This window comes from Mustela putorius, unplaced genomic scaffold (genome assembly GCF_011764305.1).
Source record: "Mustela putorius furo isolate JIRA1106 unplaced genomic scaffold, ASM1176430v1.1 tig00000640_pilon_pilon_pilon, whole genome shotgun sequence".
Taxonomy (NCBI): Eukaryota; Metazoa; Chordata; class Mammalia; order Carnivora; family Mustelidae; genus Mustela; species Mustela putorius.
This window is the reverse complement of record NW_025421432.1, coordinates 3,195,341-3,339,519: the sequence shown is the minus strand read 5'-3', so window position 1 is coordinate 3,339,519 and position 144,179 is coordinate 3,195,341. Positions and strand designations below refer to the sequence as shown.

Genomic DNA, 144,179 nt, shown 5'->3' with positions numbered 1-144,179 from the left:
AAAAATTATTTCCATGAACCAAGGTAGTCAATGCACATTTCCAATGCCTTCTCTATCAAAGTGCTTTTTTGAACAACCCTATGGTCTACTAAGGAATTCTGCACACAAAGAGCAGTTTACATCATAAATCCAGAGAATTATTCTATTCACTGAATTACCAGCTTTCAATTTAACTTTCCAAATATTTCTCTTATCTGGCTGATTATTTTATTCATTATCAAGATTTATTATTGCTTTATGGTCACACATTTCTTCATTATGTACAAAGCATACAGCTGGTGATTAATAAATGTGTTCATTGAGTAAATCAGGTGCATGGACATCATCAATTAAGGTGAAATGTTACATGGTAGGAAATTTGTTATGATCTCATGGTATACCCATTCTAGTTGTTGAAATAAATTTCTAGGCCCAAGATGGAGTCACTCCTGCCTGGGGTGCCATGTCAGCAAAGCAAAACTTTGATAACTTCCATGTCCTATAAATGTTCCCCTTATCCAGACACACAGGGCATTTGGTTAACCAATTCCCAAACACAAGGCCAACTCTGGGCCTTCTCACCACAAACAAAGCTGACTATATGGCCTTAGCAGATTAGGTATTTTCTCTTCTTGTTCTTTATTCTTTTTTCCTATAAACCTTTCCTGCTTTCTCCCCCATTGTGCAGTTTTCCAAAAGGAGACTAACTACATTTCCTGAAATGTTAAATAAAATTTTTTTATTACCCAAATTGTCTTATTTAATCATCTTTAACATAGTGTTAAAGCACTAAGAGTATTAGACTCAAAACACTATTTTTAATTGAATTAAGCTAAATACCATTCATGAAAGCAATAGGATAGTGTGGATGGTTTTGAGGGAAAGTCAGAAGAACTATGTATCAATAAACAGCATGCAGTTACCATGTAGATTTTATTCCATGCTCTAACTTCAAATTAACAAGGTATTGCAAATTCAGCCTTGTTTTTATACTGTGACTGAAGATGTTAACATTTTTAAAAACATTTTATTTATTTATTTATTTTTAAAGAGAAAGAGACACACAGCATGTGCACACGAGAGGGAGAGGGGACAATAGAGAGGATCTCAAGCAGATTCCACGCTGAGCGCAGAGACCAACACGGTACTCAGTCCCACGACCCTGACTGGGATCATGAGCTGAACCTAAACCAAGAGTCAGACACTGAACCAACTGAGTCACCCAGGTGTCCCTATCTTTTAAAGTCAACTTATTGTCAGCATATTCATGTTCATATATGTGAAATAATAAGGTGAAAATAATCACTACTACATATTTAAAGTACATAAAAATGTTAAAAACCTTGAAACTCTAAGTTTAAAACAATATTTTTTCATCTTTCACAATTGACCAGTATTAACATTGTAAAGTTTTATTTTTAAATAATCTATAATATATATTAGATAACAGAATCTATTAATTATTCTTTATGTTCCATGACTTTGTTCCACCTTCCTATTGCCTTTACAAGGTCAGGGAAAAAATCATGGGTTTTATATTAAAATGGCCAATCCAAAGTCTGGGGAATATGATCTGGAGATTTATTGAAGTAAGACAGACGAAAGCAGCAGCCATAATACATCAGTCCTACAACAACAATTAAAACATAATGTTTATAAATCCTTACAAGCCTTACAAATAAATGTGTTAAAACATTCCCATCATAAAAGCAGTAAAGTATTTTATGAAATGCAATCCTTTGTAAATGGAGCATCAGAAAGAATAAAACAAGTTTAAAATCACCTTTATTTTACAATTTTTTGGCCTTAATCTGATCTTAATGCTTTCCACCTGCCCCATAAACTGGGTGGAGTTTGTGCCTGTATTTGAGAACAATGAAGCTTAATTTTTATGTTTTCTTCTTGAGAGGTTTTAAGAGTGTAATCTCCTGACAAACAAATGGATCTCCCTGTGCTACACTTTCTTTACCCAATGAATGATTTTAATTTGTATGAAATATTTGGTTCATTTGAAAAGAAACAAAGTGGTTTGATTATAAACATTTTTAAATTTCCTTCTCAATGTTTTCAAGAGTTTTTATACTTTATAAAAATATGTATAATTTTCATAATTGAAGTCAAATTTCTCCAACAGTCTTTTGAAAAGTCAACCTAATTTTAACTGGAAATTAAAAATTTAAATTGAAATTATAAAAAATGCTAATATAATGTTGAATTCTGATCACAATAAATGCTTCTATATGACTCATGAAAAGCGAGTTTACTTTCTGCTCTGACATTGGTTAAATGCTCACTCTCTGAACCCTGATTTTCTTCACCAAAAAAATGTGTCGATTATCCCCAATGAGTATATATCCCTTCCATATGTAATATTCTTTGTAAGTCATAATTTAACCAAATGCTAAGTATAGAACATTTACTATCTGACTAAAGATAATATGAAGGCATTTTATTATCAGTCAAGTATGAATGCCAATGCCTTAGTCCAAATTCAAAATGTCCGTGAATCCAATGACAAACAATGGCATAATATTGGGGAATTTGAAAAGAGGAAAACATTAATGGCTTGAAGAACAATCTTTAGATTGTTGATTATTTCTAAGGTATATTTTCCCACCATTTAATATCTTTTTTTCATTCTATTTCGACATATTAATGCCACTCTATGTGCTGACATGTGAAAAGGTAAAAACATGCATTGTGGTATAAAATCCAAATGCATGAAGATCTATAAACTGAGGATGAAACAGTGGTACTAACTGCAACTTTCTTTCAATCCTTCTATCATGTGCATGACTAGCTAACTTATGATCTTGGGAGAATGATGAGAGATATGTAACGCAGAGATGTACCAGTTGAGCTGCCTCTACTGAGCCTAACCAAAATTGGCATTCAGGTCCCACAAAGATGTGCGAGTGATTATTAAAAAGAAAATGTTTAAGCAACTGGTTTGTTATATAATAAAAACCCAATGATGTAACATCCTACTTTAAAGGAAATGAAAATTCAATACTTGATTTTTAAGAATTACAGATCTAAATCTCTTATATTGTATAATCTGTCAATTTACCTCTCATTTTTTACTATCTCTGTATGCCAGCAACTATGTTATCTTTATAAGCGATTCAAAGATACTTAAATATTGTTTTGTACAAAGGATGTCTGCAAACAAAGAATATGATTAAGTATACTTCTCACCATACTGTAAAATAGAATATAATCATCCCACCATAGAAACATAAAGAGTAAAGAGTGATTCCATTTTTTATATATATTCCTTTGCATGTGCATGCACACACACACACTTTCTTTAACAATAGAGAGTGTAAAAATAGAAAATAAAGCTGAGAAATACTTTGGGATTTTCATGTTAAACATGTTAAATTAAACATATGAAATCATCTTTTCTTCTTCCAAAAAATAAATGGTATTAAAATAAACCTTTGAAGGATAAATTCAAAAGATATATAGAAGTAGAGACAACAAGGGGGTGAAGTATACTAGCAAATTTTGCCGTATGGAAGGTAAATGTAAGAGTGACAACTTACCGGGTTCTTGAACAGGTTAAATCCTGGGTAATAAAAATAGGAATGCACCTAAGTAGCAAACTGAATTAGTCACTCAAGATAGAGGAGCTTTGGGCTCTAGTTACCTTACGTGACAAAAGAGAAGGATAAGTCTCAAGAGAATTTATCAATTCAATGTAAATGATGTGGGAAACAGAGGCAGAAGAAAATTTATTAAATTTCCTTACTATGTTGAGCCCACTGACAAGTCCTTGAAATGGGCAGAGTGACATTCCTCTAGGGACTCAATGGCTTCTACCTTAATACTTTGCTAAGGGCAAAAGGCAATAATACTAGCCTGACCACCCCCCCACACCAACCAGGATCCTTAAAGTCTACTTTAACATATAAAAATTCCTTGGAAACTTCCTTTATCTCTAAACCCTCCAAGATACATGCTGGCAATCATCCCCAAGCATATGGTCCACCAATATATATCTGAAGGGTCTCATGACTAAGGTTTTATTAGATGGTAATAAATGACCTTTTGCCAACAACTGCTAGCATCTCAAGGTCCTGGAAACCTTGCTTCCAAAACTCCTTAGAGATTTACACCATTCCTGACCCCCTCCCAACTTGCAAGTATATAATGGACCACTCCTCACAATCCCGGGGCAGCGACTCTTCCTGCGAACAGTTCCTGTCCCCGTGCTTTAATAAACCACCATTTTGCACCAAAGACATCTCAAGAATTCTTTCTTGGCCGTTGGCTCCAGACTCTACCCAACTGAACGTCATCTATATTATAAATCTTCATCATTAAAAGCAGGCATATAATCATATCTCATCCCCCACCCAAAAGTCAAAGAACATGTCTGTCCCATGCTTGCAAAAGGGAAACCAGTATTTTCTGAAGAAAGTGAAGTTGAGAGGTTCTTAATACTACACTAACAGATATAGTAGAGTACAGGTTCAGTCATCAATATGAAAACAGGAAAATTTTGTGAAAGTCTACACCATCTGATCTGGAAACACACCCTTCCCTGGAGAAACTGACCCAAGAGAAAAGTCCTCATAAAACCAATGTTAGGTTTGTCAGGCCATTGCTTAATCACTTCACAGAAAAGCCAACAAGGCACAAGAAACGCCCACATATGAATCTACTTAGACATTTTTTTTTGTTCCTTTCATGTAAGTGTGAACAGACTAGAAAGCATCAGCAGACATTTAAAAAAAGCTACTCAAACAAAAAACAGAAACAAACCAAAGGAAAAAAAAAACAAAAAATAAATTATAATAAAAAAGATTGGAAGAACGTTGCAAGGAAAAGAAACATACACACACATACGCACACTACATAATTAATATTGTAGAAAATCAAATTACATTTTAATTAAATAAAATTTAAAAGCAGATTTAAAGGGGTTGGAAAAAGAAAAACTGAAGGAAATTGTCTAGACAGTAAAATAGAAAAGAAAAACAGGGGGGGAAAGTGTTAGGAGATTAAAACATTAAGATCATGTCAGATATAGTATCCAAATTCTGGGATTATCAAGAAAAATAAGCAAAACAAATACTAGAGAAACAGGAAAGGAGAAATAGCCAAACACTAGTGTTTTTAAAAATATTGACAAATAAAAACTAGGGCCTCCTAGACTGAACTGGCCAACTGAGATTCTTGCAAAACAAATGAACAAACATAAACGCACTTCAAGCACATAATTGTGAAATTTCAGAACACTGAGTGAAATGAGTGGAAACAGAAACCAATGTGATGCCTCCATCTTGTTCTATGGAAATATATAATTAGTAAATTTAAGTATAGAAGTAGTAAAAGCCAGTATTTCCTTCCACGAAGATAACAACCAACTAAAAGAAAAAAACATTAAAAATGGAATTCAGGGTGAAAAAGTAGCAAGGTGTCACAGGACACTGCCTAGGTGATACATGTTTTATGCTATTTGACTTTAAAATTAAATATATACCTTCACTTAAAATTAAAAATGATTAAAACAAACAAAATAGCAAGTTGGAACTGTCCTGAAAAGAAGTTTGAGTGTCAGCCTAGCTAGTTCAGCAAGATGTTAGACACTGACGGTGCCATAGAAGGTTTTATTGTTAGTGAAGCATTAGCAGATACTAGTGCAGCCAGTAAGTCTCTCTCTACCACCCCACTGCTATTCCCATTACAGGCGTCTTCAGTTTACACTGCTTAGGAGAGATGGACAAGGGTTAGATGAAACTAAAACTGAAAGTCATAATGTTAAGTAATGTTAAATTTATAGACAAATATAGATCTGGAACAATGTTTCTTTGTCCTTTGTTCACAATCCTTTCAATGTCCTTGTTGAATAAAAATCCCCCATCATTCTTTAAAAGTACATATTTCAGTGGTTTTCTTTTGACTTTATACTGTTGACTTTAGTCTGTTTAATGAGAAACAGACTAATAACCTCAGATACAATTTATTATGCATAATTATTAGAACTTTTGTACAAAATAGAAAATTGGCCCTAATTCCAATTATTAATGACCATTCCATGGAAACCAGCCTAAGACAGTTTTTTTTTTTTAATTGTGTTATTTTCAGTTTCATTTTGGGCATAAGGCAATTGTTTTTAATATTGATTTAAAGATACCTAATTAAACAAAAATATGCCAACTATTCATCTACAATTAAGATATGATGCTGACTTCTTAGAATTATGGGGCTGCTTGTACAATGATTAAAATTAAGTAGGCAATATTATTTATTTTATGATCTCTCAGAGTTTGTATAAAAAAGTCAAGGTTTATACCATTTGAAAATAAAGAGTAATGCTTAATTTTATTTATAAAGTCAAATTCATACAACTGAATTGTATAAAAAGTTAATATTGATGCAAATGTCCTCACTTCAGAATTAAAACAAAGTAAAAAAATAAAATACTACAGAGTAATCCAAATCTTCTAAATGTTTATATAATTTCTATGAAATTAAGTGGCTTTACAATACTTTAAAATATATAATGTACTTGATTAATGATTTTTTTAAAAAATGCTACTTTGAGTGTCTGTCTCTGAAAGAAATAGGATGGAGATATTTAAGTGGAATAAGTTGATATTAAAAAACATATATTATGGCATTATTGGAATTGTTGATAAGCAAGTCACATGAGGCAAGGGTCTTAATCTCTTTGGATCAACATCCTTAATGTGCAAAATGAAAAGTTTTAGCAAGACAATTTAATTCATAAATAGGAGTTATCACTATGACAATCTATTGTTTCCTCTTGATACAGGGAAATAATTTTAATATTTTTAAAAACATATGGCAGAGTTCATTTTCATTAAACATTTTGAATTTCCCTAAGTGCTGAGTATACTGTGCAAAATACTGGGTCCGTTTATTCTAAGTATATCATGACTAGAAATAAATTAAAACTAGCATACTGGATTACATATGTTATCTGATAGGAAAAATTAGTGGCATTTAAAATCATAACTCTCTTTAGCTCTTTAGCTCTTTAGCTCTTTCTTAAGTAGCATGCACAAAACTACACAAGATACAGCCACATACATTTTCTAAGCTATAGTTTTTAGTTTAGAAAAATATAATAGTATGATAGTGTCTTATGAAAATATGACAATAAAGCTTTAAAGGCATGAACAAATAATTGTATATGAAGATAATACAAATTAATTGTCTTGTACTATAGTGTTTAATTTTTAGAAGAATCCAAAGAACAGGGCAGGGACCCAGGAGTATTAAATGTAAAGATCCCACCACGATAAGAAAAGCTAAAACTCTGAACAGGAGAAATGGCTGAAGGAAATTTTTTTAAAACACTAATTATTGGTATCAAGTTATTCTGTAAAGGACCTCTTACTTCATTAAAGCCTCAAATTACTGTAGAAGTAGGTTCTACTTTGGAAAATTATGGAAATAGAAGTGGTGTCAAATGAGGTACCGCAGAGTTTAGGAAAGAGGGAAGGAGTAGAGGTAATCCATAATTGAATCAGTCTCATAGAAACAGGAACCCCTAGTTGATGCAGAGACAGAACAAGAAATACATGGAAACACACCCATAATCTCCCTCCACAAGAATCACTAAGTGTAACCAGAGAAAAAAGAATTATGTTTCCTAAATATGTGATTTGGAATTTAAACAAATTTCATTTAACTATCATGGTACTGGCATACTCTAAATGACAGAAAATTTGTATGTGGCTGTAACACAGTAATCTCATTTTATTTCTTACTTCAGAAAACAAAAACAATAGTAAAAAGTTGGTATATATTTAGATTTGTTACCTAAGAGGTACACAGGAAATACATACCAAAACTAAAAATGTGCTCAAAAAGTTTACCATTTCTCAAAATAATTAATTTTCTCAAAGTTAACCTCAATTGTTCAATGTTACATTGTATTAAAAAAAAAAACCCTTAAAATATTTGGGGAAAATTGATTTACATAAATTTTAAAAATGAAAATATTTCCTAGACTTCTTAAAAGCTTTAAGAAGGAATAATATTAGTCCTTACATGAAAATACAATATATACTATTTCCCAAACTTAGTTGAACATGGAATGTGAATGTGCATGTGTGCATTTCATGGGAGCCAGGGATCCCATGCAAAAGCTGCTGAAGGTCTCAAGGAGACTGTTAATGATAAATGGAAGACCGTTGAGAAAACTGATGGTAAAAATCTAAGGACAGTGAGAAAAATGTTGGAAGCTCTCCTTCAATCAGTGATGGTCTATTAGTTCCTTGACTAATAAAGTAATTTTTTTAAATAATTTTTTATTTTTTATAAACATATATTTTTATCCCCAGGGGTACAGGTCTGTGAATCACCAGGTTTACACACTTCACAGCACTCACCAAAGCACATACCCTCCCCAATGTCCATAATCCCACCCCCTTCTCCCAAACCCCCTCCCCCCAGCAACCCTCAGTTTGTTTTGTGAGATTAAGAGTCACTTATGGTTTGTCTCCCTCCCATTCCATCTTGTTTCATTGATTCTTCTCCTAATAAAGTAATTTTGATAAGATACTGCGCCAGTTCCAGACCTACCTTATAAGAGTAATGGCACCTTTGTCTTAGTCACTGGGCATCCTAGTCTGCAACTCCTCCAATACAGGGAAAAGTTGAAGGGACCTAAGAACACATGGATTGGAAGAGGAACCCAGCTGAACCTAGCTTCCAGCCACAACTCCTACAATACTAAGTATATGATTTTAACCATACTGGATCCTCCACATCTGGCCAGCTGCCAGGAAATTACCACCCAATGATTCCAGTTGTTATCTTGTGAAGTAGAAAAATAGCCCATCTAAACCCTGCCTGATATAAATATATTAAGTCAATGCATTTCACCCCTTAAACATACACAATGTTATATCAGTTATATCATAAAATAAAATAAAAATAAAATAAGATAACATAGTGCTAAGTTAGGCTTTTTGATATTGGAAATTTTTAAAGTTACAATATAATCATCCACATAATTTTGTAAATAGGCATTTATTACATCCCTACAGATAATTAATAAAGGTACGTGTTATTTAAATACACATCATCAAACTAAAAAGTGGAGACAGCTTAAATATTGGAAATAAATACTTCCCAGACTAACTGCCAGAAGTAATAAGTTATTGCACTCCTGCAAATTTATTCTTCAGTCTGAGATTCTGACTTGAAATGGTTTTGGAGTAAACCTGTATGATTCATCTTTTTGAACCTAAATTAACTTGATGAAGTCAAATTGAAATTCTTTCTACATATGGATTCAAGCCAGGAAATTAAAAATTTCATGAGGTAAGGGTCCGTTTCTACCTTTTCTTCATAGAAAAATTGCCACTAACTGATAAACTACTATTGTATTTTTTATTCTTAATATATTTCTAACTGTAATCATTTTCATGACTGCCACCCAGCATTGAGTAACATTGCCAGTTATTAGCTGAATGTACAAAATCTTTGAGAGAAATTAATTTGGATCAGTGATTTAAATGCCATCAAGTTACTTCTCTGTAAATGGTCATCAGGTGTTGAGGTGTCTATATTTAAGAACTATTGTGAAATGATAGTTTTTAATTGAAAGAACTCTAAATTTATGATTCATGTATGCTTGAACAACTTTAATAATTTCAAAAACTTAGGTAATTTATTTTAATCGTAAAACAAAGCACATGGTATAATTTAATGTTGAACTGACCTGACAGAGTAAAATGAAAGATGGGGTTCAAAATCTTACCATTTTATCTCGAAAACATGTTAAGTGAGACTACATTAAAAGACCATTTTCTTTTTTAAAAGACCATTCTCAGGTCTAAAATTGACTTTATGAAAATCCATGTAAAAAAATAAAAAGAGAAATTTAAAAATCCACTAGATAAGCCCATTTAATTTTTATGATTTTAAATAAATCAGAGGAAAATGTTGTGATCTTCTTCAGTTCTCACTTTGATTTTTTAAATTACCAAATAGAAATGTAATACATCAAAATATATCTTTATAAATGAAAGTTATAAAGAAAAACTTAATTGACTTTCTTATCCTCCAATCCCCAATTCCATCGCTAAACAAAAGTACACATCAAAAAGATGAATGTAATATAATCAAAATATATATTTATATATGAAATTTATAAGGAAAAAGTTTTTTCCACCTTATTCTCCAATCATCAACTCTACCACTCTAAAAAGCAAGCCATGTTCACTCTTTGATATATATTTATACACACACATGTACACACAAAAACACTTTTTTTCTCTGCTCAAGCACACATACGCCTACACATAATATAAAAATGAGACCTCTCTACATACATTACTCTCTCCTTTTTATTTTGTTCATATAATAGCATAAAATAAATATTCCTTCAACCCCACATGATAAATATGTATGGAGGCATTTAACTCATTTTTTTTAAAGATTTTGTTTATTTATTTGACAGAGATCACAGGTAGGCAGAGAGGCAGACAGAGAGAGAGGGGGAAGCAGGCTCTCCACTGACCATAGAACCCGATGCGGGGCTCAATCCCAGGACTCTGAGATCATGACCTGCGCCGAAGGCAGAGGCTTAACCCACTGAGCCACCCAGGCACCCCTAACTCATTATTTTTAATAGTTGACCTGTATATCCTTTGTTTCTTGAATATGCAGCATAATATAATGATTAAGATCACAGAGTTTTAAGACTAGCTCCTTGGCATTTTATCCACATTATACCATTTTTCAGCTGTGTACATGGAGCGATCATAAAATTGGCCAAATATCATTATCACAAAAAAGTTGAGACATGTAAGTAAAAATATTATAAATGGATTCGCCAATTACCATATAATAAATCTAAAAATTAATAATATTTTAAAATCCTTTCTTTCTGGAGATTTTAAAATACTTGATTAAAATTAAATAAGGTAAAAATATAAACCAAAATTACAGAACTTTAAGAAAACAAACCATCGGGCGCTTGGGTGGCTCAGTGGGTTAAGCCGCTGCCTTCGGCTCAGGTCATGATCTCAGGGTCCTGGGATCGAGTCCTTCACTGGGTTCTCTGCTCAGCAGGGAGCCTGCTTCCCTCTCTCTCTCTCTCTCTCTGCCTGCCTCTCCATCTACTTGTGATCTCTCTCTGTCAAATAAATAAATAAAATCTTTAAAAAAAAAAAAGAAAAGAAAAAAAGGAAAACAAACCATCACAAATTACACAAAAATAAACTAAAAATGGATCTTGGACTTAAATGTAAAACATAAAAATTTAAAACTTTTAGGAAAAATAAAATGGCAAATCTTTCAGGACCTAGGGCTAGGAGAAGAGTTCTTAGACTTGTCACCAAAGACATGATCCATAACAAGAAAAGTTGGCAAATTTAAACTTATCAATATTAAAAACATATACTTTGCAAAAAGCCCTGGTAAGAGGATTAAAAGATAAGCTACAGATTGAGAAAAAAGTTATTTTCAAACCATATCTGACAAAAAAAAATTATATATTATATACAAACCACTCTCAAATTCAACAACTAAAAAATCAAGTAATCCAATTAGAATATAGGCTTAAGTCATGAAGTGGCATTTTACTGAAGAGGATGTAAGGATGACAAATAAGCAGACAAAAGGGTTTTCAACATTATTACCCCTCAGGGAATTGTAACTTAACCACAGTAACATATTACTACATGAATGTCTAAACTTTAAATGTGGTAATGGCATCAAATGCTGGCAATAATGTGGAAAAAAAGGATCACTTGTCCATTTCTAGTGGGAAAGTAAATTTGTACTCTAGAAAATAATAGGACAGTTTCTTATAAAAGTCAATACACATTATCAAAGACCCAGCATTTGTCTTCTTGGACATTTATCCCAGATAATGACAACTTATGTTCAAACAACGTGTTTGAACCTATGAATGTTCAGAGCAGCTTTTTCACAATAGCTCAAAACTGGAAAAAACTTGAATGTCCTTCAGCAAGTGGAAGATTAAAAAAATTATGGTACATCCATAACATCAATACCATGGAATTCTACTCAGCAATATACAGGAACAAACGAATAAAACACACAACTTAGATGGGTCCATCACAAGTGAGTAATGGATTAAAAGATAAGCTACAGAAGATAACCCCCAAACACAAAAACCCTAAAGACTAACCAATAAATTAAACAAAACAAAACCCATACAACTTCCCCCCACCCCATCCCCTAAGGCTAGCAGTTTTGAGTTGTATTTATATTGAAACCTAATGTTTTAAAAATAGTTCTGATTCTCCAACCATCCCATCCCACCCCACCCTGGGTATGCAGCAATAGTAACCAATTAATTATTTTATTCTACCCCCCCAAAAAAATTAATCCAGTGTTCTTTAGCTTTTTTTTTTTAAATACAAACAAAGAAAGTGTTATAAGCTTTTTAAAAAGGTGAGTGAAAAAGAGCAGTCTCCAAAGCTTATATACTATATAATTCTACTGAAATAGCATTCTAGAAATGACAAAATTATAGAGATCATATGAAGAAGAAAATATTTAATGGTTGCTAAGGACTGGAAGGTGGGAACAGGGAGGGAGATGTCAGTGTCTAAAATGGTAGTATGAAGGAATCTTGCTATAGGACTATTCTATCTTGACTGTGGTGGCAGATAAAAGAAACAACACGTGGAATAAAATGTGTATAACTAAATTACACACTTACATACAAGTTAGTGCATATAAAACCAGTGATAGCTGAGTAAGTTTGGCTGATTTTCAAAGTCAGTTTCCTGGTTTTGATATTGTTGAACAAGATAATATTGGGGAAATTGTGTACAAGACATATAGGATCTTTTTTGTATTATTTATTACAACTGCCTGTGACTCTGCTATTGTCTCAAAATAATGAAATAATGTTTTTTAAAGAAATGTAATGAAAACATTACATATCATATAAGAAAGTAGGGTATACTGAGTTAGTTACATTTTTATCCTGTCTCCTACTTCTGTGCTTTCTTGCCACACTCTTCACCTACCAAGCTTACTTATAACTCAGGGTTGATTACATTCAAAAGATTTTATGGCATTAAAAGAGTAGAAAAAATCAGAACTATCAATTAAATTATTCATTATATAAAACTAAGCTAAAATGAATAAATTAATACTTATATGTGAGAAAGTACATATTACTTTAATTATAGAAGTCCAGGTTTAATGAACTTATTACCAAGTCTGCCAGACTTCACTGAAAAGAAATAAAAAATTTAAAAAGCTTCTTTTTTTTTTTGTTAACCAAAACCTTTATGTTACAGAGAGCCCTTCATCTCTTTTTCATATTTTCTAAAATCAATCCAAGGTTTCAAATGAAAAACTTCATAAGATTTAACCGCATATATCTGAACTCTTTTATCTATTATTTGTCATCAGCTAAGGTATTTTCTATGCCATAAATCTACTTCACTGCTACTAACTAAATGCTAATATTATATAAATGAACATTGCAAGGCTGAACTACAAGCTTTAAATAAATCAAACAGATTGAAATAGTATCATCAACCATGCTGGAATGGTTTTAATATACCTGAAATAGTCTTTATGTTTTTCTCATTATCCTGTGTCATAAACTCTAATACAAAAATTTCTAGAGCTATGATACAGTCATGCTCGCAAAATCTAAGGGTCCTTAAGGCAGAGTGAATACAAGGTATGGCTCAGAAAATGAAATTCAATTCTTTATGGATTGTACATATTATGATAAAAAGGACAAAATTAGTATGTGACAGGTTATATTAATAGGTGGTCATGGAGGTAAAATTATGCCTGTGCTTTAAAAAGTAATGTGGGTAAGTTTTCTTTCTTTTATAGATATAACTCATGTTTAATGCCGAATTTTATATTCATGGCTTCAGTTCTAGAATTCTCCAGGAAATATCATTCACATGCAATTCAATGTATAGTAGTCCTTCTTTATCGGTGGGAGATATATTCCAAGACCCCCAGTGGATGCCTAAAACTGCAGGTAGCACCAAACCCTATATTTACAATGTTATTTCCTACACATGCCTATCTATCATGAAATTTAATTTATAAATTAGATACACTAAGATGAAAATATAATATTAAAAATATTAAAGTAACAACTAAATAGGTTTAAAAAAAGAATATGAACATAAGCAAAGTAAACCTATTATAATTCTAGACACTACTAGTCAGTTGAGGTAAGTGGTAAGTGACCAACAGGGACGATGAACAGAATTACTATGCTACTGGTAATAATCTCTTTCTTCATCTATGTGCTGATTACCTCAGTGCATTCATTTTGTGCAAGCTGAGCTGCACACTTTGAATATATGAATTATGTATGCACATATAGACATGCATAAGTATATATATATATTTCAATAAAATAATATGTCTACATTACACCACAGAAACTACCAGAGGAAAATAAGTTTTAAAGCACATGTAGTAGGGTGTTTGAGTGACTCAGTGGGTTAAGCCTCTGCCTTCGGCTCAGGTCATGATCTCAGGGTCCTGGGATGGAGCCCCACATCGGGCTCTCTGCTCAGCAACGAGCTTACTTCCCCTTCTCTCTCTGCCTGCTGCTCTTTCTAATTGTGATCTCTCTTTCTCTCTGTCAAATATATAAATAAAATCTTAAAAAAAAAAGCATGTGTAGTATATTTGGAAAGAAAAACAACTTTGTTATACTGGTAAGTATATAAACATCTGAAAGTATTTTGAGAAGAGTACACTGAGTTTCAGTTATTAAAATATTAAGAGATAAATCAAATATACACTAGGATTCATTAAAGACTAAGGAAATGAAACAAGTTAGTAACAAGCTAGTAAAGTAACAAGTTAGTAAACAAGTCATAGTAATAAGCCAATTACTAAGACAAATTGTAAAATATTCTACATATTCCGGTAAATTTTAAAAAGCATGTGGAAGGCACATAAAGAGAAATATCAATGGAGCAAGAACAGAACACTAGAACAATCTAAGGCATTTACAACTAGTTTATTCTTGGGGCACTTGGGTGGCTCAGTCGGTTAAGTGTCAGTCTTTGGCTCAGATCATGATCCCAGGACCCAGCTCCCTACTCAGCAGGGAGTCTGCTTCTCCCTCTGCCTCTGCCTGCCCGGCTCGCTCTCTGTCAAATGAATAAATAAAATCTTAAAGAAATAAAGAAATAAAACTAACTAGTTTATTCTGAAAGTAGTATTTTTAGTCAGCAAGGGATCCAAGAGAGTGAGAACGACCTGAATTACACACAAACTACTCTTAGCTATGTGAGTATTCAATTATTTCCCCTTCCAGTATGTACATTAATTTGATTATCCAACAAGAGACTATGTTTATGGGAGGGGCAATTTATTTATTTATTTTCAAGTTCATTGACACAGTGAATCAAAGCCATGACTCTTTTTTTCTCTTGTGATATTTAATTACATATTTCATTTAAAAATGTCTTCATACAATAGAGATATTTATCTTTTGGTTATAAAATATATTGTTACTAATTCTGAGGTTTTCATTAATTTTTGTATATATCAAGTGGATAGATATATGGTATTATAATTCAGGAATTTGTATCTATCAATATTTTTATTCACAACATTATTCATTAATTTCTTAACTCAAAAATGTGTGTATCAATCTGTAATCATGCATTTCTGATCTAAATTTTCTCTTATGCTTGTATTTCTTAATACATTTAAAATTTTAATTAATCTGACATTTAAATTGCTAACATCTGATATGAAGTAAGGGCTGACTTTCTCAGCCTGCTTTTCATACTAAATGGATAACAAATTGAAATCACTCTCTAAAAGTTAAGAGCTACCTGCAAATCATAGCACAACACATTTTCTTTGGAACATAGTCAACATGTATAGGTTGTGGATTTTCTAAAAACGATTCCTGGAACTACAGTCACTGTCTTCCCTTCCGTCCTTCTTCCATTGCTCCCTTCCTTATTCCCTTTTTTTCCTTCCTTCCCTTCCTTCCTACTTTCCTTCCTTCCTTCCTTCTGATTTCAGGTTCCTGTGCGACATCGTTCCTTCTTGCCAGCAATGTTTTCTTTACTGCTTCCCCCTCTTTTGAATTTTTTTAAACTCCTTATGATCCCTAGTGTTTGCTTCTTTCCAGGTGTATGGATGAATCACTAAATGAGCTAGTATCTGCAGAATTATTTAGATTTTTTTTTATTATTTATTTATTTGACAGACAGAAATCACAAGTAGGCAGAGAGGCAGGCAGAGAGAAAGGGGGAAGCAGGGTCCCTGCTGAGCAGACAGCCTGAGGCGGGGCTTGATCCCAGGACCCTGAGATCAGGACCTGAGCCAAAGGCAGAGGCTTTAACCACTGAGCTCCCAGGTGCGCTGCTCTTCAGAATTATTTAATAAAACCCATGGTCACAATCATATAGAAAGAAAATATAACTTTCATCTGCTATTTTAATGTGCTACTAATAAGCAACTACTAACATATCTAGTTATTAGTTCATTATGAAATAATTAGATAATTTGTTTTTTTAGCTTTGAGCTTTTTTAAGTTTACAATTTTCAGAAAAGTTACAAGGATGGTTCAGATAGTCTATACACCCTTCATTCATTAACACAACCTAACATTAACATAGCCATTGCACATTTATCAAAATTGAGAGTAACATTAACTAACTACAAACCTCACCTGGCTTTTACTAGTTCTAACACTGATATCCCTTCTCTGTTTTAGGAAACAATCCAGGATTTCACATTGCACTAGTGTGTGACTGTATTCTGTGTCTTTGTCTTTCATGATCGTTTTCTGTATATTGTACTTACTCTAATGGTAGCTAAAGATTTTTATGAATATGCTCATATTACATACCTGTAAATAAAGATAAACTAAATTTCTTTCAGGGTGAGAGCTAAGAATTAAATTTAAAACACACATTTTCATAATTCTTTTTTTTTGTTTTTGTTTTTTTGGACAAAGAAAGAGAGAGAGAGAGAAAGAGAGAGAGAGCACAGGCAGGAGGAGCAGCAGAATCCCTGCGGAACAGGTGGAGCCCGATGTGGGACTCAATGCTAGGACCCTGGGATCATGAGCTGAGCCAAAAGCAGTTGTTTAGCCAACTAAGTCACCCAGGTGCTCACATTTTCATAATTCTTGACAAAATACCATTCTTCCTTATTTTGATCATTGGTACTATACAAGCTGCCTTTCTAGCCCCCCACATCCCAACATTCTTGCTTTTCCACTCTTAGTACTAAACTTCAGTAGCTTAATTAGCTTAGGTTTTCCTATAGTTTTATATTATTATTGTGTCTGGTATTTTTATTATATGTAGCTCCAAACACATCTGAAAGCGGATAAGTTGTAAATAAGTTATGCATAGAAAGAATGTGCAATACTAAAAGAAAAGCTAGAGAATAAGGACTTGGGAAAGGTTAGAAGGAAAAAGGGATTTCACCCAAAGGCTATTTATTTCTAGGCGCCTCAACCACTATCACCAAAAAAAAAAAAAAAAAAAAAAAAGGTTGCTACTACACACAGCTCTAGTTTATGGGTTTACATGGAAAGATACCATATTCGCAATAAGCAAGTGCATAGTTTTCAATTTCTTTATTTATTTTTTCCACACAGCATGTTCACTGATATAATCATACCTAAGATATATTTTTCTCATACTCAGAAGGTATGAATATAAAATTCGTTAATATCCCTTTTAAAAGCTGATCTCTTTATCAAAATAGAAAAAAATCAGATATATTTTAATATATGTATTTATAAATGCAAACCTCTTAAATCATGAGAGTCTTACAAAGTAAATGCTTTTTTTTTTTTAAAGATTTTATTTATTTATTTGACAGACAAAGATCACAAGTAGTCAGAGAGGCAGGCAGAGAGAGAGGAGGAAGCAAGCTCCCCGTTGAGCAGAGAGCCTGATGCAAGGCTTGATCCCAGGACCCTGGGACCATGACCCGAGCTGAAGGCAGAGGCTTTAACCCACTGAGCCACCCAGGTGCCCCTTACAAAGTAAATGTTAAATAAGAGTCAATGATACATCATGAAATGTGATTTAATCTTAGAAAGTTGGAACTGAGTTGTTACAGAGGAAGAAATACTAACTTAATGTGGACCATTAAATGGTTTTAAATAAAATATATAATTCTAAAAACATTTTACAATCTAAAATTAAAGCTTGTGTTTGCCATATGTGCAAGCTTTGGAAGGATTTCTAAGCCTCCTGCTCTCTGAATTAAAGCATTATGGATACTTGAAAATCATTTCTTAAAATACAAAAATAAAGTGGAGACTACTAATGAGATAGATCAAAACATGGCGTAGCAATTGAACTCGCTACTCACCTGTAATATCTTCGCTAAATTATTATAGTCTATCAATGTATGTTTAATAAAGAAACATTATGTCTTCAAAATTATATGGTATTATGTCAGTTTGCTACTTTAAATACTTATTTTCTAGATATAAAAAGTGAAGTAAATGAAAAGTATTAAGACAAAATTACTTTAATTAATTACTTTATTTTTTAAGACAAGATTACTTTAAGTGTCTACATTTTCATAGAACTATTCAAGGGCTTCCAAAAAATAGCACCCACTTAATCCAATTACAATTATTCCAATTAAAACCAGAAAGGTTAATTGAAGCCCAAGTTTACAAAGTATATCAGGAAGATGATGAAAACTTAATTCTAATTATAATGGACACATCTTTCTACTCTGCCATGTTTTACTTAGAAATATGCCTATAGGTTTTTGGGGTTCTTTTTGTTTTGTTTTGTTTTTGGTGTGGAAGTATGACATTCAGGTTAAGCACATGAGCCCCGACTCATAGAGTTTGGGTTCAAGCCTATGTGTTTAACAGTCTAGTTGGGTAGATTTTAAGTTAACCCTTCCCAATTTTCTCACCTGAAAAAGGGACATAACCATGGTACTTACCTCACTGATTACTTTTGATGACAAAATTATAAAATGAGTGATGTCCATAGCATGTTTCATGAAACAATTTAAACATATAAATGATACTCTATTAAACATAATAAAAATAAGGATACCAAGATTCATTTTACTTTAAAAAAATAGATCTTTACACTGATCTAGAGTAAAGTTCAGATGGAATAGAAATAAAAGCTAAGTAAACTAACAAAATCTCATAATCTGTCTCAATATTAGTAGTAAATCTAACATATTGGTGGTGTATCATATTATAGTCAGAGTACTTGGAACCTCACTCAAAATAAAAAGCAAGTCTTATTAGATATTCAATACATAAATAATCAATTTTATATTGAATTATTTGATAAGAGCATTAGGGCTCTCCAGGGAACAAAACCAATAGTATGTGTACATGTGTATAAAAAAAATATAGTACATAGTAAAGAAAAAATACATTCAATTGTCTTGGCAAGTCCAAAATCTATAGTATTGGCTAGCAGGCTGAAGACCCAGGAAGGAGCTGAAAATTTCATTTCAGGTCAAAGCATAGTTGGCTAGGAGCACTGCCTTTTTATTAGGGGACATGAGTGTGCTTTCTATTAAGTTCTTCACCAATATTATGGAGAACAATAAGTTTCAATCAAAGTTTGCAGACTTAAATGTTATTCTCATCTAAAAATGCCTTCATAGTAATATACAGAATGGTATATTACTTCATAGTAATATACAGAATGGTAATATACATCTGGGTAGTTTGCCCTACTCAAATTAATACCTAAAATTAACCATCACAATAGCTCAACCCAAAATCGTTCTTTAGCAGATTTCCTCAACTTGCTTTTTTCTTTTAAGATTTTATTTTTATTTATTTGACAGACAAAGACCACAAGTAGGCAGAGAGGCAAGCAGAGAGAGGAGGAAGCAGGCTCCCTGCCGAGCAGAGAGCCTGACTCGGGGCTTGATCCCAGGACCCTGGGACCATGACCTAAGCTGAAGGCAGAGGCTTTAACCCACTGAGCCACCCAGGCACTCCAGATTTCCCCAACTTTCTTAGGAACAAAAATATCCATTCATTATCAAAGCAGAAAACTACTTATCTTCTCCTTTTCCTTGAAACTTATATATACCACCTTGCCCCCTTCCATTCCCTTCACCCATAACATCCAATAAATCAGTAAGTACCCCAACTGTTAACTCTCCCATAAAGATCACCAGAAAACTATTTTTACCAGGCAAAATTAAGCTTATCTGACTTAGGAAAACAAAAGAACACCCCAGAAAGAATCTCAACAGTGTCTCAGGAGAGGTATTTACAGAGTCTAGAGTCTAACTTCCGGTAGTATTAGGCAGGTTCTTCAAAGAGGGGAACTGGATGGAATTGGGCAAAATTCATTACAGAATATTTTAGTACCTGTGAATTCAATATGCCAAGAGTTTTGAGGAGACTTTGAAAGCAAACTGGTATCTGAGAAGCAGGATATTTGTGCAGGTGAGCAAAATGTTATCTTAATGGGAGATCTGTTTACACAGATGAGCGAAATACTCAAATAAATTTGTTTGCAAGAACTTCCTGATACAAACAGGCAAACAGTGGCAGTATTTATCTGGCTACACCATCACCTTCCTAGCAAAGAACTTCCTGGAATGAATTGTGAAGTCATGTTGATACGGGTAATCTAGATTCTCCATGAAGTGGTGTCTCCTTTGTAATCTCTTCGTTTTCTGCTCTTGAGCCATCATCTACGTTACTTCTTCCTCTCTCCTGGATGCTTAAGAATGTTTACTATATATGGTCTTTTAACCTCCCCCTCAAACCTACCTTCATAGTTTTTTTTTCCTCAAATTTATTAATCATAAATCTAAAATGCCCATTTATTCTATAATTCTCATACTATAACCTTCAATGTCTCTAAGTTTCCAGGTCACCAAAATGGATAAAAAAGCTCATAAGAATAGTACTTACTGTTTGGCCTTGGTTTATTCCTTCAATATCTTCCCTAGCCAAACATCTATATCAAAACCAAAACCCAAAACAAACAAACAAAACACCAAAACTTCAATACACTGATGAAAATACAGGTTCGGGTCATTTAAGTTCAATGAACTATCCCATTCTTTCTTCCAATTTGTTACTGTTTGTTGTTAAAATATGAATGAGACATAAATGGAAAATAAAATCAACTCAAAAATAGAATTGAAAAACAGACTATATCATTAAGTCAGAATTAGCCCAAACCTACCATATGAATATCAAGATTTTTGAGTGACTAAAATTTGCACAACAGATTTTGAAGCAATCTTTCACACACGCACAAGCAAACAGTCATTCAGTGATGTTTGCTTTCATCAGACACAGACAGCAAGCCCAGTCCACATGCCTGCTGCCTCTCTACATTGACCACATACCAACCTCTATTTGGTATTTAAGGAGTGCTTTTTGTGATGAATGCAATGTCTTCATTAATCCTCATTCATTTTTGAGAAGCAATTTCTGGAAGATATTTACAAAACTCACAATACTGCATATGGAGACAGTGACTCACAGAGAAACTGAAGAATCTGATAGCAGTATTACTAAATACTGTGTTTCACTGGAATCAGAAATTTCTTCCAATCTACATAGTACATACCAAACAGATGGAGTGTTAAAACAAATCTTTGCTGTAGGTGGCCTTATCTTTTCAGCCAAAACAGTCCACATATACCCACAAAAGATATGTATCCAATAAATCTGAAAAAATATATCAGGGATTTTTTCTCAAATATTTGACTAATTTCTTTGCAATGCTTAATCCCTTTTCCAAATAATCTAATTTCTAGAAATTAATTATTTTAAAAAATGACTGTCAAAAAATCAGCTTTATTCATATTATTAAAACACAGAGTCATCCAAGTGTCCAACAGTTGGAGTGTAGTTAAGAAATTTACGGTTCATGAAATGGATAGAGTCTTACTCAGCCAACTCTCAGAATAGGGTAATGCAGAGAAATGGAAAAGTGTTTACCATGTAACATTTGGTAGGAAGAAGTAAATATAAGATTTTATGTATATTATGATGACCACTGTGAAAAGTGTGTATGGAATTGTTGGAAGGCTAAAACAGAATATAAAAAACAATTTAAAAATATGCTCTGTTGTTGGGTTTGGCATATCTTTTTCTTTATAGTCATGATTTATGGTTCCATAATATTCTTTGTATTATAATCAAAACTATAGTTAAATTTTACTTATTATTATTGTGTTGGGTTTTTTGTTTGTTTGTTTGTTTGTTTTTTCAAATTTTAGAAGGTGCTTAGCTTTTGTCTCAACTCCTTCATTCTTTTCTGGTCACAGCTGTTGTACCACAATGAGCTGACCTAAATAAAGTCAACAATGTGCAAATAGATTTTAAGTCTGTTAACACTTGTTTTCCAATTGGAGTTTTTGTTTACTGAGTTCTCTGTCAAGAGCTCTAGTTTGGAGTGTTATGCAAAAGCTACTTGTTAAAAACAAAAATATTTAATGTCCCAAGAAATACCATTGTAATTTGTAAAGGGCAGTTACTGGAAAGAACGGATCTCATATGAATTTTTAATTATAAGACTGATACAAAGTTCCAAGCAAATGTCATCTACGATGTTGTTGGTCTTTATATGGCCTTCAGATGTAGCAATTCAATAATTTATTTAGTGAACAGTGTTTGCAAAATTCTGTCCTGGGTATTAGAAGGAATGTGAAATAATAATGTAAACCTTTGCATAAATTTGATTTTATACAACATTAATAAATCAAACCAAGTTTTTGTTGTTTACCAATTCTCTTTTTCCCAAATAAAGGAAATGATACTTATAGTACTTATCTGTCTCATATAAATGGATTACCATGTAATTAAGCCAGGAATAGAATATAAATCAGTGCTTTTCATTCCAGCATGTTTATGTTTCCTCTCAGGAAAAACAGAAACAAAATCCAAAACAGAACTTGTGGTAGCTCATCGTTTTGGCCCACTTGTGTTACTCCCGTGATTCCCACGAATGTATTATATTACCTGGCAAGAAACTTTAGAGATGTAATAAATTTACTAACTAGCAGACCATAAGATTGAGAGATTATGGACAATCCAATGGATCTAATCACACTGACCCTTTAAAGTACAAATGTTGCTCTGGCTAGTAGCAGAAGACAGTGAGAAATTAAAAGCATGGCATGGGAAGAACTTGACTTCCCACTACTATTCTGAAGGTAAAGAGGACCACATGGAAAGCCATGAGTAGGAAATGAATTCTGCCAACCATTGGTGGGCTTGAAGGTGGACTCCAAGACCAGATGAAAACTGCAACCCTGGCTGACACTTGAATTTAGCCTCATAAGATCCCAAGAAACCAGTCGAGATTTTTTTGGCTTCTGATCTCCTAAAATGTGAGATATTGTTTTAAACCACTCTATTTTTGGTAACTTGTTTTAATAGCAGCAATAGGAGTCAATACAGTGTTTGTCCAATTAACTTCGCATGAAAAAAACAGAAAAGCAGATAAAGTTTTGAAGTTTAATTTATTTCTACCTTCTTTTTCTCTCTGTATCTTCCTTTTGCTGTTTTCCTTTCCTTCTGAAGCTATCCAAGGACAACTGATTGTGGTGTAACCCCGTGCTAGGGTAGTTCTTTAAAAGTTAGGAACACATGTTGAAAATCAACCCCATCTATACAACCTTTTACTTCAAGTCCAGCTGGTAACTAAAGAGAAAGGTAAGAATTTCTTCTCAGAGTTCTCCAATGGTATTTTCATTTCAAGTTTGGATACATGAAGGAACAGCTTAACAGTTATAAATCTCAAATGGTGAAATTTCCACCATTCTAATAGATGGGGAAGATATAATATGATAGGCAGGTAATCTTCAATTGCATTAAAATGCCCCCGGACTTTCACATCAGCAGCATGTGGGCAGCCATTAGAAATGCAGAATCTCGGTCTCCACTTCAGAATTATAAAATCAGAATCTTCATCTGCACAAGATCTACAGATAATGCATACATAGTAAGGTTTGAGAAGTGCTGTCTTAAGTTTCACTATGTGGGTAAAATATTCCTTCACAGCTTGAAAGAATATCTCTGCTAATAGCATCCTCTCCCTGAAACAAGAAAATGCACAGAATTAGGAGATTCCCTAAGGTTGAACTTTAGAATCAATGTTTCCTTATATTGAGCATTTATTTTGTGCTAGAGATTGTTTTAAATGCTTATGTTAATTATGCATTTAAATGTCATAATTAACATTGAGGTTGATATTAATATCCATATACAACCAGGAAGAAACTAAACTTTTTGAAGCAGGAAAAGTGAGACAGAGAGAAGTAGGCTTCCCGCTGAGCAGGGAGTCCTATGCAGGGCTGGATCCCAGAACCCTGGGATCATGACCCGAGTGGAAGGCGGACGCTTAATGACTGAGCCACCCAGGCACTCCAGAGAGTGTTTAAATAACAAAATAAATCACGACACCAAAACATATTCTTTACCATTTATACTATTAAGCTTTAAGTCACATTTTTATATTACATATCTATGTGATTTTTTAGGTAATTAACAATTATTCAAAAATAACAGTGTAGGGTGCCTGGGTGGCTCAGTGAGTTAAGCCGCTGCCTACGGCTCAGGTCATGATCTCAGGGTCCAGGGATCAAGTCCCGAATCGGGCTCTTTGCTCAGCGGGGAGTCTGCTTACTCCTCTCTCTCTGCCTGCCTCTCTGCCTACTTGTGATCTTTCTCTGTCAAATAAATAAATAAAATCTTTAAAAAAAAATAACAGTGTAAGTGTAATACTACTGACTATTCCTTGTATCTGTACTATATGGACAAAGTAGAAATTTATAAGATTTATTTTCAAAAAGAACATTAAGTATAAATATAAATATGCATATATTGTTCTAATAATTATAATGTCATCTACCCTGAGCATTCAATTATTTCTATTAAATCCAAAAATACAATTCATTAGTAAGTTAGTTTTCTAAATATCGTCTTAGTTCAAATTATTCATCATGAAGTACATACACAGATAAACCAAATTGCATATTTTTGCATATTCTATTAGAGATGATACAGAAAAACAAAATGACAGGGAGAAAAATATATCTTAACATGAGAAACACACAAAAATCGGGAATAAATAATACATGTAAGTACAATGCTATCTTTGTGATTAATCTCAATTTTTGAAATATTCAATGTTGCAGAGCTTAATATTACACTTCAATTTATTTATTTTCAATGTAATTTACAGTGATGTATTTTATAGGATTTAATTTAATTCATAACTACTCTTAAAAATAAAACCATATAAAAACAGATGAGTTAATACCAACTCTTGAAAATAAAGCGAGTTTTCACTTCTGGCTATATGAGAGCATGATGGAGTTTACACTGCAGCTTCCCAACAGGACTGCAGCAGAGCTTTCAAGTGTTTCCTGTAGAGAACCGCTGTTTGCCCTATTTACATAATAATTCATGATATTTCCTAGGCTCAGAAACTAGTTTTATTTATTTGTTTGTTTGTTTGCTTATAGTCAAAGTTTTATTTTGTTTAGTTTTTCCTTGGATTGATAACATTTCAGAAGAAAATTAAGTACTTTAAAGCAATGAAAGAAAAAATGAGGTTGGTTATTTCTTCTGTCTTCAATTCCAAATCACTAAGATATTTCTTTTATTAAGAATTAAAATGAATCTAATCTTCCTCTCTATTTTTCATAATGGCTTAAAAATTAATTTATACTGTAATGGGGCCTTGCTTATAGTAAAAAAAAATTCTTTAATAAAAAAAGGAGTAGAGATTCATATTTAAGTGTAAAAGAAAAAACACAGAGCGAGGCTGGCATGAGAATGGATTAAGAGATTCTGATTAGCAGTTATACCAAAGTATTTGCCCCTGTAGTTCCAACAGCTTCCCATCCTTAAATGAATAATAAAGGATTATTAATTCAAGATTAAATTTATTTCCAAGCCTAACACATAAATGGATTATAAAAGCTTTGGGTGTTAGATAAATTGATGAAGTTTGAAGAAGACGAAACAATCTTAAATAATAATAACAAATCAATAACAAAAGTAAAAATAAATAACATATTTTGGTACATATCTGGAAGACTACTATAACAGAATTTACCTGGCTTTAGAATTTACATTTAGGGCTTTACAGAAGTTAAATTAGTGAAAGTCCACAGATAAAAGTTTGGGGAAATGGAGACATTATATTTCATTCAAACTCAATGGATACATTAAGTTTAGAGATTATAAATAACTCCTTAAATGTAGGGTTTATTAATTTCTTACTGATAACACAATTTAAAAAATCATAAATCCAAACAAAATGATTTAGATCTTCAAGGCTACTGTTTTAAAATTTTAATTTAATTTAAAAAAATCTTAAATATAGATGAATGAATTATGTAATAACCTCTTGCAAGAAATATATTAACCAAAAAATTTTGTGAGTACTTATCCATAAGCGCCAGGTATTACAGCCCAGCATATGTGTTTCATTTAATCCTTACAATCCCATAATTCTGTTTACAGAATTGCCCTCATTTTATGAACAAGGGAACAGTAGCTTAGAATAAATAAATGAGTTGTCCAAGGATATGCAGACAGTAGCTGTTACAGCAGGTGTTAAAATTCAGGAACAAAATTTCAGTGCCTAGACTCTCAAACACACTGTTACTCTGCCATCTTAAGAAGCAATTATCTGAGGAAGCTGAGAAGATAGCAGAGCAGGAGGACCTAAGCTCACCTCCTCCCAGGGATATAACTAGGTAACACTCACATCAGTGTAAAATGACCTGAAACTGGCAGAATGCCATAACTAAAGGTAGAGAACAGGCCACATGTAAGAGATTAAGAAAGGAGGAGACACAGTGGGGAGCTGAAGGAACTTAGGCTGTCCTCAGGAGGGAGAGACCCACAGGTGTGGAGAGGGGAGAAAAACAGACCCTCACATTGGGGAATTGAAGCAGTAAGAATGAATCGCTATAACATTTGGCTTTGAAAACCAGAGGGGCCAACTTTTCTGAGCTCTTACAACCAGTGGGACTTAAACTCAGATTTTAAAATTCAGGGGCTCTGCTTTGGGAGAACATAGAGGGTAACAGGAAGCTGAGTTCCTGCTTTAAAAAGACAGCATGAAAAACAGCCCAGGAAGATAGAGCATAGAAGCAGCAGTTTAAAAAACACCTGCAGCATATGGGAGGGAGAATTATTTACTATTCTCAGAGTGTATTCTGCAGGGGCAGGCTTTCCTGAGGGACTTCTCTAGGAACAAAGGAGCTGGCAGGCACCATTCTACCCCCCAACCATCACCACCTCCTACCATAAACACATGGTGACCTGAGGGAACCAGCCTTATGTAGGCATTCTCTACTTAACTTGCTTATACCAAGTCCCACCTTCCTGGGCTTTGGGATTCACCCTTTCCAATCACACCTGCCTCGGTGACAGGGCTGTCGGTCCACATTCCCAGAAGGCCTGTGCAAACCTTATGAATGTCACATCTCCTGCCATGTACTTTGTGGGGCCTTGGTCCCTGTGGTAGAAGCAGCAGCCCCAGAGACGATCAACCTTGTTAAAACTGTGTGCCCCACCCCAGGCATCCCTGCCCCAGCAGTGTAGGCACATTTCCTCCAATACACTCTTGGTTGGAGCCCATTCATAATGGGGCCAGAAGCCTGGTAGTGTGCAACTAGCCTCAACAGAAGCCAGTATGACTTCAAAGTGACTTCTGTGCTGGGGTTAGAAGGAGATAATGACACACAGTGGTCAGACCACTGTCCCAGCAGTAGGAAAGTGCCCTACAATTTGGGGCTATTGCACTTCTGGCAAACATCTACTAGACTCAAGTGAAGCCCAATGTGGTACTAGAGAGATCCATTAACATGATATGGACTAAGTTCTGTTCACAACATGCAAAGAAAGCCCCTGTAGACGCAAAGAAAGCCACTGCTGAAGGAAAAAGCAGCTAAAACACAACACCAAGGCAGACACAACACACTTAGGACATATCCCTAAAGCACCATGTTGCGGTGCTGCACTACAGAACCTTTTCTTCATGGCCACTGATTTCAAGAGCAGGATATGTAGCTGACTGTATTAACACAGAAACAGGCACAGAGAGTTTTATAAAATGAGGAGAAGAAGGAATATGTCCCAAAGAAAAACAGGACAAAAATACAGCAAGATACCTAAGTGATAAAGATATAAGTAATATACCAGATAAAGAATTTAAAGTAATAATCATAAAGATCCTCACTGGACTTGAGAAAAGAGTGAAGGGCATCAGTGAGACCCTTAGCAAAGAGATAAAAAAAGAACCAATCAGAGGTGAAGAACACAATAAATGAAATTAAAAATATACTAAGTGGAATAAATAGCAGACTAGAGGAAGCAGAATGAATCTGTGACCTGGAAGACAACAATGCAAAGTAATCAAGCTAAGCAAGTGAGAGGGAAAAAAAAAATTGTGCAAAATTAGAATAGACTTAGGGAGCTCAGTAACTCCATCAAGCATAATAACATTTGCATTATAGGCATCCCAGAAAGAGAAGAGAGAGAAGAGGAGGCAAAAAATTTATTTGAAGAAATAATAGCTGAACACTTCCTGAGCCTGGGGAAGGAACTAGATATCCATATCTAGGAGTCACATATATCTAACAATATAATCAACCCAGGGAGGTACACACCAAGACATATAGTAATTAAAATGATAAAAAGTAATGATAAATAATTTTAAAAGTAGCAAGGGTGGGGGGAAAAGCACTAAGAGAAGACAGTTACATATAAGAAAAAACTTGTAAGGCTATATCAGTGGATTTTTCAGCAGAAACTTTTCAAACAAAAGGAGAGTACTGTAGTATGTTCAAAGTGCACAAAGGAAACAAACAAACAAACAAACAAAAACCCTGTAATCAAGAATACTCTATCCAGCAAGGTTAGCATTCAGAATAGAAGGATGAAAAATTTCCCATACAAACAAAAGCTAAAGGAGCCCTACAAGAACTGTTAAAAGGGGAGTGAGTGGAAAAGAAAGACCAAAATAATAACAAGAAGTGTAGAAAGCATAAAAATGGTAAAAATAATTATATCAGTAAAAATCAGTGTAGGGACTCATAAAATAAAAGGACACAAAGTATGGCGCCATCTACCTAAAATAAGGGGATGAGTAAAAACAGGTTCAAACTTAAGTGAACATCAACTTAACATAGACTGCTATAAGCAGAAGATGTTCTATACAAACCTAATGGTAACCACAAATCAAAAAAATCAGTACATACACAAAGAATAAAGAGAAAGCAATCCACACATATTACTAAGGAAAGCCAGCAAACTGTAAGAGAAGAAAGAAAGACAGGAAAGGATCAAAGAAGATCTGTAAAAACAACCACAAAACAAGTAATAATATGACAATAAATAGAAACCTATTAATAATTACTTTCACTGTAAATGGACAAAACACTTCAATTAAAAGACATATAGGGTGAGAGAGTAGATTAAAAAAAAAAAAAAGACATACATTTATATGCTGACAACAAGAGACTCATGACTGACCGAAAGATACGTATAGAATGAAAGTGAGAGTATGGAGAAACATTTATCATGCAGACGATGTCAAAAGAAAGTTAAGGTGAGGTACCTGGGTGGCTCAACCAATCTGAGCCTTTGGCTCAGATCGTGATCCCAGGGTCCTGGGATCGAGCCCTGCATTAGGCTGCCTACTCTGCAGGGAGTCTGCTTCTCCCTCTGCTTACTGCTTCCCCTGCTTGTGCTGTCTCTGTCAAATAAATAAAAATCTTAACAAAAAGCCTTTAAAACAAAGACAATAAAAAGAGACAAAGAGGATCACTATATAGTAATAAAGGGGACAATCCAACAAGAATACATAACAAGTGTAAATATTTATGTATGTAACATGGAAGCACCCAAATACATAAAACAGTTAATAGCAAACAAAAGAACTTATTAATAGTAAGACAATAATAGTAAGTGACTTTAACATCCCACTTACATCAATGGACAGATCATCCAAACAGAAAATCAACAGTCAGTGGCTTTGAATGACACACTGGACCAGAGGGATTTGACAGATATATTCAGAACATCACATCCTAAAACAGCAAAATACATATTCTTTTCAAATGCACATGGATCCTTCTCCAGAAGTGATCACATAATAGGGCACAAAATAATTCTCAACAAATTCAAAAAGACTGAAGTTATACCATGCATCTTTTCTGACTGCAATGCTATGAAACTAGAAATGAACTAGAAACAATTTTGGAAAGAGAATAAATATATGGAGGTTAAATAACAAGCTACTAAATAATAAATGGGTCAATCAAGTCATCAAGAAAAATAAAAAAATACATGGAGAGAAATAAAAATGATAACAGAATGTTTCAAAAAATTTTGGGGATGAAGCAAAAGCAAATCTAAGAGGGAAATTTATAGCAATAGATGCTTACCTCAAGAAGCAAGTAAAATCTCAAACAACCTACTCTTACATCTAAAAGAATTATTAAAAGACAAACAAAGCCAAAAACAAGCAAAGGAAGGAAATAATAAAGATTAGAGCAGAAATAATTGATATAGAAACTAAAAATACAATAGAACAAATCCATGAAATGACGAGCTGACTCTGAAGAGATCAACAAAATTAATAAACCTCTACTCAGACTCATTAAAAGAAGGAGTAAGAGAGACAGAGAGAGAAAGAGAGAGAGAGAGAGAGAGGAGTTGAATAAACAAAATCAGAAATGAAAGGGGAGAAATAAAACTGCACCACAGAAAATCAAAGGGTTAGAATAGGATACTATGAAAACTTCTATGCTAAAAGGTGGGCAACCTAGAAGAAATGGATACATTCCTAGAAACATACAATCTACCAAACTGAAGCAGGTACAAATAGAAAAAATTGAACAGATCACCAACAAGGAAATTGAATCAGTGATAAAAAAAAAAAAAAAACCTCCCCAAAAAATAACTCCAGGACCAGATGGCTGTGCAGATGAATTCTATCAAATACTTAAAGAAGAGTTAATACATACTCTTCTCAAATTTTATTCCAAAAAATAGAAGGGAAGGAAAACTTCCAAATTCTTTCCAAAAGGACTGAATTACCTTAACACCAAAACCAGATAGTCACCAAAGAAATGGAGAACTATAGGCCAGTATCTCTGATGAACTTAGATCCAAAAATCCTCAATAAGTATCAGCAAACCAAGTCCAATAATATACTGAAAAAATCATTCATAATGATCAAATAGGATTTATTACTGGGATGCAAGGGTGGCTCAATATTCACAAATTAATCAACATGGCACACCACACCAATAAGACAAAGGATAAGAACCATATGATCATTTCAATAGATGCAGAATACTCATTTGACAAAGTACAATATCTATTCATGATTAAGAACCCTCAACAAAATAGGTTTAGAGGAAACATACCTTAACATAAAAAAATGCCATATATGAAAAACCAACAGCTAACACCATACTCAATGAGGAAAAACAGAGAGCTTTTCCCTTAAGATCAGGAACAAGACAAGGATATCCACTCTTACCACTTCTATTCAACATAGTACTGGAAGTCCTAGACATAGCAAGTAGATAAGAGAAAGGAATAAAAGACATCCAAATTGGTAAAGAAGTAAAACTTTCACCATTTGCAGATGACAGGATACTATATGTAGAAAACTTGAAAGACTCCACCAAAAAAGTACTAGAATTGATAAATGACTTGTCACAGGATATAAAGTCAATGTACAAAAATCTGTTGCATTTCTATATACTAATAATGAAGCAACAGAAAGAGAAATTAAGAAAACAAGCCCACTTACAATTACACCCAAAATAATAAAGTACCTAGGAATAAACCTAACCATCAAGTGAAAGACCTGTACTCTGAACACTGTAAAAGACTGATGAAAGAAGTTGAGGTGACACAAAGAAATGAAAAGACATTCTCTGCTGATGAATTGGAAGAACAAATATTGTTAAAAAAATCTTTGCTACCCAAAGCAATCTACACACTTAATCCACTCCCCATCAAAATATGACAGTATTTTTCACAAAGAATCCTAAAATTTGTATGGAACCATAAAAGACCTCAAATAGTCAAAGGAATCTTGAAAAAGAAAAACCAAATTGGAGGTATCAAAATTCCAGACTTCAAATTAAACTACAAAGCTGCAGTAATAAAAATAGTATGGTACTGGCGCAAAAGGAGACATACAGAAAACCTAAAAATAAACCCACAACTATATGGTCACTTAATTTTCAACAAAGCATAAAGGAATATCCAGTGGGGAAAGGGAAAAGGACAGTCTCCTCAACAAATGGTGTTGGGAAAATTGGACAGCTACATGCAAAACCATGAAACTAGACCACTTTTTCACAACATACACAAAAATAAACTGAAAAAAGATCAAAGACATGAATGTGAAACCTGAAACCATAAAAATCCTAGAAGAGAGCACAGGCAGTAATTTTTCTGATATTGACCATATCTTTCTAGATATATCTCCTGAGGCAAGGGAAATAAGAGCAAAAATAAACTATTGGGAGTATATCAAAATAAAAAGCACAAAGAAGGAAACTATCAACAAAACCAAATGGTAACCCATGGAATGGGAAAAGATATTTGCAAATGACATATTTGATAAAGGATTGTATCCAAAACATATAAGAACTTATAAAACTGAATGCTCAAAAAGTAATCCAGTTAAAAAATGGGCAGAAGACATAAATAATCATTTTTTTCAAAGAAGACATACAGACATGAAAAAATGTTCAACATCACTCATTGTCAGGGATATGCAAAGCAAAACTACACTGAAATATCACTTCATACCTGTCAGAATGGTTAAAATAAAAAACACAAGAAAAAAAAGTGTTGTAAAGGATGTAAAGAAAAAAGAACCCCTGTGCACTGTTGGGGGGAATGCAAGCTGGGGCAGCCATTGTGGAAAATAGTATGGAGGTTCCTCCGAAAGTTAAAATTAGAACCACTCTAATATCCAGCAACACACAACTGGGCATTTACCCAAAGACTACAAAAACACTAATTAAACACTAATTCAAAGGGATAAATTCAGTTGTATGTTTCGTGTGTGTGTGTGTGTATGTGTGTGTGTGTAATGGAATATTATTCAGCCATAAGAAAGAATGAAATCTTGCTATTTGCACCAACATGGACGGAGCTAGAGAGTATAACACTAATCAAAATAAGTCAGTCAGAAAAAGACAAACCACATATGATTTCATTTATATGCAGAATTGAAGAAACAAAACAAATGAACAAAGGAAAAGAAAAAAGAGACCAAAAAATAGAGACTTCACTATAGAGAACAAACAGATGGTTACTAGATGGGAGGCATGTAGGTAGTGAAATAAGTGAAGTGGATTAAGAGTACATGTATAACAATGAATTCTGAGTAATATATAAAATTGTTTTGAATCATTATATTGTACAAACTAGAATAATGTTATATGTTAATTATACTGAATTTTTTAAAAATGTATAATGTAAAAAAGGAAATTATTTACAAAAGCCTCTTTATAAATAACTTTAATGTGAAATCACAATTTTTTGTCATCTTCTAAAGTCATAATTCTAAGCATGTTATAACCTGTAAGTACACATACAAGTAAACTCTACATATACTTGGTGTTCTCTGGGTATTTTCTTTCCCTGTGATTCCAAGGTGACTGTCAAACATTGGAAATGATTCATTCTCATTCACATCCAGGAAGAGAATAAATATGTTTTACCCACCACCATCTAACAGATGCCCTAGGAAGGTACTGACTGGCCTCTCTTTACCACATCATTTTGTTTTGGGACATGGCCTCCATTAACCAGCTTAAACTCCAATCACTGCCCATCCAGAATTTGTGATAGGGGTAAGGAGGCCCTCGGCCTGCGGCTGTCAGTGTCATCAACAGATGAAGCACTTTGAAAGAAGTGTTTAGTAAGACTGCAATCTAGTCCGCCACTGTTGCTGATATTCTAGGGAAAATTGGAGAAATTTGGCTAATCATTTGACTCTTGAACTTAACATCCACCCATAAATATGTTCTTATTTTTTGCTCATTTTGCTCTTTTAGACTACAAACAGGGTCTTCAGTTGGCAATAAAAATGTTCAATCTGGAATACTGGCTTAAACGCTGAGCTTTCTTTATAGCTCAATAGCTCTCCCCGTGTGGCTTGAACCAGTTTTGGCAACAAACTTGCTATAGGAAAAGGACATATGTGTTTGGTGTCTTCTCTAAATTTTCTAAATGGAAAGCAATGGCCTTATTTAGACTGGTCACATGTTAAGCTAGGTTTGTATTCTGCAGAGCACATATTTCAAGATCATTCTCTTATGGGATATTTTCCAGTGATCCTCAGAAGATCCTACTAGGTCCCTCTATCCTGAAACTGTTAATCCTGAGAAGCTTTTATTTTGTTCTAGTACTCATTTTCAGTTCCTTTCTCAGGCTCTAGGAGTTCATATCTAGGTTTTTGCTAGTAGAGTGCCTTCACCTTTCCGAGCAGCCTAAAGAATCCAAGACCATCCCACAGAGTCACTTGGGACTATGAGAAATAGCCTTACATACCTGTACATTACAAATTCTGGGAGTTCAACGCAACTGATCCCAGCAAGGCAGCACTCTAAAGGCTCCAAATTCAAAGTAATTCTCCAGACTATCTCTAGCCTTCTTGAAATTCTTTAGCAGGAACAAGATCTTCAGCAGAGTATGTATTTTATGTCTTCAATGTACATGGGTCTCCTATTATGTATTCTAAGTAGATTGACAGAAGTCCCACCCTAACTGTCTTTGACGGGCAGCTACTACTCCATGTAGTTGAATGGAAAAGGGACTAACAACTCTACTTCCCTCAAAGAGATCCTACTCACAAAAACCTACTTTATTCACCTCTCTCATCTTTGCAATAATCTCAAAGTGGGTGGTGAGTGGGAAGAGTGTGTTCTAGGATGCTGGAGTCATACAAGTCCCAGGCCATATCCTCAAAAATCTGCACATTTACACATACTATTGCATATCAAAGCTATGGTGCCTAGCTGCAATTCTGACTTTTGGGTCTTGTTACAATTGTGATGTTAACAATAGTTACAATTGTGATGTTACAATAGTTTTCCAATTTATTTGTTTTAAAAATATTTTCATTGTTATATATACCAATGTTTGCTTAAAACTGTATAAAACATTTTAGAATAATCTTCCTAAGATTTTTAGAAAACACTCATTAATAGTAAAAACACTTCATGAAATAAAGACCAGTTGTCATGGGCAAGGCAATATTTCATTAAAAAAGTAGTTCTGTTTACTAATTTAGTATCTACTATTATATTAATATAAAATAAACTTTATGTTAAATTATCTGGGACATACTAACTATATTAATATATTCATTTACAGCATTAAAATTGTTAACACTTTGATTTACATGTGTATGTAAAAAGAATGGGGCTGATACTCAGCAGGGAGCCTGCTTCCCTCTCCCTCTCTCTCTGCCTGCCTCTCTTCCTACTTGTGATCTCTGTCTGTCAAATAAAACAAACAAACAAACAAACAAAAAAAAAACTTTAAAAAAAATGGGGCTGATAGTAAAAAAGAATCATAGACTAACACTGATTTAGTTTGTCTTTTCTAACATTGCTAGCACAGAGGGAGGTGCTGAGCAAATGTTTTTCAATTCAATTAGTTAAAATATTATTTTAAAAGTACAACAAATTTCAGATTTTCTTTTTCTTCTTGTCCTTATCTTCTCCTTTCTTAAAAGCAATCAAAATATTCTCCAAGTCTATGGTTTAGAAGAAAATGATATAATTGATCACAAATATTAGTCTAAATATAGTCAACCCAATTTAAATGGACAGCAGTCAATCTCATTCAGAATTTTCTGAAGCAGGAAAATTACTGCTTTAAAAATGCTGAATATTCACATGCATTTTAATGACCCTTGCATTTAGATGAAGACAATTAAGAAAGAAACTTTTAAACAGGTTGGAACTCAATAAACGCTTCTGAAACTTTTTAAAAAATGTAATTTGCTTTACAGCCAAGCTCTTCCCTGGCAGCTTCTCTATCGGTTCTTAGCAGCACATTCAGTGCGGTCAATGAGCCAGTTCCAAAGATATTTCAGGAACCTAGTTTGTGCTTAGGGGCAGCATTTTGGTAATTAGAACTTCCATTCTACACAAGTGGAACTTATTAGGGGGAGTACTTTAAGTGACTTAAGCAGGTAGGACTATTTGTACTTATTTTCTGAGCTGCCAATATGTTAATGTAGCATCTGTTTGGGAGGGCAAGTTTGCTCTGCTCTGCCTCCAAACTTATCTTTGTTTTTTCTTTTTCCATAGAACTTAACTGTTCTTTACCCAAGTATACTGCTAATGCATATACTCCTTGAGGCAATATTTGCTTTCACTTTGAAAACCATGGTGCATAGCAATTATGCTAGGCTTTGCACATGGCACTTGTTTAATAAATGTTTGTAGAATTGAATTAGCCTTCTGAATTTTATTGCCCTAAAGAAGTCATGGATATATGCTAACTTTATTACTGTAAACAACAAAAGTAAAAGAAGCAATAAGAATATTAATAGTTAATATAATAGAGGACTTAAGGCAGTTGCAATTTCAAGAACTGTCTGTGCATTAACTAATCCTCATAGCAAGCCTATCAGTAGGTAGATTTGTTTTCTCTTGTTTGCACAATTAGGAATTGAAATGATATGAGATTAAATACAGTAATGGGGAAGTTCAAGATTCAAAATCCAACATTCTAACTTCACATAATTTATGTATTCAAACACACCTTAAATTTTAGAAGCATTTTGCTTATGGCTAAAATGAAATAATTTGGAACAGATCAAAGTTTACATAGACACTAACTACAAAAACCAAATAAAACAAAGAAATAATTTACTTAAAAGCATCAGAGACCTGCAGAAACAAAGAAGACCAGACAGGCTAAGATTCTGGAAAAGAGAAAAACCTAAATGGGAAAGCTTATGATCTGCAGTTGTTTTTTCCCCAGAGTATTCTTCTGGGGATGGGCAAGAGGCCTGGACAAGAGCTGTGGCTATGAGTTACAGAAACCAGAGAATTTCCATCAGTTAGGTGTGGCTACAGCAATATGGCTAAAATTCAAACACCTAACACACGTGGGTGGTCCCCCGTGGAGATATTTCGCAAATCCTGATAATATATCTATTATCTATCTATCATCTTTCTATCCATCTATCTAATCTATCATCTATCTAATTATCTACCTGCTTCCTGAGAATCTCACTGTTGCTATTTTCATACTAACATGTTTTCTTTTTTCCCCCTCCTTCAAGGATATTTCTATTGTAACCATTTTTGTTATTGTATGCTCAGGAATATTTTGTTTTGTTGTGTTTATTATGATTTGAGTTTGTAAAGTTCTTTGTAGAGGTTTTTTTTTTTTTTTAATCAGTTTGGACAAAATCATGACTATTATTTCTTCATATATTTCCTCTATATCATGTTGTCTCTCTCATTTTCCAATACTTCAATTACACTTATATTTGACCTTGTCACAGTTTCCTACAAGCCTATTTTATTTCTTATTCTCTTCCCTTCTGGGACAATATTTCATATTTTTCTTTATTTTCTAAAATATTAACTATATTTCTGTGTTTTTTTTTAAGATTTTATTTATTTAACAGAGGGAAAGATCACAAGTAGTCAGAGAAGCAGGCAGAGAGAGAGGAGGAAACAGGCTCCCCACTGAACAGAGAGCCCAATGCGAGTCTCGATCCCAGGACCCTGAGATCATGACCTGAGCCGAAGGCAGAGGCTTAACCCACTGAGCCACCCAGGCACCCCACATATTTCTGTTTAAAAATTTGTTTGGTAAATTAAAGAAATCTATTATCTAACCCAATTTTTGGACTATTATTGATTATTTCTCTTCTAAATTTTTGGTCCTTTTAAAAATAATTATGGTACTATTTTATTGAATGCTGTAGAGGCCTTTTATAGCAAAATTTTAGAGGACACAAATGAAATTATCTGCCTCTAGAAAGGTCTCTTTAAGAAAGAGGAATTTGAGTTGAATTCTAAATCAAATCAAAGCCTGACCTGAGGGTGCAGTTTCTTAAGGCTCTGTTACTTCCATTTAAAAAAAAATGTGATAAATGGAAGGGTTCTCCTTATTGAAATCCTATTTCCCTCACTTTACAAGATCCAACCTACGTTTTCAAAATTCTTACCATTTATATTAATTAAAATGATTTTTCAATGTCAGATCTGTGTTTTATAATTCTCTTAAAGACTTTTTAGGGGCGCGTGGGTGGCTCAGTGGGTTAAGTCTCTGCCTTTGGCTTAGGTTATGATTCCAGGGTCCTGGGATCAAGCCCCACAGCTGGCTCTCTGCTCAGCGGGGAGCCTGCTTCCCCTTAAGCTCTCTGTCTGCCTCTCTGCTTACTTGTGATCTCTGTCAAATAAATAAATAAAATCTTAAAAAAAAAAAAAGACTTTTAGGTAGAGGAGCTGCAATAGCATTTACCTATTAATTGTGGGTTTTTTAATGATGGATTCCGTCTTTTAAACAAGTCTAAAATTATGCTACTGAATTTCTTCAAAACACTAACGTCGATACATAAATATATATAAATACATAAAAATATATATAATTATATCCAATTATATGCATATAATTTTATGTATATATGTATTTTTTAAATATTTTATTTATTTATTAAAGAGAGAGAGAAATCACACAGGTAGAAACAGATTCTCTGCTGAGCAAGGAGCCTGATCTGGGTTTTAATCCCAGGACTCTGAGATGATGACCTGAGCTGAAGGCAGACACTTAACAGACTGAGCAACCCAGGTGCCAAATTTTACGTATTTATATACGATATATTATTATATATATTTCCCTAAGATGATAATATCTTAAGTACATAATGAACATTTAAAGAAAATGTAAATCATAAAGAGGGAAATGATGTAGTTCTGTCTTAACAAAGGCGAAGATGCCATTGTTAGGTTACTAGCAGCCATTACACAAAAATATCAAGTACACTCCACAAAAGAACTAAAAATATTTCTCAGAAAATCCATAAGTAAAAAGGAAAGAAAGAAAGAAAGAATAGAAAAGAAAAGAAAATCCACAAGTAAGTGAAACTGTTGCTAATGATGTAGTCAGCCTGGTCAGTAGAGACTGACATTTTGTTAGCTTTTGGCCAATTAGTTTTAAAGAAAAAAAACAAAACAAGACAACACGTTGTTCTAGCTTCTATTTCTATAAAACCTGCCTTAGCTCTCTTTGATTGTTGCTAATCTATACAAAATTGATTTTACTTATGATATATCATTAAATTTAGTTTCATTTTTAACAGAACTAATTAGTTTTTGTCTTATTATTTATGAAGATTCCACTAAAATTGCCTACCTGTCTCATTACATTGGAACTATAGAGTTTACTGCCTGAGTACAACATCAATTTGTACAACTTAACTATATACAATTTTTGTCAGTTATACCTCAGTAAAGCTGGAGGAAAGTAGCCTAAAACTATTTCTTAAGTAGGGCTTTAAATTGGGCTTTAAGTGAATTTTTGCAGAAGCACACAGTTTTGCTATAAGAAATTAGTAGGAATTTTTCATTTGTCAGTGAAAGTATGCTCCTGTATATAAACACAGATTATACTAAGATTTTGGAATTGAAGATATCTGAACAAATATGTGTGGGTAAGTAAAAAAAAAAAAGAATCTGTCAAAAATTTTTCCATGTCATTCTCCATGTGTTTTGATCTATGGCTAACATTGGGTGCGAAAATTATCTTTTAAAATTTTAGGTATCACTCACGGCCCAGCATCAGGAAAGTAATAGTAATGCATTTGTTTCATAACTACACATAAAGGAAAACTATAATATATGTTTAAAAATATTACTTCATATGATATAATTTTAAGCTTGTTTTGTTCTTATATTTTGAGGAAAAACCCATTTTAAAACAGCAGAAATATAATCGTGTGAGTATTTAAAGGGATTTCTGGAGAAAATTGATTTTTCATTTCTCAATTTGGACTCTTTTTAAGTCTACCAATTTATACATCTCTAGAAATCTACCTTTACTTCTCTGTACATACTCTTTCCTTAGGCAGGCTCATTTTCAGGACTTCTAACTTCAGTCACTAGCAAAGGGCAACTTAACTTTTGCCTTGACAATTCCAGTTGATTATTTTGCACCTCCCTTTGGTAGTTCTGATAGTTCAAAGACACCTAAAATTCAACATTTCAAAACAAAACAAAACAACTCTTAATACCTTTCCCCACAAAACCTGATCTTCATGCAACATTACTTTCTGAGCAGTTGCACAAATATCTATCCATATATGCAAGAGCTATCTCCTCCCCACCCCAAACCTCATTCACAGTCAGTCCAACATCAATAATTTCCGTACTACCTCTTACAGTTCTGTTGACTTATTAGACTGAGTTTCATAAGGACAGAGACTGTGCCTACTTTTTGTTCACAGATATATTACCAAAACCCTATGTGGTACCTAACCACAAAGAGGACCTTAATAAATATTTATTAAATGAATAAATGAATGTTTATCAGTTTATTTTGGTCTAAAAGAATCAGTGAAACCTGTAAGTTTTTACCTTTCAGGGTCAAGCAAGAAAAACAGAAACCAGCATTTAAAGGGAAGGGACACAGGGGCTCCTGGGTGGCTCAGTTGGTAAATAGTCTGCCTTCAGCTCAGGTTATGAACTTGGGGCCTGGGTTTGAGCCGCACATCAGTCTCCCTGCTAAGCGGGGAGTCTGTTTCTCCCTCTGCCCCTCTATTCTCCCCACCCCCTGCCCTGCTCTCTGCTCTCTGTCAAATAAATAAATAAAATATTTAAAAAAATATATAGGGGAGGGACATTATTACAGTGAATTGGTTACACAGTTGGCAGAAAATCTGAGAACCTAACTAGAGACAGTAAAAGAAATACAGACTGGTAGTGGGTATTAAGGAGGGCATGTATTGCATGGAGCACTGGGTGTAGTGCATAAACAATGTATTTTGGAACACTGTAAAGAAAAGGGAAGGAAAGGAAAGAAAAATACAGACTTCGAGGACAGAAAGCTATTCACTCTTAGGCTGGAAGAACAAGGAACTAAGAAAATGTTACATAAGTATAGCAGTTAATATCATAAACAGCAGCTGGATGTGATGGGTGTACTCTCTATGGTGCTGGAGCCATGCTGGAAATGTAATCTTTTTCCAGAGATGATGACTGAGGCATGGAGATGGAAAGACATGCGAATCTCCAGCTGCTGCCACCTACTATCCAAATAGCTGGAAGTAACAAGCTACAAGACTTGGGAATTTACACTCTATATATTATTATATATTACTACTACTAATAATAATGCTATTAATAATAACAATTATTATAATAAAGTATGTATATATGTATATAACATAATAGAACAGAGTGAGGTAAGGGTGAACTTAATATAAAAATTCAAAGACTGGCAGATTATCTAAATCTATGAGAAAAAGCCTGAACTCTTTTTCCCCGATTAAGATTCATTGAACACCTGGACAAAAGTCATTTAATGATGGTTGATCACATGGACTATGGAGTGATACACAATAGAGCCTTAAACTCATGGGGTAGGAGTACCAGTCCCCATACAGTGTAAAAAAAAAAAATTATATATATATATATATATATATATATATATATATATTCACACATAACTTTTAACTCCCTAGACTTAACTAGCAATAGCCTACTGTGGACTAGAAGTATTACCAATAACATGAACAGTTAATTAACACACATTTTGTATGTTATATGTTCTATATAATGTATTCTTACAGTAAAGTAAGCTAACGAAAATGTCGATGGAGCACTGAGTGTTGTACATAAACAATGAATCTTGGGACACTGCATCAAAAACTAACAATGTATATTATGGTGACTAACATAGCACAATAAAAAAAAATGAAAAAGAAAGAAAATCATGAGAAAAAATCATAAGGAAGAGAAAATACATTTACATTACTGTACTATATGAAAAGCCACATATAAATGGGTCTGTGCAGTTCAAACCTATGTTGTCCAAGGGTTAACTATATTTCTCTTAAGTATTTTAATTAGTACTGAAGTCCACCATATATTTTTTGAAAACAAAACTACAAGTATTCTTTCACAGTAAGATCCACTAGACAACAGATGATATCTACAAGTTCTGCCTTACACTTAGTTCATTTGATGGCAGAGTTCATAGTTGGCAGAGAAAGACAAAATACTGTATGGTATCTATCACTTACACATGGAATCCAAAAAGTTATACACATAAAAACAAACAGAGTGCAGAAGTGATTATTAGGGGATACAAGATGGGGGGATGGAGAGCTACTGGATAAAGAATACCAACTTTCCATTACAAGGTAAATATAGTTCTGGGGATCGGATGTACAGCCTGGTGACTATAATTTATTAAAACTACACTGTACATTTCAAATTTGTTAAGAAAGTAGATTATAACTGTTCTTACCACACATATATAAAACAGCAATGAGGTGAGGTGATGGATGGTTAATTAACCTGACTGTGGTAATCATTTCACCATGTATACATATATCAAATCATCATGTTTTACACCTTAAATATATACAATTTTATTTGTCAATCATACCTCCATAAGGCTGGGGGAAAATAAGACCTCTGATGCATTTGACAAAAATACAACTTAAAGTTTTAAATTTATTTTATCATAAGACAAGTAATTAGTTAATTTAAACTCATTTGGAGGCAGCTACCCGTATTACTAACAGAATCTCAGAATTTCCAGTAACCTACATACAAGGCATGACACACAGGACTTTATGTTTGAACATGGTACTAGGGGATAACTGGTCCTAGGCAAGTGTTTTGAAACTAGTAGGCACTTAATAAAAGATACACAAATAAAACACAAACTAGATACTTGATAGGAAATGGCTCCATGCTGAAAACTAGTTGAGACTGATTCTACATCTCTCTTCAATCCTCTTTATTTCACTTTTCATTAGAATGCATTAGGAAGTGTTAGCTTGAAGGGCATGGTGATATATAAAGTCCTCCATGCCGCGGACAAAATATTTAGTGAGGCATTAAGACCTTTCCATTGAAAAGTAAACAAAGCTCATCTTAGTGATTAGCTGAATTCTCTAGCCATAGCAGAAAATGTAAGGTACATTTACTCAATGATTCATTCCACTGAATGAACTTATTCAATGACTCCATACTAAAAATTATTACCTAGAACATTTCTACTAATATAAAACTGGGACCCCATAGCCTCGTTGGGAAATAAGCCTAACCTTGGATTTACATGTTTTCATTAAAAGTATAATTATCAACACCTCTATAGGAGACAGTAGGTCCTAAACGGATATCTCAGTCCAAGCCAACTGTTTCTTAGAGCTGTTTCCACAACTCACTTCTTTATCACAATTTATAGGACAATATAGCATACATATTTATTATATAGCATGCACAGGGATGATGTGATTATTTTTACTTTTTTTTTTAAAGATTATTTATTTATTTATTTTACAGAGAGAGATTACAAGTAGGCAGAGAGAGAGAGAGAGGAGGAAGCAGGCTCCCTGCTGAGCAGAGAGCCCGATGCAGGACTCGATCCCAGGACCCTGAGATCATGACCTGAGCCGAAGGCAGCGGCTTAACCCACTGAGCCACCCAGGCGCCCGATTATTTTTACTTTCTCTCATTGTTTTATTGCTTTCTCCAGATCTCACCTAAATATATTCCACAGTCAGCTTCTGCAGTGTTTTGCATGCACCTTTTCCTGCTTGTATCTCTTCTCCAGTTATTCTGTTGATATTATGCCCTGATTCTATCAACCTCCTTTAGGTCTGCACTAGCTGGCAAAACGCAATGGCTTTGACAGGTCTAATTTGAACTAATTTCTCTTTAAAGTCATGGCAACCAATAAAGCTCAAGTGGATCCTTAATGATGTCCAGCAATCATATGTTCTCACTCCCTCATATCAGATGGGACTATTTAATTTCTTTTCCTCTTAACTCAAACCTCTATCACTGCTTCTCAAAACAAAGGCTCAATTTATGATATTCCACCTTAGTGGAGGAAAAAGAACCAATCAAAGTTAAATTTCAGCAGACTACCAAACTCATCTCTAACCCCCCACTTTGCCTGATACCAGAGGTAAACTATTCATGCTGTTTCCTAATGCCAGTCTCTACCGTCTTGTTTTTGTTGTATCATCACTCAAAATATATTTAGCTATTCTATTTAAAATTATTGCCTAAGATATCAGATATCAGAAGTGATATGTTTTGCTGTATGCTTTCATCACTTAAAAAAAAAAGAAGAAGAAGAAAAAGATTGTGTTTATTTAAGAGAGAGAGGGAGAGAGCATGAGCAGGGGTAGGGGCAGAGGCAGAACCAGAATTCATGCTGAGCAGAGAGCCCAATGCAGGGCTCCATCTCCTGATGCCAGGATCATGACCTGCACCACAGGCAAAAGCATAACTAATGAGCCACCCAGGCTTCCTCTCTTTTCATTAATTTTAAGTTAGAAAAATCACTTAGAAATTCACTTCTGGGGTGCCTGGGTGGCTCAATGGGTTAAGCCTCTGCCTTCAGCTGGGGTCATGATCTCAGGGTCCTGGGATCAAGGGATCCCCCCACAATATGGCTCTCTGCTCAGCGGGGAGCCTGCTTCCCCCTCTCTGCCTGCCTCTCTGCCTACTTGTGATCTTTCTCTGTGTCAAATAAATAAATAAATAAAATCTTTGAAAAATTTTTCACTTCAATTTTAAAACAAGATAAAAACATTAAAAATGTAAGGTTTCATGTACAAAAATAGGGCTTAATGTATATACAGAATCCCAGTTCTAAACTTAGGATAAAATATTATTAAAAGCCTAAACATGGGGCACCTGGGTGGCTCAGTGCGTTAAGCCTCTGCCTTCGGCTTAGGTCATGATCTCAGGGTCCTGGGATTGAGCCCCGCATCGGGCTCTCTGCTCAGAAGGGAGCCTACTTCCTCCTCTCTCTCTGCCTGCCTCTCTGCCTACTTGTGATCTCTGTCAAATAAATAAATAAAATCTTAAAAAAAAAAAAAAGCCTAAACATCTGCCTACATGAAATCCAATATTGTTTCTATATGTATCTTAGTGGGTGGGGAGAACCTCTACTGGAACCACACTTCAATGGCTCATGATTATGATCCTCTTCTCCAGTCCCTCAAATTCTTACTAATAAAAATGTCATCAGATTAGAAAAAAATATATACTTTTATGATTCATAGAAAAAAATTGTAAAATATTTCATAGAAACATGATGACATAAGAACATACCTCCACACCTCAATCAATCCTTTTTTGATGGTATATAATCCAAATTCACTTTGGACCCAAGCAGTGTTGTGATTTCAATTTAACATCTCTTCACTTTTAGGAAATATGCAACTGGGACTCATGCAAAATCAAACTCTCTGTCCATGAAATTCTTCAGAGTTTATCTTGCATGAGAAACTAGGAAATGTTCTATAAATATTCATAAGCTGGCAGTTACCCATAGTTGAGATATACTTGAGGTATGAAAATAAAAGCTCATAGAAAGGCTTAACCTGATTATTATAAATTTGAGGTAGGAAATTTTTATAAGGGCTCATGTATGACTAATATGTTTATTTTAAATAGCCCCTTTTACTACCTTGTTTTCCATGTTTTAGCCAGTATTAATGTGAAATGATTTCATATAATAGATATTATATTTCATATAATAGATATTATTCCTTCTGATCAATTCCTTCTGATCAATTCCTTCCTGCTGTATTGGTCGTTTTGCTTGGAGGTTATCATAGACAGAGAAGTTTTTTATAAAGCCTGACAATACTTTGTAGGACCTCCACATTCTTATCACTCTCACTTCTTTATGTGATGTGTGACAATCTTTACTCTCATCCAAACTTCTCATTTACAATGTTTATGAACTTCTAGCAAACCAATTTTTCCTATTTACCAAAATAAATATTTATCAAAATCTATTTAACATAGGAGTAATTCAGAAATTAAGCCTTTATAATTTTTTATGAATATATGTATACCAGGTGATAGGATGATCATTTTAGTGAAAAAAGTTCTGGAAAATATTGCTATAATTATTATATTTGGAGCATTGCAGGATCTCTGAGTTCATTCTTACTGACTCAAAAGAAATTTATCCAAATGATATCCAAATTAATCTTAGCAATATAAAAAAGGATGCTTATTAAAAGAAATTTTCTACAGATCAGATCTAATTTAAACAAAACATATGCAAATTTCCATATAATAAGATATTTTAAACATATAAAATGAAATAAAACCAATGTGTGTGCTTTCTATTGTATAAAAGTTATTTTGAGGATAATTAATATTATCTTTGGTATTATCACTTTACAATGATCAGAGTTTCTCTAATATTAATAACAGAACTAGAATTTTGTTGCACAAGAAATAATTTCTCCTGGTAGGAAATTTTTAGAATCAGTATGCATATGTCATGTTAATAAACCAATTTAGTAATGCTTTGGAGTGGAATAGTTGAAAAATGGGACTATTACTTTTGCCTCACTAAATTTCTAGGAAAGGAAAAAGACCTTGCTTTATTAAAGTGGTTGAAATAAATGAGATCAAGCCTTTGCTATTTTTCATGACTTCATATTTTATATGGCCAGAAGCATCAGACCAATTTACAAATTTCCTTAGGATTGTTTCTAGGAATCAGACCTCTTAAATATGCTCTTTCATATTCAACACAGTCATACCATACAGACTTAGCAATAATATTATATATTCAGTTTATTTTCTCACTGAGGAAAAATTCCATACAGACTATACCTATGTAATTTAAGGTACATAACTATATATGTATAACAACTCTCCCTACTAAGGTTTGGATAATTTACATCACCCAGAAAGTGTTCATGTGCTTTTCAGCCAAGCTCAAGTTCCATCAATTAACACTCTTCTGAGCTCTAACACAATAGATTAGATTAGTGCAGTTTTGAACTTCATATAAATGAGATCATAACAGTACCTACTCTTCTCTTTGGTTATTCTCACTCAATAAAAATCTTTTGAGATACAATCAAGTTGTAACATGTACGAGTTTATTCCTTTTGCATTTGTGTAGTGAAGAATTAAACTCTGGTTTTTGCCCTCCAATACCTGGTGATGATGCCTAGGACCTTGGAATATCACATCTGTTCGGAATATCTTTGTTTACATGGGAGCTTTGGCCACTAGACTATCTGACAACATGATATATAATGGCAGTTTTGATTTGCGCAGTATCAGTTATTTCTCCAGAGAGACTGGAGACTAAAATATATTAGCCAACCTCTGAAAGGGCTAAAGATAGGCAGAATGTGATCAAGCCCCAGTAAAAACTCTGGGGATTAGGAGTTGAGTGAACTTCCCTGTTCGACAATATTCTGTGCTTTATCACACCTCCTAACAGGAGAGAAAGGCATCCATGACTGCATAGGGAGATGATAATGGAAGCTCTGTGTTTGGTACCTTTCTTGAACTCTTTGTACTTCTATTCTCATGGTTTCTAGCAGCTTAATGCAAAGTACTTGCCAACACTGGACAATGGCTTCTAGCAAAGCTGCTCAGAATATTTTAAATTGAGTAGCAGAAAAACAAATATTCAGTTCATAGTGGAAAAAGTATATATATACATATATATGTATATATGTTTTCTATTTTTTTTATACAGGAGTTGTGTTACCTGATGGCCAGCACTAAAAACCACACCCAGAGTCTACAGCCTTGGATTTTGGATTCTGAGTGATTTGTTTTTGTTCCTGAGAAGCTCCAGACCTACTATCTTTTTTTCCTTCCCAAGGTCTGATTACCTTTTTTTTTTTTAACTTTGGTATGAGTCATGAATTTATCTCCATGTAACCCCCAAATTATCATATTAGTTAAAATAATTCAAGTGAATCTCTATTCCTTGCAACAGAAAGCATTTAATTACAATAATCTTGCATAAAGCTCACACTTACCCAGATGACCAAATTTCTCTATCACTGACACTTTGTTTATACATTATGTTTTCATTTCTCAACTTTATTTCTCTTCATTTTTTCCCCAGAGCAATAAATCTTTTGGCATTAAAGAAAGAAATACCCCATTTGTTTACTGAGGAGCTAACTCTGTTGTCATCTGCATCCCCAAATCTGTACCTACACTTCACGCATCTCTTCTAGAAACTCCACTCATCACTCTTTCCCAATCTCTTCCCCAATGTCTTCCTTACTTAAGGAATGCCTTCTTATTTCATTGTTGCTTTATTCTGAGTTTAGAAATGTATTACATTATATTATACTTGCATCCTAAGGAAGAATCCTCTTTTGTCCAATTTTTTTCTATCAAGATACTATTTAGCATCACATTTCTTGAAAGAAAAACCTACATTCATGGCTTCCAATTCTTCAGGTAGCATTTATACCTCCATCCTTTTGAAATGTTGGGAAGCTTTTGTGGCTTTTGTTGCAGCTTATGATTAGTCAATCCTCTGCCTTCAGCTCATGTCATGATCCCAGTGTCCCAGGACGGACTCCTTGCTCAGTAGGGAGCTTGAGTCTCCCTCTGCCTGCCACTCCCACTGCTTGTGCACTCTCTCTGACAAATAAATAAAATCTTAAAAAAAAAAAGTTACTTCTCCCCAACATCTCCATTATAAATTTTATTTCATATCACTAATGACAAGGCATTCACAAAATGTCTTCATTTTGATTTTTGTTTTCTATAACTACATTGATGTATATGATAAAACTGATAACGCAATTATCTTTAACTTATATATATAAAACCATAACTAGTTTCCAAGGACTACATAAAGGGTAAGGAGTAGAAAGGGCAGAAAGGAAATGCTGCCATCCTCTGTGGACAAATGAAAAATAAGAGATCTTCTGCCTAACTCTTAAAGTTTGGTGTTCTTAAGAATCTTCTCCTTAGAACTCTTATCTTTTTATTGTTCTTCTCCTCTTAATGTACATCTATTGTGTGCGACCTTTGTCAAGAGTCTTTAAAAAAAAAATTTATTTTAGAGAAAGAGATTGTACATGGCACCAGGTGGTGGGGAGAGTTGTGTGGGCAGAGTGAGAGGGAGAGAGAAGGCCAATCAGATCCTGTTTTGAGTGTGGAGCCTGATACGAGGCTTGATCACAACCCTGAGATCAAGACCCCAAGATCGGGACCCTGAGATCACAACCTGAGCTGAAACCAAGAACTGGATGCATAACTGACTGGTGCTCCTACACCCTTAGGAAGAGTGTTAAGAGGACAGATTGCTGCTAACACCAGACTTCTGTGTGCAGTCTTACAAAATTTAGTTTTATTAACCCTTCTCAACTCTGCTATATCAGGAGGCTGATCTGTTGGATCTACACTAATCAATTCTCTTAACCTACAGCTTATGATTAGGTTGGCCAATGAGGACCACTAACAGAAGGTCAAGGAAAGGAGGAAAGTAAAGCTCAATTTTGTATTCTACTGTCTTTCTTCAAATGGGGTTCCCAAATGTTGGCAGCATCCCTTGACCAAATAATGTACTTTTTATCTGTTATTCTTCTTTATGCAGTTTGTTCACTCTGAATTCCGGGAATAATTTCCTCTTGGAGTTAGGGGCATGAGTAGATTTCAGCTATTACTAATCCTGGGGTTAGCGTCTCTTATAAACACTTCATTGAATTCTTCTCAAATTACCCAGTTAGAGTATGCCATCTGTTTCCTCTCAGGGCACTAACAGAGATACCACTCTTCTTATATCTATGAATTTTCATTTTCAGTCATGTTTTTGGATTGTTTTCTTTTTAGTGTCTCTCCCTGAAAGAGAAACAAATTCTCACATCTCTTTACTGTGTCTCTGGACCATTAAATAGCTTCTAGTCACCTAAGCCCCTTGACATAAATAGTAGAAATGAGTCAATGGTAGAAACCACCTTCTCTTACCATTTTGATCTCTATTTGCATTCATTTCACCGTTCTTGTACTCATCTGGCTCTAATATTTCTGGATCACAACTTTGTATAGGGTTGTTTTTGGCCACATATAGACATTTCTCTGTTTCAGAGAAGACACACTTCTTCCTTGTCTAGTCATTAGGAATTCCACTTCTATTTCTACCCTTTGTCATCTCATCCCTATACAAGAAAGGGTGAACCAGCCTTAATAATCAGTCTTCTTTTCTCACTATATATGCACTCTTCCTTAGCAATTATATTCATGTACACAAATTCAATTGTCATCTCTTTGGTAAGTTTCAAATATATGAGACAGGCTTAATTTTTCCTTTGATTCCTTCTCTAAATTTTAATCTCAACAGCCCACGAAAGATGTTCATTACACAAACAATAAATAAATCAATCCCTGTAAAAAAACAAAGTTCCAGGGGCGCCCGGGTGGCTCAGTGGGTTAAGCCGCTGCCTTCGGCTCAGGTCATAATCTCGGGGTCCTGGGATAGAGTCCCGTGTCGGGCTCTCTGCTCAGCAGGGGGCCTGCTTCCCTTCCTCTCTCTCTGCCTGCCTCTCTGCCTACTTGTGATCTCTCTCTGTCAAATAAATAAACAAAATCTTAAAAAAAAAAAAAAAAACAACAAAGTTCCAGCCCTGGTATAAAACCAACAGTTGATTCATGGTAGCTATTTACTAGTAATACTATTTACAATGAACAATCATCGAATATCTAAATTCCACAATACTCAAAACTGAATCCATGGTTTTCTTTTGCAAGCTTTCTCTGACACGGTATTAGGCAGTAAATAAGTTGAAATTGTAAACATGCTAAGTAATTAGCTGTATAATCCTCCACACTCTTCTTCTTTACAATGAGATCTAGACCCTTTATGAAGATAAAACAAATTCTGGTATCTCCCTTCCATCTAGTGGGTTGGCAGTGAATCTTTATAGATGTCCTTTCCCGTAGAATTCCCTTCACCAGCTAATTTTTGTTTTTATTCTTTAAAAACTGGCTCAAACCCTTGTCTCCCTCTAAGAAGCCATTAGTGATGTCCACAACTAGAATAAATCTTTATAAATTCACTTAAAATTCTGTATTTCATTATAGATTGCCTCACAACCTACTTATACTTACTATGGTTCAATGGTTATTTATGAAGACTCTGTCTCCTCTTATCTATCTGTATGCCTTCTGGAATTACACATTAGGTTCCATTAATCCAGAAACTATTAAAATGTCATATGGGGGCGCCTGGGTGGCTCAGTGGGTTAAGCCGCTGCCTTCGGCTCAGGTCATGATCTCAGGGTCCTGCGATCGAGTCCCGCATTGGGCTCTCTACTCGGTGGGGAGCCTGCTTCCCTCTCTCTCTCTCTGCCTGCTTCTCCGTCTACTTGTGATTTCTCTCTGTCAAATAAATAAATAAAATCTTTAAAAATAAATAAATAAAATGTCATATGTACACACTCAAAATATACTTGTTTAAATAAAATGCATTTTTGGTCTAATATATAGTTATATATGGAGTGTTTCTAGCTTATTTAAGAAAAAAAGAGAGAGAGAGAGAAGAAGGGCATCTGGGTGGTGCAGTCAGCTATGTGTCCAACTCTTGGTTTTGGTTCATGTTTCTGAGATCTCAGGATTCTGAGATAGAGCCTGTGACAGGCTCTGCACTCAGTGTGGAGTCTGTTTAGGACTCTCCCTCTCCAGTTGCCCCTCCACCCCAGGTGTTTTCTCTCTTTCAATAAATAAATCTTTAAAAAATTTTTAATTTAAAAAGAGACTTTTTTGTCATTTTCCCATATTTGCATGCTGTTTTTCAGCATAACTGTTTCTAAAGACAATTATAAGAATAAAGATTATTGCATCATGTTGGAATATTGAGTCATATAAGGAATATTGTCCGAGCAATATTCCTTAAATAGCTGATCACAAAGCCCTGCTTACGGTTAATGACAATATAAGTCTATGTATAAAATCTGGTCATCTCTAACTCACTAAAGACGTACACCCATCTATGTCTAAATATATCATTCCTTCAAATTTCAGTCCACAGGAAGTAAAATAAGGTTCTCACAAAATGGAGTGAATAATACTTCTGTAAAAATTATTTATACAATTCTTAGCAGATTCAGCTGTCAGAATGATATTCTAACAGAAACCCTTAACCTTTTATATATCTTGAGCTAGTCTATTTTACATGAATCATAAAAACTTTGCTCTGTATTTAAAAAACATTATATGTACTATTTTCCATGCTAAATGATTCAAGAGTTTTTCTTTTAACTATCATTGTATCTACAATATCATTATAGCCTAGTAAACAGTCCTACTCCACCAATTTACTAACTCCTCAAATTTTCACACTAATACTTAACTCTGAAAATACATACAGATTGCATTTTTAATAGTTTATTCTCTTGTCAAGTCATTGATCTCAAAATATGGTGTCTTTATTATATGAGCTGTAATTTAGATGGGCTCTTTACAAATTGGAAATTAGTAACTTTGGAGGAAACCATGAAAAGCATGCCCTACTTCATTTTATTACTTAATAATAGTTTCTTTAAGTTCAACTTAATCAAAATAAAGACATTTAATTTTTAGAGAGAACAGTAAGATAGGCTAACTTTTATAATGTGCTTATAATGTATCAAGCAATAGTATCTGAAAAAACTCTTCTTCAGAAATAGGTAAGCTACAGATGAAAAAACTTGATTATGTTTGATAATAAATTATTGCTAAAAATTATATAGTTCATATTATTTTTTCAAAATTACTAAAGTACATCAATATAACCGTTCCTAGTAAGGATTATTACAATTTCTTTCAACAAGCTTACTATACATACACTCATGTATTATAATTTTTTTTCTAAAAAGCCAATGTAGAAAGTACCAAATCATATCAAGAATGGTTTAAAAATATATCAAGCTATATCACATTCTTAGTTAAGTCTAAGCTTAAACCCCCATATTTCTGGAAGAATTCTGAATTCTAAGGTAGTTTTTATAAAAAGCAGCCCCCATATCCAATAATAATGTAAAAAAATGAATTCAAAATATTATATCCATATATATTTTAATTAATTACATGTGTGAGTCTGAGACATGAGTTATATGTCTGAAGTAAAGATATACTCCTACTGGGCCATGATTTGGCCAAATTATATGAAGTTTCTACTCTATGAAAGACCAAAGAACAGGATAATGAACCAAAAACTTGCAGAGTTTATATTTCAATGTGAGAGACTAACATAAGGTAACAGGAGCACAATAATATACAGTCTGAGAATTTAAGTAGCCATTGGCCCTGCAGCTCTAAGAAGCATATACATAGAAATCACTGAAATACTTTTTCTTTGAATCCAACTTCTTTACCATACCCTAGACTCATATCAAACTGCCTAATCAAATCTCCATTTGAATGTCAAACAGACCTTTCTTAGTGAATACATCTAAAACTAAGTTCCATCTTCTAAAACCTGCCTTACCAGGAGCATTTTGTATCTCTGCTGATGTACTAGCACTTAACTTGCTGCCAAGATCCCTTATTAGCACTGAGGTGTTCATTCCCCCAGATGCCAGGGGTATTGGCTGCTTAAAGATCGCAGCTGGGTCATTCTCCCCAGATTTCCTGATCTGAATCATGGACAGGAGCTGATGTGCCAAGGTTATGCCCCATCTCCAGTGATAATTTGCATCTAATGAATATTCAGTGCAGGAGTACAGAGGCTAATTCCTCTTGCTTGAACTCTGGACAACTCAATGGATCTATCTTATTTCTGGAGTTCCTAGTAACCTCAGCTAAGGCATCTGTTACAACTCAGTCATATTTCAACTTCTACCTCTGGTCTATCCTGCTTTCCTTATTCCTGAAAGTAGTCTGTATCCCACACTAAACCACCTGACTGAAATCTCCCATTTCAGATTCTGACAGAATTAGAATTGATCCTAAGTGTGGTCCTAGGAAGCAGACTCTAAAATAGGATTTGAGAGCTCAACCACCAGCTGACTGACTGGCATGAACATGCAATCACTGGTGGTAGACAGCATACCGACAGCCCTTGGCAAACTCTAGTGGTGCCACTGTTATACATCTGATAGATGTAGAATAATCTTAGCAAAAAGAGGATACAGTCCCATATACAATACATCAGGCATTTGAGAAGGTAGAGAAAAATACTAATTATATAGAACCACAAATACATCAGAGGAGAACAATTCAGAAATAAGGATAATGAATAATTTTAGGTGAAATGGGAAAACTAGAGGACTTTCTTGAAATACATAAGCAGATGCTCTTCTCCTAGAACTAAAGGGCAAATAAAACAGAGGATAAGGCATAGGATGTAATTAGAAGGGCAGCAGAGTTCCAAGGAAGGTTTAATTCTCAATCTAGACTCTAAGTGGAAAAGGAAGGGAATTTGAGACTTGAGATAAATAAATCTGGCTCTTTGCACTTGAAAATCTGCAGATGTGACCTAATTTTCATCCCTTTTTAAAAGATGATACAGAGGTCTCTTCCTTCCAAGATAATGCATGTACCCATGAGGATTTACCTCTTCCTAACTTTTTCATCACTAGACCAATAACTATGGTTTAATGACAGCATATTCTGGGAATGTTGAGATTCCCATGGTGGAAGGGTTGCATCCAGGAGTATATGAGTGGAAGACCCAGTAACCATCTACAGAAAATAGAAGCTTGGTGTGTATTTATGGAAAGGATTCTGAAAATGATGGACCTAGAGAAAAGGGACATAAAGTTGAACAAAGGAAAGTTTATCAGCATTATTTCATGATGCAGTATTTAACTCTGTGGCAAGGACCTTAGAAAAAAAGTGAAGCTAATGTGTTGCTGATAGTTTAGAACTTGGAAGCTGGAAGCTTGGTGAAAATTATGACCTACCTAAAATGAGGTAGAAATGCTGGAATAACTGTGACAGATGGTAGAGAAAAGGATTAAAAGCCTTAGAGAAGTGTGCATGTCAGAATGCATGTACTTGTAACATCAGAAAATTTCAGTCTTCTGTAGGAGGTCATAAAATATACACACAGTTGAACTTTGAACAATGTAGGGGTTAGAAGTATCAAACCCCTGCGGTCAAAATTCATTTATAACTTCCTGAGTCTCCTGCAAAAACTTAAGTACTAATAGCCTACTGTTAACTAGAAGCCAATAACATAAACAATTAACACATTTTGTAAATGTATTATATACTGTATTCTTATAATAAAGTAAGTTAGAGAAAAGAAAATGTTACTAAGTCCTATGAAAAAGAAAGTACATTTACAAAATACCTATTGAAAAAAACCCACACATAAGTAGAACTATGCAATTCAATCCATGTTGTTCAAAGGTCAGTTGTACTATTTTCCAAAGCAATAAGGCCCTCCCCATAGACAGCTGTATCTCCTTCAGAGATGGTAGAGTACTGAATTGGGCTCACGGATAGCAATGGCATGATAAGATTTTGAATGGATAGAAACCAACGAGTAATTCTTAGCCTTCAAAGCAAGACAGGCATCTTGACAATGAAGAGTGGATACGTTTGAAGGCAGAAGGCAGGCCTGACTTCAGAGAACCAAGGAGACAGTTAATAAAACATAGGTCAAGATACGTGGATAGCCAACAAGTATATCGCTATAGTAATACAACAAAAACAAATCAAGTATAAATAACTCCAATTTTAAATGAAGCTGCCATAATAAAAAAGTCAATGGAATATCTCCTTTTCATCCACCAGTCCTCCTTCTATAAAAAAATGAATAATAGAAAAAACCAATGGGTTATTATGACAAATTTAGCCACAACTGAAGCTACTTTGACAGATGTGGAATCTTTGTTAGGAAAAAAAAAACATGAACAAAGACTTGGGTACACAGTATGGGTCATTTAGGGACCTAAACTACTTGGACATTCTATAGAATATCACACTGGCCACTTTATCAATGATAGTATATTAACTGAGTCCAATAAGCAACGTATGGCTTATCAGCTGAAGACTTACTAAAACACATGTACTCTGAATGATAGGAGATAAACACTATATATCAGTGGCATGTTCGGGAATTTAGTGATCTTCAGAATGCTGGAATATTACCTCCAACTGAAAGGATATATTATTGTACCTCATACCTGCAAGTACTTAAGGTGGAAGTACAATACCTAATAGGTTTCTTTGGGTTCTGAAAGGAGCCTATTCACACTTGGTGATAGATAGTTCTCCTACCATTCACTGAATGATGAGAACAGCTGTCATCCTTAAGAGTGGTCTAAAGCACGAAAGAGTTCCACAGCCTAGGCCATGGTACAAGTAATCCTGACATTTGGGTCATATGACTTGGCAAGCTCTATGCCACTAGAGGTACCTCTGGTGGGAAAAGGAGCTCTGTGGATTCTATGAGAAGTCTCAAAAGGAGAATCACAGGCTGAGTAAAAACCTAAGTTCTTACAATGGCTTACAAAATTTTGCATCATCTGTCCTCTGTCCTCTCTCTGACCTCAACTTTATGTTATTCCCCCAACACTATTCATTCCAGTCACACTGGCCTCTGTGCTGTTCCAGGAATGCTCCCAAAATAAGGGGTTTGCTATTTCCCTGCTGCCTAGAAGGCTCTTCTCCCAGATGTCTGCATGACTAATTCCCTCACTTCCTTTGAATATTTCTCCAAGTCACCTTGTTAATAAGGTCCATCTTGTAACCTGCTCGCTTTCTCTATCACCACTCACACCCAAAGCTCCAAATCTCTATTATCCTCCACTACTTTTCCTTTTTAAAAATAGTTCATTACAAGTTCTAACATCTTGGATATTTTACCCATTTTTTAAATTTTTACCTGTTTTCTGTCTCTCTTCACTGACAGAATATAAGGCAAAGATCTTTGTTTCATTTGCTGATATGTCCTAGGTGCCTTCAATAATTCCTGGCATACAGTAGGTACTCAATAAATTTTAAGAATGAATTGAGAGGAGAGAATAATCACCACTTTGACTATAATAGCCTTTGAAATGATAACCTTTTTATTTCAGGGGAATATTGAAAGTAAGGACCAAAAAAGGGGGGGGGGCGCCTGGGTGGCTCAGTGGGTTAAAGCCTCTGCCTTTGGCTCGGGTCATGATCCCAGGGTCCTGAGATTGAGCCCCGCATCAGGCTCTCTGCTTAGCAGAGAGCCTGCTTCCTCCTCTCTCTCTGCCTGCCTCTCTGCCTACTTGTATTCTCTCTCTGTCAAACAAATAAATAAAATCTTTCCAAAAAATATTAAAAAAAAATACACGCATCTAAATAATGCCTAACAGGAACAAAGAAAAATAATCCAAACCTGTATGAGGAGAAATTAATGTAGTTTGTACAACAAAGATATACTAAATTAACTGGTCTTCTAAAACCTCATTAACATCTATAGAATTTCTTCTTTATCTATAGCACAACATAAGCAGTATTGCTTATTGTAATGACTTAAGATTCTTAAAGGAAATGCTGCTAAAATATATTCCATGTGTACTCTCCAAAGTCTGGAGAAGATAATGCAGGTATTCCTATTATTCATTTTGTATAAATAAAAACAGCTTGAATGGTCAAAAGTATAAGTAGTTAATTTCTCAGCTAATATTTAGAAAATACTAATGCAGATTAAGATTAGTACCTTTGCCTGTAATTCTAAAAAAGAGATGCCCAATGTCATACTGTGAAATCTCAATTATCAGTGTATAGTTTTTCCAGTCTGCGGATTCTGTACCATGTGTTTCAAATCACAGAGTAACTGCTCTGCACTACACAGAACATTTCTGACTGTCAGATTCTGTCTCCATCTCTAACCTTTGCCTGTCCAGGTGTTCCCACATGTGTAGGTTACCACCTGCAAATTCTGGAATTGGCAGCAGTCTAAAACTAATTCAGACCCAGCAGAATCCATAGGAGATATTTCCATCCTGAGGCAACAACTTAATAAAATCATAAGTTGGTCCCAGTGGGGACCTTCGATACAATCTAATCCTATGGCATATAAACAGAGCCCTAAGTTGACGGCTCTCAATACCAGTGAAAGCACACAGTGTTGGCCTGAAAGGCTGAACTGAACATCTCTGCTTTGTTTCTTCTATTTCCTGTGATTCCATTTGAGACACTCCCCCCCCCCCCAAACAGAGCTGATTTTTTTTTTTTTTAAATTTAAAACACTTCTAAGTTGTATTCTTTACAGATAAAGGACCAAAATGCCAGGATGGAGAGAGCCCCATGATTCAGGCAGAAATGTTCTTCAGTTTAATTCATGCATGAAACTATTTTTTATACTACAGTCTAAGTATTGGAAAGGTTCTGTAAATTTCCTGAGGCTAATGATACAAAGCCAATGAAAGTGATGGAATAGTCTTTGGAATACATAGTTTAAAAATGTATAATCAGGGGCGCCTGGGTGGCTCAGTGGGTTGAAGCTGCCTTCGGCTCAGGTCATGATTCCAGGGTCCTGGGATCAAGCCCCGCATCGGGCTCTCTGCTCAGCGGAGAGCCTGCTTCCTTCCTCTCACTGCCTCTCTGCCTCCTGTGATCTCTATCTGTCAAATAAATAAATAGAATCTTTAAAAAAAAATGTATAATCAATGATGTTTCAGATTGTGAAAGCCAAACCAGGAGGAGGAGGACAAAACCCCAATGGTCAACACAGGCAGAACTACAAAGCTATACGGGCTACACTAAAATCTGTATCCACAGTTTTGCACTTTTTCTAGAAATCCATCTGTCTCCTTGACCTCCCCAGGAGCTATATAAAAGATTCTCAAAATTTAATGTAATTTCCCCAAGAAAACCCTTATTTTTCTCCTTTACATTATCCCTCAGTTTACATTCTCCCTCAGTTTAGCTCTGTAATTAGAACTATAGACCCAGAAGCTTAAGACAAATAGCTAGGGTGGATCCTAGCATCCCTGTTTTCTCAGTTCCCTCATTGACTACATGAGCAAAACTTGTCAATAATATCCCCAAACACGTCACCAATATTTTGTCCATTTTTTACTGACCTACACCTAATTCTGAACCACCACTTACCTGCAGCTAAACATTGCAAAAGCTTTTATCAGCTATCATCACTTTTATTCTGCCATTTATTCTTTCACCTGTTCTTTATCTGGTAAATAAATCTCAGTAACTAGTTATTCCCCATTACATCATTACTGGCTTCTACTCATCGTTACTGGGAAGTCATTAGTATTTATTTATGTATTTAATGCTTGCTTGCTTGTATCACTTCCTGGAAAGAAGGCTCGAGGGACCATGTGTGTCTCATTCACACTTGCATGTAAAATATGACCTGGACATAATATGTACTCAATAATATTCTGTTGAATAAAGGAATAAAAAAAAGTTATATGATGCTATGTCTATGGTATGATGTTTTTAAATTCCTATTTACTAATTCTTTTGTAACTAGGTGAATCTTTCTTAGCATGATGAAGCCCACCAATCACAACATAAAATGTACAAGGTTTAAAATACTGCCAGATGGATTATCATTTGTTTTCAGCCAAACAGTGGCTAATTATACAGATAGCAGTAATCAATCCTGTTTTGTTTAAAACAGAAAGATAATCTCTCTCAGTGACTGCCTTATCCATTATCAAGTTTCCTTTTTAGGCGGGACAAAACATGGTATAGGTAACATTAATGGCATGTAGATTTGCTTTAAGATCCCACATCTTTTGGTTGTAACTTTTTCATTTTTAAATTATTTTTTACATAAAATAGTAGTAAATTTATATTATTTAAATAGTACATCTAATGATGCCATAGGGATTTACTGCCAATATTGGCACTTGGCCCTAAGCCATAACTGTTTGGGAGAATATGTTCACAGTTAAGAAAAAAAAAAGGCTAAAATTAAAAATAGATTTTGTTTATGACTTGGAAAAATTAAATCAGCTACATTTTTTTATAGACTGTTTAATCTAGTTGACCATACTGCTTCCAGAGGTTAAATCACCTGCTTAAGCTCTCACAGCTATCTAGTAACTAACCTAAAGCTGGAACGAGGGACATCAGTGCATCAGAAAGTCCAGTGTTTCATTACATCTTATTTTATTCATTTATTCAACCAGCCCATTTATTAATCAACTGTATTTTAGGCAAAGTACTCAAGGCTACAGAATAATGCAGAAATATACTAAAATTAACAGAATTATCTATAGCTATATAAAATAAAGAAAAATACATTTCGGAGTTTGCTTGTAACTGATCAAATGGCATGTACACATACCAACTACCTGAATTTTACATCTCACTTATTTAGAAAAAATTTCTTGCCTGACTTTTGGCTTGATCTACCTCTACTCCCTATCTCAGTGACTGCTTGCCAGTCAATTGCTCCATTTAGTAAGATATTTTGTTATATACTTTTTATATGCTTTTATATTTGATACATATGTCAAAAAGCAGTAAATTAGACATTATAAATCCCATCTTTCAGGTGATTAAACTGAGGTCTATACACCACAGCTAGTAAGAAGTAGAAATAATTTTGATCTCCTATCTTTATAGCTTATGCCTATACCCATTCAATTATGCCATTTTGTCCTCTGATTATTTTTCCTTGATCTTCAGTACTTGAATGCTTCCTGATTTTTTAACTTCATCCATATTTTTCACTCTGAAGTCCATGTAAGAATTTTTTGTCTCTATAATTGCACTACTGTTTTCAATGTATGTTTTCAAAAGTAATACCCTGTCTGGAGCATTTTTGCCCATTCTATTTTGATAGCCTGCCTTTTCCCCGCAACCAAAACCCTGTGACCAAGTGCTGCGAATGACAATTATCCACAAAATATTTTGGGGAGTACCTAGATGAAATATGATTATAGTATTAACATACACCAAAAAGGAAGTATAAAGTCAATGACCACATTGACTTTATATCACATGACACTGATCACATTTAACAATGTGTTAAAAGTAACACACTGTTACTTTTACAATGCTCATAAATGACTCAGTTCCACTGACAACAATAATTGAAATGAGGGACCAACAAGGAAGAAGATTACCTTTCTGTCCCATGATAACCCACTCCTAACCATTATTACTGATACTACAGTTGTGATTTAAAAAAAAAAATATTGAGGGAGGAGTCAAGATGGCGGAGAAGTAGCAAGCTGAGACTGCTTCAGCTAGCCGGAGATCAGCTAGATAGCTTATCTAAAGATTGCAAACACCTGAAAATCCATCGGCAGATCGAAGAGAAGAAGAACAGCAATTCTGGAAACAGAAAAACAACCACTTTCTGAAAGGTAGGACCGGCGGAGAAGTGAATCCAAAGCGACGGGAAGATAGACCCCGGGGGGAGGGGCCGGCTCCCGGCAAGCGGCGGAGCAACCGCGCACAAAATCAGGACTTTTAAAAGTCTGTTCCGCTGAGGGACATCGCTCCAGAGGCTAAACCGGGGCGAAGCCCACGCGGGGTCAGCGTGGCCTCAGGTCCCGAAGGGTCACAGAAGGATCGGGGGTGTCTGAGTGTCGCAGAGCTTGCGGGTATTGGAACGGGAAAGCCGGCTACAGAGACAGAGCCGACAGTAAGCTCGCAGCTCCGTGTTACCTTGAACCGGTCACAGGCTCGGTGAGCGCGGAGCGCGGCCGGAGGTCAGGCAGACGGGAGTAACTGGGCGCGGTTCTCTGAGCGCGCACTGAGGAGTGGGGCCCTGGGCTCTCAGCTCCTCCGGGCCGGAGACCAGGAGGCCGCCATTTGTATTCCCAACCTCCGGAACTCTAAGGAAAGCGCTCAGGGAACAAAAGCTCCTGAAAGCAAACCCGAGGGGATTACTCACCCCGGCCCCGGGTAAGGGCGGTGTAATTCCGCCTGGGGCAAAGACACTTGAGAATCACTACAACAGGCCCCTCCCCCAGAAGATCAACAAGAAATCCAGCCGAGACCAAGTTCACCTACCAAGGAGTGCAGTTTCAATACCAAGGAGAGCAGCAGAATTCCAGAGGAGGAGAAAGCCAAGCACGGAACTCATGGCTTTTTTCCTGTGATTTTTTTTAGTCTTGCAGTTAATTTAATTTTTTCTTTTTCATTTTTTTTTTTTCTCGCCTTCGGGTAAAAATTTTTTTTTAACTGTTACCTTTTTCTTTTTTAACGATTTTTTACTAGTTTATCTAATATATATATATATATTTTTTACATTTTTCTTAGGTGTTTTCTTTTTTTAAAAATATTCTTTTCTTTTCTTTTTTTTTTTTTCTTTTTTCTTTCTTCCTTTTTGAACCTCTTTTTATCCCCTTTCTCCCCACTCACGATTTTGGATCTCTTCTAATTTGGTTAAAGCATATTTTCCTGGGGTTGTTGCCACCCTTTTAGTATTTTACTTGCCCCTTCATTTACTCTTATCTGGACAAAATGACAAGACGTAAAAATTCAACACAAAAAAAAGAACAAGAGGCAGTACCAAAGGCTAGGGACCTAATCAATACAGACATTGGTAATATGTCAGATCTAGAGTTCAGAATGACAATACTCAAGGTTCTAGCCGGGCTCGAAAAAGGCATGGAAGTTATTAGAGAAACCCTCTCGAGAGATATAAAAGCCCTTTCTGGAGAAATAAAAGAACTAAAATCTAACCAAGGTGAAATCAAAAAAGCTATTAATGAGGTGCAATCAAAAATGGAGGCTCTAACTGCTAGGATAAATGAGGCAGAAGAAAGAATTAGTGATATAGAAGACCAAATGACAGAGAATAAAGAAGCTGAGCAAAAGAGGGACAAACAGCTACTGGACCACGAGGGGAGAATTCGAGAAATAAGTGACACCATAAGACGAAACAACATTAGAATAATTGGGATTCCAGAAGAAGAAGAAAGTGAGAGGGGAGCAGAAGGTATACTGGAGAGAATTATTGGGGAGAATTTCCCCAATATGGCAAAGGGAACGAGCATCAAAATTCAGGAGGTTCAGAGAATGCCCCTCAAAATCAATAAGAATAGGCCCACACCCCGTCACCTAATAGTAAAATTTACAAGTCTCAATGACAAAGAGAAAATCCTGAAAGCAGCCCGGGAAAAGAAGTCTGTAACATACAATGGTAAAAATATTAGATTGGCAGCTGACTTATCCACAGAGACCTGGCAGGCCAGAAAGAGCTGGCATGATATTTTCAGAGCACTAAACGAGAAAAACATGCAGCCAAGAATACTATATCCAGCTAGGCTATCATTGAAAATAGAAGGAGAGATTAAAAGCTTCCAGGACAAACAACAACTGAAAGAATTTGCAAATACCAAACCAGCTCTACAGGAAATATTGAAAGGGGTCCTCTAAGCAAAGAGAGAGCCTACAAGTGGTAGATCAGAAAGGAACAGAGACCATATACAGTAACAGTCACCTTACAGGCAATACAATGGCACTAAATTCATATCTCTCAATAGTTACCCTGAATGTGAATGGGCTAAATGCCCCTGTCAAAAGACAGAGGGTATCAGAATGGATAAAAAAACAAAACCCATCTATATGTTGCCTCCAAGAAACACATTTTAAGCCCGAAGACACCTCCAGATTTAAAGTGAGGGGGTGGAAAAGAATTTACCATGCTAATGGACATCAGAAGAAAGCAGGAGTGGCAATCCTTATATCAGATCAATTAGATTTTAAGCCAAAGACTATAATAAGAGATGAGGAAGGACACTATATCATACTCAAAGGGTCTGTCCAACAAGAAGATTTAACAATTTTAAATATCTATGCCCCCAATGTGGGAGCAGCCAACTATATAAACCAATTAATAACAAAATCAAAGAAACACATCAACAATAATACAATAATAGTAGGGGACTTTTACACTCCCCTCACTGAAATGGACAGGTCATCCAAGCAAAAGATCAGCAAGGAAATAAAGACCTTAAATGACACACTGGACCAGATGGACATCACAGATATATTCAGAATATTTCATCCCAAAGCAACAGAATACACATTCTTCTCTAGTGCACATGGAACATTCTCCAGAATAGATCACATCCTCGGTCCTAAATCAGGACTCAACCGGTATCAAAAGATTGGGATCATTCCCTGCATATTTTCAGACCACAATGCTCTAAAGCTAGAACTCAACCACAAAAGGAAGTTTGGAAAGAACCCAAATACATGGAGACTAAACAGTATCCTTCTAAAGAATGAATGGGTCAACCGGGAAATTAAAGAAGAATTGAAAAAAATCATGGAAACAAATGATAATGAAAATACAACGGTTCAAAATCTGTGGGACACAACAAAGGCAGTCCTGAGAGGAAAATATATAGCGGTACAAGCCTTTCTCAAGAAACAAGAAAGGTCTCAGGTACACAACCTAACCCTACACCTAAAGGAGCTGGAGAAAGAACAAGAAAGAAACCCTAAGCCAAGCAGGAGAAGAGAAATCATAAAGATCAGAGCAGAAATCAATGAAATAGAAACCAAAAAAACAATAGAACAAATCAACGAAACTAGGAGCTGGTTCTTTGAAAGAATTAATAAAATTGATAAACCCCTGGCCCGACTTATCAAAAAGAAAAGAGAAAGGACCCAAATAAATAAAATTATGAATGAAAGAGGAGAGATCACAACTAACACCAAAGAAATACAAACTATTATAAGAACATACTATGAGCAACTCTACGGCAATAAATTTGACAATCTGGAAGAAATGGATGCATTCCTAGAAACATATAAACTACCACAACTGAACCAGGAAGAAATAGAAAGCCTGAACAGACCCATAACCAGTAAGGAGATTGAAACAGTCATTAAAAATCCCCAAACAAACAAAAGCCCAGGGCCAGACGGCTTCCCGGGGGAATTCTACCAAACATTTAAAGAAGAACTAATTCCTATTCTCCTGAAACTGTTCCAAAAAATAGAAATGGAAGGAAAACTTCCAAACTCATTTTATGAGGCCAGCATCACCTTGATCCCAAAACCAGACAAGGATCCCACCAAAAAAGAGAGCTATAGACCGATGTCCTTGATGAACACAGATGCGAAAATACTCAACAAAATACTAGCCAATAGGATTCAACAGTACATTAAAAAGATTATTCACCACGACCAAGTGGGATTTATTCCAGGGCTGCAAGGTTGGTTCAACATCCGCAAATCAGTCAATGTGATACAACACATCAATAAAAGAAAGAACAAGAACCATATGATACTCTCAATAGATGCTGAAAAAGCATTTGACAAAGTACAACATCCCTTCCTGATCAAAACTCTTCAAAGTGTAGGGATAGAGGGCACATACCTCAATATCATCAAAGCCATCTATGAAAAACCCGCCGCAAATATCATTCTCAATGGAGAAAAACTGAAAGCTTTTCCGCTAAGGTCAGGAACACGGCAGGGATGTCCATTATCACCACTGCTATTCAACATCGTACTAGAGGTCCTAGCCTCAGCAACCAGACAACAAAAGGAAATTAAAGGCATCCAAATCGGCAAAGAAGAAGTCAAATTATCACTCTTCGCAGATGATATGATACTATATGTGGAAAACCCAAAAGACTCCACTCCAAAACTGCTAGAACTTATACAGGAATTCAGTAAAGTGTCAGGATATAAAATCAATGCACAGAAATCAGTTGCATTTCTCTACACCAACAGCAAGACAGAAGAAAGAGAAATTAAGGAGTCAATCCCATTTACAATTGCATCCAAAACCATAAGATACCTAGGAATAAACCTAACCAAAGAGACACAGAATCTATACTCAGAAAAACTATAAAGTACTCATGAAAGAAATTGAGGAAGACACAAAGAAATGGAAAAATGTTCCATGCTCCTGGATTGGAAGAATAAATATTGTGAAAATGTCTATGCTACCTAAAGCAATCTACACATTTAATGCAATTCCTATCAAAGTACCATCCATCTTTTTCAAAGAAATGGAACAAATAATTCTAAAATTTATATGGAACCAGAAAAGACCTCGAATAGCCAAAGGGATATTGAAAAAGAAAGCCAACGTTGGTGGCATCACAATTCCGGACTTCAAGCTCTATTACAAAGCTGTCATCATCAAGACAGCATGGTACTGGCACAAAAACAGACACATAGATCAATGGAACAGAATAGAGAGCCCAGAAATAGACCCTCAAATCTATGGTCAACTAATCTTCGACAAAGCAGGAAAGAATGTCCAATGGAAAAAAGACAGCCTTTTCAATAAATGGTGCTGGGAAAATTGGACAGCCACATGCAGAAAAATGAAATTGGACCATTTCCTTACACCACACACAAAAATAGACTCAAAATGGATGAAGGACCTCAATGTACGAAAGGAATCCATCAAAATCCTTGAGGAGAACACGGGCAGCAACCTCTTCGACCTCTGCCGCAGCAACATCTTCCTAGGAACAACGCAAAAGGCAAGGGAAGCAAGGGAAAAAATGAACTACTGGGATTTCATCAAGATCAAAAGCTTTTACACAGCAAAGGAAACAGTTAACAAAATCAAAAGACAACTGATAGAATGGGAGAAGATATTTGCAAACGACATATCAGATAAAGGACTAGTGTCTAGAATCTATAAAGAACTTAGCAAACTCAACACCCAAAGAACAAATAATCCAATCAAGAAATGGGCAGAAGACATGAACAGACATTTCTGCAAAGAAGACATCCAGATGGCGAACAGACACATGAAAAAGTGCTCCATATCACTCGGCATCAGGGAAATACAAATCAAAACCACAATGAGATATCACCTCACACCAGTCAGAATGGCTAAAATCAACAAGTCAGGAAATGACAGATGCTGGCGAGGATGCGGAGAAAGGGGAACCCTCCTACACTGTTGGTGGGAATGCAAGCTGGTGCAGCCACTCTGGAAAACAGCATGGAGGTTCCTCAAAATGTTGAAAATAGAACTGCCCTGTGACCCAGCAATTGCACTATTGGGTATTTACCTTAAAGATACAAATGTAGTGATCCAAAGGGACACATGCACCCGAATGTTTATAGCAGCAATGTCCACAATAGCCAAACTATGGAAAGAACCTAGATGTCCATCAACAGATGAATGGATCAAGAAGATGTGGTATATATACACAATGGAATACTATGCAGCCATCAAAAGAAATGAAATCTTGCCATTTGCAACAACATGGATGGAACTAGAGCGTATCATGCTTAGCGAAATAAGTCAAGCAGAGAAAGACAACTATCACATGATCTCCCTGATATGAGGAAGTGGTGATGCAACATGGAGGATTAAGTGGGTAGAAGAAGAATAAATGAAACAAGATGGGATTGGGAGGGAGACAAACCATAAGTGACTCTTAATCTCACAAAACAAACTGAGGGTTGCCGGGGGGAGGGGGTTTGGGAGAAGGGGGTGGGATTATGGACATTGGGGAGGGTATGTGATTTGGTGAGTGCTGTGAAGTGTGTAAACCTGGTGATTCACAGACCTGTACCCCTGGGGATAAAAATATATGTTTATAAAAAATAAAAAATTAAAAAAAAAAAATATTGAAAACATGGGGCCTGGGTGGCTCAGTGGGTTAAGCCGCTGCCTTCGGCTCAGGTCATGATCTCAGGGTCCTGGGATCGAGTCCCACATTGGGCTCTCTGATCAGCAGGGAGCCTGCTTCCTCCTCTCTCTCTCTGCCTGCGTCTCCGCTTACTTGTAATCTCTCTCTGTCCAATAAATAAATAAAATCTTAAAAAAAAATATTGAAAACATCACTAATCTTCTTTTCCATAATAGATTTCTCAAGTTGTATCTGGTCTACCTGGACTTTTTAATTAAGTTAAACAAGATAAGAAGCCCTGACCAGCCTGTCTCCAACTTGGTCTTTAGCATTACAGTGAGTAAGACAAGATGCAGTTTCTATTTTTATATCTATCTTCTTTTCAGCTCACCCATGGCTTTAGGGTGAATCTCTTAAAAAGTTTGGCTTTCATGACTTTCCATGTATTTTGACTTAGTAGTTTTGGTAATAGTTTTGCTGATTAATATTTACTTCTCCTTCTTAAACCTTCTCCCTGAATTTTGGAGAGAGTTCTAAACCTGAACATCAGGTCCTGACCTTTGATATGAAATCTCATCATTCACAGTCCCTGCTCTCCTGAGTAAGAGGAGGAAAATTGTTCCATGTCAGAATGGTGACATTTTCGGGGCGCCTGGGTGGCTCAGTGGGTTAAGCCGCTGCCTTCAGCTCAGGTCATGATCTCAGCGTCCTGGGATCGAGTCCCGCATCGGGCTCTCTGCTCAGCAGGGATCCTGCTTGCCTCTCTCTCTCTCCCTCTCTCTGCCTGCCTCTCTGTCTACTTGTGATCTCTCTCTGTCAAATAAATAAATAAAATCTTAAAAAAAAAAAGAAAAAAAAAAGAATGGTGACATTTTCAATGTGACTTAAGAATTATTTTCTCTCACAATTTGAGAGCAATGCAAAGGAACCTCAGTCTTATAAATAACAAAGAGAAGGAGTTTCTTCATTTTAATACATTGTGAACATAGCGACTGGTCAGTACAATTTGCTTTTTTCTACTTGTTTTTCTGTTAGACTAGTGCTCCATGTCTTTAAATTTTAATGCATTCCTAAAATAGAATTTAAAAATTAAATAATTATGACAACTACAAAAAAAAAAAAACATGTATTCACAGACTCCCTATGTCTAAATAAATGCAGAGAACTCAGTACTCAGAATATTCTTTGAATGATCTCTTGTGGTCCCATATTCATTGATCTGAGTAAAAAGCCTTTAAAATTCAGTCAAGTCTGAAACCTTATATATTAAAAACAAATATATGACCTTCATCAATTTAAATTAATCTTGTACTTCCAATTTTAGTTTGCCATTATTTAGATACATATAAGTCAGTGACAAACATAAATGTATTTACAATAACCAACCATGCATAATGTATGGAACAATTTAACTGCCCCCTTTTAGAAAATGGTCAAATAGAACATCAAACCAAAGACCCAGGTCATGTTATTTTAATGACATCTATTTGAGATTTATCTTGAGTATGTCTAGTTTCACACCAAGTGGTTGGATAATTCAACATCCCACCTGCAGAAGGTTCCTGGCCGCATAAAATTCACAGCCAGGACTCATTTCCTATTCACTTTTAGAAGAAATTTAAGCATTGATTTTAATGTTTAAAGGCAGTTTGAGTTCCAGATACCCAGATGCCTAATTTTTAATGCTGTATTTTTATAAGAACATGGTTCAATTTATGGGTTCCTGTGAACAAGTTTTAAGTTTGATTTTTGGAGAAACAGACAGGTAAAATTTAGAGGCCCAGGTGTATGTGCATTTTAAATGGTACCTTGTTATTTTGAATTATCTTCTGGTAAAATTCAGGATCTCTTTATTTGTTTGATAATCTGCATCATTATAGACACATGCAACTTTTAAAATACTTAATATCTAAACTGGTCTATTTACCTATAGTAAAGCAAAAGACTTAGCAGAAACAGCAGATTTTATTTTTATCCTCAAACTGTATATTATAAGGAGACTATTTTAAAAATTTACACTAAAATTTTAAGCAGAGAAATCTTTGAAATTGGAAAACAAGAACTGAGTTCCATTCTAACCATGTTTCTACATGAAGAATCTAACTAGAAACAAATGTTTCTACTCCATTAAATCAACAATTGTAATAGTTGATTTAATATATGACTCAATGTTTCAAGCTAGACTTAACATCACATTTATGACTGATGATGAAAAATTCCCATTCTTCTCATTCAGGGCCTTGAAGACACGAATAGATACATATAAGTTTTACTATTTTTAGACCGCCCACAAAGATAGTTTCAATGAATATCAAATGAATATTAGAAATAAACAGTGAAATAATTTTCTAAAGTTCTCTCTCTACTCTTCAGATGACATCAAAATCTAAATTTTATCTGTTATAAAACAGTACTTTGTTTTTTTAAATACAGAGTATAAGATAACATCATAGGAAATGCCAATATGCAAAACAACAAGGCCTAACAGGCACATGAAAAGATGCTCAACATCACTAATCATCAGGAAAATAGAAATCAAAACTACAATGAGATATCACCTCACAGCTGTCACAATAGCTAAAGTCAACAACACAAAAAATAACAGATATTGGTGAGGATGTGGCAAAAGGGGAATCCTCTTATACTTTTGGTGAGAATGCAAACTGGTACAGCCACTCTGGAAAACAATATGGTGGTTCCTCAAAAATTTAAAAATAGAATTATCCTACAGTACTTCAATTGAACTAATATGGATTTACCCAAAAGAAAAAAAATACTGATTTAAAGGGACTCATGCACCCTGATGTCGTAAGAAGCATTGTCACCAATAGCCAAATTATGGAAAGAGCCCAAATGTCCACTGACCGATGAATAGATAAAGAAGATGCAGTATGTGTATGTAATACACACACACACACACACGCACACACAGGAATATTAGTCATCAAAAAGAATGAAATCTTTCATTTCCGACATGGATGGAGATAGAAGGTACTATGTTAATTAAATGAGTCAGAGAAAGAAAATACCATAGGATTTCATTCATATGTGGAATTTAAGAAACAAAACAAATGAACATGGTGGGGAGAAGAGAGAAGTAAATCATTAAAGACTTTTAACTATAGACATGAAACTGAGGGTTGCTGGAGGGCAAGTGGAGGGGGATGGGTTCAATGAGTGTTGGGGATTAAGGAGGGCACTGGTAATGAATACTGAGTGTTGTATGTAAGTAATAAATCACTAAATTCTATATCTGAAACTAATATTACATTATAAATTAACTGGAATTTAAATAAAAATGTGAAACTCAAAAATAATGAAAACTAAAATCAAAGAGTCAAAAAGAGGGGATACGTGCACCCAAAGTTTCAGTAATATTATCTATAATAACCAAACTATGGAAACAACCCTAGTGTTCAAAAACTGAAAAATGGATAATGAAAAGATATACACACAACACACACATACATAAACAGTGGGATATTACTCAGCCATAACAAAGAATGATATCTGGTTATTTGCGATGATATGGATGGGCCAAGAGAGTATTAGCTTAAGTGAAATAAGTCAGTCAGAGAGAGACAAATACCAATGATTTGACTCCTGTGCACAATGTAAGAAACAAAACAAATGAGCAAAGGAAAAAAAAGAGAGAGTGAGAGAGAGGCAAACCAAGAAACATATTCTTAACTATATAGAAGGAACTGATAGTTACCAGAGGGGAGGTGGGGAAATGGGATGGGTTTAATACATCATGGAAATTAAGGAGTACATTTGTTGTGATAAATACAGGGTGATGTATGGAAATGTTAAATTATTATATTTACACTTGAAACTAATACTACACCATATATCAATTAACTGGAATTAAAATATAAATGATCAAAACTGAAACAGAAAGAAATAGAAAACCAGAACAGACCCAAAACCAGCAAGGAACTTGAAACAGTAATCAAAAAACTCCCAATAAACAAGAGTCCAAGGCCAGATGGCTTCCTAGGGGAATTCTACCAAACAATTAAAGAAGAATTAATACCTAATCTTCTGAAGCTGTTTCAAAAAATAGAAATGGAAGAAAAACTTCCAAACTCTTTCTATGAGGTCAGCATTACCTTGATCTCAAAACCAGATAAAGACCTCACCAAAAAAGAAAATTACAGACCCATATCCTCAGTGAACATGGATGCAAAAATTCTCACTAAGATACTAGCCAATAGGATCCAACACCACATTAAAAGGATTATTCACCATAACGAAGTGAGATTTATTTTTGGGCTGCAAGGGTGGTTTAACATCCACAAATCAATCAATGTGATATACTACATTAATAAAAGAAAAGACAAGAACCATATGATTCTCTCAATTGATGTAGAAAAAGCATTTGACAAAATACAACATACTTTCTTGATTAAAATTTTCCATAGTGTAGGGATAGACGAACATACCTCAATATCATAAAAGCCATATACCAAAAGCCCACGGTGAATGTCATTCTCAATGTGAAAAACTGAGAGCTGAGGTCAGGAACATGACAGGGATGTCCACTCTCACGACTGTTGTTTTACACAGTACTAGAAGTCCCTAGCCTCAGCAATCAGACAAGAAAAAGAAAAAAACATCATCCAAAGTAGCAAAGAAGTCAAACTCTCACTCTTTCCAGATGACATGATACTCTTATGGAAAACCCAAGAGACTCCACCACAAAATTGCCAGAACTCATACAGGAATTCAGCAAAGTGGCAGAATATAAAATCAATCATAGGAATCAGTTGCATTTCTACACATTAACAGTGAGACAGAGGAAAGAGAAATTAACAATTTACAATTGCACCAACAACTATAAGATACCTAGGAATAAAGCTAACCAAAGAGGTAAAGGATCTGTACTCTGAAAACTATAGAACACGTATGAAAGAAATTGAAGAGGAAAAAAAGAAATGGAAAAGCATACCATGCTCATGGATTGGAAAAACATATTGTTAAAATGTGTATACTACCCAGAGAAATCTACAAAATCAATGTAATCCCTATCAAGATACCATCAACATTTTTCAAAGAGCTGGAACAAATAATCCTAAAATTTATATGAAACCAGAAAAGAACGTGAAGAGCCAGAGGAATATCAAAAAAGAAAGCCAGAGCTGGTGGCATCACAATGCTGGACTTCAAGCTCTATTACAAAACTGTAATTAATCATCAAGACAGTATGGTTGGCACAAAAACAGACACATCAATCAATAGAACAGAATAAAAAACCCAGATATGGACCCTCAACTCTGTGGTCAACTAATTTTTGACAAGACAGGAAAAAATATCTAGTGGGAAAAAAGTCTCTTCAACAAATTGTGTTGAGAAAAATGGACAGCCACATGCAGAAAAATGAAACTGGACCATTTTCTCATATTGTACACAAAAATAGACTGAAAATGGATGAAAGACCTAAATATGAGAAAGGAATCCACCAAAATCCTGGAAGAGAACACAGGCAGCAACCTCTTTGACATGGACCATAGCAACTTCTTGCCAGACACGTCTCCAAGGACAAGGAAAACAAAAGCAAAAATGAACTATCAGGACTTCATCCAGATAAAAAGCTTTTTCACAGCAAAGCAAACAGTTGACAAAACCAAAAGACAACCTACAAAATGGGAGAAGATATTAGCAAATATCTTGTCAGATAAAAGGCTAGTACCCAGGATCTATTAAGAACTTCTCAAACTAAAAAAATAAAAATAAAAAAATAATAATTCAATCAAGAAATGGTAAGAAGACATAAACAGACATTTCTCCAAAGAAGAAAAACAAATGACCAAAAGACACACAAAAAAATGCTCAACATCACTTGTCATCAGGTAAATATAAATCAAAACCCCAATGAAATATCACCTCACACCAGTCAGATGGCTACAATTAACAAGTCAGGAAACAACAAATGCTGGCAACAGTGCAGAAAAAGGGGAACCCTCTTACACTTTTGATGAGAAGTCACACTGGTACCAGCCATTCTAGAAAATAATATGCAGATTCCTCAAGAAAGTAAACATAGAACTACCTTATGACCCAGCAATTGCACCACTAGGTATTTACCCAAAGGATACAAAATTGTGATCCAAAGAGGCACCTTCACACCAATGTTTATAGCAGCCGTGTCCACAATAGACAAAATATGGAAAGAGTTCAGATGCCCATTGAGAGATGAATCGATAAAGAAGAAGTGGTGTATATATACAATGGAGTAATAGTCATCAAAAAGGATGAAATTTTACTATTTACATCAATATAGATAGAACTAGAAGGTATTATGCTGAGCAAAATACAACAATCAGAGAAAGACAATTATCATATGATTTCACTCATATGTGGAATTTAAGAAGTGAAACAGAGGATCATGGGGGAAGGGAGGGAAAAATAAAACAAGACAAACATCAGAGAGGGAGACAAACCATAAGAGGCTCTTAACTATAGGAAAGAAACTGAGAGTTGCTGGAGGGAAGGGGACAGGGTAACTGGGTGATGGACATTACAGAGGGCACTTGATGTAATGTGCAGTAGGTGTTATAAGAAACTAATAAATTACTGAATTCAACATCTGAAACTAATGACAAACAATATATTAAATAATTGAATTTAAACAAAATAAGTTTAAAAAAATTAAAATTCAAAAAAAAAAAAAAAAACAAGGCCTTCCATGACATGGCAGAAATAACTACTAAATGCTAATACTAAGTTGTCTGAGAACCAGTAGACATGCACTGGACGACGGCTTTTAACTCTGTGTATTCCCAGAGCAGTTTTGGGATTTAGGATCACCAATCTGTATATTCTTACATTTGATCTAGATATGGAGGCTGAAATCTCGCTCCAAACGACTCCTAAATATAGTCAAACTAGTTAATGATATATTAAGTTTTATATTTTATAACAGAAGTGAAGATGCATGCTACCTAAATAGAAATACTATTTGAATGTCATTTAGAAAGAAGAGGTTAATTTCTATCATTATTTATTTATAGAATCCATTGATATAACGGCATCTTTAATCCCAACTAGCAGATATCTATTTTTTCTCTCATTCTTAAGAATCCCAGTTGTCCCTTTCAATTTCAAAGGAATTCTTAAAAATAATACCTTGGGACTCCTCAACAAGATTATACATAAATCCTATGATAGTCATCTTAATTATCCTGTTGATTGCTCTGTTCCCACCCTGATCCATTTCTCAAATGAGAACTTGGTAGAATTACATTGAGATCAGCTTCACTATCTACAATATATTCAGTCTGCCTAATTTGGGAGTTCCAAAGAATGCTTTCTATAGTTCTCTATTAATGTCTCAGAGAAAAAACTATGTATTGCTCTTCCATTTATAAAGAGCCATTTTCGTACATCAGATTGTATTTAAAAGTATGTGTCATATAACATAAGGAGTTATAATGAAAGTAGTTTATAAAACACTGTAAAGAAAGAGAAGGCAGTTGTTGATAACATGTAGCTCAGAAAATATTTAATATAATCAATACATAAAAATAATTATCATCGGGGTGCCTGGGTGGCTCAGTGGGTTAAGCCTCTGCCTTCAGCTCAGGTCATGATCCAGGGTCCTGGGATCGAGCCCTGCATCAGGCTCTCTGCTCAGCGGGGAACCTGGTTCCTCCTCTCTCTCTGCCTGTCTCTCTGCCTACTTATGATTTCTGTCTGTCAAATAAATAAATAAAATCTTTAAAAATAATAATTATTATTATTATCCAACAAACACATGAAAAAGTGCTCCACATCACTTGGCATCAGGGAAATACAAATCAAAACCACAATGAGATACCACCTCACACCAGTCAGAATGGCAAAAATTTACAAGTCAGGAAACGACAGATGCTGGCAAGGATGTGGAAATGGAAACCCTCCTACACTGTTGGTGGGAATGCAATGGTACAACCACTCTGGAAAACAGCATGGAGGTTCCTCAAAAAGCTGAAAATAGAGCTACCCTACAACCCAGCAATTGCACTACTGGGTATTTACCCTAAAGATACAAATGTAGTGATTAGAAAGGATACTTGCACACAAATGTTTGTAGCAGCAATGTCCACAATAGCCAAACTATGGAAAGAACCTAGATGTCAATCATCAGATGAAAAGATAAAGGAGAAGTGGTATATATATACAATGGAATACTATGCAGCCATTAAAAGAAATGAAATCTTGCCATTTGCAATGACATAGATGGAACTAGAGGGCATTATGTTGAGTGAAATAAGTCAATCAGAGAAAGGCAATTATCATATGATCCCCCTGATATGAGGCAGCAGAGAGGCAACATGGGGGCCTTGGAGGGTAGGGAAGGAAAAAATGAAACAAGATGGGATTGGGAGGGAGACAAACCATAAGAGACTCTTAATCTCACAAAGCAAACTGAGGGTTGCCAGGGGGAGGGGGCTAGGGAGAAGGTGGTTGGGTTATGGAATTGGGGAGGATATGGTGAGTGCTGTGAAGTGTGTAAACCTGGCAATTCACAGACTTGTACCCCTGGGGATAATAATACATTATATGTTAATAAAAAAATAAAAAATAAATAAATTATTATCATCTATTATTTTTATGGTATTATAATAGAACTACAAAGGAAAATCGTATGTAAGATATAATACCCTGATCCTAAAGAACTTACAATTGAGTTGAAAAGGAAATAACATATCTCAGTAGACAATATGATAGTTAATATCAAATTCTGAAATATGTATTTCATGCTAAAAATGTTCAGAAATAAAAGTAATACCTTCCACTTGGTAGCATAATACCATTTGGTTTCATTTAAAGAAGCACTTTAGAGGTTTACTAAGAGTGAGTTATCTTAAATTTTTATTTTCTTTCATAGTCGTACATTGAATTAGGAAAGGCACAGCAGAAGCAATGGTAAGAGGTATTAGATAGCTAAATCAAATAATTATTACAACTGAAGATTGAGTATAACACTGGATTCCAAATGCAAGTATCCTGAATGTCTATTTACTTCAACTATCTACTACATACATACACTGGGTGGCCCCTAGGGTCACAGAAATTAAGAAATTAACAAAAGCAATATGACCTAAAAGATTATAAAAAAGCCCCACTGGTCAAGCTATGAATGGAATTTTAATATACAGCAGATTAGAATGGGGAAGAGAGTTAATAAACATCTACTAAATATGAATTTCTTATAGTATGTCACATTTTTTTGTATCTAAAATAACTATTATGGTTTACCCATCACATACACTTGCTCATTCAAAGCTAACAACCTCACAACAACCCTTTTAATAGAATAGTTATGAATGGGGCACCTGGGTGGTTCAGTGGGTTAAGCCTCTGCCTTCGGCTCAGGTCACGATTCCAGGGTCCTGGGATTGAATCCTGCATCGGGCTCTCTGCTCAGCAGGGAGCCTGCTTCCCCCCTCTCTCTGCCTGTCTCTGTGCCTACTTGTGATCTCTCTGTCTCTGTCAAATAAATAAATAAATAAAATTAAATTTAAAAAGAATAGTTATGACAACTACCAAGCTTTTTGCATATAACCTAAAGCCAGAAAATTTAAGTGACTTGTCACAGTTAAACAGCCCAGACTTAATTATAGGCATTGGCTGATACACACTGTCTTCTTAGAGATAAAAGCTACAAAATAATCTTAACATCTTTCAGCTATTTTTTTCTCTTTGTCCACTGTTCAGAATAATAGTAGAGTCCTAAGAAGGAAGTCATGTAAACAACAGTAAAACTTTGAAGACAAGAACTCTTCTATTACAATTGGAAAAAGGAGGGGGAAAATGTAGTATATTCTTTTTTCTAGAAAACTTCTGATTACCTTTCAGAATCTACTTGCAATGCAAATGAATGGGTGCAGAGAATTCTCTCAGTATTACTCTTTACATTTAAATATGTCTCACTTCATTGCTAACACACCAGGTTCACTGTGCATAATGAGTGTCATTGGCAATGGATTTTGTACATTCTATAACTACAAGAAATAAGTCAAATCCTTTTAAAGCCTATGAAAAATTAATGCTTAACAAAAGAAGCATAGTAATTCTGTTATTCATTTCTGGATTAGGTTAATCTGTTCTCCTTTGTTATTTCAATCTGGTAAACATTTTCTTCATGCTTTTGGATTTATCTACCACATTAGGAGTTTATTTTGTCCTCTTAATTTAAAATTGAACAGTGTAACATTTCCTTTAGCCCTGATACAGTGTTGCACAGGGTTTTTCAGTTATTTTGCTCATTTTCTAACCAAGTAACACTGTTACTAGACACTGTTATTTAAAATATGCTCAAATCAATGTGAAACCAAAATATGAGTATCTTATCTAAGTAGATTTAGGTATAGAAAGTGGATTTAGGTCACGTGGTAGACAGATTAAAGTAATTGTATAATACAATATTATACCCTTCCATACTTCTCGTGTCAAAGTTGAGACCCTTAGTCCATCCTACACTATTGTTTACCCATGATTCTGGGTTGGATTTATATCCATGTCCATTCAATGGGCACTCTTTCATGTATTACTCAATACAATACAACATATTAAATATATTGTATTGTTTGTTTAATACAATATATTAAATACAATATACTGTTGTTTAATACAACATATTCAATACAATATATTAAATATATTTAATACAATATATTAAAAAATATTACTATGAAATTTTTATTCAGATACCAAAGAATGTTTATGTTCTTTCAGCCAAAATAGACACTTCTAGGAACCTAAGTCATAGAAATACTCTGAACTACAAGGAGGAAAGTTTGCCCAATATTTATCTCAAAATTATTCATACAAAATATTGGAAGAATATAATGTCCAGTATCAGCCAAATGTCAAGTGCATTATGAAACATCTAAAGTGATGTGAATAAGAAATATTCAATCACACATGAATCTAGTCTAGTGGTTGAGTACAAGTCTTATTGGACTTTCTGGGTCCTCCTACAAACTGCTTCCACAAAATATCTCCCACAAACCACTAGTTGAGTGATCTTGAGCAAGTTATTCCTTGCTTCTTATTTTCTCAGCCATTAAAATGGAGAGTGCCTTACAGATTATTGTGAACATAATGAATCAGTGTATATTAAAGTCTTTGAATAGTGTGTAGGAGGTAATTAATGCTCAAACAAGATGAGCTATTATGAGTATTTTATTATGACTCTAAAGTAATATACTAATAATTTGAAATATTAAAAAGATTAAAATAATGAATCTTAACCATACATTGAGATTATTGGTGATATTTTTATTTAAAATTTGTTAGTTTCATACTTTTTAATTAAAAATATTTTTATAACCATGTATTTTGAAATAAAAATTAAAGATGTGAAAATACACTTAACAATTATTCTAAGTGACAAAACCAACCCTACATGGCCTGTCAATTGATCATTGTTTCCTAGATCCTTTTGAATCTAAAAAATTTGGAAACAAATTTTGGAAGCAGACTTCCTATAGGACTGTTTCAGTCAAGATTCACTGGACCATGCTGTGCTTTAAAGAAACAAAAAACAAAAACACTATCTCAAACTAAGGGATAGAGTACTCTTTGCCCATCGTAGTTTCTCAGGTATCCAGATTGATGGAGAAACCACCATCTCAAAGTTCCATTAATGAACAAGAATAAGGAAAGCCCCAGACAATCTTGCATTAGCAATTAAATGCTTTAGCCTGAAGTGTAATACTGCTTCTAAAAACTCATTGGTCAGAACTAGTCACATGATGAGACTAAACAATGAGAGAGCCTTGGTGTAGCAAAAGGATTATCCTTTCTTTCACAAAAACATGTTAAAGATTAGAAAGTTAAGGAATGGGCCTAGCAGTTTAAGATTTAAATGCCCATTGGCTAGAGATTTAATCATATGAATACTAGCTATTCCTTTCAAAATGATGGTTTCAGTAAACCTAAAGCAAGAAATAAAGGAGGTCAAGTGACTGAAAGGAGGCTGAATTTCAGATTTAATTAAGAGGGCAAAGGGAATTTTTCAATATGCCACAAGGCTCTACACTTCTGAGTTTAACTGCAAATGTCAGAAATCAAGCAGGGAAATAGTAAAAGGAAAAAAATCAATAACACAAAAAGCAGATGAGGTAATCAGTATAGCACAAATCTACCAAAATGTGAATATTTCTGTCTCAGAGCTATTTAAAAGGTCCAGGAACAATGTCCTCTTTCTCCAAATGTCAAAAAATTTCATTTCTGTATCAGTAGACTGAGAATTAGTTACTCAGTATTCTTGGGTGTAGTCCAAGAATGGTCCCAACATTCTGTAATTATCTGGTCAGTATCAGAAAATACAACTAACTTTTGCCCTCACTTTCTAATTTGTAGTATTTCTTTTTTTTTGGGGGGGGGGTGAATAACAGAAGATTCCTTTGAATTCAGCCCCAGAAGATTCCTTTGAATTCAGTCCATTCTAAACTAAAGGCTTAGATTAAAATCAGTTTTATATTCTCATTCTACCTGCCCAGTGAGTCCTTTTTGATCATTCATTTCCACTCCCTTTCTTCTTCCACTGTCCTATATTATCCATTGTGCCATGTGTTTTCCACTATATTTCTAGGAGTTCCGTCTCAATCTTCTGTTTACCCCCAAACTCTAAAAGTTGGAGTGCCTAATGTTTGTTTCTTTGAATTTCTTTTCATCTACATTCTAATGTCTATCAAATCTTTGGTGAACACATAAATAGCTTTAAGTATTTTGATAATTCCTAGATTGATACATTGAGCCCACAGTTTTCTGCTCATCTTCTTTACGTAATTAACTTAGTTTCTTGACATCTCTCCTTGACTATCTAGTAAGATTATCAAATCCTCATACCCAAATTGAGCTTTCTGGTCACTCCTCATCAACCACCACACACACTCACACCGTGTAAATCTGTTTCTTCTCCATCTCTACTAAAGACAATTGTCCAAGTTGCTCAGCTTGAAAAACTCAGAGATAACATGAAGCACAATAGGTTATTTGGTAAAAATTCTTTGCTTTATAGGCAGATTATTCAAAAGGTTAAACAAACAGACAAAAACCTTTTACAATCTCTAATCAAGAGCAGACCAAAACTCCAAAAAAACCTTTGTCCTGTTAATAGGGAGAAAACCAAATTCTAATTTTGCACCTGTATACATTAGGTATTAAAACTCATTTTTTAAAAGAATTTAATAAACCTATTCTAATCTTAGCCAGCTTGACCACACATAAAACTCCTTTTCCAAGATTCTTTTTCCATAAACTTCCTACAGCTTTTTTATGTTCATTCAGATTTTGTCTTTTTCTTTTTTTTTCTTCTCTTTCTGGAACAACAGTCTTTCCTTACCTACTTTTCATACACAGTTGTTTCCTCTCAACCTTATTAAAGGAGCTTTAAATAAATATATTGATTAAAATGCTTTATTCCTAGTGAAAACTAAGATGTAAACAATTGTGGATGGTTACACTCACATTCTGTGGATTGGCAAATCTATAAATATATTTTATAATTTCTAGAAGCATATTCTTCCTCAGTAAATTTTTCAGTGTGGCGCAAAACATGTTTACTAATACACCCAATTATCTTTAGTTTCTCTGTAAATGCAAGCCAAAAGTGGATAAACCTATATTCAGTAACTAACATTTCAACATTGCATCTTATTTGGAAATTATGTAGATATTCAATGAATGTAACTAAACTTTTATCAGTGTAACTTCAAAGTTTTAAGTTACTGAAGATATAGAAATTATTTTAAAGTAGACATACAATAAAGCATAATTATTATTTAAACTTTTTACAAACTTTTACTTTCATCTATTTACTAGTTCTTAACAATTATGTTTAGATTACTATAAAAATTTCATGAGGCATTAAACAGCTTAACCATAATCTAAAGTTCTCTTTCAAATTAATTTAGGCAATACCATCAGAGGTAAGGAAAAAAAAAAAGATCTAGAAGATATACATAATCACAAAAAGACCTATAGACAGCCACAGAAATCTTACAACTTTTAAAATTTTAGCCATGAGCTATGCTAATGAAAAACTCAATAGTGCATAAAGGGCTTTAGGATATAAATTGTGTTTCTAAGCCCTAGACTGGAACCACAAACTGACCAAGAGCTAAGGATTGGTGCAGCTTTGTGACATAAGGTTTAGCATAAGCAACTCCATTTCGGGCTTGTTGTCTTGTTTTTTCATACATAATACTACTCTCTTTGCTCACTCTGACCTCTTAACTATTCAGGGCTTGAAGCCATTTTCACTTCTCTTTCCTGGACCCAAGATGTTCTTTCCTCATATATTTGCATGACGTATTTCCTTTCTGCCTTTAGATCTTTAATAAAATGTCACTTTCTCAATGAAATCTTTTCTGACCACTCTATTTAATTTTGTAAAACCAATACTTCCTTCTACGCAGCCCCGCAACCTCCTTCCAAAAACCCTGTTATTTTTTGCTTTGTAGCATATCATCATTTCCCATACCATTAACTACCTACCTTGGTTTTTGCCTGATTTTCCTATTAAATGAAAGCTTCCATGCACGATGATTTTTTTTTCTAGTTTGTTCACTGTTGTAGCTTCACTGTCAGAAAATCATTGGTATACAGTACTCTTGTAATGAATGACTGAATTATTTCTACTGAACAGAAATATTTTGAACTGTGATGGGAGTATAATTCAAGTCTTATTTATAATTTTATATTTGATTTTAAGGTGTTTATAAATATTTTAGCTGTTTCCATGGTATTTTAATAATCAGCTTGCTATTAATTTAGAAATCCTTTTAAGTCCTCTGGTTTGATACTCTTAAAATCAACACTATAATAACAACAACAAAAAAATCATGTAGCTAAAATACACAATTGTTATTTTTTCCTGTATTACTGAAAAACTCAAGTTTTTCTGAAGTGTAGGACATTAAGTAAATGTTAACCATATTTATGTTGTTTTACACAAATGTTAAATTCAAATCCAGAGGTATCTCGTTTTATTATAAGTTAGGCTCAAAAACGAATATGTATGACACATATAGTCAAAATTCTCTTCATAATTTTATAAATCACCCTAAAAGTGTAAAAAAAAAATCTAAGCTACTGAGTGCTATTTTATATACATATGTAAGTTAACTTGTAGTATTTAGCAGAATTCATGTGCAAATTTTAAGAACTTAAAAATAGATATGAACAAGTGATTGTATATAGTTGGACAGAGTTAAAGGAACATAGCTGGAATCCCATTGATCAGATATAAGATATTCATAATCTAGGACATTAGGATTATTTCCTAGAAATCTTAGAAATGTTTCAGATCTGGATATGATTCAATGGAATGATACAAAACTTAATAATGTTAAAATGTAAATTTCTACTAATTGAAAATATTTTCAAATGATAAAAGAAAAGTTTGGGAAACCATTTTGTTGAAATAATGATTTAAGAATCTTTCTATAAAACTATATAATGATTGATTTTTTTAATCACCAAATTCTTACAGTTGACCACCAAAATTGATTTTGTTGTGGCTGATCACATTAATGTTTACACATGTGCAGTGTTCTCACAGATCTCTCTTTGTAACTGACAGTACCTAAAATAATAAATGTCATATTCAATAATAAATTTGTTTAATATAACTAAAGTTTCATTGAGGCTAGCTTAATAGATAGTTGTTTAATATACTTAAAGAGTTACTTAAATAAGTCTATATATTTTAAGGTATTGGCTCTGGCTAAAATTAATTTAAAAAGCTATATTTTAAAAGGTTGTAAAATTAGACATTGAAAACAGAGGTTCTAATTTCACTATGTAATGCAGTTAAACTTTTAAAAGCAGAATTAGTAGCCAAGTTCCTTTATAACATATTAATCTGAAAAACCACATAAATTGCACACTTGCAACTTGGCACCTTAGAGAATTTCTCCCAATCCAAACACCGTTACCCAAATAGTGTTTCACAGAGATTTGAAAACTCATAAAGATTTTCAGACTTGGTTGGTGGTCCCTGCATCTTTCAGTGGTCCCACTTCCTATACATTAAAATTGTAGCTAAGGTCATTCACACAGAGAAGACTAAGACATAAATATACGTTAAGACCTCACAATGTGTCAGATACTCTGCCAGGAGCACTGCATACATTATCAATTTTAATCTTTATAAAATTCTTAGAGATAGTAAGTTTATTCTAGTTACACAGATGATTCAGTTAGAGACAACTCACCCAAACACAGGCTGCTAGGAAAGGGCCTCAATTTCTGATTAGGTTACTACTTTCAGTGTTTCTGTCATTAGGAATAAAAACAGCAAAAGGGATTCAATACCAGGCACTGGGCAATATGGTTTATACACTTTATGTCATTTATCCCAATAACCTCAAAAGATAAGTGCTACTATTCTCATTTTATAGAGAATGAAACTGAAACTCATGAAGATTACGTATATTTCCCAAGTTTACATTGAAGATGGATGTGTCAGGGCTCCTTTCAGCTCTCTCAAACTAAAATTGCGATCAGTGGGTCTACCTCCTTTCAAAGTTAATAGAGCTTGAAGTTTAACTCGAAAGATTCCAACCACATGGACCTAAAATCTACGGGAGAAAAAGAGTCCAGTACTTCTTTCCGCTGTGTAACCAAAGGAATGCCACTTTCTTCATATTAAATAGGAGTAAGAAAAAAATCATCCCTCAAAAGATTGTTATAGAATTTGATTAAGAAATTCATTTAATGCACTTAATACACCATCACTGAGAAGCCCCCACCTTACTTCCTCTACCAGCCCAGGAATAATAAAAACTCATTCCTCATCATGGTGAAACATAAAAGTAGTTGTTTATTGTCTTAAGCTTTGCCACAGACTTCTCCCACAATGGACTAGAATTAGAGTTAGATAATTGGTTAGAAGGCATAAATGTTTTGGGGCCACAACATAGAAAATAATAAAACCAGAAGACACCAAAAATATAAGTCATATCATGATGATAGAACTTCCAACCACATGGCTTTAGAATTTCATTAGAAACTTCACCACAGGGGCGCCTGGGCGGCTCAGTGGGTTAAAGCCTCTGCCTTTGGCTTGGGAGCCTGCTTCCTCCTCTCTCTCTCTCTCTGCCTCCTCCCTGCCTACTTGTGATCTCTCTCTGTCAAATAAATAAATACTTAAAAAAAAAGAAAGAAAGAAACTTCACCAGAGAATGTATCTCAAGTAATAATAGCTCAACTGTATTTTATAATTAGGATATATATTTTATATTTAATAACAGAGTTTTGTGTGCATATTTGAAAAGGGTATTTAGTTTATTAATTCATATGACAATTCTCCATTATAAACTGACTATACAAAGCAAATGACACAATTTCAGACAATAAGGAGATGAGTTTCTGAAATGGAAAACCTTGTTTTATTTATTCATAGTCTACCAGGTTCCAAAAAAGACAACATTGAAGCTATGTTATTCAAGCAAAATGACATAAATTATAACTGCTTATGACAACAAAAACTTCAATATTCAAATATTTCAAATAACTGTACATATTTGATACTATATTTCTTTTGCTCAGGGATTAATTAAAATTTTACTCAGAACTAACTCCTCCGTTTTGCAACATTTGTCACAGACTATTTATCATGCTATTTTGGCTAAATTGTTTTTTATTCTCAAATAACAAAACCAAACACTTGTCTGCTTTTTTATTTGATAAGCAGTATCCATTTTTTTTTTTTAACAATACAAACTGCATTTTATGACAATGGAACTGTTAATGAAAATTCAATAAATATTTACTGATTTCCTACTGGAGCAAGATATTTTGCCAGGTCCTGAGGGGAAGAGGAAGATAAATAAGATTTGATTTGTGACTAAGATTTTACCATATCATTTGTCTGAAATGCAGTTTCCACGATGAGGTGGAATGGAAAATTAGATTGAGAGGAAAGCTAGGGCCAGATTACGACAATTCTTCCATACTGTGATTAAATTTTGGATTTATCTATATCATCAGAAGATTTAGGATTAGACAGACGAGTTTGAATCTGCATATTTCTATCTGATTAACAATGAGATACTGATAAAGTCACTATCGGATACCCTCAGATAATATGTCATTTTAAGCTGTTGTTCAAAATGGGGGCAATACTGACTTCTTTTCGGTTATTTACAGCCATGCTTCTCCCACTTTCCTTTGGAACTTCCCACATTTCTACAAGTGTGAGATCCCTTCATCTATTCATTTTATTAACTCCTACTCTTCTTTTAGATGTCAACTAACACTTTGCATATTCAAAAAATTTATGCATGGCATACATCCACGATGGATCAGTTTCCCTTTTAAAAGTTTACAGCATTCTGTTTCCTCACTTGAAATTATGTTTCTATAATTTATTATATAACAGAGTCTGTAATAATGGCCGTGGGTGGAAGGAGCAGGGGGTTAAGGTGACTTTCTTTTAGCTTACATTCCCTTCCTTCCTTCGTAGATCAGGCATGATGAAAGTGTTTAATATCTTTTAAAAATATTTTATTTATTCATTTGAGAGAGACAGAGACAGAAGGTGCACAAGTGGGGGTTGGGGGGAAGCAGAGGAAGAGAGAGAAGCGGACTCACTCCTGAGCTGGGAGCTGGACATAAGGACTTGTGCTTTGGGCAGACTCAACCATCTGAGCCACCCAGGTTCCCCAAAAGTGTTTAATATTAAGAAGGTCCATCCTCCAGGGGCACATGGGTGGTTCAGTCAGTTAAGCATCCAACTCTTGATATCAGCTCAGGTCTTGATCTCAGGGTCATGAGTTCATGCCTCACTTAGGACTCCATGCTGGGTGGTGGGGGGGGTTACTTAAAAAAAGAATAAGAATAAATACATAAATAAAAAGAAGGCCCATCACCCAATTAATAGGATTATTGATTGTAAGATGACAAATCATTTATCCTTGTTAAGTTTATCACATATATAATTTGATAAATTCAATATACATTTATTACATTCTTATTTTGTACCCAATTCTGTGAGAAAAAAATTAAAATGATATAATCCTCAAGGTTTTCTTAGCAATATGTATATACATATATAATAAATGAGAAATATTAAAGTATAATCAAATATCATATCTGTTTTGTGTTCCTGGCATATTATCAGCACTCAACAAAAAAACTGTTTAATTGACTGATGAATCCAAATGATGAATGTTAATACAAACTTAGATAAAAAAAAAAATCAATATGGACTAGAATACTTGGGAAGTTTTACAGGAAAGATGACTTTTAAGTGAGACCTGGAGATGGAGATAAAATTCAGCTCAGTGCCTTACCATTCATTCATTCTTAGAGTAGTAATTGCACATAGTCGATACATAAAAAAATTCAGAAAATGAAGAACCAAAGAATTACCAGCATTTGAAGCCCTACTAGAAATGTATTTTGTTTTAACATAGTTTAGATTTAAAAATCTATGTTGAAGACTAAAGCTAATGAGAAATACATTGCTAATGAAAAGAAAAAATAAAATGATTATCAGATATAAATTAAATGATTCTGATCAATATAAAGTTAGATTAATTCTGTGAAATCTCTTCAGAAAGAATATTAACAAAATGATCATAAATCAGGTGTAATATAAACATTAGGAAGCTCATGGTATAATGAAACCTACCAAGAAGACAATATTTACTTAAAAATGCAAATTGTTGAGACAAATTCCTTGAGCTATAACAACATAAAATAACAATAATGGAATAATACTTTGTTTATAAAAAGTAATTGCCTTCAGAACTCCAAACCCATAATTGTGAACTCCACATTATAATTTTCAAACACCACAAATTAAATAAGTAAATCTCTTGGTCCCTGACATCTGGAATTTCTTTCCTTAGATATAAAATACAGCTTTTAGATTATCTCTATATAGGTAAAAACAAGAACAAAATTTAAAAGATTGAACAAACCATCAAAAATATATTTTCTCGGGGAGCCTGGGTGGCTCAGTAATTAAGTATCTGCTTTCAGCTCAGGTCATGATCCCAGGGTCCTGGGATCAAACCCCCTTATGGGCTCTCTGCTCAGCAGGGAGCCTGCTTCCTTCCTCCCCCCACCACCGCCTGCCTGCCTCTCTGCCTACTTGTGATCTCTCTCTCTCTCTCTGTCAAATAAATAAATAAAAATCTTTAAAAAATATTTTTTCTCCCTTTTTTATCCTATGCGTTCTTAGAGAATATTTTTGTTCCATTTGGATAACATCTGAAAAGATAAAAGGTCAAAAGAAACTAATCTAGTAGTAGAGTTGAATCCTGAATCCACATTTTAGATTTAAAATCAACAAGGAAATATAATAATCTTTTTATATTTTGGAAGTGAACATATGAACTAACAGTTGGGAAGCATCTCAAATATTCTGAGGAGAAAGTAAGTTGAGGAACTGAGAAAACTATTTTCTATGATTATTAATCATAAAGTCTATGTTTAACATTCACATAAGTTCCCCTTTTGTTTTTAAATGCACTGAATTGGATACTGGTCAGGGGAAATGTGGGGGCAGGGTGGGAAATCTGATCATTCTTTCGAAACCAGCTTTCCCTATCAGTACTAGGTATCCTTTAAAAACACTATTTTCAGAAGTCCATGACATAAATCCCTTAAAATCAAGAAATCAAGTTTGCTAGATTAAAGGTGAGCCATTTCTCTGTATACTGATTACCCAATCTCTGGAATATCAAGGTGCAGAAGTAAATTTTAATAATACCAATAACCCCACAAATATTTAATCTTCAGCGTATACTACAAAAAAAGATCAAATTATCTGTAAGACTCATTTTATTCATGTGTCCTTCCTTCACTTATACAACTATAATCAAGGATTGAATGTTCTTAAATTTACTATAGGATATTTTACATAAAAGCTTTTCTTAAAAAAAAAAAAACTTGTTTTGACAGGTGACAGATAAGTTGAATATTAAAGTGAATTTAATGTGATGATGTGACTCTTTTAATTGCTTTTAAATCACTGCAAAATTATTCTGGTTGGCTAATTTATAATCAACAACTTTTTGTTTACTTATCTTGTCACCTGACTTCTTGCAGCCTCCACAAATTTAGCTTGCTCCCTTCTTTTGTCATCACCTTCTGTATTACTGGTTTTCTCAGTAGCACCTCGGTTTTCTCATTTTCCTCCAACATTCTGATTGTGAAAAGTGTACAATGACCCATTCTACAGGAATTTCCCGCTACCATGAGAGATCCAGATACGCATAAACAAAGAGAGGCTGGCCAACTTAAACTATTTCTTTCCTAGACTCCTTCCCTAATCCTATTTTTAATGTTCTCCTGTGGAATTCTTCTAGACTTTTCTTATAATTCATCTATAACCAGTCCTGGCAAGATTAGATACCAGATCACCTTATTTATACTTTTAGCTGCCATTTTTCCATTTGCTTTTCTGTCACTTCTTGAGCCAGTTTGAAATATTTTTTTCCTTCGGGTTCTCCAAAATAACTCTCTAGGCCCAATTCAATTTGCTTCCAATAGTTTGGTTCTTGGCCTTCTAAATGAGGAAGCACTCTGTTTTATCTCAAAAATTATTTCCTAGAACTTTGTATTAATTTAACCTAGATTGGAAATCACTTCTTTCTCACCTCTGCCCCCATTTTGGAGGTCTCTCTAAATAACAGGATTTTATAAAAATCCCCATTAACCCGGACCATTGCCTTCGGACTATTAATTTACTGTAGCTCAATGATGGAAAATATGCAATCTGACAGATTTCTGCAACCATGTGCCAACCTATCACCTCTCTTTTTCTAGAACAACTTTATTGAGATATAATTCACATATTATAAAGTTTACCCATTTAAAAATACAATTCAATGGTTTTTAGTCTTTTCAGACTTGTACACTCATCACCACTTAATTTTATTGCTGAATAAGAAATTCCTAATCTTCCTCTCTCCCATGCCTTTTGCTCCCAGCCATAGGCAGACACTAATCTCTTTAGATCTGTCTCTGTAGGTTTGTCTATTCTGGACATTCACTTTGCTTTTTTCATGGAAAAACCCACCCCAGCAATCTCTTACAGCAGTGAATTGATCTTCCTCAGTCCTTGTTACAGACACAGAGTCCTCCATTGTGTGAATGAAACTTGGCTTATCCCCCCAGTCCCTACTAATAGACATTTACCCTGTTTCTACTCTTTCACCTTTACAAAGAATTCCACTGAATGGACTTGCACATACATCATTTGGTCTTTTAGCCACTGCATCTATAGAAGCTATTCTTAGAAGTGGGCTAGTACACATGCAATTTTGCTCGGGAATGCCAGATTCCCCTCAATGGGGTTTGTGCTATTTTGCATTCCCATTAGCAGAGTGTGACAGCACCTGTTTTCCCCACAAGCCTTTCCAACAGAACATGTTCTAAATCTTGGGGTTTTGTCCATCCGTGAAAAAGAGTAACAGTGTGACTTTTTAGGTGAGTTCACCTAACATAAAATTAACCTTTGTAAAGTGTATAATTTAATTCATTTGCATTGTACAACGACCACCTCCATCTAATTTCAAGATATTTCATCACCCCAAAGGAAAACTGTGTACCAGGCAAACTTCATTCGGCGGTCACCCTTCATTTCCTCTCCATAGCTCTTCTATGTAGGCCATTGATTTATTTGGAGCTGATTTTTGTATATGTTGTGAAATAAATGTACAACCTCACTTTATTGCTTGTAGATATCCAGTCATCCCATTATCTGTTACTGAGGAGATTAGTTTTTGCTCATTATATGGCCTTGGCAACTTGTCCAGCATCACAGGATTATAGATGGAGTTTATTTCAAGATTCCCAGTTCTATTCCATTGACTTCAATGTCTGTCATTATATCAATATTACACTATATTTGTACAGTACTTTGTAGAAAATTTTGAAATCAGGAATTGTGAGAGTTCCAACTTTGTTCTTCTTTTTCAGGGTCATTTTGGTAAAGCTAGGCTCCTCACAATTTCGTATGAATTTCAGGATCTACTTTTCTACATTCACACAATTGGCCACTGGGAATATTAGTATGGATTGTATGAAATCTATAGATAACTGGTTAGTTTTGACTTCTCAGTAATAATCCATGAACACAGAATGTCTTTCCATTTCATCTAAGTCTTTAATTTCTTTCAGCACTGTTTTACAGTTTTCAGTATATAATTTTTTTTGCATTAAGTTTATCTCTTCATTAAATTCATTCGAGGGCATTTGATTATTTTGAATACTATTATAAATAGATTTGCTCTCTTAGTTTCCTTTTTTAATAATCATTGCTGGTATATAAAAACTATTTTTATATTGATCTTCTATCCTAATGATTTGCTGAATTTATTATTTCTCATAATTTTGCTTTAGGTTTTGTCGGTTCGTAGGTTCTTTGTGATTTTTTTTTCTCCTTTCCAAGTAGGCTCTATGTTGGGCTTGAATTCACGACCCGGGGGTCAAGACCTGAGCTGAGATCAAGACTCATATGCTTAGCCAATTGAGCCACCCAGGTATCGCTTTGGGATTTTCAGTGTATAGAATCATGTCATCTGCAAATCGAGATAGGCCAGTTGAAATTTTACTAGTATTTTCAAATGACAGCAGAAGAAATATAATTACCTATATAGATGTAATAACTTGTTAAGTTTATCAAGCAAGATTTTGAAGAAAATGAATAGTTTCTGATCTTCAAAGATGAAGAGCTGTCTATACAAAATTTTCTTATTATTGCAAAACTCAGATAGGTTGAAAGTAAGAAGATAAAGCCTTTTACTTATTTTGTAGCTAAGTAGTTCTTGCAGAACTCAATGATGTCACAGATAGCAAATACAAACTAAAAAAAAAAAAAAAGTAAAGAAAAGTGCACACACAAATACACAACCATCTGAAGGCAGGCAGATTCTGAAGATAAGTCAATATTCGAAAGTAGGAAGTGGCACAGATATATTTACAAATTTTTCCAGCTTTCAGCCTGAGGGCTGACGGAAGTCAGTGCCTTGGGTAGGGCATAAAACACTAACAGAAAACCCACAGTCTTCATGTCATGAAGAATCAGAAGCAGAATGTAAGACATCTGTATCTGCCAGAAAATGAGGTTTGAATCCTTAAAAAAAAAAGAAGAGAAACACTAGTGGGGAACCCCATATGTTGTACACAAATTCTTCCTAACAGCATTCATAGTATACAGCATTCAATTCAATATTACAAAAACCAGGAAAATCTGACTCACATTTAAAAAGACAATGAAAGGTGACCTACATTAATATCACCTTCATGTAATGAAGAAACACATGTATTAGATTAAATATATATTCATGATGCAAACTCTTAAAAACATAATAGAAACAAACTTTTTCCACCTGATAAAGAACTTCTATAGGGTCACACTCCTAACCTACTTAGCGGTAAACATGGGCCAATTACTCCTAGGATCAGGACAACAAGAAAGTCTGCTCTTACCACTACAACATTTCTGAAGGTAATACCTACTGCAAGAAGATATGAAAAAGAATAAATTTCATGAAGATTAGAAGGTGAGAAATTAAATTTTATTTTCAGATGACAAGATTCTTCATATAGATAATCCTAAAGAAACTACAAAAATGATAGAACTAATGAAATAATTTAGCAAGATCTCTGGATAATAGGATAACTTATAAACCATTTTCATATGCCAGCATTTCAATATTGGGTATTTTTTTTTAATTTCACTTACAGCAACATAAGACACTAAATTCTTAGAAATGTATTTAATCAATATAAAAGGCCTCTAAAAGAGGTCATTAAGACTTTAACATAAACCTGACAGAGACTACATGTGTTCATTTTATCACTACTTTCAAAACTGTTCATAGATGTAATAAATGTGTTTCATAGGAAGAATAAAGCACTTACAGAGTATTCCTAACATATATAAGTCATTTTGAAATTAAATGCATTTAAATATTATTGTGAATTAATATTTCATGAGGATAACAGTAGCACCTTAGTAGGCTCAAAAGCATGGACCTATACTACAACGTTACTTAAATCTGCAAACTTCCACATTAAGATAGAATTTATTCCTTACTTACAAATGAGTCAGATCATGTCACTTTCCTCCTCAAAATGTTCTTATGAATTTATATTCAATTTAGATTAAAATATAAAATTTTATATGGCCAACATGATCTGCTCCATGTCTTCATGATGTGTCCCAGGCCATAGTTTCCCTCCATGTACTTCTCTAGCTTTACTGATGTTCCTTAAAAATAACAAGTATGTTTACCCTCATGTACCGTTATTTTCTCAAATTGAAAGTCTCTTCCCATAGGTTATCAACCCGTTTTCAGATCTCTGCTCAAATATCACTCCCGCTGAGACACTTGCTTTGATATTTCTCTTAAAATGGCATCATCTCAAACTCTATTACCTGAACAACTCCAACTTTTCTATAAATCAATGACTCTGTCAATACATTCTATATTTATATTATATATTTAACATGTATTTCACATGTTATATATGCATTTTCAAATTATGTGCCTTCCCTAACAGAACACAAACTAAGTTCCACTAAGTTCCATGGGGACATATTTATTGTTTCTTTGTCTCTGTAACTCTCCAGCTTAAGACTGTGCCTTCTAAATGGTTGCTATCAATAAAGTCATAAAGACTGAAGTAAGGACAGTTTGTGTCTCTTTCTAAAGACTCCCTAGTTAAGCTCCTCTCCTTAGATAGGTTTAAGTCATCACTCTCAGGTAATTCTAAAGCATAAAAGAGTAACTAACACTCATCCCTGTGAAATATCTAGCTGTTTATGTGCTATTTGGCCTAGACTGTCTACTTTCACAGGATCGCTTTCATGACTCTTAATAGTTTCACCCTTGTGCACATTCACTCACACACGCACAATTTTTCACAACGTAGCATTAGAGTTTTATGATGTGTTCAGACAGTGACAAACAGCACTTTTCCCAAGAGAGAGGTAATTTCTTTATATTAACATTAGGAGTTATTTCTGGCCAGATTTACTAACTGTGTAATTTTAAATTTAAAAATATTCCCTTTGCTATTGGTATCGTGTGATTACAGGAGACTGCCAATGGTCATCATCATAACATATCCAACTCCATCTATTTTTCTGAGTAGTTTCATAATTTAGTTAGCTTTTATTGCATTTCATCACATCTGCATTACTGCATAAATTCCTTAAGGCATTTCACACATTAATAGTTATTTCATCCCAAATTTTAATCTTGAATATCACTTTAAGTTCCTGTGAAAATGCAATCCATCTGTATATTGACATGATTTTGACAGAAAACAAGTAGTTGCCAAACATGCTGTAGAATTCCATTCAGTGCCAATTTGGTTTTGGCAAAATTAATGGAAAATAGAGCACTAATGAACCCTTTGCCTAGAATAATATTTGATATTTATATAGCTTCTCTCATCAAAAGATATCAAACATGCAATAAGTGAAAATCTTGTTAACCTACAAAAAAAATCCCTGCGAGAAAATAGAGGTCATGCATTTATACTCCAATTTCATGCACTTTCCATTCTACGTTTTCAGGGACAGAGGTAGGGTTTTTAAATAATGACACATCCAAAAGTGGAAAGGAAGCTGTCCCTTATCCACAGAAAAATTATTTAAACCAGATTTGCTCAAACACTGAATTCAAATTAAATTTTGATAGGGTTCTTTAGAGCATTCCACATATGAAGACAGATGTGAATGATTATGTAATTCTTTGAAATGTGTTGTAAATTGATTAAATCTAATATTTGTCAGGAAGTATTTTGTTACACATTTTGCAGTCAAGTACACTATGGTTCCTTCACTGTATCTCAAATAATATATTTTTATGAGTGGCAATGTTATTAGTTCATTCATTCATTCTTTTAAACATTTCAGAAATAAAAACTCTGGGTCAAAAATTAATCTTGGAATTTCAACTCCTCTGCCCCTGTGGCCTCCTCAGTTGCCAAATACTGGCTTCCCCTCCCTCCTACCTGAAGTCAGAACCCAGTGCTTCCCCTATCTCTCTTGCACCCCACACCCAGTGTTTCCTGTATTAAGCCATTCACAATGTGTGGTCCACAGACCAGCAGCATCAGTATTAACTGGATACTTATTAGAAAAACAAAAATTCAGCCCTACACCAGACCCTCTGAATCAGAAGCTCTGAGAGTTGAGCCCAGAAATCAGTATTTTCAACGGTAATACTGATGCATTTTAATGTTTGAAAGTCACTGTTTTATATAATTTCCTTTTTTTTTTTTTTAAGATTTTTATTTATTTGACATAGTAAGAGAGGGAACACAAGCAGTGGAGTAGGAGAGGGAGAAGCAGGCCTCCCGCCCAGCAGGCACCATGATTCGGGGCTCCACCCCAGGACCCCGGGATCATGTCCTGAGCTGAAGGTAGTCTCCTAAGTTAACCTGAGCTACCCAGGCGCCCCTATTTTATATAATTTCCTTTACCATGCTCTGAAAGTCTTAAGTTAGAGGCTTAGATTCGTATTTTTCAAAATAAATGGTATATATAGCATTCTATCCGCTCCAGTGCTTATTTCTGAAATGTGTCTAGGTATTATTTAATTGCCTAATTGATATTTTTCAAGTGATTCTACACTCTAACTTGGGAACCTATCGATATTCCCAAGAGAAGAGAGAAATTAAATCATCCCTTAATTTAGAAAAAAAAAAACAAGATTTTTTAGAATGTGTGACCATACAGTATCTTTATAATCCTCACTTTAATCTTCATTACTGAAACATTTATATGTATATATATATATATATCAAATCAAACTGTTGACACTGTAAATTAAGAATGTCATATGTCAGTTATACTTCATTAAAGTTTAAAAAGATACAAATGTCACCTTATGACTCAGCAAATGTTTAAAAACTCAAATAAAAAGCACCTAGAGGGGCGCTTGGGTGGCTCAGAGGTTAAAGCCTCTGCCTTCAGCTCAGGTCATGATCCCAGGGTCTGGGATTGGCCCCATATCAGGCTCTCTGCTTGGCAGGGAGCCTCTTCCCTCTCTCTCTGCCTGCTTGTGATCTCTGTCTGTCAAATAAATAAATAAATAAATCTTAAAAAAAAAAAGGCACCTAGAATCAGTAATAGCTAATAGAAATGGTAACAAGACCATTAAAAAGAAAGAGAAGAAATAACCTTTGAGGCAGATAACCTTACCTTATGCTGCTATTTGAGCAGCACATTTTACAGAATTACAAAAAATAAATAATAAACTTTTCAAAGTTTTTAGTCATAATGAGCATCAGTTTCCTTACCTGTAGAACAGGAAGAAATAGTATCCACTTTGAACGTTTGCTCCGAAAATGAAAAACTATAGTACAGCCAACAGCTAACATCTTCCTCATCTTCCTTTTAGTGAAAAGCTAAAAGCATTTCCTCTAAGAAAAGGAACAAGACAAACATGCTCACTCTCACCACCCAGAGAGCGTCATACTAACTGATTTAAAACTATATTACAAAGCTATAGTAAGTCTCTTATAAATGGTTTTGGTTAAACCAGTCACATGCTTAAGAATGAAACTTGACCACTATCTTATACCAAACAAAAAAACTTAGTCAAAATGGATTAAGGACTTGAATATAAGACCTGAAACCATAGAAATACTAAAAGAAAGCATGGGCAAATTCTTGACATTCTTCTTGACACCTAACAAAAGCAAAAATTAACAAATGGAACTACATTGAACTAAAAATTCTGCAGAGCAAAAAAAAAAAAAAAAAAAAAAATTTAATTTTTTTAAATCATCTGCAAAATGAAAAGACAACCTACAGAACCAGAGAAAATATTTACAAATATCATGTCTAATAACGGGTTGATAGCCAAAATATGTAAGAACACATACAACACAATAGCAAATTTAAAAATTTGTTTAAATTTAATTAAAAAATAAACAGAGGATTTGAGTGAACATTTATCCAAAGACATGGATGGCTAACAGGTACATGAAAAGATGTTTAACATCATGAATCATCAGAAAAATGCAAATCAAAACCAAAATGGGATATTATCTCATACCTGTTAGAATGGCTATTACCAAAAAGTCAAGAGATAACAAATTCTGAAGAGAATATGGAGAAAAGGGAACCCTTTATGCACTGTTGGTAGGAATGTAAACTGGCACAGCCATTATACAATATATATTGGAACAGTATGGAGATTCCTCAAAAAAATAAAAATAGAGCTACCATATGATTGAGCAATTCCATTTCCGGATATGTACCTCAAGAAAACGAAAAAACTAACTCAAAAAGATATCTGCAACCTAATGTTCATTGTGGTATTATTTATAATAGCTGAGATACGGAAGCAATCTTAAGTGTCCACTGACAGTTGAATAGGTAAAGACAATGTGATACACACACACACACACACACACAAATGGAATACTATTCATTAATAAAAAATAGAATGAAACCTTGCCATTTGCAAAAACGTGGATGAAACTTGAGGGTGTTAACGATAAGTGAATTAAGTCAGAGAAAACAAATACTCTATGATCTCACTTGTATGTAGAATCTAAATTGTGGACTTGTAAAACCACACTCTACAACTTTTTGTGCATTCATCTATGCAAGTTAAGATTTTTTCTTATTTCCCTAAACCCTACCTAGAAATAAAAATTTAAGGAAAAGCTAAATAATGCCTGAGGTGTAAATTTTTATTTGAAAAAATGCTTGAATTTTGAACCAGATTTTAGTTAATGGTAAAAAAGCAACAAAAGATGAAATTTGTTTTTTAGTATGGCTCCTCCTGAGAAAATACTGACTGATAAATAACAATCCATGTAATATCATCTCTAGGCAAAAACAAAGATTTAGGCAAGTTACCTGGGGTTATTTGCCTAACTATAGGCAATCACCTTTTCCCACAATTTCCTTAGGGATATTCTGTTTTATGCTCTTTGGCTTTCAGTTGTTTATCATCTGAATAAATATCCACATAAACCTTAAAATAAGCATGCTTACTCTATCAGTGCACCTTTAAACATACTGAATGTTAGTGATTATTAGCAATTAAAGAAATGGGTAACTTGCTCATGAAAACCAAGTGCAATTTTATCTCCGTTATCAGTGTGTGGTTTGGAGAAGTACCATTTTAATAGAAATATCAGGACAGAAATAAGCAGGCCAACAACCTTGTTACTCTCGACATTCCTTACATGCTATCAAGAATACCCCAATATACCTTCTCTCTGTTCTTATCCTTATTAAAAAATCTTATTTGTGACTAAGGATATTTACCTATGGGGACAGTGGAAGGGTTTTTTTTTTTTTTTTGGTTTTTTTGTTGTTGTTGTTTTAGATTTTATTTATTTGACAGAGAGAGACAGACAGTGAGAGAGAGAACAGAAGCAGGGGCAGTGGGAGAGGGAGAAGCAGGCTCCCACAGAGCAGGGAGCCTGACTTGGGACTCCATCCCAAGACCCTGGAATCAGGACTTCGAGCTGAAGGCAGATATTTAACAACTGAGCCACCAACCCATGGTGAAACATTCTTAAGCTTACTCATTGGGCTATAGATCTTTCTCAGGATCTCCCTGCATAAAACTAAGTTATACTGTTTTACAAATACTAGTAATATATACCCCCCTGTAATTTTAGAATATTTCCCTCATTCCTCTTATGCCTGACACCTGTCCAGACTTCATATTACCAAAAATTCTCTTCTCTTATCAAATACGATTTTTAATATTTTGACAGTTTCCAGAGCCTCTTTTTTTTTATTTTTCCAATTTTATGTTGCTAATGTTACAACCTTTATTGATTTTATTACCACTGGTCGATGTTTTTAAAAGTCCATCATTAATTTTGTACCATTATTCTTTCCTGGGTTATTTGAAGTAGAACCAGTTATAACAATGGTGTGTGATTAAAAGGTATTTTCCAAAAATGCATTCTTGCCTCACTTTTTAAAGATATTACTGTTTTGGGTTTTTTATTGTTTTTTAAAGATTTATTTATTTTAGAGAGGGAAGGGCAGAGGGAGAGGGAAAGAATCTCAAGCAGACTCCCCACAGAGCATAGAGCCTGACACAGGGCTCTACCTCACCACCCTGAGATCATGACCTTGGGATGACGACATGAGCCAAAACCAAGAGTTGGGATTCTCAACCAATTGAGCCACACAGGACCTCTGTATTGTATTTAAAAACAAAAACAAAACAAAAAACAAAAAACAAAAAAACTGATTTAAGTGATAAAATTTAGAGTGTCACCTCCTTCATAAGCAAGATTTTATGATCTTAGCTTTTGATACAACTCTTGTAGCATTTTTTTCTTAACTTTGAGTCTTCTTTTGAGACACCCTCCACAGACTTGTAGGTGGTTGTTATGAAGAATTACTGAAACAACAGTTAACACATACAAACTACCACAAAATGCCAGTGGGAAATGACTAATGCATTTTTCATTCCAACATCTAAGGTTTGCCTGTGGAAACTGCTCCAAATTTTTTTTTTTCTGGGGCAGGGGCTTCTCAAGGTATGGTGTCCCTATGATAATGGCAAACACCCAGGACAGCAAGGGAAATAGGCCAAGCACATTTAAAGGCTCTGTGTGAAATGCCTCAAAGCAAGTCACATGGCCAAGCTCAAAGTCAAGAGATAAGGAAGTATAATCTTCCCATGGAGGGGGCAGTTTTGGGGGCTAAGCAATATTTGCTGCAAAAATAATCTACTATGCCAGTAAAGTGTTTATAAAGCCTTTTCAAAAGTTAAAAGTCTAAAGAAGTAAAATAGTAACCAATACGACATTAGTGCTTCAGTGAGAAAGACATATTGATTTATTTTCCCATAAAAATGTAATTACATATGGAGATTAGAATCAATTTTTAAATTGCATTTTGGGTTAACTGGATTTGAAGACTGGCCTGAAACCAAACCACCATGAATAGCATTATTTATATGTCCCAGTCATAAAAGTTCAACCTATCAACGCTTTCAGGGGGTTGGGTAGTAATTTGGGGATAGACTACATATGCTGCTGCCATACTTTTTCATAATTCCCACAGAATACCTACAATTGTAATTTTGATTGTTGTGGTGGAAGCTTAGAGTAAAACTAACTTATTCAGATGTCCATTTTCAGAAGATGTGCATAAAAACAGAGCCCAAAGCACATACCACCTGATATAGTAATAGAAATTTAGCTCAGAGTATCCTGTTTACCCTCTTCTGTTAGATTTGTGTGTCTAACATTAATTATATGGTCAGCTTTTAAAATTACATTCATTTATTTATGTTACATAATAGAATTTAACAAAATAAACAATGGTTAACTATAACCTTCAAAAGACAAACAAAAGCTAAAATAAGGTATGCAATTTTATACTTCTAGTAAAGCCAGTAGATTTGTATTCATCTCACTATTTTCTCCAAGGCTTCTAAGTGATCCAACAGTACACTTTTCAAAAAACAACTAGGCAGTATTATGAGAAATACACATAGACAGTGGACATACACACAGAATACACCTATTACAAGCTATTGAAACTGCCTTGATATTTAATCAGACCCTAGTGTCTACATGAACTAATTTCTTAGGAATTCCATTTACCTAGAGTAACATTAAGATAAAAATTTTAAATATGCAGAAATCTTAGAAAACCTAATTAAAATGTCTTTTTCTCTTTTATTTCATTGAAGTATATTTCATTTACAACATTATATTAGTTTCAGGTATATTACATAATGATCTGATATTTGTAAATATTGCAAAAAGACCATCACCACAACAATTCTTGTTAACATCTGTTATCTATTTAAACATATGACTAGTCTTTTCAGAATCTCTAATAGAAGTAGGAAGTGTATCATGCTTAGCGAAATAAGTCAAGCAGAGAAAGACAACTATCATATGATCTCCCTGATATGAGGAAGTGGTGATGCAACATGGGGGCTTAAGTGGGTAGAAGAAGAATCAATTAAACAAGATGGAATTGGGAGGGAGACAAACCATAAGTGACTCTTAATTTCACAAAACAAACTGAGGGTTGCTGGGGGGAGGTGGATTGGGAGAAGGGGGTGGGTTTATGGACATTGGGGAGGGTATGTGCTTTGGTGAGTGCTGTGAAGTGTGTAAACCTGGTGATTCACAGACCTGTACCCCTGGGGATAAAAATATATGTTTATAAAAAATAAAAAATTAAAAAAAAAAAAGATATTGCCTTGCAAGTGAAAACAAAATCCCAATTGCTGACTAGACGTTTATAAATCTAGGTAAGGAAAATTCCATGCTGTTTAATCTAGACCTTTCAGGTCCATGTCACGGCAGTATTTTCCTATAAATGAACAGTTGTATAAGTGGAACACAGGAGTCTTAAATATGGACAATACACGAAATGTACTTCATTTTTCTCATGACTCCAACTCTCATCTTCTGGTATACGAGATTCACAGTATACCAAATACAGGATGTAACAAGGACCAACAACGATTATAGATAGCTTTCAGTTAATTGGTAATAGAAGGTCTGGCCTTTGATCTGCATCAAGGATCTGTTTTTATCTTTGTCAGTCTTGATAGTCCATGAAATCTAAACTCCTGCGATTGTTGCTGATTTGTCTCTAATGTAGATTTCATTTCTGTTTTCTTGATATAGAAGTACTAAGTAGGGGAAGGAGAGAGGGATGGATTCTTAGGGACTGATTCAGGGTTTTCATTGCCCTACAGTGCCTTTGTGTGAATATTTATGTACTGTACATCTACTCTGAGCAGAAGAAATACATCCTGGAATGTTTCACATCCCTCTTGCTCAAAATACACTTACTTTAAAGTGATATCATGGGGATAATTTGCTGCCAAATACCTCCTTACTTTAAAATAAAAATGTACATGTCACACAAAAACATATAAGCACATGTTGAAACTATCCCTTGGCAGTTTCTAAACAATATGCTTGCACTCTTATTCACATGCATTGAGTAGGAATGGGAACAAAATATTTACCCATTAATATAAATGGTAAACATGCTGATATTTAAAAGACCTGGTGTATTACAAAAAATAAACATGACATAATATTTTAACTTTTTGGAACTTCAGCTTCATATGTCTGTTGTTCATACTTGGGCAGCATTTATCTTGCAGACTAAGATACAGAATCTAGAGAAGGGATGGTACATTTCTTAGGATTAGGTTTGTGAGATTCATTTGAAAATCTCAGAAAATGAAATTTAAAAATGTCTCAAGACAGAGTTTCTATGTCACATAAACGAATTATAGAGGCTACTGGCTCTGGGCCAGTGATTTCAAATTCTTGAGAGAGAATTTCTTGGGTTGCCCTTACATCTTACTAGTGATAATTTAGTACATGGTCAGATACAGTGCTGAGGGAACCTAGGAAATACAGTATTGATTCTGTGCAGCAAAACAAAGACTTATGAAAGATGTACTTAAGATACTTTAAAGAACAGAAAGATACAATCAAATCTACAGGGGGTCAGCTTTGAGAGAAGTGAACAACTAAAACACAGTAAATTAAATAAACTAAAAGAAAAAACAAAAAAACCACTTTGTTGATTAAAGAAATTTATTTGGATACCATTAGACAATAACATGTTCTAAGCACTGTGGTTCCTAAGTACACACACACACATACACACACACACACACACACACACACACAGAGACTGACTTCACAAGACTTACACGTTAGCAGATAAAGACAGTCTTTTGTTTTGTTTTGGTATATTGGAGTGGGTAGACTGATTTGTTATAATTGAGGAATCATACTTTCTCCTAAGAAGCTTGAGATTCAAGTTATAAAGTAATATGTCCTTCCTATCCTATATCTTCTACCCTATATCCTATACCCTGGGCTGTATCCAACTCCACATTTCTGTTTTGTTACTAGTGTTATCTTCTCTCTGTTTCACATATTTATGTATTTATGTCTCTAATTTGTAGAGAAACAAAATACCAGTTATTTTCTCTGCAAGTTGATCTATACCTTCCTTCATTTCTAAAAAAAACAAAAACAAAAAACAAATTTAAAAAACCTCCAGGAAACCTGGGATTTTAATGTCCTAATTCTCCTCTTTCCTTTTACCAATGGATAGGATATGTGCACGGTGTTATCTGCCCCCATCCCCGAAATCTACTTCCACACTTAATCCTGGGGTTTGTTGGATTTATTCAACTAACTGCAGTCAGAATTTTCTCTTCTGTGTGTTTATTCAATTTCAAGAATATTAAGCACCAATATTACATTATTTTTCACTAATTTTGAAACTTTGGGGAGTCCACTATTATCTTGCACTTTAATTACACTTAAAAATAGAGATAGCTCAGAAAAGCGGCTTTATGACAACATAACGACAAAATACAAGGGTGCTTCAAAGAGTCAAATAGGTTAAAGTATTTAAGATGTTGTACCTCTTTACCCCATCACTTGTTTAACTAACACACGTGATGTAAAACATGTTCTGCCTGATATTCTGATAGGAAATACTTGTGTCAAAATAATTGGTGAGGATGCCTTTAGCAGAAAAAGAGAAAAAAGGATTTTTTGTCTAGAAAGTACTATAGCTTCCCAAGATCTAGAAATAGGATTATTACACATGTATGGGCATGTGTGTGTTTATACCCATATTCTCACACTCAATACAAAATTTGTGAATATACTCATGACAAAAGTAAGTATAAGAGAAGATAGAATTAAATTTCTATCAATTAACTGTAGGCAGATCCATTATATATTAAGTTTTTGTTGATGCATTGTTAATAAAGTTGTAGATTTGTTTATAAAGTATGATTATATTTGTATGAAAAAAATTGAAATCCATGTGTGTACATATTAGTATACATATGTGTAAACACTGAGAATTTGGTAAAAGTATGAAAGAATAAAAATGAATTTCTTTAACATTTATTAATCATTAAGAGTACCCCTTGAGGGGGGCGCCTGGGTGGCTCAGTGGGTTAAGCCGCTGCCTTCGGCTCAGGTCATGATCTCGGGGTCCTGGGATCGAGTTCCGCATTGGGCTATCTGCTCGGCAGGGAGCCTGCTTCCTCCTCTCTCTCTCTCTGCCTACTTGTGATCTCTCTCTGTCAAATAAATAAATAAAATCTTAAAAAAAAAAAAAAAAAGAGTACCCCTTGAGGGGCACCTGGGTAGCTCAGGGGATTGCTCAGGGGATTAAGCTGCTGCCTTCGGCTCAGGTCATGATCTCAGGGTCCTGAGATCGAGTCCTGCAATGGGCTCTCTGCTCAGCGGGGAGCCTGCTTCCCTCTCTCTCTCTCTGCCTGCCTCTCTGCCTACTTTTGATCTCTATCTGTCAAATAAATAAATAAAATCTTAAAAAAAAAAAGAGTACCCCTTGAAAAATTTTAGAGTGTTGTTATTTATGAATTACATTCTTTGCTATTTGATGCCCTGTGAGAAAAACAAGTAAAAATGTAGTATATTCAATTAGTATTCAACTTCTTTTTGTTTGCAAAAATGAAAAGATTCAGAGGCATAAATATTTGGACTCTGGTTTATATTGGGATTAAAGATGTTTAAACATATTTTTCAGATTTCCAATTTCACAAAATATTTTGTACTCGGTTTGTTCCTTCTTGTTTTCGAATTTAGCTTTCTAAACTTGGCAATATTTTTAGAGGAATATTAATTTGTATAAAATTTAGATTTTATAAAATAAGTCACCCATTCACCACAAGTAATATTATGCCATGCATTTTAAATTCTAGAATTTCAGTTGGCTGAAATCTTATTATGCCAAGATCATACTACAATCAAGCTTATTTCTGAGTCTGTAATGTGGCCCTTTAATTATAACATGCAACATGAAGATACTGATCCCTAAAATTCTTAGAGATATATTACCAAGTTTTAAATTGCTACTTCAATTAGAGCAGAAAGAGCTTACTTTCTGCCAGTTATGTTAATATGTGCCTATAAGAAACTCTATTAACTGGCTTAGCATTTTAAACATATTCCAGTGATGACTTAGCATTCTGGTAGACTGGTGCAGGCATCTGCCCAGATGGCCTACTCCTTAATGAAGGACTACTTTCAACAGCCGCAGGCAATAAGTAGACAGCTCAGTATTGTGACCTTATACACACACCTCCGAGATGTTCCCTCTCTGTAATGCAGCTTCTGTGGGACGTCTCAATGTATAGCTTTGCCTTTGATCTTCCCATCTTATTGGTGAGTCTCCCCGTATATGTATAAATAATCGCATTTCAACCAAATTCAGTTTAAGGATCTGCATATCTTTCAAACAAGGAAGATCTACATGAAAACGGCTTTGAGGCATTTCTGTTTACATTACTCATTTCATTAATGACTTCATTCACCCACAACCTACCTTCACAGGATTCACCAAGATTTTTTTCAGCAATGCCACTGAAGTATCATCAGCATAAACATTATCAACTTAAAGTGTACAACTTGTTTTGACATATATCTTATATATCGTACATATATATTTAATACTTATGTTACCAATATCACCATACGATGAGAACTTTTTAGGTTAACTCAACAACTTTCAAGTATACAATTCAGTGTTAACTATGGCCAGCACTCTGTATATTAGAGCCCGGAAACTTACTCATAATGGTGAAGTTTGTACTCTTGGGCCACCTTCACTTCTTTTTTTCTTTTCCTTCCCCTCCCCCCATTCCACCCCAACCACCACCCACCAATCTTCTGTTTCTGAGTTTTCTTCAGATCCCACATACATGTGAGATCAAACAATATTTATCAAACAAGATTTGTTTTTCTGTCTGAAAATATTGTTTTTAATTTGTATGTTTTAGATTTTTATACTGAAATAGTCATAGTATTTTGTGCCACTCCCTGCCCCTGAATAATCAATAATCCTCAAGGAATGCCTGAGGGCACTCACAGGGGCTGAGGTAAAGCCCACACAAGCATTTCCCCTCTGGGAGTCAGGCTTGTGGCCAGACCTCTCTTGTGTTTCTTTTTTCTTTCTTTACCGCTCTTGTGTTTCTTTTTTCTTTCTTTCTTTCTTTTTTTTTTTTTTTTTTTTTTTTTTTTTTTTTTTTTTTAGATTTTGTTTATTTAACAAAGAGCACGAGCAGGCAGAGTGGGCAGCCAGAGAGGTGGGAGAAGCCGGCTTTCAGCTGAGCAGGGACCTTGAGGAGGGGCTCAATCCCAGGATGCTGAGATCAGGACCTCAACCAAAGGCAAACCCTTCACCGACTGATCCACCCAGACACCCCACGCTATCGTGTTTCTTATTATGACTGCAAGACCCAGCTCAGCGACAACGGTCAGGACACTTTCAGAAAAAACAAGGTTTATTACTCACAGGTTCCGAAGGATTCTCGGCACTCCGCGAGGTCGCAGGTAGGGCCGAAGAGCACGCGTCTCTGTGCTGCTTCTGTGGGGGTGGGGGATGGGCGCCTGCGGCGTCCGTTTCCCGGGCTTTCAGTTTATTGGTGACTTTCAAACAGGGGCGGGAAAATCGAAGCGCGGGAATTAATGCTCCGGAAGGGTAAGGGGAGGGAAAAACAAGCCCTCGAACCAGAGATCCCTGAAGAAAAGAAACTTCTGAGGTGGGGCAGCCCAGTGGCTGGCAAGGTGTTTATTCCAGATAGTTGTCTCTGAAAAGCTGAATGTGAGGCGCCGCCGTACAGCCCGACAGGCCCGCTGTCCAGGTGCTTGCACGTCACAGAGTCCCAGGATATTAGGAAGGTCATACCAAGGGGACCTACGTACCCTTCGCGCTTTCCTCTAAGATCGCGTCTTACAGAATTATAGTACAAACTCTGAACCAGGAAGTTGGCGTTGGAACAAAGTGTGTGGTTCTGTGCCATTTGACTGGAGTAAATGTGCGTAACCACCATTTTAGTCAGGATACAGAGCCGTGTGGACAGGGTACAGATCTCCTTCCTGCTACACTTTCTAGTTCCTGCACTGCCCTCCCGCCCCAGTCCTTAACCCATGGCAATCGCTAAGCTGTTTTCCATTTCTAGAATTTTGTCATTTCAAAAAATGCTGTGCATCTTGAAACAAAGTACACAATAGTTTCGGTTTTGTTGTTTTTGTTTTTCTCAGCATAAGGCGCTGGAGACCTATCCAAATGGTGTTTATCAGTCGTTTATTCCCTTTTATTACTGAGTAGTATTTCATGATATGGAGATATTATCGTTTGTTCAACCATTCACCTATGAAGGGATATTTTAGTTTTCCGGGTTTTGGTTATTTGCTGCTATGAACATTCATATACAAGTTTATGTGTAGATGAAAGTGTTTATTTCTCTGGGATAATGTCCAGAAGTACAACCTCTGGGTCATAGAGTAAATATTTATTTAGCTGTGTTTGTTTTCTTAATACACTGCCAAATTATTTTCCAGCAATTGATATTGTCGCAGTAACAAAATTTTTTAGCTGTTCTAATAGGTATATAGTGATTTCATATTATATTTGTATTTTATTTCTTTATAACTGCAAAAGATGTTCCTGGGATTATTGATAGGAATTGGTGGGAATGAAAGCCCAGTCTCTTATGGTGTCTACTTGTACTACCTGAGGTTGGGAAGGGGATATTACTGCTCAGTAGGGTAAAAGTCCCCTCCCCGGGCTTCCTCCCTGATAATTCTGTGTGTAGAGTGGGGAATTGGGTCACCTCATGGCAAGGGTGGATAACTAGGATCTCTACTTGGTTTTTGCTGGCAAAATTAGGGGGAGGGCAGTTTTTCTGTGGTGTCTGGCTGGAATAGAGCAGTTATTGTCTAAAAGGTTTCTGTTTTGCTAATCTCCTTTCCTGGACCTTTGACTAGACAGAACAGATTTAGAGAACACAAAAGGTTTTTTAGGGTGCTTTTATTTTTTATCTGTTTAGGGTACTTTTGATTGGTGTTTTGGGGTTGCCAGTTTACTCCACGCCAAGTCTGAGATATATAAGGTAAAGTAAGCCCCCCCAAAAAAGATGCTCACCACTGTAGCATTCCTTGTATCATAATCCCATCAGCCTTCTCTCCACCTTTCAGAGTCTTTTTATGGTTGTTTCATATATGGTGTTCTTGTCTTTTACTTGTACATAGTAAGATGAATAAGGAAGATACATCTATTCCATCTTCCTGGAAGCCACTGTCACAGTTTGTAATTTAATATTATCCTGCACTGTGCCCTGTACTATGCAAGGCAAGGAAAGTTTAGACTTTAAAGAAATTATCTTCCACTAGTGAAGGAACAAACCTAGACAGATTATTTCTAAATGGCATAAATTAGAAGATATAGATATAAATCCTTGCCAAGGAAAACTCAAAGGAAGGCTCCACCACTAAAACAAGAAATTTAGGGACGCCTGGGTGGCTCAGTGGGTTAAAGCCTCTGCCTTCGGCTCATGTCATGATCCCAGGGTCCTGGGTTCGAGTCCCTCATCGGGCTCTCTGCTTGGTGGGGAGCCTGCTTTCTCCTCTCTCTGTCTGCCTCTCTGCCTCCTTGTGATTTCTGTCTGTCAAATAAATAAATAAATCTTTAAAAAAATAAAAATAAAAATAAAACAAGAAATTTAGAGAAATTTCTTATAGGATACAATGCCTGAATTGAGTCTTAAAATATAAGCAAAAGTCACCAGATAAAGTAGAAAAAACAATACAATAAAGTAGAAAAGCCAAAATAGTACTTATATGAAAAACCATGATCTGGCATAATATATTTAAAGCTATTTCAGGATATGAGTATAAAGAAATACATAGAGACTAGACTTTGAAAGTCCTTGAATTCTGTCATAAAGATCATATATATATGTTTTTCGAAAAGCAAAGCTGAATCATTGAAATATTTCATAAAAATTTAGAATGGGCCAAATTGCTTTCAAATGGAATTATCTAGTTAGATAAAGCCAGATAAAGAATAAATTGAAAGGGGACAATATTAAAAGCAAGGTGAACAAGTATGAAATTACTGCAATATCTCAAGATACAGATAATAAGGGTCTTAAATATAGAAATGAATTAGGGGTTTTAAAGGGAGAATAAAAATATTCTGTAGGTAAACTTTTTCATATTATTAATCATTTCCCCGCCACTGCCATAAGGAAGTGTCTAAAATGTGAACCTCAGAAGAGAGGTTATGATTTTGAAGTCCTCAGTAATCTCAAAAAAATACAGTGAAGCACACACAGGGGGAATAGAACCCAGTAATCTTAGAGTGAAAGGGAGAGCTAGCTAGAACAGAGAATTATGAGAGTATAATAATATATCTGTCTTATGGGGGTAGAGACATTTCACAAGGCAATGCCTGTTACAGTTACAAAAGTAGTTTAGATGTTCAGTAGGAAACCTTAAATAGCATGGTTGTCTATTTTGGCAAAAAGATAATTATTGGTATTCCTCAAAAGCAGTGCCTTTCTGTGTTGTGTGTGCGTTGTAATGGGAACTACTTTGAAAAGTAAGAATAGAGTAGACAATGATTTTGACTTTATGAAAATTGATAAGGGAAACAAAGATTCTTATAGTTTAGGGATAACGATTAAAATTCACTTTTTTAAAAATTTTAGATAAAAGAAAATAGTCTTACTCACAGGCTGATATGAATAAATTAACTAAAACTGAGAAAAATAATGCTGAAGACGACTATGGGAAGAAGGCAGTGATGGACATTGGGAGGGTATGTGCTATGGTGAATACTGTGAATTGTGTAAGACTGATGATTCACAGACCTGTACCCTTGAAACAAACAATACATTATATGTTAATAAATAAAATACAAAAAATAAAATGAGTATATCATGATAGCATGGCTTCAAACACTGCTTCTCATAAGGCTTGTCACAGAGCAAACACATTTTAATTCCTTATTGACTAAATGGAAAGAGGTTTCAGCCCATGAAACTATAGGATAGAAACTGTTTTAGATCATAAGTATGTATGCGTGAGAGTTATGACCAGGGAGATAAGTGGTTCATACCTAGTTGCTTCAATTTCTAAGATTTCAGTGGAAATCCTATTTAACTGGTAGGAGTAGGAGGCTTGGTCTTGACGACAGTCTTGAGGAAAGGGCTTACATTTTATAAAAAGTGAGAGAGACTACGAGAAAAGAAAATATTAAGCAGGGGAGAAAATAATCTAAAAAACAGAAGGATGCCTGTGTGGCTCAGTTGGGTAAGTGGGTGCCTTCAGCTAGGGTCGTGATCCCAGGGTCTTGCGATTGAGTCCTGCATTTGGCTCCTTGCTCTGAAGAGAGCCTGCTTCTCCCTCTGCCTCTCCCTGCTGATCCCTTTGCTTGTGCTCTCTCTCTATCAAATAAATGAATAAAATCTTTAAAAAATTTTAAAAAGTAAAGATACATGACTCCGTGATTAAAAAAAAAAAAAGTGTTATTTAGCTATGATACAGAATCAGTTGAAACTGAGAAAGTATCAATTTGTAAATAAAGCATCCACAATATAGATTTGTCTTTCCTTTGTCTTATGCTTTAACTGACCAAGACAAAGTTTTTTGAATAAATTAGAACTGGAAATATTGGTTTTTGGAAAAAAAAAAAAACCAGAAACTCTAGTTACTGTTTTTTTTTTTTAATTCCCAATTTTCTCCTATGAAAAAGCATTTTAAAAAAATTGTTAGCACCTAACAACTATCAAAGTGTATTAATTATAGCCACTTAATATTTGGTGTGTAACGCATCATTAAATGAATGGGTGGGTTTCTAACCTTAATGAAATGGACACAAATATCTGTCTGGTACTAAAATGCAGGCCTTTCATCACGTTAATAGTTTCAAGTACAGAGTAAGCCTCCATTCCATCTATGTCATCCCTTCCTATTATTCTTCATTTTCCAATGTTCAGTTATTTTCTTCAGGATGACAACTTGCTACTGTAATATTAAATTTAGCAGAAGAGGCAAATCTGAGAAGTAACCTCATTCATCATTCTGTCTTCTGATGAGATTACATCTAAAATAATTGTATTTATAAACACCTGCAGAAGAGAAGATTTCACAACTTCTAACAACAATTTAACCTTCTTTGCTGTCAGAAAATGTCTTCCTTAGGGGTGCCTGAGTGGGTCAGTTTGTCAAGGGGCTACCTTTTGCTCAGGTCATGACCCAGGGATCCTGAGATCAGCCCTGCTCAGCAGGGAGTCTGCTTTTCCCTCTCCCTCTGCATCTCCCCATCTCTCGTTCTCCTGTTCCTCTCTCACTTACTCACTCTCCTCTCAAATAAATAAATTAATCTTAAAAAAATAATAATTTCTTCCTTAGATTTTCTTAAATGCTGCATGTTCAAAAGGGAGCCAGGTTTCTCTTGTTCCCTATTGATTTTAAGAGATCTGGCCACAATCGTCATATAAAAATCTTGAGTTTAGTATCAGTGATTCTTAATAACTGAATCATAAGTAGTAGGTGAGCAATCCCTGACTAACACAGTAACCAAATGAATACATTTATGACATGATTTATGACTGTTGATGTGTAACCCAGATGAGCCACAAGAACATAACTGTCTTTAGCCCTAATAGTTTCCCTTGTTCTGAAGTTTGGCTTTATCTGAAATTAATATAGTTATTTTTGTTTTCTTCTGATTAGATTAGCATGGTGTATGTTTCTCCTTCTCTCAACCTGTATTTATATTTGGGTGGATTTCTCATAAACAACATATATATTTGGGTCTTGTTTTATGCACTCTGATAAATTCTTTCACTTGATTACATTTAAAGCAGTTATTCACACAGTCATTAGCCTCTGAGATTCCTCAGTTTTACCCCACCCCAGTATTAATATGCATGATCATCTGGATGAGAAGATTCAGAGGTCAAAGTTAGCTCTTTACAATCCTAGGGCTCACCCCCACCATGCATCCAGTCATTTTGCTTTTTAGCCCCTCAAACCCTAAGAAAGGGCTCAAACGTTAAAATCATTCTTTCCCTGTAGAAAATCTCCTCTCTTTCCCAAGTGTAAAGGTCACCTATACCTTGAAAATGTAAAGGCCTGTTAACTCTCTTATACATTGGGTTTGGCTGGGACTTGGAGACCCAGCCAGACCCAATGTATGAGCATCACATTCCAAGTCAGACGGGAGCCTTTTAAATAAAACAGTGAGAATAAGTCTTCAAAGTGTCTTTCCTCTAATTGAGGATTTGTGCCATTATCATATTACATTGTAAACATTGAAACATTGAACACAGCCAACTACACTGGGATCTACTGAGCATAACTTCACTGATGTGGCTACCCACCTCACACTCTATGCTTGTTTCTCAAGCTATTTGGCCGAAATAGGAAACTTAGAATTTCCCCTGCCTGGCCCCAAGCACAGACATCCCTGCAACTGTGAATGACCTAACATACTTTTCAGTGGTTAGTTCTTTCTTCTGCTGTCTCTGAGTTAAACCTGACTACCATACTTGAACTTTTCAGCCAGTTTCTCTGCAGATATGGGTACACACACAATGTAATTTGGCAGTAAGTATGAACTTCTGCTTGCTTCATATATAGCTCCTAAATTATCTAACAAGCCAGGCAGCATACTTATAGTGCTGTATTAGTATTACCCTTCCATGCCCTTTGTGAAAAAAATCATGTGCTTAGTTTCTAGATCAGAAAAAAAAATGCTGTCCTTCACAAATGCAGTATACTGATATGAAAGGACAAGGAAATACCAGCAAGAAAACAGGATATTTTGAAAATCAAAGGGATGTTTACTGCTGAGGGATATGGGGAGCTAAATGAAAGTCAGGTATGTACATACTGAAGAATGCTCTTAAATTTATCAACAAGGAGCAGTTGGTAACCCCAGAAGGGGCAGGTTCAATGTAGTAGTAGAGGCAGTGTAGACTGCAGTAGGCAGAGGAATAAATTTGCAATGAAGCAGTGCAGATATTAAGTTTAAGATTACATTCCATCTAAAAGTTTAGTTTTTTTTTGTTTGTTTGTTTGTTTTTAAGATTTTATTTGACAGGGAGAGACACAGAGAGAGGGAACACAAACAGGGGGAGAGGGAGGGAGAGAGAGAAGCAGGCTTCCTGCCGAGCAGGGAGCCAGATGCAGGGCTGGATCCCAGGACCCTGAGATCATGACCCAAGCCAAAGGCAGATACCTAATGACTGAGCCACCTAGGTGCCCCTAAAAGTTTGAATTTTATAAGGATCTTTTAAGGCACAGTATAAATAGCTTATCTATCTTTTTTTTTTGTGTTTTCCTTTATTGTTGCTAGCCTTTAAAACTCTACTTTTTTATATTTGAATGAAACTTGGCTCAGACTCTTTTTCACGATAAGCCCAAAACAAAATAGGAAAAAAAAAATGAGTTGAAAAATGCCCTTTCATATGAATTGTAGTTACTGTGAAGTTTCAGGTATTCTTAAAAATCTCTTGTCCATCCTCTTTTCCTTTGGAACTCAATTCTTTTATCTCCTTTTTTGAGAGCATTGGATTTTTTTTTTTAAAGTAGTCTTCACATGCAGTGTGCAGCCCAATGCGGGATCGAACTCATGAACCTGAGATTAAGACCTGAGCTGAGATCAAGAGTCAGATGCTTAACCAGCTGAGCCCCCCGGAACCCCAAGAGAATCAGACATTCTTAATATCTTGACTTAATAACAATTTTATGGTTATATATACATAGAAGATTTCTCCCACAGTGTCTAAATGACTACTTTCTCTCTTTAGGTCTGATTAGTACCATTGGAAATGTGAAACATATCTCATTACATTAAGGCTAAAAAATAAACACATTCATATCAGCTAGTTATAGAAGCATAAATAAGGGTTTTTGTTAAAATATTCAAAACTACATTCATTAATAAACTATCTTTGGATGATGAATATATTACTCATTTATTCATGGTGCAATCAGTGTCTGAAAGTTTGAATCATCACTTGTAGGGTCATCTGGAATTATTTCCTCTAAAAAGAGTCTGTTGGTATGGGATATAGATCATATCTCAATTATTATTCAAGTTGATTGACTAGCATTATTATTCAAATTGCTTTTACTAACAAAGGAGAAAGAAAAGAGAAAATGAAGAAAATGAAGAGTAAATTTCTAATTCCTACTGAGTTATATTAAATAAGCTATATATATACATGATATATATATATATTTATATAGTGTGTGTGTATGTATATATATATACCACACATATACACAGATGTAACAGTGTAATGTTAGTCATTAAACTGAAATTGCCAGTTACAAAATATATTTAGCAGAACTAAAAACAAGAATTAGATGAGCAGGATAACTGACTATCATAAGGATAAGGTTCATTAATTAAATAACAGATTTTTAGTTCTTTCTGCAGATTGAGGAATAGAGGCAATCAACCTCTATTCCATGAAATTTGCATGATTTGAAGTAAAATCCAATCCTTAGAACAATTAAAATCTAATTTGCTTGGAGGCCGATTCTAAAGGCTATACAATAAAAGTTATCAAGTATAATGATGCAATTTTTTTTAAGACAGAGAGACAGCACATGAATGGAGGTGGGAAGAGAGAGGCAGAGGCAAAGAGGGAGAAGGAGAAGCAGGCTCCCCACCCAACAAGGAGCCCAAGGCTAGGCTGACCTCTGGAACCCAGTAATCATGACCTGAGCGGAAGGCAGCTGCTTAACTAACTGAGCTACCCAGGCTTGCGTGCATAGTCTTTCTGAGGTACATTATGGGGGTTTTAATATTATCAGGAATTCATTTATGATCACCCATTTACATGATCATTAAGGTAATTAATTTATTTAAATGCTTGAGACCATGAAATTCTCCAGTTACCTCCTTATGTCTTCATTTCCTGCCCAGAGTTTCATCTTTAGGCACATATTCTTTGCCAAGTGAGGTGCTCGTTTTGTAAACATAGAACTAACTGTCCTTGTTGTTTTACTCACTGCCTTACACTAATTCTGCAAATGGCACAAGAGGGAATTTTTTGGACTGAAGTCATGTACTTCAAACATAAGCTTTAATAACATGCAAATAATATATATTTATTCCACTGTACTCTTTATTCAGAATCTTTTCAAGCAAAGCAAAGGGAGTAAGAATCAACATTTGCAATTTAAGAGGGTGAAATGCTTTAATTTAACATAAGAAATATAATAGACCAAATGTTGATTAGATTTTTAATTAGCAGATCAAAATAAAATATTGATATCTATATGATTATGAAGTTTAGGTTTTTTGGTTGGTTTTCCCTTTCTTTTGTTTCAGTGATTTTCAGCCAAATAAAAGTGTGCTTTTTCTACAGTGATCAGAACTCAACTTCACAATTATTTAAGGAGTTTGCTGGCTGATTTTTTTCTTTCTTTCTTTCTTTCTTTTCTTTCTTTCTTTCTTTCTTTTTTTTTTTTTTATTTAAAAGCCTGCAGCTCTATCAGTGATTGGACCAAAGGAAATTCTGTTTGTGGTTTGTTGTTGTCTTTTTTTTCATTTTCCATGAGTTACCCGAGTATCTACAGTGCTCACCTTTCTACTTTCTGAGGATTCCATAACGTGAAAGAGTCATGGGAATCATTTGTGATGCCTGAACTAAAAAACCATATATGCACATGTATAAAATATCCATATGTTCAAGGATTCTGGTAGGTGACTAAAGAATTCGGAGGCAAATAATATGTATGTATTGCCATTGAGCTAAAACAAACAAACAAACAAACAAACAAACAGCAATAGTCTAAAGCTTTTTTTTTTTTTTTTTTAATAATTGCACTGTATACTGTGAAGCTGCAACCAGGGTCCCTACTAACTTGAGAATTCTCCAAATGGACTGTTCCTAACCAGGTGGTATGGTCAGCGTTGCCATCCTATCTAGTCTTGCCTTCTTTATGTAAGTCAAAACCTGGTGTTACTAGTATAATTAAGAAAATATATATATTTTAACAAGTACAATTGAATTTTGAAAAGAAAAGATTATTTCTAATAGGAAGAAATGAAAAGGAATTGTACAGGTCATATTTGATCCAAATGCTGAAGAATTTACTAGATTTTGGTGGGTGAGGTTAGAGAAGGAACATTCCTCTTAAATGAGAGAATATTGGTTAAGAAATAGTGCAGCAAAATCTGGACCATCACCAGGAAATAACAGATAGGGCTTATCAAAATTATGTATATGGCCCAGGAAAGTGTATAGATGTAAAATAGATATTAATTGGCCTTAGATATTTTGCAAAGATTTGGATTTTATTTTGTAAGTAGTAGGAAGCCATGTTTTAGAAAAATGAACCTTCTCTAAGGCAGTAGTGACATACAGACAGATACTGAATTTTTTGCTAAGGTTGGATTCTACTTTGTATTCAAAGGAGATAAATATGACATATATATGAGAAATACTAGTCTGAAATTCTTTAACAAAATTCAATCAAATCATTCCATAACTCCTTTTCTTACTGTTAAGATGTTACATCCTTTGTATTGTATTCTTTAAAAAAAAAATATATATATATAGTTATGCCCTAATAATGGGTCCATGATTAAAGGAGCGAAACTGATACAAAGCGAAGATCAAGCAAAACTTTATTTCGCGCCAAGCATCAAGAATCTAACCGAACGTTCGGGACGCACCTCTTACAAGAGGGCAACACTTTCCTGTATCACAGACTAGCTTTTAAGGGCAAAGGCCATGCAGTCAGGCCTGGCCACGCACAGGTGGCCAATGAGATTGTAACACACACAGGAAACTCCACAGTGATGCTAGGTGACCAATTGAGTTACAATTTACCCTAGTAGACATTTGAACCAGCCTATTACACCTTGATTGAGACTAGCGCCAAAAAGGCTCCCAAAGGGCCGGGCCCATACTCCTTGGTAACCAGGGAGACAATATGCATCCCCCGCCCCCCCCCCCCCCCCCCCCCCACTGATCGATGTCTCCACCTGACCCACCTTTGTATCTGGGCTTTGTTACCTGAAGCTGGTTTCTGGGACTAGTCTCCAAGTAAATCCCCTAGAGGAAGGGGAGCAGGGACAGTTTCTAAATAGGTCCTTACATATATATATTTCTTCTTTGGCTCAAGTTGTTCCTAACACACTTCCTTTTATAAGAAGAAAAAAAATGACTTCTTCAATAGTTGGGAAGAATTGTTCTAGTTTATACTAAGATCTAAACATGCAGGGCTCTAATTAAAAGTACAACTACTGGGGTACCTAGGTGGCTCAGTGGGTTAAAGCCTCTGCCTTCGACTCTGTTCATGATTCCAGGGTCCTGGGATTGAGTCCTGCATTGGGCGTTCTGCTCAGCAGGGAGCCTGCTTCCTCCTCTCTCTCTCTCTCTGCCTGCCTCTCTGCCTACTTGTGATCTCTATCTGTCAAATAAATAAATAAAATCTTTAAAAAAAAAGTACGACTACTAAAACAATGCTTTACAAACAGTGTATAGTCAATAAGTACCTACCTATAAGCTAAATAAAGGCTTAAGGGCTGTATTTAGTGTTCTTTATTTTTTCTCTAGAGGGACTAGAAATGAGAGGGAAAGAAGAAAGCCAGACAAACTGATTATAGAAGGCAATCCAAATATATAACTTAAAAAAAACTTTTTTGATGTAGAATCAGAGTAGAGAAAATTAGGTCCTTTGCTTATAATAACATGTGAGTTAGAAAAAAGAAAAATATATATATTCTTAGCCCTCCAGAAACTTTGTTCTGGCTTATGTTAGCACACATTAAATTATATAGTCCCTCATCTACAAAGAGAAAGATTTCCCAAATTAAATCACACATTGATATTTTAGCTTTCAATATAACTACATGGATTATTCTCATTTGTGATTAAGAAGACAACCTTAATATCCTCTGATCATTGGCAGTACACTCAGCTCTGTGCCATGCCCTGAATTGTAACAACACATGTACAGTGTTTGAGTTCTTCAAGCAACCAATCAGATACGTATCGTGAAGACTTTAGCTTTTCCTTGTTCTCAGTTCTGTCCTCAACTGCATCAGGCCCAGGAAAAATAACATGCCATAAAGAAACTAAATAGGATGCTCTGCCAAGAGAATTATATCTCTTATGTTGTTGTAATTCATGTGGCCACTGGAGGACATCAAATGGTATTTTACAGACTTGTTTAACTCATCTCTCATTCCATAGGTTAGAATAATATTACACTATCTTACAGCATCAGGCACATTATGAGTATTGTTATATAATAATATTTGCTAGACCACCAAAAATGAAAATACTTTTGACAATTTTAGCTATTGGAAGAAATCTATTTATATTCAAACAGCAATTTGTTGGCCTCATGTCAGAAATTGATGCCATAAAACAGGAGGGATTCTACTTCAAAAGAATACTGTGTTTTTATTATAAATTTTAAATACTTGGCAACAGTTATAAACAGGATCTTTAGGGATAGTTATTTAAATCCAAATATATAAGCCTAAGAAATGCTTATGAACAGTTATCTCCCAAATCTTTTTATAGACCAAACTTGAGCTATCAATCAAAGCATATTTCTTTTAAATTAAAAAAGTACATCTCTAGTAAACTCATAAATGCGAGGCTTTGCATCTATTGCTTCTGCCAAATCAAATGTTTTGGCTGGAGCAGCAATAGATTCTGCTGATAAGGACCTAATAAATTACCTGGTAAGGTGATCAGTCTCACAGCACATGACAGCCAAGTCACCCAGCTAGCTTCTCCCTTTTATGTAAAGGAAATACAAGGACAAAACTATTAAGTTCCATTTTCATTTCTATTTTTGTTGAAGCTGAACTATAATTAGTTTGTCTATTTCCTCTAGAGAATATTTACATGTAAGAAAGTATTTCTGTTGAGTGTAGGATAAATATTATAAGAGTTCGGTGATAAATTGTTGAGAAGTACATTCATTCAAGTAATAAAAACTGTGCTCTTTAATCTGATCATAAAATAATTAGTAATGTTTAAATGCTTATGCAGCACTGTAGTGTATAAATGATGATTTCAAAATCATTATGAAGCCAGTAAATTAATAATTTTATAGTGAGGAATGTTGTCACTTCAGGAGAGCAATGCATTTATTATTGAGGAGTATATTAATTTTTTTTAGTTCATCAAGTCAATAAAACATCTTAAGATAGAATAATTATTTTCTTGGAATGCCTGCCTTCAGACTATCTGTGCATATCATTTATTGTTATGATATATAACAGTGAATTCATGTTCAGAATATACAATCATAATAAATAGTGCTCAGAACAATTTAATAAAAAGCTATTACTCATTAAATAATCTCTATAGTGCTGCTAGCAAATATTAGGCAATGTTTCTGTGTGTGTGTGTGTGTGTGTGTGTGTGTGTGTGTGTGTGTGTGTGACATAGACACAGAGGATACATTAGAAATAGGAAATACACTTTTTCCCAATGGGTAGGAGAGATATCATATGTATATGTTATAAAAAGAAGTATTTTTGCTTTCAACCATGTTGAAGCTGGGTAGTTTGATATGGAATAGTATACTATAGAGTCTTTAGTACAGCACAGTAGAGTTGAATATGGTATAGAATAAGATGAGATAGGAAAGGATAAGATGGGATTTAACAGTATAGTATAATAATATGCCAGAGCAGAATATAAAGCAGAGCATTAAATTTAATTTCACAACTGCTGTATAAGCATGAAATCCAGAATACCATGGTTGTGTAATCCTGAGGAGATCACTTAACCATACTGAGCTTCAGTTTCCTCACCTGTAGAGTGAAGATTCAAATAGTTCCTATGTCATAGATAGATGTTTTGTAAAGAACAGATTAAATAATGTACATGACATGTTTAGCACACATATCACAGGCATACAATTGATTATGCTTTTTCCTATCATTTTTATTTTCATGTACTTGATTACATTCAGCTCATATGTTATAAAAAGAGATCCTTTGGGTGCCATATATGTTGAGGTATTTCCATTCTTTCAACTTCGGGGTGTTTATTGCTGTACAGATGTTTTTAGTCTGTACATATACAGTTCTGCCCAGGTTTTCCCATGTGGCTTCTGGGTTTATGTCACAATTAGAAAGGTTTTATTTACCTAATTTTATAAAAATTATCTTTTATATTCTCCTGTAACTATAAAATTTAAACCTTTAATATTTCATACATCTGAGATATATAAGTAATGTCAGATGGGTGTATAATTTATTTTTCCAAATCATGAGTCAATTGTTCCAATCCACTGAGGTTAATTTCTGTATCTTGGATCTGAATTATCATCTTTATAATTTACCAAATTTCTTTAAATAACAGATTATCTTCCTAAATTTCCTATTCTGTGTTGTTGATATCTTCTCTATAACCAAGTCACCGAAAATTCCTACCAATTCTGTTTCTACATATAGCTGGCATTCACCTTGATTTCCACTGTCCCTTCTAGTCTAAATTAAACTGGCTTTTAAACTGGCTAAAAACTAGCTTCCTAAATAGACTCCACTGTTGCCCTTCCTCATGTCTGTTTTCCACAAATCAGATCCTTTCCTTTTTCCTTCAGTGATGTACCATTAATCGTAAGAAGATTCAAATTCTTACGGGATCTGCAAGTTCCTAGAGTCTAACCCCAGGCTTCATCTTTGATTTCCTCTACCAATATTGCTCTCACCCACCAAAGTGGCCTTTTTTTTTTTTTTAATGGGTTTTCAGGCAGGCCAATAACTTTTCATTTTTCAGCCTCTTTTCCTTGACTGTTCTTTCACTGGTCGTTTTTTGTGCTATTTCCCAGTTCTATTTCTGTTTTCATTTCAGATGCCCTTCCCTACCTCATTCTTTGAAATCTAAATTAACATATGCCTTGTAGACAAACCCTATTAGCAGTTTTCTCCATAAATGTCAAAGACATTGGTTAATTTAAAAATGCAATTGTCCTGTCTTTGTAGCTGAATACTCCTGTCTTACAAATACTTTGTGTTCTCACTTAAGATACTAATTAAATATTTCTTATATATTATATACATTATATATATTTATATAACTAGGTATATAATATATATTATATATTTAAGAATATATTTATACTATATAATATAAATATATAAATACATAATATAAATATATACTTACAGTATTTTCAAAGTACTAGCTTATTTCCAGACTTATTTCTGCTTCCGTGAGAACCAATTTCCTTGATAGATTACACTCCTTTTTCTGAAAATTAATTTTCCTTAATTGTTATTTTCTCATAGTCAAAAAGTTGGCTTAGATTAAGGAATATTACATACAGAAAAGGGCTTCCTCAATATTGATTAAGGTTACTTTTTAAATTTCCACAGCAGAGCTCCCCAAAGCACTGTAGTTGATCCTAGAGGGGAACAGAAGGTATCTGCCCTGAATGAAGTGAGTGGGTAGGTACAGGTATCATCTAAGCTTTTTCAAGTATTAAGCTTAATCCTGGGGATGGTTAATTCTATATGTCAACTTGACTGGGCTAAAGGATACCCAAATAGCCCATGAAATGTTATTTCTGAGTGTGTCTCTGAAGGTGTTTCTGGAAGAGATTAGCAGTTGATTTGGTGGACTGAGTTAAGAGAACCACTCTCACCAATGTGGATGGCATTATCCAACCCACTGAGAGCTTGAATGAAATAAAAAGACAAAGGAAGGGCACGTTTTCTCTCTCTCTTTTCCTGCGCTGGGGCATCCATCTTCTCCTGACAACGGAGCCCCTGGCCTAGTCTTTGGACTCCAACACTAGTTCCCCTGTTTCCCAGAACTTCAGTTGCAACTGAAGTATGCTACCAACTTTCCTGGATTTCCAGAACACACATCACACATTATGGGACTCCTCAGCCTCCATAACCATGTGAGCCAATTTTTGTATCTCTCCATATATTTGCATTATCGGTTCTGTTTCTCTGGAGAACTCTAATATAATTCTCCCTCAAGGTGGAAGACTTAGACATTTTAGCTAAGTTTCCATTGTGTTGTTTTTTAGAAAAAATAATCTGAAGGCATATGGCTGTGCAAATTGTTCCATTTTCAAAATTCTGATGCAGTTCTGAATGTCTTTGAATGCACCACCCAACGTTATTTGGATTATGAAGATTGCCTGCACTTAGAAAGGTAGTTAAAATTTGGGAATAGGAGATTCATCTATAGAGTTAAAGTGTTTGCTTTTTAATTTTATCTCTGTTAGTTTAAATTAGCTCTAGCTTTCGTCCTTTCTTATTCCTCACATATTTCTAAATGATAACTTATTACTTATGAATTAAAAAATCCATAGCATTTTTTCTTTAATGCTGTGACTTGGAAGAATTTAAATAAATGAAGAAAAAGCTCACAATAGTTAAATAGAAAAAAAATGGTTGCACTAAGTATGTAAATAAGTAGTTTCAGTAAGATTCTAGTTGTTGGGAATATTTGTGGGTACAGGTATAAATCTACCTGGAAGAGGAAATTAGCAATGGTTATATCTATGAAATGGAATTTTAGATATTGATAATGTGTTCTTTGTACATTTTCATATGTCCCTAAGTGTCATTAATTAATGTCTTTCGTCTGTAAAAATCTAAAAAAAATACTATTATTAAAATTTTAAAACTAATTAGCAGTGTGTGGGTGGCTCAGTCGGTTGAGCACCGACTCTTGGTTTCAGCTCAGGTTGTGATCTCATGGATCATGGGACAGAGCCCCGTGTTGGGCTCTTTGCTTTGCAAGGACTCTGCTTGAGATTCTCTGCCCCTGTCTCTCCCTTCCCTCCACTCACACGTGCTCTTGCACTCTCTAAAATTGATAAATAGGCTTATAAAATTGATCTCAGTTTTTAAAACTGATCTCTAGGATTTTATTTTTATTTTTATAACAATGATTTATTTCTGATATTTTAATATGTATCCTGTAATTTTAGTAAGTATCATGCAATGCATTTCACAGTGACTTAGAGAAACCAACCATGGAATGTGTCCAAACATCAATAATATTTTCTTATATAGGAGGTGATCAAATTTTAATGGTGGATTAGTGAAAGGCTTAAATAAGGTGAGAAACATTATTAAGGGAGTTTTGTGAGATTTTCTACTTAGTTAGGTATCTCATATATACTTATACAAATATAATTGATTTATAAATAAAATTGATTCATATTATATATATATATATATATATATGTTTGGTATATACATAAATATTGTAAGTGAGACAAAATAATGCTTTCTGTGGAGATATAAAAAATTTTAAGGGCGCCTGGGTGGCTCAGTGGGTTAAGCCTCTGCCTTCGGCTCAGGTCATGATCCCAGAGTCCTGGGATCGAATCCCGCATCAGGCTCTCTGCTCAGCAGGGAACCTGCTTCCCTATCTCTCTCTCTCTCTCTGGCTGCCTCTCCATCTACTTGTGATTTCTCCCTGTCAAATTAATAAATAAAATCTTTAGCATGTGGACTCTTAGAGCTGGAAAAGATTTTAAATATTAAAAAAAAAAAATTTTTAAAGCACAGATGCCACCTTTGAAATAAAGTGCACATTTTCTTTTTCTGGCCCCAGGAAAGAAACTGTTCTGCATTTCCATGGGGAGGCATGCATGGGCCATCATGATTTCTAGGTAGTCCATGTATACCAGATAGACTTCCCATAAGGGGAAAAAAAAATATATGGAAAGATGTAGGGTTAAGATTTGAGGTAAAATCTCTTTAATAAGTGTCAGGACTGGGACAGGACCACTCCACCCTATTAGATAGTGCTTGTAGATGAATGAGGAAACTTACCTGAAATGAGAATAGAGATGCCTGCTCACTAAGGACACAAAAGAAGAATATCTTCTAGCACATGATGTCTGATGACACTCAAATATCTCCTGACCAGGGGATAAGATGAGTTTCTTGACTTAGGAAGACGGAAGACAATAAGAGAGCAGTAGAGTCTCTTAAGTGGAAGAGTGCCTCAGTCACTTCAGTGAGAGCTGTCCCAGCAATGACATGAGGACTGCAGTGGAAGATTGGCAGTGACAGGAGGAGCAATACCTCTGTGACAATGAAAGAAGAGCGACATGCCAACAGCAATGTCAAGCGTGAGCCATGAGGCAGAACTTGTAACAGCTGGCAAAAGCCTAGAGGCGAATAGATGTAGATGAACACCAAGGACGTCAGTTAATTTAACTGCTGTCAGGGCAAGATTCTTTTTTTTTTTTTTTTTTTTTTTAAGCTTCTTACAGAGGCAGGAAAAAAATAAATTTGAGATTTGAGATAACTAATTTGAAACGACATAGGTTTAAAATAAAGGAGTATTATTATTATTGCCACCAAAATGAATATTTCCTGTACCCAAGGATTCCAATCAAGGGTTACTAAGATGATAGGGAGTGGGATATAGAGATGGGAATGTGGTTAGGGGAAACTTTCTAATGTTCAAACTAGGCCATTATTATATTTGGTTAATTCAATACCGTGTGTTGTAGAATTTCTCAGTAAGTTTTAACATAGCCTAATTTTCCTTAGCAGTGTGTAACACAATAGAAGGAAGAAGAGGTCAATTTCCCTTTATTTCTTGCAAGAAGGAAAGGTTTAGCTTTACATGAGAAAAACGTAGGGTTACTTTGCACCAAGTAGAGAGTTAAGAGTTTTGTTCTTCTAAAACTATGATCTGGGAGGCAAACAGTTGGGTTGTGCCAAATAGGACTGCCTCATACTAGCTGAGGGTTCTATACCATGAGAAATAGAGAGGAGCTCAGATCTTAGGAAGAGAAATAGTAACCTCAGGGTTTGACTCTAGTGGTAGAGACCAAGACTCAGCAAATCATTAACTGATTATTTTCTGATACTGGTACAAATAGCATCACAGACTTTGGAATGTCATTAAGGGTAACGAGACAGATGGAGATTTTGTAGGTCATGAAGCTTATACAAATTACAAGAGGGAAATGTTTAAAGAAAAATATAAAACTATGAATACAGTACTATACATGTTTATTTAAATAAAAAACAAATCCCAGTGTTATAAATTTTTAAATAACTGACAAATATGATGATAATTATTCAGAATAATAAAATAATGTTTTTAAAACTATCCTGCCATATTTCTAATATATTTTTGGTCTTCATTTTTGTCTATATATTCTATAGTGTTTGCCTCATATGAAAACTATATTACAGTTTGTTTTTCTATGAAAGAAAAGTTAGTCTTTCTTCAGACCAAAATTTCATTTTTGCCATTGGTGGTTTTAAAAATTTCTTCAAAACGTATTGGTAATATCATGCATATTTTTAGGATTATTGTCAGATTTGAAAAATATGCATCAAAATGTTATGATATTCATGTATTTCAAGTTCATTTTAGGAGTGACTAATTCTAAGTAGTTTTTTTATGAATCAAAAACAAAACCAAAATTAACAAACCACTTAATAATACACTAATGTTTGGTATGAATGCACATGTAGTGTTAAGCTCCATTATAATTAATTTCTGTTTTTCCAGTATATCTGTTATAGTACTAAAGGCTTCCTTTGGTCTAAGCTTCCTGTTAAAACAGAATATATTCCTTATGAGCATCTAACAGAGTATGGAATGTAATCCATTTATTTTTCTTTACTGAACATATTTTCAATATTACCATGTGTTTTATTACTAAAGAAAAATTTGAAGATTTTTTAAAATCACCTCTATTGCTTTAAAATGTAGTCCTACTTTTTAAATTGGCATAGTGGTTGTTTTTAATACAATGGTTATTTTTGCAGAGCCTTATTAAGATACAATTTACATACCATAAAATTTCATTAATTGCAAGTATATAATTAGGTGATTTTTATTCATTTATAAAATGAATAAAATATTCATTTATAAAATGAATTCATTTATAAAATTGTGTCACCATCACCATAATCCAGTTTTAGAACTTTCATCACCAAAATAATTTCCCTCAATCGTACTGGCAGGTAACTCCTATCCATGCCTAACTACCAGTTAAACACTGTACACTGCTCTCTGTCTCAATAAATGTGTTTTTTCCTGGGATTTCATATAAATTGAATAATACTATGGATAGACTTTTCTATCTGGTTTATTTCTCTCAGCATGATGTTTTGAGCCATGTCCATGTTGCAGCATATATCAATATTTTGTTCATTTTCATTGGTGACTAGTACTCCATTATATGGATATGCCACATTTGTTTATGTTTTCATAAACAAATACTTACTATTTGAATTTACTAAGTTTTTTTAAACAATTATTAATAATGCCATTATGAGCATTCACATACAAGTCTCTTTGTGCACCTTTTCATTTACATTGGATAGATTCCTAAAAGTGGAATTGCTGGTGAGTAAAGTGAGACCATTTCAGCAGTGGCTGGCAGGCTGCTGATTTTCACAGCCTTCCTTGCCTACTTTGAACTGGTATACCAGCAGAGATGGGGGGACGGCAGCAGCTCCAAACAGGAACTCCATACAGTTCAGGCTATTCTTACCTGAATGAAGTTCAGTAGTTTTCCTGAATAAACACTTCTCAGCTTGCTCAATGCCATTGGTCGATTTCCAGAGCATCAGCAGGGTTGATCTGTTTGTCCAAATTCATAGTTGCTTTGGGGGGAAAATTTTTTTTGATTTCCTTACTCTATCATGCCAGAAGTGAATCTCCAAAATCTATTTCTTAATTTTCTCCTAATTTTTCATTCTTTCTTTTTTTCTAATATTTTTTGTTGCTCAAGACAGTAAAGGGAGCTTAAATTTTGTCTTGTTTTAAAGCACATGTATATTATGGTCCATAAATTAGGGCAAGTTACATATTTATGTTGTTCAAATAAATACTTTAAATTTAAAATTATGAAAATGATACATATTGTATAAGCTGTTACATCAGCATTTAAAAATTGATTGCATTGTATATTCCATACCAGTGCTAAACCAAATCCATTAATTTTAATCAGCTTTTAAGTTGTCTACTAGTTTAGTGTGTGTGTGTTTGTGTGTGTGCCTGTGTGTGTGTTAGTTACAGTCTTCTTTAATGTTTTATGCCATTAAAATGAACCTATTCTACTGGTTTTATTTAAAGAATATATAATCTCTGATGTGGTCAAGATAAAAAATTCAGAATATTAATATACCAATGTCATTCTAACACAACGGGCTATAAGCTAGGAAATACTAATATGGAACACCACAAATAGGTATTTGAATCAAGGTCAGTAAAGTAATTCTAGGAAAATATCCCCATGAAGATGAGGCAACCATGAGGGTCACATCGCTCTAGTTGGAATCTTGGGATGGTTTCCCAGTGTTTTCGTTAAAAAAAAAAATTCCCAAGAGATGAAATTTCTTGAAGAGAAATATGTTCATGAAAACATTAGGTTTAATGTAATTAGCATGTGGAAGGAGAGAAAATTTATAGTAGGGATTGTGGCATAAACCTTAAAAACTCATCAAGCAAAAATGCTTTTCCCAGAGAAATAATGTAAAGGATAATATTCATATAATCATAGACAAAGGACCATGTCAAGATCAGAACAGAGCATAGTAGAAAGTATGTGTGTGAAGGGGGGCAGGGAGGAAGGAAAGAGATGGTGAGGATGAGCCCTTTGTCTAACTATAAGATATGATGATTGATTTTAGTCACTGTCAGAGATATGATACTAAAAAGGAGAATTCTGTATCTACATAGATATTTTGATTCTAAACAGGAAAGTCATTTTGTATCTACATAGATATTTTGATTCTAAACAGGAAAAACTTTTCAAAAATTAAACAAAAACTATAAATTGTGCTATAAAATAAGAATCCTATAAAAACAAAAATAAGTATCAAGGGAGATGTAGAGAGAAATTCATATAGTAACGGGAATTAGAACAGGGTTCACAGTAGAGTTTGATAAGAATGAATACAGCTGTCATGCTGGGCATGAAAGGTACATTCCTTCAATATTTGAGCTCAGAATGAGTTAATGGCAGGATGTTTTTCTACTTCTGTTCTAGGCTCACAAACTTCTTATACATAAAATAACCTTTTCTTAAGTTCTATCCATTTTTTATTCCTAAATTCAAATAGCACCTCTGTAAAATTTAGCATGCTAGCCTAAAATAATTTTTTAAAAGATTTTATTTACATATTTGACAGAGAGAGAGATCACAAGTAGGCAGAGAGCTAGGCAGAGAGAGAGAGGGGAAGCAGGCTCCCTGCTGGCAGAGAGCCCGATGCGGGGCTCTATCCCAGGACTTTGAGATCATGACTTGAGCCTAAGGCAGAGGTTTAACCCACTGAGCCACCCAGGTGCCCCACTAGCCTAAAATAATTTAATCCACCTATCTTCTGTCTTCTCTTTAGTCCTATCTGTCATTATTTTACTGTATACACCCTATGATCCTGCCTACTTCAGCTACTTGCTCTTTCTTACTTTGTTCTCTCCCTTTTCCATAAGTTATGCCCACTAGATAGAGTTTTCTTCCTCTGCTTTTCTTAAATTCTCCAGCCTTCCAAATCCTTTAAATATTTTCAAGACGTCGGGCGCCTGGGTGGCTCAGCTGTTTGAGCATCCAACTCTTGGTTTTGACTCAGGTCATGATCTCAGGGTTCTGAGACTGATCCCCTAGTAGGGCTCTAAGCTTAGCAGGGAGTCTGCTGGAGATTCTTTCCCCCTTGATACCTACCTACATCCTGCTCACACAGATGCCCTCTCTCTCTGTCTCTGTCTCTCTAAAAATGAATAAGTAAATCTTTAAAAAAAAATACATCTTCAAGACCTGTATGTATTGTTAAGTGCTGTTTGTAAAAATCTCCTTGGGGTACATATAGGGAAATGGGTTTAAGGTTCTTCGTTTAAAAAATTATGGAGATTTAAATAAGAGAAACACTATATCTGTGTTTAGTTTTAAAATATAAAAAATGTCAAACAAAACTCTTTTCTCTGCAGTGAATTCCTCAACCATATTTTATGTAAAATTCGTCAATACTGCTGAATGTCTACTACATACTGAGCACTGGTTTAAGCATTGCAGCTAGAACAATGAAGAATGACATGAGTGTGTCACCATGGGGCTTATACTCTAATGGGGGAAGATACAGTCAATAAAAGAATAAATAAATATAATAAAATATAAAATGACTAGTAAAAAGTGATATGAAAAATTGAAAGGGGGTAATAGGTAATAATAAGAGGGGAATATGACTAAAAGAAGCTAAAATATAAGACAGTTCAAGAGAGTAATTTAAATAGGATGGTCAACACATTCCTGTCAAAGAGATCATATTTGAATTAAGACATTAATGATGAATGGTTAACAGCCATGGTAACTCTGGTGGTGGAGGTAAGGGTGGAATGTATTCCTAGGAGAGGTTACAGCAGTTAGCAAAGACTCTGACATGAGAATGAAGTCTATTTGAGTTCCAGAAAGAAGATATATGCTGCTAGAACATAATATGGGGAAAAAGTAATAGAAAATGTATTCAAAGTGACAGGCAAATACCACATCTTATAAAATGTGTTCAGTATAGTCAAAAAGTATGGGCAGATGTCACATGACTTAAATCATTCTCCAGCACCATAAAAATGAAATTTTATAATTATTTGTTGATACAGTATCGCCTAATATCTTGAGCCCTTCTACCACTTTTCAATTCAGTCATGGATTTTACTAGTCTCTACAAGATGTTATTCATGAAGTGTTCTCAATTTTGTAGCAGATAATGTTCTTGAGGCTGAGGACCATATCACTCATTTTTGTGCCCTTGAAATGCATAATTTGGCATCTATATCAGGCATTAGACATTATTTTTAAACATGTTAAATGTCCTAATAAAATTAACCTGATTTTAATTGGCATGATTTGTAACTTTTTAGCAAGTAATTGTTCAGTGAAGAGTTTTCTTTAACTATTTGTGATTTTTTGTTTACAGTATAGTTGAAGTTTTATAAATCACACTTGTAAAATAGTATGCAATGATACATTAGATTTACTAGAGTATGGGACTTTATCTTATCAAACTTCATTATCCTACTTACTTTAGACACTAAAACAATTCTAATGGAGTTAACAAATCTAAATGGAAACCTACTGCAAATCGCAAATTCTGTAAAGTTAATTAACGGAAACTCTGGGTAGTCAATACCACCAAAGCAATACATCAAATCTGAAGAAGTACAAAGAGACTGGGTTATTGAATTCCAAAGATATGCTTGTGTTTCAGGGATGAGGTAAATCAAGATGTGGGAAACTTTAAAAAAACTTGTTGCCTCCACTGTTCAATGTCCTCCTCCCAGACCCTAAGATATAATGATGTAAAATACTACTATATTCTTGAAAGAATATTAAATTAGTATTTGAAAGGTTCTACTGCAAGGTTAAGTCAAGCTATCAGAGTTATATATGAGAAAATATGTTAAATACATTTAATAAACATGGACAAATTTAAGAGGAGAGTAATAGCGTTTTCTTCTAGTCTTATAAATATGATTGACATATACAAAAGTCTCTAAGTGTGGTTTTTAACTATTCAGACTTCACTGTGTAATATCTTTTTTCCTGAAGATTTATAAAACTCCGCTCTTTGGGTCAATGTGAACAGTGTGAAATACATCACCTTTAAGAATAGATTATTAAGGGTCACCTGGTTGGCTCAGTGGGTTAAGCCTCCACCTTCAGCTCAGGTCATGATCTCAGTGTCCTGGGATCAGGCCCCAGGTCTGACCCTCAGCGTGGCAGGGAGCCTGCTTCCCCCTCTCTCTCTGCCTGTCTCTCTGCCTGCTTGTGATCTCTCTCTATGTCAAATAAATAAATAAAAATCTTTAAAAAATTAAAAAAAAGATTATTAAGTTATTTAACTGATGCTTTCACTCCTTGTGTTCAGAAAAAAAAAATGATTTCTGTACAATGGCACATAGTTTCTCAAAAGAATACAACAGGAAAACACGACCTATCTTCAGTTTTGTTGGTGTCCCCTCTGTCAGAGTATTGCAGTGTTAGACCACCATCAGTAATCAATGAAAATTAACAGCTTTTTGTAAGAATTGAAAAACATAATAAAGAAATTGTTAGTGGCAAGTATATACTTCTATTTTTTTTTTTGCAGTAAATAAAGTAAATAACATTCCTCTTTAGATTATAAAAATCTGCCACAATGTCAGGTGCTCTAAGGAAACATGTGTTATTTATAAATATTTACTTTTTTGAAAAGTCCCATGTACACAAACCATTCCTTCCTATTTACTAGCTTACTTATTTTTTGTTAACCTATTTAAGCATAGTTATGCACTTATAGGACTAAAGAGACTTTGTGTTCACCGAGTGTCTGTTGTTTTTTGTGAGGTTTTCTTACCCTTTTGAAAAATCTGACGACAGCTGTGTACCCTCTCCTCAGAATAATGCACTAAAGCCCTTACCCACAAACTTCCTTATACAAAGGGTTTAGGATCTTTGATTCTATTCATTCCTGTCTGATATACAAAGAAAAATAGTTTTCTGCCATGTTCCTAGAGCTCTTAAGAAAAGATACTTCATAACATCGCTTAGTAATGCATTCCAAATGGTTCAAAACCTTTCTTAATCAGTACCATATCTCAGAAGAGATCAGATCTCATAAGTCAATGCAGACAAAAAACAGTTGTCCTCCTTTTCCCTGTTATTGGGTTAAATTGAACAGGTACATAGATGGAAATGTAACCATAAGTAAAAATCCCCAAATCCAGATTTTATCTGGGCTATTTTATTTGAATAAAACTTTCCCTCTGAACTATGGACAAGCCAATAAATATGGAATATATAAGGTGAAGTGTTTTTACAAAAACAAACATCTGTATTCGAATTTTCCTTTCGTACATTTAGGAAAATCTGGAGGCACTTGCTCAGACTCCAGATCATAAAGAACTGACAGTTGAAAGCAATGACTTTCTCAACAGATTTGAACATCTGCTCCCTGTCAATATTCTCAACATCTCATCTATCCTGCCCTCACCCTATTCTCCTTGGCTCTACCTGAAACGTGGATGGAAAGCAGTCCTGACTTACCATGCATTCCACATTTTGTCTTTCCAGTTATAAGCATTTTTCAGCAGCAGGAATTCAACAAATAATTATTTAAGTGCAAACTTGTTAGATTTAACCCCCATGAATCAACACTAGTTTCTTTACCCTTTTATAATCTCTTAACCTTTGAATTGTTGGTTTCCAAAGTCCCAAATTATCCTCTAGATTTCAAGATTGTCCTAGAAAAGACAATGGGAAAAGATCCAACTATCCTTACTATTACAGATATATGAGTAAGAATAAATATGGTAGTGTGAAAAATGTGACATGTAAGTATCAACATATATACTGTACATGAGGAAAAAGTCTTTGGAGTTCTTGATAATTTTTGAAAGTATAAAAGAGTCTTAAGAACCTAAACAGCTTGAGAACTGTTGAATTAGAACAGCTAAGTAATTTGTTCAATGACACACAGGAACTGAAGTTTGTTACTACAAAACCCATATTCTTCCTTCACCAAGCTATTCTCCCATAACACCTATTATCACCCATATATTTTTGGATTCAGACATTCAACAAATAGAAAAATATAATATATGTATATATGTGGGTAACAGTATTCTTTTCAGGTGTCTTTGTGTGTATGTTGTGTGAGTATGTAGTCTGTGGGTGAGAAATCATACATGAGTGTTGATAAACACCTATGGCTATATTCAGCTAGACTAGCAGCTTGTTCTGGAAAATCAAAAGAATATATGCATTTCTTTGAGCTGTCAATAATTATAAAAATTTAACTTTCCTATTGGTATTAATTATTTATAACTAAGTATAGAAAGTGAGATGTTTGAAGATGTATCTTAGAAGTTGTATACCTTTTTTTTTAATAGTCTATTTGAATGTAAGCTCCCTGAGAGTACTGTTTGTTTTTGTTTTGTTTTGTTTCTGTTTTTGTTTTGCCAATTTGGTTGACTCTTATAGGAACCTAGAAAAATTCCTGATGTTCAATAAAGGTTTTATAAATTAACAGTGCTAAAAATATACAGTAGAGAAGTTGTTAAAAAAAAAAATCACAGGCAAAGTTAAGTGACCATTCCCATCACTGGATATTTTTTCTTATTCTTTTCCTTCTGAAAATTCTACTTCTTTATTCTGACCCTTGTCTCAGCCAACTCAACTCTACCCTTCTTGATTATTGTATTTTTCTCCAGTTCCAGGGTTTTCAGGCCTTGTTAACCTCACTTCTAAGGAGATAATCAAAATTTATATAACAAAATCATTATATCAGTGCAATACTTTCTGTGTTTGTCTAAATCCTTCATATCTGATTTGCCTTTTATAACCAAAGGCACTATATAAAATTGGTTTTTTTTCCTCCTAGTGAAAAGTGTAATTATCCTTTCTCATATCATAAAATATAGGATTTTATCTATGAGAAATGGAGATCATCTTGACATTTTTAAGAAAAGATATAGTATCATGTGGTATGTCCTTTAGAAATATAATTGGCAGCCTTGGGAGAGAGACAGATTGGACACAGGGACTTGTCAGGAGGCAATGTTGATAAGTAGAGAAAGAGAATGAATAAAGCAAAAGCAATCAGTTTGGAGCAAAAGGGATAAAACCTAGAAATGTGTAAGAGAAAGAAATGCCATGGTTTATTGTAAATAATTATATAGGAGATAGGGGAGAACTCAGTGATGACTGAAATATTATGCAGTTTCTGGGAGGAAAAAATGTCATACCTGAGATAATGCCTATAAAAAATAAAACATGTATGTGGGAAGTAAAAATCTGCTTGAAAATCTTGACGTGTGGTGCCTGTGAAACAATGAAATGAAGCCGTCTAGGTAGCATGTAGAAATATCTGGTTCTAATACTTAGGAGAAAGACCAGAGCTAGGAAAAGAAATTTGGCAATCACATATTACTGGTGGAAGCAGGATTTGGTAAAAAGGATGAAATCGTATGGTGAAGGAGAGAATGAATTACAAAAATGCCTAAGGGTAGAAACCTGTAACTCAGTCTTCTCAGATGCTTTGGAAAAGTGAGATGGGATAAACAAACATATTTTATAAAACAAAAATATAGAAGGACTTTCTTTTAATATATCTATCTAATTATTTATGTCAATGTCCACCAAAAAAAAATATATAAATCATGGCATTATCAACTACATGGACCATGATTAATCATAAAGAAAATGTATATAATAGTAGACTAAAAGTAAAAATAAAATTATAAAATACTAGACACTATGCAGTCAGTATATAATAACACCATTATAATATAAAATATAAAAAATTTATTTAAAGTAATGTAAAATATAAAATATCATATAAAATAACTATTGAAAAGCATATAAATAACTATTGAGAAGCAAGAGAAATCAATGTTTAAATATGGGCTCAGTGAGGAGACTGGATATTAATAGGTTTGTTTTTTTCTTTTTTTTTCCCAAATTGTCTGAACTTCAGTTTTCTCATTTGTAAGTTAGGAATAATAATAGTTTTCTTTTGCATAAATGTGATCATTACTAGCACTTGATAACTGTTAGATATACTTATTAATTTTGATAATTGGAAAAAATAGAGAAAAGCAAAATAAATTGCTATTTTTAAATGGTTGATTGTCATATTTTAAGAAACTGTTGTCAGTCTTTATTAGTTCAATTTCTGCACTCTGAGCAGGTTACTCAGTCTCTCTGTGTCGATAACAATAGTACTATGAGAATATAATGAACAGGGTAAAACCTAGAATAGTGTTTGCGAATATATTTTTTATTGCATTTATTTAGAACTCATTTTTTGTTAATGTTCATAATAAGTTATTATAAAATGATCATTTTATGAATTTCTTAGGATTTTTTTTTTACTAAATATTGAAAAATGCAGGCTGTTCTTGAAACATAATTTCTTTCTTTCTTTCTTTCTTTCTTTTTTTAAGATTTTTTTATTTATATATTTGACAGGCAGAGATCTCAAGTAGGCAGAGAGGCAGGCAGAGAAAGAGGAGGAAGCAGGCTCCTCCCTGAGCAGAGAGCCCGAGGCGGGGCTCGATCCCAGGACTCCAGGATCATGACCTGAGCCAAAGACAGAGGCTTTCACCCACTGAACCAGGCGCCCTGAAACATAAATTCTAAATAGAAAAATATCCAGTGAAAACAAGCTTGGTATCTTAACCTATCTTAACCTCCAATATAGCCAATTACTTTTTCTCAGTTTTATTAATCTACCTTAAAAAAATAATCATCGCATTGTATATTATTGTGCTGTGATATTTGAGTTTATTTTATGTGTGTGTTAAAAGGTATGTGAATATCTGCTTTTCAACTTGGGAGATCACAGACCATTTATTTTCATATTCTTGACATTTTATGCATTATCTTTTGTCTTCAGTATTTACAAGTTCTATGAAACAACACAAACACACAACATCTTAAAAATGACAATGAGTACTCAAGAAAATGTAATCTAGGAGTTGGATAATCTTAGTCAAGCAATATAAGCTTTTCACAATTTCTACACTTGAATAAAAAAATGAAACAAGATGTCAAGGGTAACTTCAGGTTTATTCACAACTTCATATAACCAGAGATTCTTCTGAAACTAAAGTACTAAGAGAGTAAAACAATCTCAAATATAAATTTTGAGAGTACGCAAAATAACATATTTATAAAATTACAGCATTGTTACTATAATTTGTTTTTAAACAAAATAAGGCACCCGACTGGTGTACCCTGTATCTTACACACTGATCCTTTCCTTCTCAGTATCCAGTAATTCCGGAGGAATACAAAAAAATAAAAAAAGTTATTCTGTTGGAGGACATGTTCCTGTGGATGCTTTTAGGAATTCCAAGTCAAAATCAGATATATTCATTCATATTATAATTGCTAAAATATTACTGTAGTTACTGTGACAAATTATAATTCTGTAATAACTAAATCTACTTTTCACTTTGATAGGCAGCAGGAAAGCAGGAGATAACTTTTGTACAGTGCTTGGGATTTATGGACCCTAGAGTTCCAGCACTGTCTTCAGATTTAACTCTTCCACTTTCTTGTTGTCTGACCTTCGCTAAATGGTTTAATCTCTCTGAAACTTAGTTTTCTCATTTACAAAATGAAATAATTATAATGACCTATAATAGTTATGCAACTCTTAAGGCTACCATGAGTATTAAGTGAATCAATAAACAGGTAGCACTTAGAACAGTGGCTAGCAAACAGCACACAATAAGTAGTATCTATTGTTAACATATAGAAATTTATGTCTTTATGGGTCTTAAAGCCTGTACATTTCTGCAAGTAATTGTTTTTGATGTTGAACCAATAATCTCCCTGAATAAAATTTCCCTATTGCATTTTAAATTATGGAATCTAGACATCCCGGGACAGTTAATGCATCTCTGCAGAGGTGTCTCTAACTGATTATGGAGAACCTTGAAACAAATCAATAAGTTGATATTTCTCTTCAATCAATTATATTTTATCAATACATCTTCAATATCCCTAATGGATAAAATATTATAAATCATTTGATTTTTTTAAACAATGTGGTAAGAAATAAGGCAGCAAAAATATTTTACATGATCAATAGAATATAACATTCCTTATTACTATTTTAAAACAACTTGTTCTCCTGGAGAATTTTCTTCCTTCTCTACAACTTAGTAGTTTTGTGACCTTGTACTGGTTTTTCTTTTCTTTTCTTTTTTTTTCTTTCTTTCTTTTAATTTAATCTGTATCTCAGTTTCTTATCCAAAGGGAAAAAAATTAGGTAACATAGAATGTTCCTCATAGTGTTGCTGTAGAAATATAATGAAATGACACATGTAGACACTTAGCAGAGCTATAATATAGCAACACTGGGTTGTTGAACTTGTCATTCAGGGCCCAAATCAAGTTGCATCATTTATTCTTTTTCCCAGGAGTTATCTTTTGGAATCTAGTTTCAAAAATACATTCTGAACTCCGAAATTTTCCATTGTTTTTACCGGACACCTCACAAGTTTCCAACATCTTTAAGCTGGGCTTCCTGCAAAGCTGCCATGTAAGTCTACATGTTACTCCACATTTCTTCTCACAACTACTCACAAACTCCAGTGCTTCCTCATCGCATTTAAAATAAAATCCAAAGTCTTGAATGAAATCTGGGTCTTCTCCCACTTCTTCAGAACAAACCATCTACCTTCATCTCCTTGATGCTCTTTAAATAAGTCAAACAAATTTTCACCTCAAGACCTTTGCACTTGCCACTTTTGGTTTGGTCAATTATTGCCTGACTATAATACATGACTCAGTATTTCAGTTATTTAGAACTCTGCTTAAAATTCATCTACCTCTTATTCCCTACTGTCCTCTTATCTTTCTATTTCTATCTCTGCTTGATACATATTTGTGAATTTAATGAGCCTAAATATTCTGTTTTACAGAATATCTGTTATATCCCACAGTGCCTGGTAGGCAGCAGGTACCAATATTTGTTAATAAGCTTAATTGCTATTATAATAATTATCTGAATAAGTTCCAGAAAATATACATTTATTTTTTCTGATCATTGAATTGTAACTGCTTATAAAGTTAAAAATTTCAGAAAATAAATATTTGGCAAAAATTATATTGTCAAGAGTTACTACTGCCCCTCCCATTCCAAGAGATATAATTGAAATTTTTTGACAAATTTCCTTTCGGCATATTTTAGTGCATTTCTATTTTAAATAATTGAGATGGTGAGTAAAACAGAAATTATTATAGCTATTTAAAACAAGAATATGAAAAAAATAAAAAATAAAACTGGAATATGTTTAATATAGGTGATCGGATACTTATAAAATATGAATTATAAGGAAACATGAATAAATAAGGATACAAAAAGTCACTGTTAGCTTTCCAGATGCCAGTCCCTCTCAAGGTGTCAGGCAGTCACAGGAATCACAGGAAATTTCGGGGGATAAGTACAGCAGTTTACAGCAATGAGGTAGAGGATTCACAGAAAGTCACCGTGAAGGACTGCAAAATTTTCCCAACTGCCAAAGTGCGTGCTATCCACTAATGCTGGAGGAAAAATAATGTGCTCCAAGCTGTCTGTCCTTTATTCTTCTCCATCTCAGTAAATGCTATCCCTTTCTGCCAGTTGCCCACACCAATTATCTAGATGGTATTATTAACCTTTAATCTCCTCTCCAAATCTAGTCTTGAGTACTGTTTATTCTTAAATTCCAAAGTTATCTTCAGTGTCCCCTTTCTTTCCATCTTTGTTTGTAGCAATTTACCTCATTCCTCAGTTGTTGCAACATTCTACATTCTTGCTTCCCAATCCAATCTATTCTCCACATGGGACTCAAAACTTTTTGTGTTAAATTAGAAGGACTTCCATTACACTTAGAGTAATGTAAAATTTATGAAGGACAAGAGTTAGCAATTGACTGTTTAAAATGAATGAAAGTTATAAAGAAAAAGAAGTGTGGTTTACTCTGGAAGTAAATTGGATCAAGATATTAAACAAACATTTGAATTTTATTTCTGGAGCATTGGTCAGGAATAGAAAATAATAATAAATAAAGGTGGGGGGGTATCAACAGAATTATTTCTTCTAAGAAGTCTGACCTAATGACCAACTTACCAATACAGTAAGTTCTTAAGTAAATTGTATTAAAGTGAAAGTAAGATTCAATGATTAATTTATGAAATGGGGCACAGAAATTCTAAAGGTGAAGAAAAAAAAGCAACAGCAGAAAGTTGTAAAAAGAAAAAAAAATAAGATCCGGTTGGTAGGTCTCTTTTTCAAACTGAGTTAAGATATTAGAGGAAAATCTAAAACTTCATACAATGATTCTAGACTTTAGCACTTCTCTATGCTAATAAATTCTCAACAGTTTTCTTAGTGTTTACCAGTTGGATACTGGAAGTCTGCTATAACACAGCCACCCCCCACTCACACTCACAAACACACCCACCCTCTGTAATCTATCAAGCTCTAAAATCCTGACAACTTCAATTTAAAGAAATCTAAATTTCTAGGAGCTATGCATTATAGTTCTATGTATACATATATTCTTTTTCTACCTTAGCTATTTGATCACTATTTTTAGCGCTCCAATTAAGTAATTTGTAGTATTCCATATAACACATAAACATTCAAAATGATGTAAAAAACAGATTTATTAACCAAAAATATGCTGACCTAAATGTAATTGTATTAATTTTTTTTAAATTTTCTTTTGTCAAACCAGTCTTTTCACATTTTTTTTCTCATTTTACAGAAGCAGTCTTTTAAATTCATCTGCTAATGCCTCTGAGGTCAAAACCTGTTATTTTTTCTCAATCCTCTGGCTTTAATATGTTATTTAAAGAAACCAGACATCAGCTTTAACATATCAGATGAAGCCAACTATGACCCAGGTATACGCTGACCCTTTCATAGTCCCCAGTTCTCCTATTTTGTTTAACTAGGAACATTTGTTCACAGATACTGATAGGAAATTGACAAATGTTAACTGACAAGCACCTGGTACTTATTTAGCAAGATCTACAAGAAATCGTAGATCATATCTTTTTTTAAACAATAAAGCTCAATACAAAGAAACTCATTAAAGCACTTTTCAAATACATGAAAAATATTTATTATAATGAAATACAATCATTCAAACCACTGATTTTTCTAAAAATAAAATTTGATGATTTCCTCCTCCTCCTACCCTAGGAACAACATCCTCACCAGTAATTTCACTAATAACAATTGCTGCCTTTAGTTCACCAGTGAGGGTGACAATCACTTTAGCAATCCCATCGCAACCAATCACTATCCACCTGACTCAATCTAGTAACAAACCAATCACATGAGGATATAGAGATCACTTATCATTGAATAATTAAACATTCTTCTCTCTAATAAGAAACAACTGAGATAAAACCATGATTTCTTTTTTTTTTTTTTTTAAATCAGTCTGAAGTTTCAAACAGTTAAACTCCAGCTTGATCTAACAGTTAAAGAATATTCAGTCCTAGGAAAAGGGCTAAAAGCAGAAGTAGAACATTGATTTGCCAGTAGCATCTAACTTACACACTTAAGGAACATCTGCTCTCTGAAAATTCTCCTTTTCCAAATGATCCCACAACTTCTGCAAGAATTTTTCAGATTGTTTTCTGTGGACCAGTGGTGCAACAGAAGTGCAGTAAGAAGATATTTAAACTTATGCAGCCATCTGAATTGAGACGGATATGGGCAAATTTTATCCAAAAAGTGTGGGGAGGGGAAGGAGAATTAATTTTCTCTGCCCTAAGTATGTGCAAAAATATTCCTAAATATGGCACTCTTTTTTTTTTTTTTAAGATTTTATTTATTTATTTGACAGAGAGATCCCAAGCAGGCAGAGAGGCAGGCTCCCCATGGAGCAGAGAGCCGGATGAGGGGCTCCATCCCAGGACCCTGAGACCATGATGTGAGCCAAAGGCAGAGACTTAACCCACTGAGCCACCCAGGCACCCCTAAATATAGCACTCTTAAGGTATTTTTACTTGCTACCTAAATAAGGTGACATTTTATTCAGTTATAGGTAACCTTTAGAAATTGGCTAAAAGTTAGACTTCTTTATAGTTAGTGGTCAGTTATACAATCAACAAGAATAGAGATAACTATTCAAAATATCATAAGTAACATTCCTTGAAAATAATCCATTCTTCCTCATTATTATTTTTATTATGTTTAAAAAGATATTTTAAAAATATCTTTAAAAAATTTAAATATCTTTAAAAAATTATCTTTAAAAAATTTAAAAATTAAAAAAAAAATAATAACGTATTTCATTATTCAGCTCAGATTGCCATAACAAAATACCACTGACTGAGCGGTTTAAGCAACAGAAATTTATTTTCTGAAAGTCCTAAAAGGTGGAAGTGCAAGATCAGGGTACCAATACGGTTGGTTTCTGATGAAGACTCTTGGCTTGTAGGTGGTAGCCATACCCGTGTGTGCTCACGAGACCTCCTCTTGCACACAAGACACATGGCTTCTCTTCTTATAAGTTCACTAGTCCCTATAGGATCAGACTGCCCCTTCCTTATGACTTCATTAAACTTAATTACTTCCTAAGAAGTCCCCTCACCAAATATAGCTGCATGGGAGAATAGGACTTCAACATTTGAGTTGAGGAGGCATGCAAACATGTAGTCAATAAAAAGATTGTGGTGAGATATAAGAGAAACAATTATAGAAAAAAGAAAATTCAGGAGCTCTGTTTTAGGTATTATTTAAGTTGTACATACTTTCAAATGTAAATATGATACATTCAATTATCAACATAAGAAGTAGAGAATAACATGCAAGCTTTGAATATGGAAACATTTTTTATTTTAATAAACCTTGCCTGCCAAGTGCTTTTATAACATATGTAAGATGGAATGAATTTCAGCAAAAATAGATACTTTTCAATTTAAACATAAGGATGCAACATTTGGAACTTTTGAATCCCATACTAGTTGTTTAAGTAACACAAGTCACCAAAATAAAATCACAACAGAATGAAAAGAATGGGTTTTTATTTATTTATTTATTTATATAGCAATATCAGCAGCAGCCCTTAATTCATGTAAAGTTCAGCTACAGGTTATTATGAATCATGCTGGTGCAGTTTTATGAGTAAAATGACCTTTGACCTTCACATTTCCAGATGTTACTATTTGCTGTTTAATAGTCAAAACAGAGCTCTGACCCACACTGAGCACTGGCAGGAACTCATAGTACAGTAGAAAGGGCTATTTATTTTACATATCAACAGAGTTTGGGTGTGTCCCCCATCAGTATATTCTCATAAATCACCATTATGTATGTGTTTTTTAAGGATTCTTTGAATTATGGCTGTGCATTTGTTCCCTTTTACTTTCTTCCCATCTCACTGCAAATAAATTGTTTCAACTGCATTACTGGAGAATACAACTCATTAACTTCATTCAAGAAAGATTGAGAAAAGCAATTAACATTAATTCCTCTGCCTTTCTATGTATCAGAAGAGAAGTTTTTAGCGTTCCACAAATGTAGATGTAAACCAGAATTTAGAAGTGATGCTAAGTAAATATGATGTAGCATGTGTCAATTCACTTAGGAAACTGGGTTTCAGATAAAATTCGTATCACTCACCTTTTTAGGGTGCCTGGGGGGGTCATTTGGTTTGGCAACTACCTTCAGCTGAGGTCATGATCCTAGGGTTCTGGGTTCTAGTCCCACATTGGGCTCCCCCTGCTGTGTGGGGAGCCTTCTTCTCCTTCTCCCTCTGCCTGCCGTTTCCTCGCTTGTGCTCGCTCTCTTTCTGTCAGATAAATAAATAAAATCTTAAAAAGAAATATCTCAACATTGGGAAAAAAACAAAAAAAATTGTTACCACATATTAATATATATATTTAATACATAATCCAAAGAAAAGATTCTCATAATCATTCACATGCCCACAATTTATAATATATTTATATTTCAGTGTAGAAGGATATATGAACATAGTATTTGTTTAGCTTTAAATATATATGCAATGTATTTGTAAGTTTAATTAAAATGTTTAATCATGCCATTTACTTTTATAGAAAAACGTTTATTATATTATTATATATATTATATAACTTTTATATTAATACTAATTTTTATTTACTTTTAGGGTGTCTTTTGAAAAGATATAATATTGTTTCACCTTGCAATTATATGTGTGACACATTAAATGTTTTTCCTCCTAATGTTCAGCTTCTCTTCCTCTTTCTTTTCTTTTCCTTTTCATCCTCTTACCAGTGATGAGGATGTACTCTGTGGCATTATATCAAGCATTTTATACAGAAACGTTATGTGAACCCCATCACTTATACAAGCATTAACCATCCACATGTGTTATCTTTCTTATTGAGAAGGAAATAAAAATTTAGGGAACTTAAGTAACTTGCAGCCATTCAATTAGGTGGCAATTAATAAATGAAGTCCGTTTGTGAGCAGTATTGCCTTATCAGAGTTAATAACATTCCCTATAAGATACTCAGTTTTCACAAATTCTGTAGCTTCATGTGGCTCATAGTGGAAGAAAGAATAAACTCTCAGCATCATGTAGTCATTCTCAGTTGTGGTCCCTGGACCGGCAAGGTCAGCATCACCTGAGTACTTGTTGGAAATACAGATCTCTGGGCCCTGTACTGAATCAGAAACTCTAACTGCAACCCAAGCAGCCTATGTTTTAATAAGACTTCCAGGACATTCTAGCTAAATTTGAAAATCAAAATCTTTGAGTACCTCCTCTCCCTAACTTACTGATATTTGTATCTCATAATGAAAATACTCCTTGATGGGAAAGGTTAATCTGGAAGGATTAATAACTAACTTGGGGGAAAAACACCTTATGGTTGAAGAGAAATGAGTGCAAAAAAATTAAATGAACTTCTTATACATTCCTTGAGGAGAAGGTTTTCACTCAAAATATTTCTAGCTATTGTGTCCTCAAATTTATGAATTGATAGATGCCTATAGTGATAGGAAGATGAGTATCGACGTTAGAGTAGAGACAGAAAGGATCTACACAGAAGACAATGAAAGAGGATGAGGCTGGTATGCAGTGATGGGGACTGAAAGAGAAATAAGCCACAAGGCCAACAGGAGCTACTTTCTATGGATGTTGAGCCATTCCAAGGACCTTCTTACCTACTTTTATGCTTTTCTTTTCTTTTTTTCTTTTTTAAGATTTTATTTATTTCTTTATTTGAGAGAGAAAGTGAGAGAGCGTGAGAGCCGGGAGGATCAGAGGGAGAAGCAGACTCCCCGCTGAGCAGGGAGCCTGATGTAGGACTTCATCCTGGGACTCCAGGATCATGACCTGAGCCAAAAGCAGTTGCTTAACCAACTGAGCCACCCAGGCACCCTATGCTTTTCTTTTGATTCATTCATTTTGTCTTTTTTTTTCCTCCTGATAGTCACTCTAGGTTATTACTTACTTAATAGGATTCACTTCATTTTGGTTATTTCTATTAATACTTGTTCAATGACTTAATTGACTTTCTAGTTCTATCTTATTTAAAATTTTATTTCGGTTCACCAGCATCACTTTATTTGCCTTCTTAATTTTACTCTTATGTTTTAGTTTTACTTATTCTAGGTATTTCTTAGTTGCAGACTATTTTTCTGTATTTCCCTGTCTCTTCATTTTTAACTTCATGTACTTTAAGACTATATAGAATAATACAAACATTTCTTTTTTTTTTTTTAAGGATTGTATTTATTTATGTATTTGAGAGAGATAGAGAGAGAGAGAGAGAAACCACAAGGGGAGCGGGGCAGGGTCAGAGGGAGAGCAGACTCCCTGCTGAGCAGGGAGCCTGAATGCAGGACTGGATCCTGGGACAACAGGACTATGACCTGAGCTGAAGGCACTTAACCAACTGAACCACCCAGGTGCTACGAAGCAAACATTTCTGTACATATACTTTCCAGTCTTGATCACCTGGTATTACATTTACTTATGCTAAAATAAATGTTTAGGTCTCTGCTTTTAGCCAGCAAACATGAAGGGAAAATATGCTTAACTTTCCTGACCATGCTTTTAAAAATTGAAACTCCTTCTGAACATTCTATCTCCATTCTCTGCTTTAAATTTTACCATAAATTTTAGCACTGAATAAAATGTTTTAATTACTTCCCTCTAGAGTCTCAGTTCTCTGAGACTAGGTGTTTATTTCATTATTTATTTCTGTGTTCTCAGGTTTTATTTCAGAGCTTTGTACGAGGTTCAGTATATATATTTATGAAATAAATTATTTTTTCTCGCGTAAATAATGATTCTTTCACTCAGTTCTTCCTTCAGTGTGCTGTTTTCTTCATCCTGGTATTTCCACTAGTGAAGACAAATTGATGGTAAACATCCTTAGTTTGTAAAAATAAAAATAAAATAACCACTTCTACTTTGAATAATAGGTTAGATATTTTGACACACTCCATAATGTGATGTTATT

General features: G+C 34.5%; 1 long non-coding RNA gene across 2 annotated transcripts; it reads right to left on the bottom strand.

The window, feature by feature from the left end:
- Positions 1-23,426: 23,426 nt before the first annotated feature.
- On the bottom strand, positions 23,427-123,377 carry LOC101672302. Of its 2 annotated transcripts, XR_006607546.1 has the most exons (5): positions 123,031-123,377; positions 117,949-118,006; positions 95,706-95,828; positions 83,645-83,705; positions 23,427-23,997 (listed from the first exon to the last, which is right to left on the bottom strand). It is a non-coding gene; the product is annotated as an uncharacterized LOC101672302 (long non-coding RNA). The 2 variants fall into 2 exon arrangements; XR_006607547.1 differs by lacking the exon at positions 95,706-95,828.
- Positions 123,378-144,179: the final 20,802 nt, after the last annotated feature.